The 144,179-nt window shown below is 40.5% G+C and overlaps 5 protein-coding genes across 6 annotated transcripts; 2 read left to right on the top strand and 3 right to left on the bottom strand.

Annotated features, from left to right (window-relative positions):
- Window positions 1-41,747: 41,747 nt before the first annotated feature.
- On the bottom strand, window positions 41,748-63,941 carry nomo (nodal modulator). The gene is given in 50 exon segments (XM_018664751.2): window positions 41,748-42,072; window positions 42,333-42,425; window positions 42,639-42,758; window positions 42,994-43,095; window positions 43,219-43,329; window positions 44,547-44,630; window positions 44,899-45,040; window positions 45,637-45,764; window positions 45,946-46,059; window positions 46,880-47,006; window positions 48,245-48,404; window positions 48,861-48,943; window positions 49,220-49,334; window positions 49,337-49,440; window positions 49,557-49,652; window positions 49,753-49,816; window positions 50,014-50,101; window positions 50,212-50,348; window positions 50,997-51,128; window positions 51,353-51,437; window positions 51,439-51,495; window positions 51,911-52,088; window positions 52,271-52,421; window positions 52,567-52,672; window positions 52,807-52,896; window positions 52,999-53,136; window positions 53,465-53,617; window positions 54,649-54,721; window positions 54,839-54,945; window positions 55,097-55,197; window positions 55,353-55,398; window positions 55,496-55,585; window positions 56,161-56,329; window positions 56,331-56,374; window positions 57,130-57,321; window positions 57,440-57,518; window positions 57,613-57,768; window positions 58,011-58,141; window positions 58,234-58,417; window positions 58,537-58,634; window positions 59,059-59,173; window positions 59,783-59,928; window positions 60,335-60,517; window positions 60,869-61,016; window positions 61,096-61,241; window positions 61,331-61,416; window positions 61,504-61,659; window positions 61,840-61,988; window positions 62,125-62,389; window positions 63,768-63,941. Coding segments are annotated over 50 exon segments (5,970 nt in total). The 5' UTR covers window positions 63,784-63,941; the 3' UTR covers window positions 41,748-41,940.
- A 926-nt stretch (window positions 63,942-64,867) lies between these two features.
- tmc5 (transmembrane channel like 5) lies at window positions 64,868-77,169 on the top strand. Its single transcript, XM_018664830.2, has 21 exons — window positions 64,868-65,232; window positions 65,683-65,889; window positions 66,458-66,687; window positions 66,883-66,960; window positions 68,215-68,331; window positions 68,467-68,569; window positions 68,947-69,028; window positions 69,140-69,400; window positions 69,994-70,136; window positions 70,275-70,419; window positions 70,679-70,831; window positions 71,221-71,387; window positions 71,925-72,000; window positions 72,091-72,188; window positions 72,289-72,384; window positions 72,535-72,610; window positions 73,125-73,258; window positions 73,465-73,638; window positions 74,455-74,533; window positions 74,669-74,761; window positions 74,853-77,169. The coding sequence occupies exons 2-21, from the start codon at window positions 65,816-65,818 to the stop codon at window positions 75,456-75,458; spliced, it is 2,985 nt and encodes a 994-aa protein (XP_018520346.1). The 5' UTR covers window positions 64,868-65,232; window positions 65,683-65,815; the 3' UTR covers window positions 75,459-77,169.
- Window positions 77,170-77,417: 248 nt separating this feature from the next.
- LOC108875724 (germ cell-specific gene 1-like protein) lies at window positions 77,418-83,199 on the bottom strand. Its single transcript, XM_018664831.2, is given in 6 exon segments — window positions 77,418-77,849; window positions 78,498-78,609; window positions 79,284-79,311; window positions 79,313-79,437; window positions 80,502-80,549; window positions 82,626-83,199. Coding segments are annotated over 6 exon segments (891 nt in total). The 5' UTR covers window positions 82,915-83,199; the 3' UTR covers window positions 77,418-77,560.
- A 4,037-nt stretch (window positions 83,200-87,236) lies between these two features.
- Window positions 87,237-97,732, bottom strand: sec23b (SEC23 homolog B, coat complex II component). Its single transcript, XM_018664790.2, has 19 exons — window positions 97,552-97,732; window positions 95,572-95,799; window positions 94,975-95,032; window positions 94,744-94,830; window positions 93,856-94,092; window positions 93,632-93,714; window positions 93,391-93,535; window positions 91,895-92,053; window positions 91,630-91,745; window positions 91,400-91,523; window positions 91,222-91,302; window positions 91,016-91,105; window positions 90,667-90,773; window positions 90,091-90,244; window positions 89,799-89,876; window positions 89,480-89,641; window positions 89,230-89,316; window positions 88,893-89,114; window positions 87,237-88,328 (listed from the first exon to the last, which is right to left on the bottom strand). Exons 2-19 carry the CDS (start codon window positions 95,790-95,792, stop codon window positions 88,239-88,241), a joined length of 2,301 nt encoding a protein of 766 aa, XP_018520306.1. The 5' UTR covers window positions 95,793-95,799; window positions 97,552-97,732; the 3' UTR covers window positions 87,237-88,238.
- A 1,386-nt stretch (window positions 97,733-99,118) lies between these two features.
- Window positions 99,119-121,613, top strand: ccdc85al (coiled-coil domain containing 85A, like). 2 transcript variants are annotated; one of them, XM_018664792.2, is made up of 4 exons: window positions 99,119-99,842; window positions 101,210-102,311; window positions 117,861-117,918; window positions 120,291-120,454. In XM_018664792.2, exons 1-4 carry the CDS (start codon window positions 99,597-99,599, stop codon window positions 120,307-120,309), a joined length of 1,425 nt encoding a protein of 474 aa, XP_018520308.1. In that variant the 5' UTR covers window positions 99,119-99,596; the 3' UTR covers window positions 120,310-120,454. The 2 variants fall into 2 exon arrangements, with proteins under 2 accessions (XP_018520308.1, XP_018520307.1); XM_018664791.2 differs by lacking the exon at window positions 117,861-117,918 and having other exon boundaries at window positions 120,291-121,613.
- The last annotated feature ends 22,566 nt before the right edge of the window (window positions 121,614-144,179 follow it).

Raw genomic sequence — 144,179 nt, 5'->3', positions numbered from 1 at the left:
GGAGGCACAATGAGAAGCGCCATTAACATGATTTATAGTCACCATCACGGTTGCTGTGGCAACCCAACTTTCAATACTCTCACCTCTGTGAAAGCAGTTTGGATCCCTATTGCTTGCTCACTAATGCACATCAGCGTCTGAACACATACAGTATATATGTGGAAACACACGCAGAAACCACATTACACACACACACACACACACACACACATAACAGAGGACTGCTCAGTGAAAGCCACATACTTCTCCCAAGGCCAAGGAGCTTGTGTAACACACTTCATTTGACACATTCATGGTGCAGCTTGAGCTAAAAGCATTTCACTCAAATATGAAGTGAATTCATTTGCACTAAAATAAGAGAACAAAAACAATTCAATAACCCACTGAAACGACACTCGTTTTCTCCATCTACTGTAGCTCAGTGGCTGCACGGACAGAATGAGTTGTGGCTTGGAAGAAGAAGAAAAAAAACGAGACAAATCCAATCCACCAGAGCTGTCATTGAGCCTGATGAGTATAACACCACCTCAGCTCATCCCTCAAACTCTCACTTGCTGTTTCTGCCACAGCAGCTCATTGCTGTTTTGCTCCTGTAGTGACCCATCAAAGTCAAGGCGAGGTTTCAGTCATGTCTGGTTGTTTTCAGCTCTTATGTTTTCGCCAAGGTGAGTCAACAGCATAACAATTCATATGTGACGAATAGAGAGATCCAAAGTGGATCGAATGTGTAATCTGTGGGGGGGGGGTTCAGACTTTGTGAGGAATTTGAGTGAGTGTCTGAGTGAGGAATGAGAGGCTATCACATTTTATGACGGATTTCCTGTCAGAAAGAAGGCAGAGCTGCCAGCTGCTTAGAGGCATTACATGTCCCATCTAAACTGATGTTTGATCAACATCACAGCAAACAAAAGGACTTTCCCCAAGCAAAAGTTGCCCCAGTTGCCTGTGCCACGCATCCTTTTTTATGATTTCTTTGAATACATTTTAATAAGGAACTGTCAGCGAGAAAACTCAAAACTGAGACAACTTTTTATTTGTTCAGCAAAAGTTTATCCCCGCATCAGCAAAGTGAAAATGCTCCTTCACAGTTGCAGCAACTCAAAAAAAAAAAAAAGTTAAAAAAAAAAAAATTAAAAAATGTGTCTCCAAAACACTATCACAGTTTATTGTCATTTTAATGCAGCAACTGCTTGAACATGAACCAATCCATGACTTCCTGCCCTCAGCTCCTCTGGTCAGCTTCATACTCAAACAACCATATAGGTTTTCTCATTATATACAACAGAGCCGTGATTTAGAATCGTGTTGTAACTTGAGTACTATCATTAGAAGTAATGTGAGTACTTTTTCCAGTTATGTCTGTGTGATGTACTAGCTTGGTGTAGGGAGCAAGGGGTCAGGGGGGTTAGACAGGGAGGAAATATCTATCAGGTTAAACTATTCTTTTATTAACAAATCATTGTGTTTTATTTATAGGTTAGGATTCTTTCATGAGGTTTTAACTGGCAGCCAAATTATCCACAGAGGTCTCCTATTCTCCAAAACAATCAGAAACAATAATTTCAACTGGTAAAAACACTTTGTAAAGCACTTAAGAAGATTAAAAAGCATAGTTTCTCCAGCACTCCTGGGTGGACAGAGGACAACAGGGTGGGTGGGGGGTTGTTGTTAGAGCCGCCGTTAACTTTACCTCAGTTGCTAAGTTTGTTTTTAAGGTACAGAAGTTTCGATTAGAGGCGGAATTATCCACAGAGGTCTCCTTCTCTCCAATACAAACAGACCATGTGATTCAGTTACCATATCTTTCATGATTTTATTAATACACTGTAAATGTTGGAGAGGTCTGGGTGTCTCAGTGGCCACTGTTTTAGTGATTTCCAGGTCAAAGGATGGCTAGACGTCTAGGTTGATACCTCAGTTGGTTTACACATTTTAATGACTATATTTCGAAACTGAAACAGATCATAACTACGTGCTGAAATATAGTCATTAAATATGGTTGAAAGAATGGTCGTATGGAACCTGGATGTAACAAAAACTGAGCCCAGTTAGCCGTCTAGACTTTTTACCTGCAAATCACCAAATCATTGTTTATGAGGTTTGTCTGCCTTTCTCTGTAACTTGGCCTGAAACATTCTTTACAGTTTGGCAACTTAATGGTCTGGGCTAAAATGTAACTTTCATACATCTAATACAATTTTAAATGGAGATGATAATCTATGTAAGTGAAGCATTATGCTTTATGTAGACAGTGCATATCACTACAATGTTTCAGTTCTCTAAACCTTATTATAAAGGCTTGGTCTCGTCTAGTTTCCTTAATCCCACAAAAGTCTGGGATTGTTTGTTGACAAGCTTATGTCTTAGGTTTATACTTCAAGGCGACACCAGTGTGTCATGCATACAAAGGTTAAAGGAAGGTCTTAAAGCAGACTTTAGACTGTTAAAATAGTATTGGAATAAGTATGTTCACCAATTATTTACTCTTAAATATGACATATTTTACAATCAAATATTCAGTCAACCATAGTGTCATTTTTAAAACACACATGTGGCTTTAGTCACAAGGTTTAAGATAACTTTGTTTAAAGGCAGCCAAGGGTTTAATATTCTTGTAGCAACATTGTATCTGCTGAGTGATCCATATTATTTAAATGAGTCAACACTAATGTGAAGATTATTCACTGACACAAGTCCCATGGGCATACCTGACCTGTCATCACTCTCCCTCTGCTCTCTGAAGTACGCTCCATCCATCTCACCTTACCCCTCTCCATCTCTTCCTCCCACTCCATCTTGTTTCATATCTTGTCCAAATGTCTCTGGCTCCAGTCTGTTTTATAGCGTTGCCTTTTGTAGTGTTAGCTTTTGATTCAAAGACAACGGATAAGCCGGGCATAAATAAAACCTCACAAGTCAGTGTTAAAAGGAGATGGAAATACACAGCTTTTCTTTTTCACATGTGTGTGTTTGCATGTTTGTGCAAAATGTCTGACAGCAGTGGGTGTTGATTGGTCCCTGTTGACTATCACCTCTGGCTTTGTCTCTCTTTCTTTTGCCTCTTTTCTGTATTGGCTTCCTTGCCTTTTGTTTTTGCCAACAGAGTAATTTCACCTCAGCCTACAACTTTATTTACATCTCTCCCAATTCCCTCAGCAATAAAGGCCACAGCTCAAGGCAACTGCAAGGACATGTGCTTAAGTGTGGCCTCACTTTATAAGTGCATGTGTTCGTGCATACCTACATGCGCTTTTGTGTGTGTTGTGAATTTCAAAACACACTTTAGGTGATGTTTACAGATGCAGAAATGTCTAAAAGGATGACTGGACGTATGCAGAAATTTTGGAAGCATGCAAAATAAACTGTGGCCCCTGCAGAGCTTTGGTCATTCAGTCTGTCTCATGTCCCTCAACCTCGGCTCTAGGTCGACGCCTCCCCGAGGTCCTATCAGAACTTTACAATTAGTTGATTGAACCTGCCTCTGGTGAGCCATCTGCCTGGGCACACTGTGGAACTGATGTCCTCACCTGCCAGAGGCAATTAACTCTAAATACGACTCTACCCTACCTCATGCACCGCAGTTCTCCTCCCAGCTGAGTATAATAAGGTTGAACTACGTTGAAGCTGAAGAGGGGGCGGGAAGCCTGCTCATGGCCCCCAGAGGGTGATGGGTAATTACTTCCGTCAGATTTATACTGGCAGTCATGCGGAATGCTGGACGACTGTCTCTGACCCTCGTAGGCCGGGGGAACGGTGGAGGGTTTTTTTTTTCGCCCGCCTCGGGTCAACTCGGAAGGGGGGTGGGTGGGGGTCTGGGACTGGTGGTGTGAAGGGAAGGTTAGGTGATTAATTGGAGGAGCAGCTCAGGGTCAGCCTCCATTGTTGGGGTGATGGGTCAAATGAGTGCGGCATTGAGTGCGTCACCTGATGCATGGCTCACCCCCACCCCACCGTCCTCGGCTATGACTGAAAGATGGAGTTGTAACTCAGAGCAATGCGAAGAGAACGAGAGAAGAGAAGGAAAGAAAAGAAAAGGGGAAGAGAAAGAAATGAGGCCACCGGAGAGACAAAAACACAGATCCTGTGGATTTGGAGTTCCTGTCTCTCGACTGACATTTCAATTAAATTGCTATCACAAGTGCCAAGAGTATTGTTGACTTCATATCTTGCACAGTTTTTTTTTTCACTCTGAATGATTTGAATTACTTCGAAAAGTGTAGGAAACGTCCCCCTGCTAAAGCAGGAGAGGACAGAAGTGCCTGAAACAGTCTCAAGTTTCACTCACAGTAAAAAGATGCCTAGTATTAGATAAAGAAAACAAAGATGGGAAAAAGCTTGGGTGTTTGTCCATTCACAAAAACATATGCAATAAAAATTAAGGTAATTCCTCCTCACCGTTCTACATCTAGACATTGACATCTTCAGTTGTTCAACTTTTTTTAAAAATCCTTTGGGTTTCTGTGACACGAATGTCACTGCAGCTCCATTCTCCTGCTCAGCCATTAAAGTCGGCCCCGGAACATGACAGATCTTTGAAGCCTGCACCCCCACTCTTTCCTGGCAATGTTCCTCTTCCTAGCAGCCTGAAATGACAAGCTCTAAGAGCCGCGCAATGTTACAACACTGTATTTCAAACTTGTTGTGCTAACATTGTTGACAGTGGTGTGTGTGTGTGTGTGTGTGTGTGTTTTTGGGTCTACCTTCTCTTTATTTCTCCTGCATCTCTCCTTCTATTTTTCAGAAAAGTCATCTTATGCAGTGTTGTGTACCCATGATGCCCTTGAAGAAAAACAATGAAGATCTACAGAATGCTAAGAGGCATATGGGCGTATCATTGATAGCAGCAGTGAGCTATCAATCTTGGAAACAGATCGCCCATCAGTTGCATGGCTTCGTCCTCGACATGTCTACTATACTGCATAGAGGTGACCTTTTAAAGATAATGCACACTAAAGATGATGGTACATGCTTAATTCACTTTAAAGTAAACTGAGTTTTTTTTTTAATGGATATGCAGTATATCTGTAGTACTTTGATCATTCTGATAATCATTATTACTGTAGCTAATTAACATTATTTCATGTATTTTCATGCCCTATTTTCTTGGAAGCTAATGAAAGCTGGAATGAAATGTAAAATAAACGATTAGGCTATAACTAGCTGCCCATTGTTCCAGCACCACGTCCCGCTTATCAACAGCTCCATGTTGGCTTTCACGGCACAAGAAAGAGCAGCCATGTCAATCCTCATTAATTCTCCCAGTGAATTAGAGGCAAAGTAGATGATAGGAAATTAATGTCTGCAAGGAGATACTTAAATTATTCAACAGTAACAGGATTATGATGAAAGATCACTACTCTGGCTCTCTTTCTCTTCCATCCCAATCTATTCTTCTTCTTCTTCCTCCTCCTCCTCCTCCCCCTCTTCCTTCCCATGCTTCTTCCCTCTTTCCTTTTATTTCTGTCAAATGGCTGTCATTGCCTAGGACAAGTATATATTTTTTTTTAAACCTTGCCTAATACTTGTGTTATCCCTATTGTTGGTGTTATGCCTGCATAATCTCACCATGCATTAAGTTATAATACTTTTGTTTTATTCATTTATCTTTATCTTTTAATCCTTAAAGACATAAAGTACATGAGATTATGTTTTCAGTCCTGTTTGTCTTGTTTGCAGAATACTTAAAGAACTGAACAGCTTTAGTGAAATGTGGTAGAACATGCTGTTGGCCAAGGAGAAAATGTTTAGCTTTTGGTGCAGATTATGGATTCATGTGCTGAATCAGAGGATGTCTTAGATGGTAAGATAGGTTGTGAAAGATGTATCCCATGATGGTCTAAACTCCCCCAAAATTACAATTTGTCATTTTTACAAATTGGTTTAGAACAAATTAAACAAATCAGATTGTGCTCAGTAGTAGGTTTTAGAGGGGCTGTTAAGCTGATTTTGTTACATTTGGACAGAACCAGGCTGATTCCCCGTTTCCAGTCTTTATGTTAGGTGAAGCTAGCTGGCTGCCCATGTTAAACAAACAAACAGGAGAGTGGTATTGATCTTCTCATCTAACTCTGCAAAAAAGTAAATACATCTTTCTGAAGGCATGCCCTCGCTAAATCCTTCTAATTTATCTGTATGTTTAATTTGAATCAGAATCACGGAAAAGGATAGTAAGTGTTTGGGTCTGGTCAGGTTTGTCCAGTTTCTTCATAGGTTGGATGACCATCTATTCTAAGGTTAATCTCAGCAAAGAACTCATTTTCAAAAGCTGAGTTATTTATGTAGAATGGGAAGCAAAACCCTCATGAATGACAGTATTTACTCACTACAACCCAAAACCAGTAATGCAAGAGTGTATCTTGGGAGACAAGAACAAGCTGCTGATGCAGGGGGTGGGTCCATGTACAGCTTTTAAATCTATGGTGATAGGAAAAACAAAGGACATGGACAATACCAACCTTTCTGCTACACAAAAACCACACTACACTGAAACTAAACAAGAAAAGTGATTTGACTTTTATCTAAAAAGATGACGATACATGAAAAGGTTGGCTAGGATGTGGTTTAGAAACTGTGCGTATTTATGTTGTTGTTTGCAACAAATCTCAGACTCGACTTGGTAATAAAAAAATAGACTAGTCAAGTAGTTATCATACGTTTTGATCCTTGCCTCTTTTGAATATGAAATAATCACTCCTGTTATATTGGAAGTAGTTCTTTATAACTTTATAGTTTGTTCTTTCTCTTGGTTTGAGTATCACTTTAAACTACCAAAGGTGCTTTGAGTGAAAGGAGCACCTCAACCAGGGTGAGGCTGATGCAAATTCCATATTTGCTGCCTGTCCCTGCACAAAAAATCCCAACTAAAAAGCACTCCTTATGATCAACAGTTGTTATTATTATTGTTGTATGCTTATTCTGATAGATTAGCCATTGTTTTTTTGGAGTGCTTAGGTCTTTCTGTAGTTTTTAGAACTAATTAGAATCAAGTGCTTTTGATGATACTTCGAACCTGAGCAAAGCCCCAGTACTAAGCATGCCATCTTATGGGAGAAAAACATAGCAAACTTTGTTACAAAATATGGCAATTTAATTGGGCCTGGTGGGCTGTATGGCAAAGTACATGATACCTGGTAGTAGATGTATTAGGGAATGTTTACTGTAGAAACAAACACAATCACAAGGTCTTTTTGGATACATAAGTTATGATGACATGTTAACACTCTACTTAAACTGCACTTTTCTAGTACACAAACTGGAAGAAGGCAGTCCTTAAATATACCACAGCTGCATCTGCAGACTGAAACATGAATTTGTAAAACATAGCCACAGAATTGTTTGCTGCGCTCAGCAACCATTGCTTTGTCCTTAGCTGGCACTGCAAGATATCTTCAGAGGAGTAACCTGAGGCCAGGGATGTACAATGATATACAATCACTAATTATCAGTTGCTTCAGTTAATGATCAATTAATTATTTATCTATGAGGGGTTATAGATACATGACACCAGTATGGAATGAATGGTACCTGAGTTTAACCCCCACTGATTGGATAAGTAGCGCAGTGATGTGAATTTTTTATTCTTAACATCAACAGTATAATGTTGACAGTTGATAATATTCAGGTCTTGCTTAATTTACAGCAGCAAGGCACATATTTATTTCCCCTAAGTCAAAAAAGGAAGGAAACCCCCCTAACAATTAAACATTATTTTGAGTAATATCATTTCCATATAGAGTGTAGGTTTGCTCTAAATAACAGTGAAAACAAAAACAAAAGGTTCTCCTAATGTCAGGGAGCCTGAGGACAGGGTGTATGTGAGGCATTTGATGAATTAGTTCTTTATGCTTAAAAAAGGCAAGTGGAACAAAGGGATACTGAGCAGTTGATTTTTTTTTTCATTGTTTTTCCTGAGGTCAGAGAAAGAAGACAAAGGGGGAAAGAGGCAGAGAGCAGATGTACAATAGGAGGAGTAATTAGACACTAAGAGCAAGGAATCTTTTACAGCACAGTGAACATGCATCAAACCGTTGCCTTGCCTGGAAGATATCCTATTTTATTTAACAGTTTTCCTGTTCAGCGACTGAACTCCACAGCTTGAACTGCAAATAATGTAAGAAGTTCCAAAGGATGTGGATGGGGAAAGTGAGACTTTGTAACTGCCATCCAACCAGTGAAGTTTCATATCAACAGGAAGTTAAAAAGCAACAAAGTATGTGAGGAGTCCTGCTAGAAAACAACATGCAACTATTTCGGGCAGGGAATCATTATCAGATCCTTATAAAAATAGTCTACAGAAGAAGTTGCAAGCTTGAAGGATATAGACCTTTTCTTAAACCTGCAGTAACAGATTTTTTGGCCACTTGTGAGCAGCAGAAACAAACAACATAATGTTACATTATCACCGTATAAAGTTAATATGGTGGCCTTAATGACAATGAGTTGCCTATCTACACATCCAGCAGACATGCTCTTTTCACTTTCTTTCCTATTTGGGCCCCACAAGGGGTCCCAAGATAAATCTTAGTGGGTCACAGGATGATTGAAGGGATAGGACCATGTCCAAAATTAAATTACATTTATTTTTTCTAACTCCAACAGCTCTTCTATACACACCACTATCAAGCAAAATATGTACATGGACATGTTCCACACATGCGCACTAGAAAACATGATGATGGCTTCTTGACAGGAAGGAGAGGAGCTCCTTGTTTGTTTTGTTTGAGGAACACGAAAAAGCCCAAAAAAGAAAACTGTGTGTGACCACTGAACAAAAAGGATTGAGGACCCAACATGTAGAGTACAGTACATACATCATGACATACGTACAGTATACTACACAAGTGTCCAGTGTGTTAGGTGATGTACTTGCTTGTCTGCACAGTCTCAAATCCTGGGTCGAACATGGACCCTTGTGAATTTGGGCAGATGATGAAATTTCGCGCAGACCCTTGTAGACATCCCACAACCATCAGTTGTTCCTTCAGCCCTTTATAAATAGGTTGTGAGCCAAAAAGGTTGGGAAACACTGGTATAGATTAAGATTACAGTGTGTTTGTTCAGATACACAGTTACCTCACATGTAAGTCACTTTGGATAAAAGCATCTGCCAAATGAGTAAATGCAAATGTACATATGGAGTCAACAGATTTTTAATTTTCATTTTCATTCATGAGTTTCACTGAACACTGAGAATTGTTTAATGAAGCACTGGCTAAGCCACCAGCATCACAACCAAGGACTGAATCACAGCATGGCCATTAAAAGGCTGAATGTTTCTTTCTCAATGCCACAGTAACATGATTTTTCCAAAACTGTCTCTTTTTTTTCCGTTAATTTGTCCAACCATTATGGCAAAAAAGAGAGAAAAAGACAAGAAAAACTCCACAGGACTTGTAAAAAGTAATATGAAAAGGTCACAACAGATCCTCCACATACACACACATACTATTGTGATAATAAAGTAAGAGGAACTATTGTCTGTATCTAGGTATCAACCATTACCTAACAAATTCAAAAGTGTATTTGCTTGTCAGTGCAAATATCATCATCTGAGAAACCTTTCTTGCATTTTCCCCTGACACTTTTTCAGGCAGATGTCACCCGCCCTTTAAGAAAAGAGTGAATGAATTTACAGAGCCAACATCTATTTAAAACCAGCAGATTGAGTGAGCCAGATGTCAGATGTGTTTTCATATTAGTCACAGCTCACTGGCAAAGAGGATAAAGTTGGCTACATCAACACGACATGCTGGCAAACAACCAGAGTTGTCCAGGCATACACAGGCGACAGCCCCATCAACTGAATGACAAAGCTAGGAGGCTAAGATAATGTGATGTAATTCATTGACATTGCATTTTCCTACTGAGCCATTTCAAAATGCTATCTACATCAAATGGCGCTAACAGACAGGAATATTAAGTGGACTAGAATTGAGGCTCTGTGACAGTGTCACATTCATATTGATGTTCAGCTGCTTGTATCAGCCTTTACTTTGTCTTTTTTTTGTTAATTCTCTTCTTTTGTCATTATACACCCACCACTCTCAGTTCTATGAAGAATTAAAAAATATTTTAAAAAATAAAATAGCATCATGCCTGTTTCAAGCTGAAACCTCAAGTGGTTGCTATGATTTCTGCCAAAACTACATCAGATGTTTGATTTTTTTTTTTCTCACACCTTCCTTCTACTTGAGGAGCTTTGAAGAAAATTGACAGAATATGTTGAGGGAATTACCTGATGTAGACCTGAGGGGTTATATGTTAAACTGTCTTGGCTTCTCAGCAAAGGTGTGCAGCTCTCATGTTATTTTTGACATGTATGATGTGCCTGGAGCAACTTGGAAGCTGTACTTTCGAAATGAATGATACCATAGCAAAGACATGTTGAGGTTAGATGGCAAGCTTTTTAACTTAACTGTACACAAAAACAATTTAAATTTCTTCTTTTTATGCTGTTAGGTGACAGCCCCTGGAAAGGTGTAGTTGCTGACACATGAGATTGAGTGACAGTGGAAGAGGGTTGTAATTCTTCTGTGGAGATGCACAGGTGTGTTTTGAAAGTGTTTTAATTTGGGATTAACTGTATGGCCTCTGGTTGACCACAAAGACCTTAGGTGAAACTTTCTTTCAAGCAATTTCAATGGACCTCCAACATTTTCCAGCAGCAGAGAATGTTTCAGTTGTTGGCAACCTCTTTTTTTAAGCTCTACTTGTGTGTTAAATAGCTGGTTCTTTCAAAGTACACAACCCCAGTTTGCAACACAAGTTTTCTGTCAAAATGTAATGCTTTTCTACTCTGTTGGTGGGTGTTACTGTATTTGAGCAGGTTTTTTTCTACTTCCAGTTCACAAATAAAGAAAACTGAGAAGCTTGCAAAGGGTTGTATGGAAACAATGTAGGAGTGCAGGGTGCTTTTAAATCCACATGTCCTTGATCAGTCTGAGATTTTCTGACAAAGCTCTTGAAGATATTTTGAATACACTTGTTTTGAATATAAATTGAATGAATGTGATTTAGAAGCCTAGAATTGTAAGTGATCTAATGAAAACAAGTCTTGTATAATATAATACCGAGGTTTGTCAAGTTCAAAAGAGACAGGAAATGTAGGTGGCCAGTCAGGTAGATACAAATAGAGTGTTATGGTATTATGTAAGCTCTGACAAGGTGATTTTTCTTTGTGGGTGTCTGACTCTAAAAAGGAAAAAAGCTCTATAACATGAAATAAAAACCCATGGTGTTACAGTTAGACTGAAAAAAAAAAACTAATTACAAAAGCACACAGGGTCAAAGGTCTGCATTTCTGCTAGAGGACAAATTTGGCTTGAAGCAGGAAAAAGAGTGGGGTGAGGACATGGGTCAGCTCTCTGGTTAGCAAGGTCACCAGAAGGCAGACCTGACAGTGCAGCCAATCCACAGCCAGACATGCACTCCACTTTAACAAAAGACACCTATCCAAAGGTCAAATCACAGGCTACGAATATTGTCAGAGCTTCATTTTAAAATGTGTTTGTTTCTTCGTGAGAAAAAAATATCCACACAGCAACAGGCTCATACAATTTTTAATCTTCCCTGTGCTGGGTGAGATGGATACTTTAAACAGACCTTGAATGGGTCAGACAGGTCAGGCTCATCTGGACAGAAACACTTGAAGAGTTCTCAGTGAACAGCGAACAGCGAACTTTTCATCTCTACAGTGTAGATGCTCGTTTTAGTTTTTGATGGTCGATTAAACTGTTACGCTTAAGTATTGTAAATTGGGGTTTATTTCTGGTTTACACTCTCAACCATTCATGCTTCCCTTGCATCCTGACGACAGTAACGTTCTTGAAATGCTTGTTTCCCATTTGTAATAGAAAAAACCAGAAGAAGCACAATGATAAATGTCACAGGGAAAACATAAGAAAAAAAAAAGAAAAAAAAAAAAAAAAACCAGTATTCATCACAGAACCTTTTTCTCTTTGATCCTGAGGCCAATGGACATGTTGAGTTTGAGCTTTGAATCACAAAATAATGCACTGAAAATAAAGAAAAGATGAGTCACTACTATGGCAGAGGGGGGAAAGGTTTTGAGTTTAGTTCACAGAAAAGCATTTAAAAAAGTGTAATACATAATGTTAAGAAATAGCTGTGACAGACATGTTTTCTACTGAATATAGGCGTCAGAATAAGCCAACAGGAGAGATAGTGAATCATAAAGATGAAGCCTCTGTTGTCCTTGTGGCAGAAACGTGAAAAAGAGGCCAATACTGAAAAGCGCACCCATTTGTAACGATTTCAGTGTTTGGACTATATGCACACACACACACACCTCAGAACTCACACATATTCTTAATGATTTATTACCCAGGTATTGCCTTATCTCCATATCCATGACACTGGTCCAGCCTGCCGTAAATAACCTTGTGTCCCCTCATTAGTAGGACAGCCATGTCTCCTTTGGCCTCATTGGCATGTACCCGCACACAAACACACACCATCCTCCTGAGACCAGGCCAGCTATCACCATCATAAATCCACGGGGTGCATAGTCTGGCAGCGAAGGGATGGGCAGCTAATTATCCAGACAAGCAGAACTGGGCATGGAGGTGACCCAGACACACAGATTGGGAAACCCAGAGATACACAGGGAGAGATACAGACTGATGGCAAAGCATCGTGGGTTCTGCACTTGACGGGTGGTCTCCCCACTCTCACTTCATCACTGAGAGTTAATTAATCAATTGGCGTTTCCCACTTGTTGCTAATTAGAGTGACAGAGGGTCAGAACTTAGCATACACTGAGGAGAAGGCAGGGATACAGCCTAGGCAGGTTTTCACTCCATTACAGGATTTCATTGAATGGAGACATACTAAGACTACCAAATCTTTTTTTTTTTTTTTACTGTCAATGTCTGCAGCAACTACTAAGACTTAACAAAATAAGCTGCAGGGCAATGACAGAGAATGTTCAAAAACACTTCTGGACTGCTTGGTTCATATAGTATTTACATTAATAATGAATCAAATCACTATGTGTGATGTGAAAGAGGTTGCATATGGTGATGAAACCACAGAGAATTATCACCAAACTCTGCAGCTCCCCTCAGACCTGCAGAGCATTTTAGCATCTTTCAATGCATTGTCTTGGTGTTTGGACCTGCAACTTTTTTGTTTTGGTTCACTCTCATAGCTCTCATCAGCATCATTTACAGAAGCAGCAGGCTAAAGAGACTAATATTTTCCTGTGGAGTTGAAAGTAGGGCTAATGAAAGTGAATGTTGGACATCAGGTTGCCAGAATGGTGACTCTATGAGAATACTAATGTTGCTTAATATTGGCTGGATGTGTAACTAGGCAACTGTTTATGAACATATTTGCCACATCAATTTAACAAGGTGATAATATGTAAGTGTTTGTGTTTGTAAGGTTGTTACACTGCCTCTAAGCGGCCAGAAAAAACAAAAACAAAAAAATAACAATCATTGCAATTTCAACTAAGTCATAAATATTAAGAATTGTTGGTATGTTTCAGGTTTTTGGCTGCATATGTCCAACCAGTCTGGGCACCTACTGGTTTACATTAACATCCTTACAGTAGAAAAATCAATTAGCTCTTGAAACCTGCTTGACTTGTGTAATCCATCACAGAGAACATCAAGTCTGCATTAATTTTTTTCAGTATCATGATCTCTGCATGGTAATAGAGATTGATCCAAAATGTCTGCGCTGCATAATGATACTGTAAGTTTGACAAAAATGAATGCAGACCAGGTGGTCACTGTGATGGATTACACAGCTTTGCAAGTTTAAAGAGTGTTTTAAAAGAGTATTCCACCAATTTTAAACATGAAGTTTAGTGACAGTTGTGTAATGTCCAAATGTTCAAAGAGGCTTTCCAGGGATTGAAAATAAATGCTTTGGACCATTCTTTGTTAAATCTCTTTTGTAAGTCCCATACATATACATTATATTATTTATTTAGTTATATAAATGAAATAACATTATTTTCATCTACCTTACATGTTAACTCTACAGTGCAAGATTAGAGATAAGCCTGGCAATGTACGATCACAAGGCTACATATTCACACCTAAACTTGTACATCAGGCTCGTGTTTTAAATAAGGACAGAAATATCCAACGAACGGAACCAGAAAATGCTAAGAGGTTAGATCAGTTGAACTTGAACCTGAGTCTCTCCAAAAATCTTCAGATATTTTAAGGCACAATCCATAAATGTGGACTTACGAATGAGTCAAACCACTTCCTCTCAGAGTTGGCACTACATTGCTGTATCCCACCTGGTGTGATCACGCTCCAGTGGGTCAGCGTGGGACAGGGGTGGGGGGGTGTGTGGTTGGAGACAGGTGGTGGGTTGGGGGGTATCGAGAGGCAGAGTGCCTGAGCCTCTCAGCCCCCGCTGCTGATAAAATCATACCACTGCTGCTCTGGGTATGTTTTGGGGGTAGCACTGACAGACAGGCAAAGGTGATTGGCTGTGCTGCAAGGTGCCGTGGAATGGTGAGGTGGATGAATATGTATATGTGTGAGTGTTTAGGTCTGTGTGTGTGTGTGTGTGTGTGTGTGTGGCAGACTTGATGAGCAGACTGTGAGTGGGCTGTGTGAAGTCCCAGCAAGCCTCAGCACAGAGAGGGCGAGAAAGAGAGAAGGAGAGAGGGGCAGAGATGAAAAGATGGAGACCAAAATCAGCTGAATGACATAAAAGACATCTAGTATGACACTGATACATTTGTCACATGAACTGACTTGATATCTCGGTATTTGAAAGAATGTATATTTATGTTAACACATTCTGCCAAGCATATATGACACAGAGGCTTTGAATTACCATGAAAAGGGCAAACCATTACCGCCATAACACAGACAGCCGTCTACAGTTCTGCATCTATTTTCTAAAATCTGTCACACAGGTCTGCTGTCAGGAGCTTTGCTTGAGCATGGCACAAATGGAAAGCCAAAAATGTATATAATAGAGTTAGGTTAGAGGTAACTTTCTCTTTTATATAATCGTTTTTGAATATTTTGTGATTGTGTCATTTTGTTCTTTGTATTACATCAGTTTAAATAGATGTGACTGTAAAACCCAGCCAGTATACAGTACCGCTGAACAATTCCTGCCCTCAGAATTTACGAGCATGCACAGGATGTTGTGTGCTCTTTATTTAGTGAGGGGGAATATAAGGGTGTGGAGGTCATGGTGGTGGGTTGGCATGTAACCTGACTTGGATGCGGAAGACCAAGGTTCATGACCTGTCCCAGATCTGCAATTAATGTTGGCTCTTTAAAACTACATCAATGATCTTTTTCTAAGTAATTTATTTGCATGACCCTGAACATAACTTCACCACATTGCATTTGCCAAAGTGACTAATCCTAGCCATACTGTAGTTTCCATGTGCAGATATTTTAGAAAAAAAGGAAAAAAAAATAAATAACATTAGCACTAACATTAATTCAGTCTTGTAACTGAACAAATTTGTCCAGTGTCAGTGTTTTTCTCTGGTGACAGGGTTAGTAATAACCATATACTGTAAGTAAAACTCTCTATGCATCTAAAAATACATTGTTATAGCTATAGATTCATCTTCTGCATCATTAACTATTAAATACAAATCCACAATGAGACGCTCTGCTTGTATGCTACTTTACTTTATTAATATTATGAATATTGTACATTTTATGAAAGCTCTAAGTCCTGAATCTATCTGTGCAAAGAATTTAAGATCTTCACATCACTGCAACATACCAACAAAGTTGGTTCAGACTTGTGCTGTGCATTATTATACAAAGTACTTTACAGGCCTTAAGTCTCTTTTATGCAAAAAAATAGCCTACTAGCCTACTAGGGTTATGGTTGTTATCAGAAGGCTTGATGTATCTGGTAATAGGTTAAAACAGTATTAACAGGAGGTGCTCCCATAGCCGAATGGTTGAGGTGCATACCACACGGGCCAACCTGCTGCATGTCATTGCCTTACTCTCTCTACCTGTTTCCTGTCTCTCTCCACTGTCCTGTCTAAATAAAGTCGAAAAAGGCCCCCAGAAAAAAATGTAAAAAAACAAACAAACACAAAAAACCCAGTATTAACAGGTTTTCTTTTGGTCACCAGTTCTGATACTGACATTTTATCACCTGATAATGTTATTTTGGTGATTGTGTTAGTAAACAGCTGCACACAGTTTTGTTTCTGGACACTTGATGAATGCAAGTTCAGTATTCATTTTTCTTTTAGCTCTATCTAGTTAGCTGCTAAGTTTGTCTGCCAGGCTGAGGAGATAGCATACAGTGAGTTTATCAGTTTATTTTGCTGAAACAACACTGATTAAAGAGTAAACCAAAACATTAAAGTTGCTGGCTGTACATAGTCATTTGACCCATTGTTAAATGATGTGCAGCTTTAATTGATATCTGACTTAGCATCAAGTATTTTTGTCTTTTCTCCTTATGATGAGTCATTTTGTGCAATTGTAAAAACCCAACATACTGTATATGTCTGAAAATAAATAATAATAAGAAGAAATTAATCAAATAAATAGAAAATAACATATAGTAATATGATTCTAGCCTATTTATCTTCATTCTCTTTGGTCATAAGAAATCCTCCATGCAATGCAATGTTGTCTTTTCATCTTTGTTTGTTTCTGTGGAGACAGTCCTCTTTTTATTGCTTTGTTCCCTAACACATCCCACTATGGAGTATGACAGTCTCAAATCTTCATTTCATATCAAAACATTTGAAATACAAGTGAACCCAGAGCAAGAACTTCAAACTTATGAGGCCCTGTCCTCTATCATGTTTCTCTTACTCCTGCCCACCCCCCCTTGACACTTGTCACTGCCTGATGCCAGTGCAATCAGGTCTGTGTTCTGCATGTCACACAGCGGCTGGCTGCATTCTGACAACCCAATCAAGAGCACCAGCAGGAAACCAGTAGCAGCTAGCCACACTCAAAATGTGATTACAGTCCAGTTAGCAGTAAACCTATAATCAGGGTCTTTGAACACAAGGTAAATGCAGTACCTCCCCTATTTCTGTATTAATATTTAGACAATTTTTCCAGGTTGTTTTTGTGCTCTAGTGCAGGATTATGTAGCAAAAAGACAGAAAAATATGATAATGATAATTTAGGTACAGATGCAGAGCAGTTACAGGTACATGCAATTTCTTTGTGTGCCGTAAGAATAAACTGTCACTGATGACAACCCAGAATTTTCTCAGCTTCTTTAAATGGCTAAGACTTTGAACACAACTCCAGTGAAGCCAAACCTGAAGCAAAAGCTGTCTTTGTGGGATACTATGTATGTTTGAGTGGGTGGATGGAAAATGGAAGTTAGACTCTTGCCACCCCAGCAGTCATCCGACAAATCCATTTCAGTGACAGTGCGCTGTATGCTGTGGATGGATCTGCCAACTGTCAACCTCCCACCTCCAGCACCAATCAGAGAGGAGGACCAGGCTCATTATTCAGGACAATTAGCCAATGGGCTGGGCGTCCCCTGTTGTTACTCACGGCTCATTTGGTCTCAGTCAGATGACGGTGCCATGTCCACTCAGGCTGCATGTCACTCAGGGGGGCTGACACACACGGGCCAGAGAGAGGTGGCTAGCTTGAGATCAGCTCAGTCAGGAACTCTTATTCTCTGAGTGTGTCAATGTGTATATGCACTTATCACTACCTTCTTCATAACAGATGCTACAACAAACAGAAGAGTGATGTAAAAGGTGAAAAGAAATATAGAGGTGGAGACACAGACCGTTCACATGGAGATAAAATGTCTGAGGAGGGAAATATTTTTTAGTTTCTGCCAAACATGAAGCTACTGCGCTGATGTAGTGACAGTGACACACATGCAGAGAGATGAAACTGTGTATGCATGACTAATCCAGTTAACACTCTCCCCCACTTGTCTGGCATAAGTGTATCATCCAGTAACCCACAAAGTTGGATGATCTGCTTCTGTGTGTGTGTGTGTGTGTGTGTGTGTGTGTGCGCATGATCTTGGCCATTTACAATAGAGATAGCCTCCAGTCTGGCCTCTTTCAGTCCATGGTGGTTTGTGTGCACAACTTTGTACAACCACTTTCAAGGGTGTGATGTGGGCAAATAAAAGGTGTGATTTTATTCCCATATGGGCTGCTGCCTGTGTCTGAAATTAATCATCAACCACAGATGCTGCTGAAGAAATTTCTGAAACTTCAACAGATGAAACACCAATAACTGTATCATATTATATGATCTTTAACAATACTGTAGGATTTATTCAAATTCAGGATAACTCAATTTTAGTTTTGACTGTTTGTACAGGACCCCAGTTTAAATATATTTATTATTTATATATTATTTTTACCAGTATTGTCATAGTTTTGTCTTAGATTTAAAATTAACATCTGAAATTCACCCAGTCAAGAGTAACTGAAGGCTGCATGCAAATTAATAATGAAAAAATGCAAATATTACTAGTCAAAATGTAATGGGAGATTTATTCAATGAATGTTCTGGTCTGGTATATCCATTTAATGATAAAATAGCTTTATGGTATTTGTGCCATATTCTATCTTGACAAAGGCACTTAAGAAGATGTAACAAATTATCATTTACATGTCAGATTTCAAATTTCCAATATGCTTACTTACATTTCTGAAAGGTTATGAGTCATCAAAATGCATCTGTTAATATCTTAAATATGATTATGAATAGCCATGACAAATAGTATTTATTTATTTAATAGTATTAAGTAGCTTGAACTGGACTTTTCTTACCAATGTAATTTCACAGTCATCCACCTTATTTTTTTTTACATAAGAGACAACCCAATGAATTAAGTAATCAGAATGTTAACATTTGTAAGTTTGGTTTTTCTGATGATGATCTTGAAACATCATATTTGAATTGCTATTTAAAGAGTAATATGGAACTTTCTGTATTAAAATGTCCAAAACGACCGTGTTATATTTTGCTGAGTTGTGTACTTACTTTTGGTTGCCCATTAGTGGTGTGATATTCCCATTGTGCATGCGTCAGTGTTGTGGTTGTCTACCAGACGTCACATTTTTACAACACAGTTTTTAGATCGTGGTGTTGTTTTTAACTATATAATTGAACAGGATGAAGGATTTTCCCAATCTTGTGTTATCAAAGAAACAAGTTTGGCGAACATTAACGGCAGCTCGGTTCAGAGCCCTTCCAAGAAGTGGTTACTGGTTTTAATCCCCTGGTACTTTTTTGTGGAGAGGAAGAGACCTCTGCAGATAATATGAGCCCATGCTACTTCACCATGTCACTCTGTATTTTGTTATTATTTGATTGAGAGGCCCCTAGGAGCAGAAAATTACATATTGTTTTGGTTACATATTTAGGTTCAGTAACATTTATATATAACACTATATATTCTGCAAATAAACTTAGCTCATACCACTTTTTAGCAATAGTTCCACCATTTACTCCCTCTGCACTTATGATCTTATGAGCCAAACAGCTACAAAGACCTAAAAACCTAAGCTATTGGTGACTTACTGTATATGGTATAGTATAGTCTCTATAAGATAATCATTTATTAGTCCCACAGCTGGGAAATTTACAATATATAGGTTTTCTTGAAGAAATACATACATTTATACAGCAACATTCAAGTGCTTTCTCTGCATCCAGTGCCTTTAATGTAAAATCTATTTTTTGCTTGGTAAATAGGTTCTGACACTTGTTTTTTAAACATTACAGTGATGGTATGTGGAAGAACTTGACTATCTGATCATTTTTTATCTATATAATATTTTTACTATGCTTATTAATCAGACAAATCATATTATATTGAGTTTAGATGTCACATTAATAACAGTTTGAGACACTGTCTGTAGGAGTGTTTGATTATTTATGACATTTATATTAACATTTAGACAGAGATAACTAATTTATTTCCAGAGTGTGTTGTGTAATTGAATTGGTAATGCATCCAATTCAAATCAAACTTGAATCAAAGACATCAATCAACCCTGGGAAAGGCTCCACAGAAAAGCAATCCACTTCCAAGACTTTAAGGCATGTCACAGGTGTTAAGGTTGGGTACACAGAATTATACAACCCTATAGAGTTTACAGTGAGTGTGTGGTACAGGTTTCTTTAAAACTTCTGTATGTTTCCACACAAGTGTTGCATAACACCTATGGCGGGAGGGTCCAGAAAGCAGGGTATAATCTGGAGGATTTATAAGCAGGTGAATATATTAAATGACTCCGGTTTCCATTAGGCATGTTGCACCAAATTGTTTATCGACCCATATCTCAGCGCTGACACTCCCTGATTAATGATGTTATTAAAGGGGGAGGAGCAGTGGGGGGAAAAGATGACAGGCTGTTGCATGGCAGCCCAAAAACACTGACCATTAATGCGCGCGCATGTGTGCATCTGTGTGTGTAGTATTGAACAAGTCCATTCTGCCATGTGTAAAATTAACATTTTAATGTGCACCTAATCACACATTTGTGTTCATTGGTGCATTCATGCATGCTGTATGTCCATTGACGTCTATTAATGCATTGCTTTGGATGAGCTGTGTGTAAGTGCAGGAGTAAACATATATACATGTACAGTGTGTGTTAACAAACTCACCAAAACAGCAGTGTGAAAAAGCCCAACAGTGAAGTGCTTTGGTGTTTTTCCACTGCTCTCCTAAACACATATTCTAGTCAATTACTGCTGCAAATACTTATTTTGAAAAATCATCCCCACTCTGGATAGCACTTCTTGCCAAATTGAGGTGCTTTTGCTCAGGATGACAATGGCCCTTTCAGCGTGGTTAAGTGTTTAGCCAGTGTTTTGAACAGCATGCTGATAATGTTAACCACATGCCAAGGTTTTCAAAATGACAAGATATGATCCAAATTTCAGCTTTTATGCTCTATTCTGCAATGATGCCTGCGACACTGCAGAAGAGGCATTTTCTATTGCCACCGTAATGATAGGGAAGGTGAGATGATGTCTCAGACTCGTATGTTAGGAGTGATCAGTCGACCAAAACCTTCACTGGAGAGTACCCCGTATCTTTGCAGAGCGACCAACAGCACAGGAAAGTTTTTATGTTGTTTTCCTCCAAGTGTTCTAAGTAATCTCCATCACTCTGCCCGCTTCTTGAAGTTTTCTGTCAGCCATCAGTCCCACTGGCTGAAGCTCCAGCCACTGGATGTGAGCCCAGTCAGACAGAGATATTGTAGGTCTAGGTGACCTTTGAGCTGTGGCAGGCTGCAAGTCATCTGACACTTGTCTCATTCACATCTGCTCCAGGACCCATGGGCCACTGATTTGAGTGTATGCGTGCTTGGGCTCACATGGCATGTGTGTAAGTGAGACAGAGTGAGAGCGAGAGAGTGAGAGAAGTCGGCCGTGCCTCACTACACCTACGACGGATCAGTCGGGGGGTGGAGAAAAATGAACTAATCAGCCTCTCCAGTGCTGGAATTTCACCCAATTTATTTCCAAGCTAACAGGCGTTGGTTAATGAACTGAGGCAAAGCATCCTCTCTCTTCCTTCTCTCTCCTCTCCTCCTGTCCTCTGCTGTTCCACTGGTGATTCTGCACACCAAACCAATTACTTCTGGGTGCATTCATTCATGTGCACATGCATTCACATGTGTGTCCAATCACACATGTTCACAATCTAGCTTGCAAAGAGAGAAATACATACACATGAATATGAATAGATATGCTGTAGTGGCGTGCACACACACACACACACACACACACACACACAGACAATCAAACAAAACATCTCAATGCACGTACCCTGGGCTCTTTGTTTGGTCTACCAATTACTACAAGTTTGTGAAAGGGTAAAAGGCCTGGTATTTAAGAAAAGAGAGAGACCCAGACAGTGTCATTACCAGAGGATTTTACCAGACATAATATCTATGGGAGTCAAATTGAAATAACACCTTTTTGACTTTTTGTTAAGGCCAAGGATGCAGCACAGACAGTTCTCTGTCTCTTGGCTATGGAAAAAAAATATATAATTCCTTGCAGACTTTATAAATGCAAATCCGCTATGCCACTTCAACTTTAATGCTTATGGCAGGTCTTACAATTTTTTTTGGGAGTGGCCAAAAATCCCTTGTTTTTACTTGACTGTACTTCCAAAACAGTAATTTCTCAAACATTAGCTGTAGGACTGCAGTGAATTTTTTTTCTAAAGGTTTACATTTCTCTACGCATCGTCAGCTAGAGTTTCAGAGGTTGTTCTCAGATTCTCTGTGCTGTGTCTACTGTATATTATGCAGTCAGGAATCTGGTTTTCTGCATTAATTTGTAATGAAATGTGTTCATATCTTCATACAAGTCACACAGGTAGGAAAACACAAACAATTCTAAACTTTCATGTCTTTAATGAATGCATCTATTAAACATTCACAGTGGTGTTGGAAAAAAATGTGTGAACCCTTAATAAATGATTCAGTAACTGGTCAAACCTCCTTTAGCAGCAATAACTTCAGCATAACTGAACTGCTTCAGTTCAGCCATATTCTGTCATATTATGTCTGGTGTGAGTAGATCTCTAAGGTCATTCTACAGCATCTCTATTGGATGCACTGACTGGGCCACTCCAAAAGGTGGATCTTCCTTGTTTGTAGTCTGTTGTAGTGTTACGTTGGTGTATAGGGTCATTGTCCTGCTGCATCACTCCACTTAATTAAACGTAGGAATTCATTTTCCCCTCAGGGATGGCGAGCCCTCCAGGCCTCAAATCAGCCTCGAGTCATGATGCTACCTCCACTGTACTTCACCATTGGGATAATGTTTTTGTGTTGGTGTTTTCATCAGTCTTAGTAGTGTCTGTTCAGGTTAGCAGTAATGTTTTGTTGTTTTTTTTAAATCTTGGTGCAGTGCCCACTCCCAGGAAGAGTAGCCACAGTACTAATGGCTTTCATTTATGGACAGTTTATCTAACTGATGAATATCGAAACTCTTTGACATCACTTTTTTTGAGTGAACCTTTCCAGCTTTATGCAAATCATTTTTGCAGGGCATAGTTCACATCAGCAGATGGTTCTTGTGAATAAAAAGCTTAAGCTGTTTCAGTGATTTTTCATAAGTAGCTTTAACCCATACCTTCTGGCTGGTTTTACTGGTTGGACTCCAGGTATTTAATGATATTATGTATCATCATTATTATTCAATACAAAATATGTATTAATTATTATTGAATAATAATAATAATTGTCCTTATTATTATTTGATGATAATGAATAATAAAGGGTTCACTTCCATGGTGTATCAACGCTATGCTTAAAGGTTGGTTTGATTGGATACAAAAACCTGTCAGTCTTAATCAGCTCTGACTGTGTGAGTATTGCAGGTGCATGAGTCACAGTCACACTATGGCAATAACATTACCGAGCAAACAAGCTAAGGTTAGCTAGGTAGCTGTAACTTAGCGACAGTGCAGGAATCTGGTGTTGTTTTTTTTACCTTTTTTACCCAGTGAAATAATTATCAGACAGCAAGCTTGCTGGTTTACCAGCCGGATCAAAGTTTGGATAAATTAGTAGATGTTATCTACTAAACACAGAAGTGTGCTAACATCAGAGAGCACTGGCCAGCTAAAGCAGTATCACAATAAAGTTTACAGACTTTATAGGCTTTGCAGTAATGTTAGCTCACCTGTCAAATAGGAGAGCCAGCTCAGAGTTGGTTTTGATCCCCAAAGGTGAACAAGGGTCCCTCCATGAATCAAATGCTCTGTTGATGTTGACCCTAATTTTCCACTGACATCAGTTCATCAGTTCAATTCATGTTTGGACAAACAGGTCTCATGAGATAAAGTTTTCTGTTTTTTGTTCTTGTGTGGAGTTTTGTTGTGCTGGGGTCTGGCTGTTTCCTAATGGCAGCTGACTCCATTTGGAAGCTAATGACAGTACACTGCCAGTGCTGAGGAAGAGACTTTTACTGTGGCAGAGTACTCTGGGGTGAGCATCCTGAAAACTTGACCCGAGTTCTTTACAGAGAAACCAGTCTACAGGGTGTTATGGGCAACGGAACAAGTCGGGGATTGACACATTATGTCAACTGGCAATAAAAGAACAATTATTATGTAAGTTGCTTCAAATTCTTCCTGTACAGTGCACTTAAAATAAGTACTTTTTCCTTATTGTTCATTACAATAATAAACATGTGGTTAAGGTTGTGGGGCCATCATAGATAAGAGAAACTATACTGATGACATAATTAAGATCTCTTTAAGATCACATAAGAACAAACAGTGGCCTCCTGTGTGAGAGTCCTGTGTTATGTCGATCCATTTGTCCAGCCCAACCTCGTCCCAATGAAGAGTTTGTCGCTCTTCATGCTGCATCACCTCCTCCTTTTCTTCCATAATAATTACTACAGTTGTCTAAGGGTCACCTAATAATAGAACGCAAATGTGGGTTGTAATAATCTGCTTGCACAAACAACATAAATGATTCGGTCTCAAAAAAAGGTTGATTCAGACATCACAAAATAACTGGAATGCAAAGAATCTCACACACTGTATAAATCAAAAATCAATATTAGTCTATTTCTGCTACTAATCACTGTCCCTTTGATGGAAATATTCAAAGTCAATTCAAGTCAAAGCCTCCAGTTCAAGCTCAGCAGCTTTAAGATGCATCACATACAGTACAGATATCACCTGAACCTGTTAACCTTCAGTCAATAAGTATAATACTTAAGGGCTCAATCCATCTATACGGTGCCAATACTATCAAACATATCAGTGAAAAAGCGTTTTCTAAAAGTCATATAACTGAATGGTGAATGGCTCAGGTGACCTTTTGAGAAAATGCCAGTGGAACCTTCCAGCAAAATTCCACATCCCTGGAACAGCAGTCCTGACGTTATGGATGGGGATTTGCAAAATCTGTGGCAGTGAAAGGTGGACCAATCTGGTTTTCAATGAGGGCAGTTAGCTGACCAAAAGCTTCTCTCTCTAACATCTTTTATATGGACCAAAGAGATGACTGAAAAGACAGATAAAAAAATAAGAAGGTAGAGCAAGAGAGTACTGAGTGTACTATACTCTCTCATATATCACATTAGACCTGTTTTGAATGTATGTAGGCTACTGTATTTCCTATATAACACAGTGAATGTGGAAGCACTGGGTATAATATATATATATAAAATTGATTTTTGTTGAGCTTGTCACATATATGTCAGTCCTCTGTTGAACAGGCTTGAGAGTGCACAGCTGTCATATAATTATAAGATTTAGTGGCAGTGTGAACAGTGTTATGCTTTTAAAAAGGAAGACTGAATGATATATTCACAGTGCTCCACTGAATATTAATGTACAGATGAAAATTATGTGCTGTATTATGTAAAGCATTACAATAATTGAAAGAGCTGGATTTTTATTCCAGTCTCTAAACTGATTAAATGTGCTAATTTGATTACATCACATTTTATTGTGGGGAGAAAAAGACGTTGTCAAAATTTACATCTGTGACAGTGTTCATAAGAAAGTAATCTCATGACCAAAAGCATATGCACTCAGCATGTGCAGCAAAATCTGTGAGTGCAAAGAAACTGATGTGTCAACTCTGATAAATCATTTCATGATTTCAAAGCCCCTACAGGAGTGCTCAAAATGAGGTTACATGGACAGTTAATGCTATTTTTAAACTGTGCAGGACAAGTTTCATGTACTCTGAAATGCAGTGTGGTTACGGTGAAAATAAGCAGGGAATGGTAGCTACACTCCTACACGCCTTTGGTATCCTTTCCCTCCGTGGCAGCAAAACCAAACCTAATAACCATGTGACTTAGTGCTCCATGTATCTCTCCAGGTAATCTCAGCTCATCAGTGTTAACCTGAGATTGCTTGTCAAGGCTGATCAGCTCCCGTCTGCATGTTTGATGCAAAGTCACAGCGGAAAAGGCCAAGAGTTCATGTCTGCAGGCTCCGACACCAATCACTCGCGAGCGCTGGGCACCTGCTTGTCTTGTTCCCATGATAAGAGTCTTTTCCTTCAGTTCTGTGGAAAGCAGGCTCCCCTCTGGGAGCAGAGAGAGAGAAAGTCAGAGGGAGAGCAGCCTGTGCCGGCTCAAACTGAGTAGCTCAATATTCTATCTGAGCAGAGCTTCATGGAGAAATCAATAGAGACACAACATATTTAAGCACAGACGCTGTTTGACGCTGTAAAATTCCAAGTGATGTCTCTCACTCAATTCTACAATCTGATAGACTTTTACACAAAACCTAGGAAATAATCTACATGAAAATGAGCCAAAAGATCTTGTCTTTATTGCAAGATTATTTATTTTTCCTCCTTTGTATGTGTGTGGATCTGTCCTATTCTGCCCTTCTCCAAACTCCTTTCACACAGAAGGCAAAGGAGAAGTTTCTTTTCTTAGAGGGGAAAAAATGGCAGCAATTAAAAGGCAAGTGGCTTTAACAAATTCCGTATCTCTGAGCGCTGCTTGGGTAGTAATTAAGGTCTCCAGAGTGTTGCAGCCATTAGAGCTCCGAGCAACCAAATGAGGACACACCCGGCCCAGTGTGACCAGATTAAAAGAAGAGAAATCAGCCTCTCACTGCTCCCAAATGGCCACCATCGCTTCTGGCAGTCCATCAGTCTGCAATGTACGACTTGAATCACCTTCCAGTCAGTATGAAAGTGACATAAACTTCCCAGTTGGCTGCTTAACAACACTCATATAACTGTATTTACACCAAGCCATTCACAAAAAATATTGTGTCAAAGCTTTTCAGGAAATGTCTTTTGGGTATATTTTGTGGGATGACAAATTGCTTGTAAAAATATGGCAACAATAACTTACTTTTAAGCACTGTCACTTTCTTGGCAACATCTAACTGAAGTGCAGATGCTGTGAGTTAAGATAATGTTACCTATTATACACATAAGAAATCACCCAAAATTGCTCATTTGCTCTCCCATGAATGGTGACTGTCCAACAGCAACACAACCACTGGGCTGTGGTTAAAACAATACCCTATTTTTAAAGAGTTTGGAGATTGGTGGGTTTTCTGGCCTCTCCAAAACCAAAATTACAGGAGCAAAAGTGTAATGAATGGCTTAAACAGTGTGTTTATCTGACCTAGTAAGCTGCAAACGTTAGCATGCCCGGTCACTAGCTTATTACAATATAACCTGGCGTTACTTCCAAGGCCAAGAGTTAGCATATCATTAACTAACCACTTTAGTTTGTGGGAATACGGGTTACTTAAAAACACATTCACCATTAGCACATCCACTGTGTACTGTTTCCCCACTGTGTGCAAGCCTGTCCTGGATGCTGTCAGAGTTTAAGCTGACATTAATAGGTCTGTCCTGTTGGTTGCCTGTTCTTTGGTGGCTTTGGGGAAGTCTAGCCAGCATTAGCCAAGATAGTGTTACGTCTGCCAAACACATCAGTCAGTCATCCTACAAGCTTTTTCTCTGATCCAAATGAAAACATACTCTTTGAAATTATTTCAAAAAAGCATGTGAGCTAAGCAGCCGACCAGATTTATGTTTGAATGAAAACAGTCTTTTAACATGCTATCGTGTAAGTAGCCAGCAATAAGTGCATTAAGTCTCCTTATGGTTAAAAATACTTTCATCATCTGTTCCTCTCTTGGTAACAGTACAGGCCACACATCTTATACTGATGATAGTGAACATATCAGACCAGCAGAGTCTACAGTATCAGTGGGATCGAGTCCAGTTCTTTCAATTTGTCCCACACTTCAAGACCTCTTGAAGAAATATGACGCAAATTTACTTGGGGGAAGCAAGGAAAACCCTTTCATTATCCCCGGTGTCTGCGGTGTGGGAGAAATCAATAAAAGTGTCCACGGTGAATTCATCTATATTCTACTGTGTGAACCTAATACCCTCACATGGGGAAAGGAAGATGAGTGGGTGGTTTGAGGGGAAGAGGTGAGGGAGTTTCAGGAGGTGGGGAAAAGGAAGTTAGAGATGGAGAGGTCAAAGAGTTATTTATACAAAAAGTTTTTTGGTGCACTCACACAGGTTGAAGTAACTCAGTCAGGTTAGAGCGACTTTGAGGAAGTTGAGAGAGTTTTCAAGATTTAAATACAGGTGACAGTGGCTAGCACAAATATCACTTGTCAACCACAGAGGAAAATAAAGCTCTAGTTATTAGACTTGTTCCCAAGTTGAAGAGATACAAATGGAGACAAAAGTGTCTGTGATTTTTCTGAGAAACAAATCAAAGAAGAGCATAAGAGTATTGGAGATTCGCTATAGGCTAACAGACATTTCAATGGTGGTAGTCATGCTAACGAGGCACTTGTTCAACCTCTCTGAAAATCCACACCCGCACGCACACGTACGTTTAGACACACACAATCTAACAACCACATCACCTGTCACTGGGAGCCTCATTAAGTTGACAGGCACTGGCCTCTCAGGGCAGGCCAAGACGTCAGAGCCCTCTCCTTCCTGTCATGGCATGATGGATCTCTCCACCACTGGCTGCCAAGCTGCCACTCAAGTCCACCTTCCTGTGGGCGTCCATCAGGAAACACTCGCTAAGCATCCTGTTGATCAGCTTATTTGTATATATCCACCATCGCCATCCTCGTTCAAATCTGACTGCATGTCGTAGGGAGATTGGCTCTATTAGCAACTTCTTCCCTATCTCTTGCTGTCAACATGTGAGTGGATGCATATTTATGCTGCACCAGTCGCTAAATTTATGCTGTATTATGTATCAGCATAGCTTGTTCCAGACATCTGAAGCGCCACCTACGCCTATAGTTTGTTCATGTAGGTCTGGTGTTACAGTATGATACAATAGGATACAGTGCTAGGATTAGGAGAGGGGGCATCATCTTCTTACATAGCTACCTACATCCATGAAAAATAACAACAGACATGGATGAAATGGATGCAGCTTCAGGGGCAAGCTGAAATATTACCACCTATAGACGCTGTGTTGGCAAAAACATTCACAAATGTTGATTAGTGCAGCTTTATGGTTGGCTGTGATTGAAATATCTGCTTACGTTCTATCCGCAGTTCCTGTGAACAGCGTTACAGGATAGGTTTTCGTTTAACAAAGCAAAAATGTATTTAATCTTTGATCTAATACTGTCTTGTCAGCGTGACTGTTAAAATAACTCTCAAATCCTGAGAGGAGTGAAAGTGTTGGTGTAGATGGGAGAGACACTCAACAGCTCATCATTAATGACAGTTCTGACTTTGATGAATTCCCATATGAGTTTTGGTATCTTAAAGTCTTTGAGGAGAACCAATAAACTGTCAGTACCAGTGATGATTGAGCCTGACTGGACAGCTATCAGCAAGTGTGTGACAGGGAGAGCTGATAAGCTGATAAGGTGAACCCAGGTATCTCTTTAAACCCTTTCCAATCACAAGGAGATGGAAATGGAGAGAATTAGATGAGTTAAATAAACATATAAAGCATTTCAACACCTGTTTCAGCTGTGGAATGTGTAAAACTAAGCATCAGGAAGAAGAGCACCTGATATTTTATTCTGTTAGTGCATTTTATCCTGATCACTGCAATGTGTGTGAGATGGCCAGTTCAATACCTAATAAGAACTTGGTGTCTCTTTTAGGATAAATGCAGAATGCTAAGAAAACACATGGTTGTTGGTTGTCTGCTAAGAAAACCAAGACCTATCGATGAAAGTCATGCCTCATTAAGACTGACTTCAGCTTAGATCAGTCTCACTACATGACTGTGACTTCTCTAGTAAGGATGAATGAAGTTGGTTTGCATTGTGAGAAGACATGTGCTCATCTAATTCACAATAGGTGTCGGCTGAGGAGAGATCTGCTCAGCTAAATCACTGATGCTGATGTCAAAAAGTAAAACACTAGAAAGGAATGTACTGTTTCCTTCACACTGCGGCCACAGTGGAAGAGCTCATACTGAATTTTCATTAAGTTTACAAAGTAATCATCATAACTTGCAGCTCAATCAGGAAAACCAAGCATGTAGCGCTGCAGTCGATTTCCAGCTGCACGAATGAATAACAACTCAAAAGGGGGGCAGGTGTGGCATAGATAGGAAATATTAAAGTACTTATCAATATCACATCTTGTATCTCTCCTAGTAAGAGCTTATTCCACTTAGATTTTCGTTGAGTTTACTTTTTGACATAACCAGATGCAGTAAATGAAATTAAAATAGGAACTGCATTATAGACATGTAAAACAATTAAAGCTGATGAATGATGAAATGACAATGTGTAATGTGAAAGGTGTTGTTTGCAGTGACAACACCTGATTCTGCTTTAGTATCTTTTAATGATAAACCCACTGCACGCTACCTGCTCAGCTATTAGTGACACCATGTGGCATGTAACAGCTGAAGAGCCAGATATTTCCCCAAGAGGTTGGTGAAGACCAAAGCAGAGTTCTTAGGAGAGTAAATATTGGACCTAGAATCACTAGGTGTTAGACTAGGTGTTTGGACATACAACTCCAGATGATTGCTAATGCTGCTCTGTCTGCTGGATGTGTAAATAACCAACTGCCTGTTACACATGAGCAATATCAACTTTCTAAGTGAATATATGTCAGAGTTATACAGCTGAATGCACTGTCCCCATGTGACCAAAAACTCAATTATGCATGTGTTAAACGCAATTGTTTTGTACATTGTTGATATGACTAAATTGAGTAAACTCAGTAAATGGTGTTAGTGCTTGGTGACACACCGCTGTGGTGTGACAAAGTATTCTTGTGCTGTTGCCTGGAGTCTATGAACCCACCAAAGCTGATATTAGATCTGTTTATTGGCAGTCATACACAGAGCCAATTGAGTTTTCATGCAAACAAATTTCAACCTCTCAGTAAAAATACTAATGAAGCTCAGAAGTTGAACACACAAAAGCCCCAGGTCAGATGTTATATTATCCAACATCAGTGGACTACCTGGAGACACATGGGACATAAAGTTGTATGAATTATTGAATCTTTTTCTTCAAACACTTCCCCTGAAGCACATCCAGATATCTCACAAAGTGGAAGTACAGAGGCACTGTCAGCTTTGGTGATAACAATCTCAGACACCTGACACCTCCACTGCCAAATCTCCCCCATCCAGCGTTCCTGTGTGTCCTTCTCTCTGTTTGTATCATCAAAGAGCAGCTGGTGGCAGGCGGTCCATCGTTGAAATGTGTGTCTGTCCGGCAGAGCCATTTGACAGCAGACAGCCAGTGGAGCACACGCTGGCCTGGCCAGCTTGTACCAATTTAATGCTGGCTGCTCTCATATGCAAGTCCCAATGGTGACCCAGTGACCCGGGCGCTACAGAGTGTGTGTGTGTGTGGGGGGGCTGTTAATAGCTTGGTAGACATAGGTAATGAGGTCATCAATTAGAGGGAGACTTGCTCTCATTTATTCCTGTTATGATGTTGTGTTTCCGAAAGGGCTTCTGGGGAAGGGAAGCTAGGTTAGAATTTGTAATTGTCATTTCATTAAAGGATCCAGAAGCCAGTGTTCCATTATGGGTTGTTCTAGTTGTGAGCAGATGTTTCCAATGCAGAGAAGGTTTGCAGGATTTGCACAATAAATTACCCAGAAAAGACTACAAGTGATAGTGGCCCATTATCCTGACAAAGACAAAAAAAAAACTGTATTGCAACCACACAGCGCATCATGAAGGTTATACATTTAATTGCATTCTGGTCTCAGCCTCATGCACACGCGGAGCATACATAAAGGTTTGCATATGTGTTTCTGCATATACTTGGGTGAGCTGCCAGTAACAATGTGACTAGGTGTTATGGGAGGTCGCTCAGTATTCCTCTCAGCAGCTGGCCAGACGCTGTGAGCGTGAGGGTCCCAGGAGGTGAGCAGACAGAAAAACAGCCCAGGCCAGGGATCTTATTCTCAATCCACGTCCGAAGCCTCAGAGGCCATGTATTATTCACGTAGGAAGGCAAGGGATACACCTCAGCATGAGGGATGGCAAGAGGATAAAAAAAAGGAAGGGAGAGACGGTAGCAAGCAGAGATGTGAGGATGACAGCACTTGAGGGACAGGAACATGTGAGAAGGAGACACTTACCTGATACAAACTGATAGAAAGACAGATAGATATTAAGCAACAAGATGAAGAATGAGATGAGGATGGCTTGGTGGCGGAACAAACTGTGCGCCGTCGAGAGCCGTGCGACTGCAGCAAACACTTGAGCGTTTGATTTGACTGATTAGCACACCTTCAGTCAGAGGGGAGGAACTAATCAGTGAAACCACCTGCTGTTGTGTTTGGCTCAAGCAAAATCCTGCATAAACATGACTTCAATGGCACAGGATCAGGTCAGGGACCGCTGAGCATAAAGGTAAATGCTCCTTTGATTGTGGAAGCTTTACAGAAAAATCTGATCTGATGAAGAAACTTGAACATGCAATTTACAGACACATACGTATTTCTATATTCTTATGCACAGGAGAGACAATTCACTTTATTATAACAGCTGATCATATGACCTGCGATGGGCTGGCGATTTGTCCACGGTGTACCCCGCCTCTCACCCAGTATCAGCTGGGATAAGCAGTATAGATATTGGATGGATGGATGGATGATCACATGACTACTTAGTAATGAACCCGCAGAGAGTTAGCACTTAACTCTGCAGTTCCTATCAGTTCTACTGAACTTTATAGCAACTTTATTTATGGCCCAAAACTTTACTGTTTTGGTTCACTCCCATGGCTCTCATCATCAACCTTGTTTCCAGCTGCAGCAGAAATGGAAGACAGACCTAAATTTAACATTTAAGCTGTACTCTATGAAGCTATATGAAGCTAAAGCCAAGAGATGGTTGACTCAGCCAGTATTCTGATAAGGCAGTTTGGCTCTTTTCAAAATCACCTCCAAATGTCACCATTTAATATGTATCTTTTTGTTTGATCTGTACACAAACAGAAATGTAAGAACGGGGAGTTATGTGCCAGAACTGATTTCTTGGCCAGGTCAGTGACTTCTTGGAGTCCCTGCCCAGTGCTGGCAGCTTCATGGCAATAACAAGGCTGGTTTGCTAAACATAGCTAATTACGTGCTGACATCTACAAATATGAGTGACATTGATCACTGTATCTAATTCTTGGCATGGATAAGCATGTGTCCCAAAATGTCATTAAAACTCTCTGTACGTCAATAAATTGTAATGTTATGTAATTACATAACCTGAAGCCTTGTCAAAAGCTCTTATTTCTTCATTGCTGATTTTCTTCCTGCTACATCCTTCTCTGTCACTTGTGCTTTTTCACACAATCAGTGTCTCTCATTCACACATTCTCACATTATCATGTCATCTCTCTGCCTGTGCTTCTAGAGCCAACTGGTTGATAGAAGTGTAATGGTTTCTTTTCTCAGACCTACTCTTAGACCACCCACCACCTCCCAGTCATCACTACAGTCTTCAGATTGTTCCAGAAGATTCAACAGAGGTTCTAATACTCACTCAACTCCACCTCCACCACCAGTGCCAATGGGAGATCCTGCACTGGGCCAACATTCAATGAAGATACTTAATGATTGAGTTGAATGATAATTTTGTTGTTGCTGTCTCATTTAATTTTGCTGTACATTTCTAACGGGTCTTTCCATACTGAATTTCTCTTGACAGGGATTTTCCATTGTTTTCCACCATCTGCTGTGGCAAACAACTCTAGAGGCTTTAGCTCTATTCCCACTGGAAGACAGTGTCTTCTTTTTGTGCAGGAAGGCAGTCTATTTCTGTGTTTACAGAGCTTTCCAACAGATTTTCCGTGAATTTCAGCACAGCGGGGCATTATTTAAAAATGCAGCATAGTGGCTTGCAGATAGCACCAATCGTCTCAGCTTTGATTGTTCACTCTAAATATATTAATGTCTCCAAATTAATGTGCTAATGATTTTTTTATGGTAAAAGCTGCACACAGCCCATTTAAATTCTGACAGTGTTTTATCTATGTGTCTTCCCTCTTGCACCAAAGACCGCCCACACTAGCTTACCCATTCCCACTGTGTCATCTCTTCATCCTCAGGCAACCACCACCTCACCAACAGTGGAGGTCAGTGAGGATTTCACTCCATCTCTCTTCTCTCTCTCTCTCTCTCACACACAGACCCTGTCTACCTCTTTTTTCTCACTCAGTGTCTCGAACAGACTCTCCACCACACAGCCACATCTGAACAGCTCTCCTAATCATATGCACCGCACACCTATCAAATTAAATTAGCACACAAAACCCTCTTATGCTATCACTTGGCTGACTATTCACCCACTTAATTAATCCAATTAATCAGAAAAGGTATATCCACCTAATCAAAACATGTGTGTTGTATCTGGCAGCATCATCAGTATCCTCCCACCACTGCTCAGCAAAGTGTGAAGGGTGAGATGAGCAGATGATGAAACTTTAATTCTGGTTTTCCCCCTCGTTTCATTATCCTCAATCATCTTGAAACATGACATTTTCCAAAGCCCGATGCCACAGCTATAGATTATATACCTTGTTTTGATCAGACGATGCTGACTGATGTGCGAATAACTGGCTTTGAGTCCAGAGACGACGTCTTGTTTGTTTGTTTAATGTGTGGTGTAGCTGTGCGTCAAAGATAACTAATACAAGCCTCATTAGAATAGTGTTTTCATATTCGCTGTCTGTGTAGAACATAGATAACCGAGGCAGAGCACACATTTCACAGGGCATTTTTGGGAATCCATGTGAGATATGCAGCACAGTTGAATATAATTTTGTTCATACATTCAGCAAAAACTTGATTTAAAAATTCCACATTTCACACAAAAACTGCTAATGTGCCCATACCTGTGCTGTGTTTAAATTAAGTCAGGCCCACACCTGGCCTGGAAGGGCAGCTTTAATGACTGGTTGGGCATTAATCGATACTGGTAGCGCTGCAAGCTGATGTTAAATATTTAACATTCAAAGCTCATCCCACTGATGTACTAAAGAAAGGTCTCGGTACATGGAAGCCTTTTGGTTCGAGGCTTCCTCCAGGGTGTCAGCAGCCACGTCGGCCTCTTTTGTCCTCCTCCACAACGTGACTTTTCTCAAGGACTTCTGCAACTCCAGTCTGATCAACTTCTTCCTCGTATACACACACCAGACATCTCTCTGTCTCTCTCTGCCCTCTCTGTCTCACTCCTCCTCCCCTTTCGTCAGGCTCCGTTGACCATACAGATGACAGTATAGACTATGGCACCAGTGTATCGGAACCAAGAGCTGAGGAGAGCGATGAGGGAAGGGAGAGGAGATATGAGACAAAATGAGACGGATAGAGAGGAGGGGAGAGAGAGAGAGTCAGTCCTTCCCCGAGCCTGTCAGCTTTTTTATTACTGTGATGTCTGTGCTTTTATCACCATGCCCGCCAACAAAAAATCTCTTAAAGCCAACGGGGCAGCAGCTACAGAGACCTTGCTGAATGGCGAGCGGGCCTGAACGCTCATTTGATCTGCGAGGCACTTGAGCATTGCCACGAGCCGGTGAAAGCTTGCAAGGGTCGGAAAGGGCCTCAGGGAGGATGGTTCACCTTGTTGACCCTGTGCGGGATGGAAGGAAGGGGAATGAACAGCCAGTGGCTGTGGTCAGTGTCACACACGTGTTCAAGGAGAGATTTGTGGACAGGCAGAGGATTAGAAGACAGTGTTCGTACCTGACTCACCTTACACTGTGAACTGCTGGGAAGAATGCACCAAGGCTCACGCAGAGAAGATGTGCTTCTGATATCAATGCTCATATGTCTGGGTAAAAATGTAATGAGGAAAGAAAGAAAAGAGATGTGCAGAAGTCTCTAAACTTTAAAAAAAAAAAAATAAGATAAACTCTAAAGTTTGACCTTCAGTCTACATGGTTTAACATAGTGGATTAAAAATGTCAGAGAGAACTGAATGTCTTCAAGAAGTGGTATGATATGAATTTAAATGTTGCCTTATTTACATACATATAATCAAAGATGTGGAATCCCTGTTGGCCTATAGCGAGCAAGGCACCAACCATGAACTATTACATCATCCCTTGTTCAAGTCCAACCAGGGACTTTCCCCTTCTCTCTTTCATCTCATTTCCTATCAACTCTTTAGTGTCAAATCTCTGATAAATGCATAAAAAAAACAAACAAACAAAAAAAAAAACACCTAGACATGTTTGATTTAGATACCTCAACCTGGGCTTGTCTTATCTCACTGAAGAGCTGCTAAATCTTCTCAAACAATGGAGTGTGAAGCAAATTGATTATTGATTTTAATATTGATTTAGAGGAGCTGCTGTAGCATTGCTAAGTGCTGGGGCACACAGTCATTCATAAATCCTTGCAAAATATATGGTGCTGGTTGAGGCAATGACTGTTTGTGCTCACAGTTGCCCACTGGACAACACATTAAAACTGCAAAAAACATGCCTTTGACCACTTGGGGGAAGCAGAAATAAGCTGGAAACACACAACTGTAGTATATCATTAGATTTTAAAGTTATCCTGTGGAGTTTTTGACCACTAGTTGTGGTATGCAGCAATGTTTTTAGGTCGCCATTTTGTTTTGGGCTGCAGGTGGCAGCAATGTGCCAAGAAATGCAGCAACGTACAGGAATGAATGAGATGGCTGGCTAGTGAAGAGATTTGTTCTTTTGAGCTTTTTTGATGAAAACAGCTGCGTGCTGTGGCTGGAAACAGAGCTGATTAGAGTGGTGACAGTCAACCAAAACAGTAACATTGCTAGCCAGAAAACCAAAGCAATGAGCAAAAATACAGATGCTAACGCTCTATATGGTCACGATCTCCTCCTCTGTTCCCACTGAATAATGACCAGAAACGCATCATGATGTCACAACAAAGTTGATCTTTCACCTTTTGGATATAAAATATCATTACTTCACTATTTTATCCTATCAGACATTTGTGTGAAATTTTATTATGGCCAAAAATCATGTTTTGTGAGTAATTCAGGGGAATGTATTTGCACCATCCACTATATAATAATAATTCATTGGTCAGCTCTGTCAGGACTGTTTGCAGTTGATCAACACTGCAAACTTAGTCCATGAGCAAATGCAATGATCATGGCTATTTAATTGCAGTGAACTGATTTTGAAATTTTGCTGTTACAAAGGCTGGTGTGACCAAAGAGTCCAAAGAGTAATATTTTTATTCTGAGTCATAGTTTCCCTCTGTGCACGCTTGCTCTCTGTGATTGCATTAGTGAGGAGGCAGCCACCTCAGCCTTCATCACATCTGGCATACAGTAAGTAGGCATTAGGTTTCATAAAAGGGTGACATGACACACCTCTTGTACTGATAGAAACTGGCACTTAGAGTCTGTCTGGGTCGTGTCTCTGCGCACACGCAGACTCCGGCTCCCCACAAAAAGCAAGCCAGTAGATACTATTACACATCATCCTCACCGCTGCCCATCTTGTCATCATCCCCAATGAATATTTAATTCCTCTCCTCCTCACTGGCCTTCTCATCAAACGTCTGGTATTAATGTGCCACAGACGGTGTGCTGCGCCCCCCCCTTCTCCACCTCCTCTCCACCCTCTGCTCTACAATGACTTGTGTCTTGGCCAATGCATTATGACTGGTAGGGGTGACTCAGGCTGGGCAGGATGCCACTGGAGTTTGGGGTGACATGAATGGAGAGGGGTTGTGTTGGGTGACGCAATAATACAAATGCCATGATTCTGTGAGGACTTTGGATACAACTTAAAAACTATTTGCATTTAAGAACCTCTAAATAAATTCGGTTACAGGAAAACGACAAGTGTAAAAGATTTTATCTTATATGGATTTAGCTATTTTATTGTAGGTGTGGAAACTTCCCCTGAGACAAACTAGTCCTACACATTATCTGGTTTTAAAACCTTCCACTAATCCACATTTTGCTGGGGACTTCTTATAAGCCCTCAATGATCCCAAAGGGTACCTGGAATACAATTTGGGAGCTACTTAGAGGCTGTGTAAGGCACACAGGTAATGCTTTGAAAGCATCGGTAATGACAGTGAGTGATACACGTCGTGAAACAGCTGTTCCCATTAAAATCATACTAGAGCGTCATACTGTGAGAGTAACAGCTGCAACAGAAAAAAAAATATATTTTTCTCAAGAAATAAGATAAAGAAAATGGAAAGTATGCCATATGTTCTAAACTTGAGCAGTGAGGTTGTCTGATCTGATCGAACTGCTGACCCCGGCATGTTGCTGTTGCTTTCATTCCCCAGGTTGCTTCAGACAGATGCTGAGCTGAGTGGCTCACACTAATTGGGCTGCATTTCATCAAGACAAAATGCCAGCAGATGAGCCCGGCGCAGTGCAGCCTCAGCTGCCGTCAAAAAGGCTGTGCACTGAGCGGTGAGCTTCTCAGACAACAGGCTCACGTTTTCACAGGAGTGGACAGAATATAAGGAGGTAGCCCTTCCCGTGCAGGAAGAAGGGGAGACAGACAAATGCTGAGGGGAGAGATAAGAAATAATGATGCGCAGAAAAGGACTACCAGTTCACTTGTTAAAGCTTAAACCGGAAAGAACAGACAAAAATGAGAATAATGAAAAGCAGAAGAGCAGAAAAGACTTATTTCCGGATTAAAAGACCTAAAAGGCACAGAAATCTCGATGTGGTTTCCTCTTAAGGAAAGTAATTTTAACAGAAAATATCATTAGACGACAAAATTCAAGTAAATTATGTTTCGTTGTCATTAATGTGGATGCCATATGCCGTTAAGTGATATCTTTGATTTCATCTCCGCACACTCTCACTACTGCTCCCACTCCTAGAGTTAGTACAATACACATGATGAGACGCATTTATTTCTTGTGTGTGCACACACTCACACAGACACAGAGACACTCTAACATGCACACAACCACTGCGTTTTAATTCAGTATGGATATAAAACTGATTAGAGAGCATACAGTATTTGTTCTTAATATAAATGTTGTACAAGGCAATATTGTGAATGTAAATATATCTGTATTTCATAATAGCTATTGTCATTATGAAGTGTTCTATAAATTCAACTTGATGAGGATTCACTGGCCCTCACACAAAAGAGTGTGTGGTTCACCAGCAGTAAACAGTGTCAATATGCCCCATGATTCTTAGTCATTGTCACACCGTCAAAGCCTCCTGGGAGGTGTTGGTGTTTGGCTTCATCTTTATGTCTTTGTTAAAATGCCATGTGTTCATATTTTACTATCCGGTATAACAATAGCTTAGAATATAGACTGAAAATCCCAGTAATATAAGGTGGTATAAAGTGGAACAGAGGCTAGCACTCAGCACTCTAAAAGAATAAAGTTATTTTTCTTAGAGGTTGGTGTACCGAGCCAGAACTAAAATATCAGTAAATAATGGGACTTCAATTCCCCCAGGTAGCCAGAAACACAATTGCTGGCATTAACAAAGTACAATTCCATTTAAGTGTCCCAGTAAGTCATGCTAGTAGGGCAGTATGGGTACTGGCAGAGGCGCACCTGAGTGGAATGAACTGAGGCCATCATTAATGTGATTAGCTTTTACTGCAATCCCAGGTCACAACGTCTGTTGTGAAAAAGTAGAAAACCTTCACAGACGCACAACAAAGTTCTTTGCTTCAGTGCAGTAACTGTTGAACCGTTACTACAATACAGAGAGCGCCAGGTTCTGGGTTGCTGTGGTCTACTGTTGATAGATGATTTGTTTTGTCTGTTGGCTGACAATGGAAGCTGCTTCACTCACATATGTTTTTGCCCATAAACTCTGGTATTCATTTGATACAGTATAATCTTTGTCTGTTAGCAATGCTATCTTCTAGCACTACTGACCTAACAAAGTGGTAGAAAGATTTTGCCTCCTCTGAAGATGGGCCTACTGCAGTTCATTAGGATCCTCTCTGTCTGACACATTTTACATTATCCAGTGGATAGCACATAGAGGCAGTGAGGCAAAGCTCTTAACACAGAGCACTGAGGGCACAGAGGGAATTTGTATTTCATATTTACACTTTCCTCCCACATTAGAACAATACAATTTAGGCTAAAAGTGATCTTTTATACACAGCTCTGCTCTTATAGCATTTCAGCCTCTCTAAGCCAAACAACATCATGTCCTGGCTGTTCTCTAATGTACACTAAAACATTTTATACCATACCTGCTTGGGTGAAGAAAAGAAATAATGAGATCAGTCTGATACCTATTGATTTTCTGGGTGGTTCTCCACATTTTTTGATCCTTAACTAAAATAGCACAATGTAACTTTTGTTCTTCAACACTTCAAGGATGAGATCTGCAATTTATGGTTATATTAATATCTAGCACTACACTGCCCCCTAGAGGCAAAACCATAAAACAGTCAAGTTTATTTCCTTTCAGTCAGACTTTATTCATTATCTCTCTTTTTTTTTTTAACAGATTGTGACCAAATGACAATTACACCCCTCCTCCCTCACCCTCACCCTCCCTTTCCCACCCCAACCAAACTAATCAACTCACCCTAAATATAGACTAATTGGAATATCTTTCAACTCAGTAAATAGTCAGTGGCCTTTTCATCTTTCAGTGAAAGTCAGCCACAACTCAGAGCAGATGAATTGAATACAGAAAAATAATTGGGGTCCATAGTTTTCACAGTGCATTACACAGCTGAGCAGTAAGACAATGAGCTTACAAAATTACAGTTCTGCCTTATCTTTCTAAGTTTAACTCAAGGTCGTGACAGACCCTTTGTAGATATTCTCCCTCATTTTCACTTCTGTAGATGGGAGTCTTCTTATAATTTAACCTCTTTAAAATAGCTTGTTGCACACTTCATCTGACAGAATATCATTCAAAAAACAACCACACTTCTGAAAGACATTCACATCTGATTAGACATAGGTTAATAAATTAATCAACTATCACGTTATCCCCTATAGCTCCCCACCCACCACCCCTGACGACATCTCCCAAAAGGAAAAAAAAAAGCTTCCTCAGACATTATTCAAACCCAAAACTTCCAGCATCTTATCCACCATCACTTTCCTGAGCTAACAGAGAAACTGACACTGAGTCAATCTTGCAGCACGCTTAACAGCTTATAAAATACCATCAGGAGTGGATGGAGTGCATTACAGTAACTCATGGGTGTTTTACATTAGAAATGATGTGACTGACAGCGGTATAAAGCAGTTATGAGCTCATCAACATCTTTGGCTGTCTTTCAGTCATAGCAGTTACAGAATCCCATTTGTGATGGTATTATAGCGGCCAATGCAGTTTAAGATCACATCTACGGGTTCAAAGGAGGGACACAAAGAATCTGAGCTTGTGAAATGATGTTTAAAAAAAAAATTCTAAGCTTATGGTTGTTTATCAAGCTTTTAATCATTTCACAAGCTGAAAATCTTTTTGACCCTCTCTTGAGCCACTGTAAATCAATTTAAATCTTAAAAATCACTCAGTTAACACTGCTAGATCTGATCAGATCTTTGCATATTGTCTGAATTGACCTCGATGCTGATAGGTGAGACACATGGTTAAACACGGTGTCTGATAGTCCTAAAGCAATGTTAGGACAGATATCAAAAGCATTCAAGTGCTTTCAAAACACAAAAAGATTTTAGCTGACCTAGAGAAATTACAAAGGTATAAAAATGGCTCATATTCTATCACAAATATTAACAATATCTTTCAGATGTGTTCTGGGGAAAAAAGTTCTTAAAAAAAAAAAAAAAGACAAAGCTTGTAAAATGTCAGCTATCAGTCCAGTGAATCTGAATGGCTGATGAGGTGGTGGTAATGCGTGTCGAGTGGTTCATGTCAGGCTGCACATGGTGCCAAATCACATCTTAGCCAGCTAAACAGTTAACTAGCACCCAACATTAGCCGCAGCTGCTGAAGAAGCTTAACCCGGCTGACCCTGGGGCTCGCTGCTGAGAGGCTTGGGAGTGTGGGTGCTAACGTGCTGTTTAGCAAACAAAGGTGTGGTCTGAGGTGAGCCGTGGTTGTGTTCTCACGTGCGCCTGGCTTTCTGTCTCTTGGCCTGACGTTTGGCTTCATCCAGGGCGGCGCTCTCCCCGCTGGTTTGGGCCATACTCCTCACTCCCTGGATACGGTTCATGACCTGCAAGAGGAGGGGGATCACCTGCAAAACAGGTCAGCAACACGTATCAAACAAATGCTTTTTGAATTAACAGCTTCTTAATTGAAATATTAAGAAAATCCCTGAAAACAATGATGTGATTAATGTGAATTAATGAATAATTAAGAGCTAATTATAAAACATGAAAACTACAAGAAGTAGGACATTCCCCTTAATTCCAGGATTTGCCATGAGGTGAGGTTTAAAATTTGATAATCGCTCTTTGAATGTATTTTCCAGAGCAGGTGGAGCTGGTTATGTACCTTCTCATGGTTGTATGCTGCTAACAGGAGCAGCAGAGTGAGGGGAAGAGCTATGTAGGAGCCTTGGGCAACATCTTGATCAGGCACTTTACGCTGTGGGAGAGTACACACAGACATACACAGCGTGAGATGAGACAATTCCAAAAGAAACAATACAATCAATACTGTTCTGATTAAAAGAAAACCCTGTCGCTCTATAAGTCACGATTCCTGTTGTTCTTTGCGGTGAAAAGGGAACATATTCTCTACTATCAAACAGCAGATATAGTTTAAACTTTGGCTTTAAAGAAAGCGCCTGTGTCTTACGGTGGGATTGAAGGTGAGCGTGACGTGCTTGTGGTAGCCGGTGGAGGTGAAGGAGACCTGGGGCAGGGTGAAGTCATACTGGGAGCGGGACAGCGTGGAGTACAGCATCAGAACATAGGTCTGGAGAAGACAGAGAGATGATTTACAATTGAACAGCAGCATATCCTGGGTCATGATTATGTCTAAAGCAGTCTATAACTTTAGTGAAATACAAAAGCATATTAAGACATTAAGGAGATTTACGACCACTGAATAATGTAGACTAGAAAATCAGGCTTTTGCTTTTCTGAGGATGAGCAAAATGTTGTTTAGACTTCATCAATTCAGACTTAAGAGCAGAATTACGAGCTGATACCTCTCCATCTCTGTCCAGAGGAGGGAAGTGGAAGAAGAGGGACTGTCCCAGAGAGACGCTGTTGATTGGATTGTCCAGATTGTCACTCTTATACAGCTTCACCTGGACAGACCAAAAGAGGGTATAGTAGTAAAACTTCAACCGTACCAACTCTGCACATACCTGCCACATGGGAGCTGCAGAGAATTATAAAATGCAAGGATAACTAGGACCGGGCTGTCATACCGATAGTGTTGGGAGATGTTCAGGGGTCGTGATGACATTTCCGCTGAGGTCAAACTGATTGATCTGCCTGAAGGCGATAATGTTGACCCCTTCGATGTCACTGCTGCCGACCTGAGAGCGAACACAGCGAGCTTAATGTACAGATACAACCTTGAACTCCTAAAGAAAATACCAACTCCGGATAAAGCTCTGTACAAGTCACGTGGTGTGATAATAACTGAGAATTAAGTGGAATTAAGGCATTTCCAGCCTTGCCGGAGAGATTAGGGGGCCTGCACTTTTCAGGCGAGCTAAAATTATGAACTGAGAGGTTTAAATGTGCAATGGGATTATCACTGCTTTTGTTCTGTGTATAGAAAAGAATCCATGTGATAAGACTGCTGATAAGTCATAATCACAGGGTTCCCACAGTCATTTTAACAATTCAATTACAAAAGTTTTCCACACCCTCCAATCTAGTTTTCACAACTATATTACTGCAGTACAAAGCATAAAGGAAAGGAATATGATATTCAAAACCTCACAACATGGTGCACTTAGTAGCTGTTCTGGAGCTTTTGATCAGAACACAGCACTCAAAAGCCAAGAAGGAACCATGACCGACGATCCTCATATATATGACGATTAAGTGATATGATTGAAAGCTCCTGAACAGCTACTAAATGGAGTCTGTGATTTTTACAGTTTAACTTTATTTTTTAAAAGCACTGTTGTCACAATTAATTGTTAAATCTGTGAAATGTCAAAAGGAAAAAAAAAACAATTCACAATTTTCCCCTTCTTTAAAATGTTTGTTTTGATCAGTCAATTAAGTATGTGACAAAAAAGCAGCATTTTCTCACATTTTAGACTCTGGAACCAGCAATCTAATTAAACTAATCCATAAACTGACTGACTAATTGCAGGTTATGATGCCATTTTAGCTTTTAGGTAGAATACTACAAAAAAACTGAACACTCGGCAGACATAAAACTACCTAAATAAAGATATTTCTATCATTAGCAATTTGCCTTGCTTAATAACACAGAGGCTTAAACCTGATCTCCTGGTAGCAACAAATGCTGATATTACAGTCAAATGGTGAGATCAGAGCAGTGTAAAATTAAGTCAGTGTTCAAGTCTAACCAGTTACATTTTAGCCTGTGGATTTATGTGACATTTTCTTATATCACTCCAGAGGAGTGATATAAGAACCACGTATCCTAATTAGTAGGAACATGGTAAAATTACTATAATAGCTTCTTTAATTTTCAGAAAGCTGAATGATTATGTACACATGTGGAAAGCTGCATGGACCACAGGAAGCTTGTAATAGTTCTGCTGCTTACCTCTATAGCTCTATGTTGTGGCAGAGCCCTCTCTATGTGGTCGTTGCCTTCAGCGCGCAGCTGAATCAGATACTTGCAACCCGGCTGAAAAAAAAAAAAAAAAACATTTGGTTAATTAAGTCATTTAAGATTTACAGTACAAGGACTAAGGAGATACCGGTGCAGTTTCAGAGACTTGATATGCCTGCTGTGTATAATCACTCATGCAGTGCCAAATGCGGCTTACACAAGGTATTTTACCAGACCAGTCATTCCTCTACCCAGACACAGGTGGGTGGCCAGACCAGTGTGATGCAGTTCATTCTAGTGTGAAACTGTCTGATCTGATTTTAACAGTTCCAAGCGTCCTCACCAGCAGACCCCTGAGTCTGAAGCGGCCCTCCTCATCTGTGACGGTATCCTCGCTGTAGAGGCTGCACTCTCCCTGACCCACCGCCTCCACAGCAACATCCCGCTCTGCATCCCCGCTCAGAGACTGCACCGCTCCATAGCAGCTGAGGACGAGAACACAAGACCACAACACTGGTAAGACACATGCGGAAAGGGCATTTTTGAATTCAACAAACAGCATCAACCAGCAGGTACCTACACAGTACTGTGCAAAAGTTTTAAGCACTTTAGATGTTTAGATTCTCATCCATCAGACTATACCATCTGGGAGGTGTCTGATCAGTCCCAAATTCATTCCTGCAGCATGACAACAAGCCCAAACAAACAGCCAGAGTCATAAAGAACCATCTTCAGAGACAAGAGGACCAAGGAGTCCTGCAGCAGATGGTATGAAAGACCCTGATCTCAACATCATGGGATTACATGAAGAGACAGAAGACACTGAGACATCTTAAATCCACAGACGAACTGTGACAAGTTCTCCAAGATGCTTGGATCAACCTGCCTGCCAAGTGCCTAAATCTGTGCACAGGTGTACAGAGGAAAACTGCTGCTGTTTTAAAGGCAAAGGCTGGTCACAGTGAGAGAATGCTGACTTTACTTTTAGTACTTGAAGCTTTTGCACAGTACTGCACATTAAAGTTACTTCGTGCAGATGTAGAGAATGAGATGTTTATGCTTGCAAGGTACATTTGTTTACCTGTATGCAGTCTTAATGCCCGTTATGTCGATACTGAGGTTTTGACCTTCTTCCACTGTGATCATCTGAGATGCCGGCTCGAAGCGGAACTCCTTCATCATGGGCTTGAAGTAGTACTGACCAGGACTCTGAGGAGAGAAAAGCAATGATTATGTCCAATGAAAGGCAGAAAACATATTCATTAGCTAGAGAACAACAGAGGTCAAAGCATCCCTACAATCAGCTTTACAGCTCGGCAGACTGATACCTCACACCACAGAGAGAAAAGGACAATAATGAAAACAAATGAACAAACTGCTGGATACCTACCAGGTTATTAAAGGTGAGAAGGCCAGTGTCCTGGGTCAAAAGGTTGGAGCGAAACTGTCCTCCGCTCAGAGAGAGAAGGACGCCTGACAGAGGCTGACCATCCTCTGATTTGATCTGTAGAAAGAAGGGAGAGTTGAGGGAGAGAACAGGTTATAGATCTCATGATTTTATAACTTATTGACTGATTTGACTAATCATTTCAGCACATCATATTAAGCTTGGTTTATACTTCTGTGTGGAAATTGCAGCAAGCGTTATAACGGGTCAATAGGAGATTAAACTCCTTCAGTCTTTTCAAAATAAAAGATCTTGAGGACTAAATGCCCGTTGTAATGGAGCCAAACTCGCACAGACAAATCTTGAAAATCATGAAATCACTCAGTCATGGCTCAAACTGTGGGAGCCAAATTGTGAAATGGTGGGCATAATCGGGCTGACAGGTGAGTTTAGTGTCTCCAGTGTTCTATTTCAGAGAGGATTTGCAAAAGAAAGATAAACAAGGACACAAAACTCTTTATATAAACGCTGTACAGAAGATTTCAAAGCAATTTATCACACAGTCTGAAAGGGAAACCAACACTGATCATTTGTGCCAGGATCCCATGGTCGCTGTAGATAATTGCAGACCCTTTTAACAAAGGCAGTACAAAGGCTAGGCACTGACAGCACACAGCAAAGCAGAAAACTGATTCAACTATCATCAGTGATATTTTCTTTTAATTATATTTTATGAAAACATACAGCAGGAACTATAGAGAGCTTTTCATCATGTCATTTCATATTCACTTTAAATCACAACCAGAAAATGTGAACAAAGACCTTTAATTGCATGATACTCAGTGTGAATTTATCAGCTAAGTACTGTGGATATAAAAGCGTCTGGTGATTACTGGGATGTAATAAATGCATGAGCGAGCAGGGTGGTCACATGTACCTTGAAGGTGACACCAGCCAGAGCGAATGCCTTGAAATCTCCCTGGGTTCCCTCCACAGGACTCAGGACAAAACCCTCTTTACTGGCACTGATGTCGTACTGCCGGTCGCTGTGAAGTGGACCCACACTGGAGGAAAGAGAAGAGAGATAAGTTGGTTATAAAACACAGAATGACAGGTAACAGTACAGAATTCCATCCAAGTCAAATCAAAAATAAGTTTTGCATTGGTAAATCTCCAATAATGAAACAAGAGAAAGCGCAACTCACAAAAAGGCATTACTACATACTTACTGGATAATGCTGCACTCGACTCTGACATTTTAGAGTCAGTCCATTTAACCATGTTCCCCTCAGAGGATCTTACAGAGGGCAGAATATGAAGGAAAACTAAACAGCAGAGCCATTTTGACATCTAAAATTGCACCTATACAAACTGTCATGTGGGCATCAGTAATTTAAAAAAAAAAAAAAAAGGACAGTGCAACATTTAAAAAAAAATTCCTATTTAACTCTCATCGTCTTTGTCTTGCTTCTGTTTGATAGATAATCAAATTTTGAAAACAACAAAGTAAAATGTTTCAATGGAGTCAGTTACCTGCGTGTTAGGACTTGCGCCCCATATTCTTTATTATACATTGGTTTACAAACAAATTATGGTGAATTAGCTGTTAGCTGTGCACCCGTGGATATGCAGACAACTGTCACTGGATTACACTGATACAAAGAAAACTTCTGATGTTTTGATGTGATGATTCTCTGGCAAATGGAGTTGGAGGGAGTATCTTATGATTTCTTATTCACAATGAACATCAGATTTAACTGTATCCTCGAGAAGTGTAAGTCGCACTGAATCTAAAATGATATATATCATGTCTGTGTGGTCAGATCTGATTCTCTGTAACCTGCCACAGACAGCACTGATGCAGTTCTTCATGTATGAAAACCTCTCAGCCTTGGGTGCAGCTTTTGACAGTGTTTACCCGCGAGGCCCTTTTAAATAGACTGCACAATCCGGTTGGTCTCTGTGGCTCAAATTGTGATTTAATTATCCATTTGGCTGACCACCTCAAACAGAGCCTTTTAAAACCCATCTCAACTCTCTGGGCCTGAACAGCAAATTATATTAGTGCCAGGGTTTTAACTAGAACCCACACATGGCTGCTGTTTCTACACTTATTTTGGCCTCAATGTATTTATGGATCTGCCAGTTAGTGTATATAATGACCTGCCAAGCACATAAATTTCTAGCAGAATCCAAAGATAGACAATACAAAGATATCTACGGTGGGTTGCAAGCACTGGGATATCCTCAGTCTAGTTTTATGCACTTTGTTTTCATCTTTAAAGTACTAGGTTCTCAGTACCTGTATGCTCCCATCTCATTAGTGGCCACAGTAATGAGCGGTGTAGCAGCTCCTCTTTCAGTGATGGAGATCTCTACACCCTGGAGCTCTGGTGACACCTTGCCCTCCAGGAAGAGACCTGCACGCCCTGTGATGTCCACCAGCCGACCGGGACAGGACTCTGTCAATGGGGAGAGTTTCATTACTCTTTAGGTAGCTTATTTGGCATGCTACAGAATTTAGGAGATCATCTGAATTCATTTTTCTCCCCTTTCTCTAGTCAAGTCAATATTTATTTATATAGCACCAACTCATAACAGAAGTTATCTCAGGGGACTTTTCATATACAGCAGTCTAGACCGATACTCTTTAAATTATAATATTTACAAAGAGAGACCCAACAATTCCCACCATGAGCAGCACTAGGCGACAGTGGCGAGGAAAAACTTCCTTTTAAGAGGCAGAAAGCTGGAGCAGAATCAGATGCAAGTAGGAGTATAACTATGATGAACACAACAGTATACACTTTTGTAAAGATTTAAAGGCCTACGAAGCTGCTGTAACAAGAACGTACACAAAAAGTACTCAGACAGACATGATAAAGTTGTTAAATTACAATGTGTGTGAAGGATTTTACCTCCGGTGATTGTGGCCTCTATTTCAGGTGGGTAGAACAGCAGCTCCTTGGAGGAGGGAGTCACTGTGATTTTCTCTCCAGCCCTAGACAGTGCATGTACAGTACAGTCAATATTAACTCACTTCATTACATTCAAGACTGAATGACTTGTAAGGATTAAAACTGACTGCGGCAACATAAACCTATAGGATTATCAGTAAGAACCTTGTGTTTCTGTGTGAAGCAACATCGGAGTGATCATTAAAAGAGAAACTCTGCATGAGAAATTTAGCAGGGAAATGTTCTTGCGATCTTTACTCTGTTATGTCACAAAGAGCAAAGATGATAAATTAAACTGTGTTGAAAACACTGTGACTGACCTGGCCCAGTAGGAAAACTCATAGTGGAAAGGGCCTGTCAGTTCATCTGCTTTCTCTTGGATTGGAGGGCTGTCATCCCTGGCACCTCCGTCTTCCTCTGCGGCACGACGCTCCGTTCCTGGCGGCGTAGCTGAATCTCCTGCAGCTGCTGCTCCTGCCGCTGCTCCTCTAGGCTCCGAAGGGGACCCAGCACCAGCGCCGGTTCGCTCTCGATGGACGACCTGACCGAGGAGAGTGGAGAGAGCGGGGGTGGGGGGGCATTTAACCTCGTCATTTAGACTGATAATCAGCAGCAAATGTTAGTGACTCTCATGAGCCCAGCCATGAGTCATCTTACTTGATGGTAACTGTGACGTCTAGAATCTTGTCGGTGGTGATGAGCCCGGTCATGTGATGCCGCACTGCAGTGAGGGTCAGGATACTGGGGGCCGAGCTGTTAGACGCAAGTAAATCAGTCATTAGTTTGTTGTACCGTATAAAAGGAGAAAATTTTTTAACCAAGAAATAAATGAACACAGCATCTGATTACTTACGTATCATAGGTGTAGAAGTCCTGCTCAAACTGATGGCAGGAGCGAGGGGTGACTTTGTAAACACCTGGACAAGCCAGTTTCAGTTGATTAATTACTTTGCTCCAGATTTATATTTAGATAAGTCTGACACAGACCTTTTGGCTCAAAACACTGTACTCTAACTATGCACAAGGGAACAGTTGGTACACTGATATTTTCTTCTCTCAATATGCTAATTCATACTATGTTTAGCTAATGAGAGGTCATGAAAATGATCCTCACCAGGCTTGGAGAGGCAGAAGCGGTTGACTCCCTTAGAGAGGTTGTACATGCCCACGTTCTCGGGTTTGCTGCCATCTTGGAAGAACTCCTGTGCAGAAACGCATCCAGTTAGAAAACAGAATAATAAATGTGGACATTCCACCACCTGAAAAGACACACGCCAGGTGCTGCTAATGTTGTCAGCTACTAATTACTAACCAGGGTGATGGCATGGGAGAGGGAGCAGCGCAGGATGTAGCCAATTTGTCTGAACTCCACCCCTACGATGTCGGAATCCAGAACTTCCACTTCCATGGACTTATGCTTCCAGCACCACTCCTCATGAGAAATACTCACTGAAAGGTGAAAAAAAAAACCCAGTCACACTAGTCTAGCAGGTAACACTTCAGATGCCATGATCACTTGAGGTTGAGGCTTTTCACAGAAGGCTCTTATAATGATCTCATCTTTAAACAGTTGTTTAAGAAAGTAAACTTCTCGCACTACTACTGGCCTGGCAACACCACAAGCTGAGTAAACATACCTCAAAGTTGCTGTGTGTGCAGATAGCTTGCAGACACAGACACACACACAGACTGTGTGTATTGAACAGTGAGAGAGATAGATGCAGCACCAGAAGGCACAGAAACCGGCTGAATAATGCGTGCCTCCAAAAAGCTGGTGCTAAACACCAATTATGATCGAAAGGCGGTAATTACTCATTGATTTCTCCCACAATCATTAAGAGAATAATTACTGTGATGTCCTGATGGATTCTGAAATGCAGGTAGGGAGGAGGAATCAGTGTATTCACTATGCTTGCTTTAACTTCTTCAAGTCAAAACCTGTATGCTGACTTTGCATTCAGGCTCCACATAAATGCTGAGGCATTGGCAAAGACACATGCTTACAAGCACTAACTTCTGCTTTTAACTACCCTAAATAACCCTGAATATTAGTATTATTACAAAGAACGAAGAGTAGGAATAGTAGTGAGTCCTGACCTTTGTATTTCCCAGGTAGAACATTGTCAAAGGAGAAGCTGAGGATGTCGCTGCTGCCAGACAGAGCCACCATCCTCCTCTCTCCCTGCCGACTCACTGGCTGGAGGGTTACTGAGAGGTCATCGCAGGATGCTAGAGGTCAACCAGAAGACATACGGTCAACTTGGGTGAACAATAAAAAGCACGTGATGAAGCTGAGTCATGTCCCACATCTTATCCTACATTGTCATTATTTCTTCTCTTAATATGACAAGTGATTTAACAAGCCACTTTTTTCCCACAATGTTCATTTAAAGGGACACTGCTCACTCACCCTGTGTTTTATTAAAACAAACCATATAGAAATAAGACCTTACCTAGACAGTAGACTTTTCCAGAGACAGAAGCCATGAACTGGGTGAAAAGGAGGTCTGTGAGGGGCTGGTCCACGAGGGAGACCTCCTAGGGCTTGAGGCTGCAGTGCCAGGCCTGCTTTCACCTCCGCCTCAGGGAGAGACACCTAAACACATGAAGGTGAAACCAAAGTTATATTATAGAAATCCAAGCGTTTACTTAAGCAATATTAACCGAGAGGGTGTGCTTTAACATCATTTGAGCACGACGGTGACCAAGGCGCTTGTGATTATACAACTATTACCAACAAAGTAAACTGTACATGGCAGAGTAATGTTTTTAGTGATGAGTAAGGCGTGCTGTCATACTGATTTGAGTACATTCTAAATGTCTTGTTGACCAATCAGATTGCTTGGTCGGAACTACTTGTTGTATTATGTACTATTATATACACACTAAAATCAGTTATATCTCTACCAATACATCTCAAAACCTTAGTTTTTCCTTGAACTGATTTACCAGCCAGTGCAGATGAAGCTATTGATCATAAAACCTAGCTGTTATGCAGCGTTGAGTCTTACATGAACGCTGTAGTCTCCAGGTTTGGCCTGAAAGCAGAAGGCCCCCTGAGGGTCGGAGTCGATTGTCCGGCTGGAAGCCTTGTCTTGGTTCTGGTGTGTCAGGGTGACCTTGTAGCGACCCTGCTGCTTCATGCCCTCAGGCAGGCGGCTGATGGAGATCTGACCGCACACACTGAACCTGGTGTGGGACCGACACAGTTTCATAAGGCTTGTTAGAAATGTGATGATTTGAAAGAACAAACACATGATGCCTAAGCTACATGTGTGTGAATAATTTCAAAACATGTACAATCGAAACATATCATTTGATATCTTAATGAGGCACAGCTGAGGCAGTAAGTGGACGCAGGCCAAACGTACCCTGCTGTGATGATGTCAGGAAGCTGAGGTGTGTTGGGGGCAATCTTCACTGTGATTGGCTCAAAGAACATGAGATCCTTGTTGACACGGATGGTGTAGGTACCAGCTGTCATGTTCTCCAAACGGAAAGAACCATCCTCCTTGCTGACGACTGCGAGGACAGAGTGGCAAAGCAAGCAGGTGTGAAAATGTGTTCACAATGAAAACCACTGAATGCATTTCTGTGGGGTTTTTTTTGTAATTTATTTGTTGCTTTGATAATACACAGAAAGTGTGGAGTCTTCTAGTACAGTTACCTTTGATCTGGTTGTTGAGGGACACCGTAGCATCAGATACACCCTCCCCACCGACACTGTTCAGAACCCGGCCTGTCACAGAGAAGCCCATGACTCGGAAGATGGGCTACACATAGGGTGAAAGAAACAGCATTGCATGTCAAAGTGATGTGTCTAAAATTAAATCTGACTAGTTAAATAATGGCAAATGTGTAAACAAAAACTGAAATTGAAAAGTGATGATACAATTGAACTCTTTACCTCTAGCTTCAAACTGTTGTGTTCAACCTTGAAATTCATCCTGGATGGAGCAACATCAAAAGTGATCCTCTCTCCTCTGTAGAAGGGCACCTGCAGTGAAGTATTTCACAAATGGGGGGGAAATAATTAAATAATTCATCCATGTAGTCCATCGTAATTTAATCTCACTATTAACAAGAAAAACACCCTTACGACAGTGTACTCTCCACTGGCCAGAGAGGGGAAGATGAAGGTGCCATCTTCCCTGGACAGAGCGCTGCACAGGTAGACCAGGGAGCTGTCGCCAGAATCTGCACCCTCCACCGGAGATGTGTTGCAGCCACTGACGTCCTTCAAATCACAACAAGTGCACATAAAAATTGAGCAATCTAACTTAAGTTTTCTGGTTATGATACATCGAGTTTTCCTCAATCTGTCACTTCTTATCATCACTATAATGTAAAATAGGAGGGAAAGTTTTATAAAATACTATAAAAAAGTCAGACCACTTTTAAAACACTTAAAAAAAACATTACATTTTGATATTCCCTGACTTTTCTTAAGAAAAAAACCCTGAACTCTGTCAAAATACAAGTTGCAGTATGCTAACAAGCAGCGGGGTTACTTGATCTAATTTGACCTCTCATGGTTTCTAAAATAATGTAATGTAATAATTTACCTCTCTCTTGACTGTGGCTGAGTACAATAGGAAGGTGACCTCTTTCATGGGCTCTCCATCACTGCGGACTTCCCCTGAGACATCATAGCCCCCAACCACCAGATGGTCGGTGGCCGGGGCATTGGCATTGGACACGTGCACCGAGGTAGCGCTCTATCGAAGGACGGCAAAAGTCACCACGTAAGTTACAGTGAGGGTCGGAATAATGACCCTGTCAGGAGCAGTGTGATTACTGCTGGAGATCATTAGTTTAAAACCTGCCGACATTGCAGGGAACCTTATCAGTTTAGCAAGTGGGTGAATAATGAAGTTTTCTACACTCAAGTGATGCTGAATTAAAAAGACCTCTGACACTGCACGTTCTCTACTGCACTGACACTACTCAGACAGGTAACTGTCGTACCCAACAGTGTTGTATTACACACTGTGGGGGTGAAAATGATTTCCCTCACACATATCCTAAAGAGTTACATTTTTCACTGTGTCTGTGTGTGACTGATGTAAACAAAATACACTGGCTTCATTTTTCATTGCAGTTTTAATGGATAAAAATCTTAATAATCTTAATCTTAATTTTCTCTTAACCTTTTAAAATCATCACCATCCCACCTGTGGGACACTTTGGCCTTGGTAGCACTCAATCTTCACACAGCCCTAAGACATCATACAATGTTTAAAAAGTCTAAGGACACTGCAGGACCCCCATATCACTGCAACAGCCTTTGATGATGAACTGGTTCAGATAACTTCAAAGTCTTTATCCACACACAGGTTATTACTACAAGTCTTATATTACCTATTACTCTTATTTTTGGTTGTAAAATTTTAAGTGTCACCATTCAAAAGAGACGAAGGTTATACCTGTAATAAGAACGGTTGAAGAACAATAACCTTTATATTTTAAGGGACATTATTTTCAGGCTTGTGCACAAAAATGGTCTGTTTGGGGATTAAAATACAGAATCAAAAAATATTTTCCAGAAGATGTGAAGGGTGAAAGCTTTAACTTCGTCACCTGGTGCCAATTATATTCCAAATATATTGCCTTTAATTGGTTTTTGTTTTGGTTGTTGTTTTTGTTTTGTTATGTTTTCTCATACAACATCACAACTCCTGCTCCCACATTTCAACTCCCAGTCCAAAATATGTTGTTTGCATGTCCTACCCAAAGCAAATATACCAACCTGCTCCAGAGTCCAGGAGGGATGGGAAGCTGTGATGTCATAATTTCCAGGGAGTACTTTGAAGAAGGTATACCTGTGTTAGCAAGACCAAGCAAAGGAAAGGTCTTGAAACCACACACAATTTCAAACTGAGGTTTACTGCAGAAACACCTGTATACCTCCTCTAAACAGAAGAGTACAAGCCACTTACTTTCCTCCAGGCTGTGTGATGACACTCTGGAGTTTCTCCTCTGTTCCCGCTCGGCTCAATCTGACTTCTACTCCAGCCGGACCCAGGAGATGGCCCTTACTCAGAACCTGAGCAAGACGCAACAACAGATTAAGAGGGAAAACCAGGAGACGATAGTAAGAGATATTTTGTAACACAAAGCACTTCCTTGATTGATACTTTTCCAGGAAAAAGCTTATAGAAGCTTTAATACACCATCAAATTGTGAACAAATCTCACCATTCCTGAGACTGAAAAGCCAGTGAAAACAAAGTTGATGTCTTCCTCTTTGGTACAGATGTCACTAACTCCATCCACATGGAGGTCAACACTGGTTGGCTCTGGTGAGTTAAAAATCATAGAACAAAAGACATGAGAGCAAGTTCACAGATAATGAAAAACAACCTCTGAGATTTTGCATTTGCTGAACAACAGCTGGCGTTTTTAAAAGTTTGTGAATAGTGAGGATGCAGCTGTGTGCAGTTGTGTGTCTTACCAAAGCTCCACCCAAGAGGAGGCTCAATCTTCAAAACAAAGTCCCCCTATATTAAAATAAAAGTAAGACAGATTTCTGTAATGTTCAGTGAAAATCAAAGTATTAGTATTCGTATAAATGTATTCAAACTAGTGTTTCTGTACCTTGTCGTACAGCGGGATCATGAAGTAGCCATTGATTGGAGCACAATCTGTTTGGTATTTCAAGGAGCCTTGTTTGGTGTACAGTTTAATCTGTGCGTGACAGATGAGACAAATTGATCATAAGAGTATAAGAATAATGACTTGAAATGTTAACTGTTGCTAAGCCAGTCACAAGTAAGTAAAATGACACACTGGTTGGGCATCTTGTATAAGAGCAGTCTATCTGGGATTAAGTTCATTTCACTTATTAGCCAAATGGTTAATCCCGTGCAGCCTGTTAATGGGCAGGGATTAGGACTGGTGGTCAGCACTTAACGGCTTCCTCGTTAACACTGACAGGTTTCAGCAGGGCGCAGTCATGTGTAACACAAACATATTAACGTAAATTCACATAATATGACTTGTCGGTCAACTGTGACTGCGACAGAAAACACCCAAATTAGCTATATGGCAGATTGCTAAAATGACGTTTAACTACAATAACCGTTCTAATGTGTGTTTGCTAGCTCCACAGAGCTAACACTGAGGTAAAACACACGTCTTCTGAGGTAATTTCATTCAAACTGTCATTCGACTAAACCGTCGATCTCTGCCTAACCTTTAGCTTAGTAAGACAAATCAGCTAACTGTTAGCTAGCTGCTAGCCGGAGCATTTGCACTCTCACCTCGATCAGAGAGTAGTTGATTTCAACGTCGGACTTCACAAATCCCCCGCATGCCACCACTATGTCATCAGAGGACACGGTCAAGAACTGAGAATAAACGATACAGAACAACACCCAGAGGGATCCCATGTCAGCCCGGATCGTAATTTTCAACATTTTGGCTGACTGAGCCGAGCAACAGCACGCTGCCTCCGGTTCCGTACCAGCTGAGCTCCTGTCACTGACCGAGCAAAGACACTGACGATGGCAGCGACCCCCGCTGGCCCGGAGGTGCTATAATGTGGCGGTGACATTGGGCAGAAATATCACTTCAGTGAGAGTGGTTTTAAGGTTTATTTTCATGTAAATAGTTCCACGTTAAAGGCAGTCGCATTAAACAGCACCTCACATTAAAAATAGTATATCTACTCAAAAATAAAACCGCATTTATAGTACTAACATGCCCACCAACCCAAAGTTGTTTAGAGTTACAAAAACTGAGCCACAGTAAGGTAAAGAGAACATGGTTACAGTCTTACAGTGTTCTGATTTGCATTATTATGCAACCATAGTGCTAATAATAATGATATAAATGTTAGATTTAAAAACACACAAGACATACAAGGAATGCAGTTATTGCATGTTACACAAAATTTGTACAAGTAAGAAAACACTAGTGTTAATACTGTGTAAAGTGCATGGAATTCAAATGGGTTTTTCAAACTCCAGTGGTTACAGTAATGCAAGTCCTTCTCAGAAGGAAAAGATGAGAGATAGAACTTAGAGTAGGGAAAAACACCACAAAAAACATCTGACCAGCAATGACTTTTGGTTTAAAAATACTTGAACATTGCTGCTTCTTTCACGATTAGATTGTCAACAAATGTACACTGAAAAGGCATGACGCGTCAGCAGATATTCATTTAAACAGTTCCAGTACATTTGTCCAGTCTTGCATCTGGTCTGTAACATCAGGTTCCTGCCTCACACATGTGTGGAGGAGTCTGGAGGTGGATGTGCCAGGAACACAGCGTCATTGAAATTGCTGGAGAAGCTGGTATGGTAGCTGAGGCTGCTTCTGCTGCTGCTGCGGGGCTGGGATTTGGACACTGGAGATTTGACTGCTGAGAGCCTCTGGGCCTGGCACAGCTTCTGGATCAGGAAACGTTTGTCACGGCCCTCCTGAAAAACAAAATGACACATAGGATAGTAGTTTGTGTAAGAATAATAAAAATATAAATGAGAAAGGAGGGTGACATGAGCACAACAAAATGCTCTGAAAATCCTTGTATAAACCTACCATGGCAAGCTGCTCCCGCAGTTGGTTAATAACTCTTTTGTGAGCTCCAGCTAATGCAATCACATAAAACATGGCCAAGCTGTAGAGAAAAAATATATACAGTACATTGATGTATAATATTAATATATAATATCAAATATTAAAAACATGACATTTTAAAAGCTACAACGTACCATGTAAAGACAAAGAAGGAAACAGCAAAGGCCTCTGATGAGAGCGCAAACAGCAGCTTTTGGACTTTCTCAGATTGCTGGGATACCACAGTTGGCATCACCATCCAGGAAGTGGTGTAATTAACAAATGGCCCACAAGCCTGGGAACAGTTTATTCTGTGCAAAAGGGAAGGGTAAATAAGCATATATGCCAAGAGAACACATAAACAGTAGCAATGAATGATTCTATATTTGTTTAGTCACAGACATGTAGAATAAAAACGAGAAATTTCATGTCTCCATTTATATCTAAGTGAAATTCATCAGACAAATATTGACCTATGATGTCAATACTTCTACTTAATGTTCTACTAAAGCTTCAGAAACAGACATTCAAACATAATATAGTCATTACTCACTGTGCTACGCTAACAGTGACAGGCAGACAGGCCAGAGCCAGGCCAATCAGCAGCACGCCGAGGAAGAAGAAGTTGGAGCTAGAAGCTCGAAATGGACGTGTGGCTGGACGGCAGTTCTTCATTAATGATAACTTTAAATAAAGAGCAGAAAGGTGACAGAACGTCAGAAGTTGTATTATTAATTTGGAGCCAAGCAAAAAAAAACATGAAAGACAAAAATCACCTTTTTGACGTAGAAGATAAAGAAGTATTTGATGGTGCAGATGGCAGGCAGCATCGGGCAGTAGAATGTGCCGATCCAGCAGATGGTCTGACCATAGACGATCTCTAGAACATTCTGAGGAATACCAAACTCCTGCTGGCCCCACCACTTAGCCAGGCCACACTCACAGTACTTCACTATCAGCCTGGGTAGGACAGGCAATGCAAGGATGCACAGTTAAATATGACCTAAGATCACATTCATTTTGTACGCAGAATTGAGATGATTAAGATGTTTTTTTTCAGTGCAAAAGAGAGTACTTACTTTCTGGGAAACTCCACAAAGATGGTGACTGCAACAATAATGATGAAGTCAAAGATGGTGAGTTTGTACATCTCCTGGCCCACGCGGGTCTCCCAACACTGTGGACAACAGTGAGGACATAGAGGATGGATTAAATGTGTCTGTATACAACTAGAATGGATTTAGTACTGTATTAGCCATTATATACCCTGATACATTAAAACACCAAATGACTGACAAAGGACTGAATAAATGTAGGGCTCACTTATTATTGAAAAGCTTTTTCATCAAGACCAAAAAATGGGCAAATACCTCTGCGGTTACACTCTGAATAATGTAAATTTAAAGAGGTGTTAATGATTAACATCCTGAAATGAGCTCTGAATGGCTTTAAAACCTGTTAGATCATTTAAGGAAATCATTAAGCACTGAGCTACTGGTACACATGTTGACACAGAGATAAAAGCAAGTTTGATACTGATATCTGCAGATTACTACAACAAATCATTGTATAATCTATTGGAGTAAAGGAAAATGACTTACAGAGTAAAGCACATGGTTATAACCACATTTGCAGGGCTCTTCTTTACATTTAGTGATCTGAGACCAGAGAGAGAAGAGCAAAACCCCAATACTGGTCAACCGCATGAAGACACATCTGTGAGGAAAGGAAGACAGAAAAAGTCTCACAGACACTCCAGCTATTAAGCCCAAGCATTTGTTTGCAAATATACAATTTTTCCTCATAGTTTCATCTAATGCAATTAATTTTCATGAAAAGGCTTCCCTTGCAATATGGAAGTATTTGGGACTGGATGGTTTTCTAATTGAGTTCTATAAAACCTTTTTCAATAAGTTTGAGATGTTTAATGAATGGTTTCACTCTCTTAAATTACCTCCAACTCTTAATCAAGCTTCAGTGTTACTGATTTCAAGTTACCATCCTAGAAGTCTGCAATCTATTGATGTGAAGCTTTCATCTAAGCTACTAGCCATGTACACTGGAAAACTTTTGGCCATTGCTTGGTTCATTGTTTGTCTAAAACCACTTTACTCGTCCATTGCTATTGCTGTTGATCCACTTGCCTCTACAACTGGAATAACTGGAAAACAGTTCTGAGCAAGAATGACTCCCTTCATGTGGATGATTCGCTGTTATACATCTCTAATCTCTCTGAATCAGTCCTGGATGCTCTTGACATCCTTCCCTCATTTGGCCACATCTCAGAAAAAAAGTAAGTGGTCAAGAAATGGAAGCCTACTATACCGCATGAGGGTGAAGCGGATCTCAAAGGCAGGAGAGTAATCCTCAAAATTGATGATGACGGAGAAGACCAGCGGGGTGATGAAGTTGGCCAAGGTAATAACAATTGATGGCAGATACTCATAGATGAGAGCCATAATAAAATTCTCCTGCAACACAGCAAAAATATTATTAAAAGTAATTACCTTTGATGCCCACTGATGTCAGCTTTGTCTAAATCAATCTTTATCCACAACAAAAAGACTTGAGGATGTGAGAGAATCTCTAGAGCTTGTATCAAATATTTCATGAATCTCAGGAACAAAGTAACAGCAGTAACAGGATCACTCTACATTTATTTCATATTTTATGAGTAATTCTTGTTTTTTAACAAACCAAGGCTGAAGTCTGATGTTTTTTTTTTCCTTTTAAGTTTAAAAATGATTCAGAAAGGTACTAGAAGGTTTTATTAACAAATGGACCATGACAATAATGTGAGAGATAATGTGACAAAAAAATATAGACAGTTTCGAGTTGAAGTTTCTTTGTATGGAAAAATGGCAACATTTCCATTACCTTTAGATCATTCAGCTGTGCTTCCTGGGAGAAGATGGTAGCTACATAAATGCTGTAGAAGCAACCAGCCAGCACACCAATGACAAAAAGGTTAAGGATGAGACGGATGAGGTAAATCCGACACTTTTCTTTGCGGGTGCGATCCGCTATTTTCTGCTTGATCCTCTCTTCTTCCAAATCCGTCTGGGGATGATGCAATTTTAAAATGAGGCAGGTTAACATTCAGTGGAAACACTGATTACAGATTTAGAGCATTTAAAGTATCACTGAGTTCTGAACAATGAATACTGCATCAGTCTACATAACTTTATGAAAGGATCTTAAAAAAAAACTACAAAATACATACACCCAAGATCATCAGCTGTATGTAGACACTGAGGTTACACCTATCCAACTAAAAACAGGTTTACTATCTATATTAAAACAGTGCTTCTCTCAAAATGTAAATGGCCACTGATGCCCTTTTTTTATCTTATGGCTCTTGGTAAACGTTGGTATAAGAATACATCTTGTTCAACAGGACGACCAACTCACCCTGAGCTCATAGAGCAGGCTGCTTCTCTTCAGCCTAGCAGCATTTTCGTTGGTGATGCAGAAGTCCCACCCGGCAAAGATCTTGTTGCAAAAACTCTGAAAGCGATCCTCATCCTGAATCAGGTTACGTTTGAATCCTGCTGCAGACCTAAAAGAGAGAAAAACACACTTCTGCAAACTGATCATTCAAATAAATTCAATTTTCCCTGATTTTGTCTTTCTGGTACCTTTTAACGATCCAGATGAGACTGAGGAACAGGTATGCTATAGTGGCTAGCAGGTATGCCAGTGGCAAATTGTAAGTGATTTTTGGAAAGTGGATTTTGTCCACCTTGTAGTAGCCGTAGAAAAGATAGGTCTGTTCCAGAAAGCCCTGCAGATGAAGCACAATAAATGAGTGAGGACACCACATGGAAACGGTTTATCTCCACAGGCCATTAAATGTAAAGCGCAAGGACTTACTCCACCAGACAGCAAATCTGTAATGTGCTCGTGAAAGATAACCAGGCCCCGTCGAGCACTGCTTGGATACACACTGCACTCGCTTCCTATATGGAAACACAGATAATTATTAGCTTAACACTGTTTTATGCTTAGTTTATGCTCCAGGATTTAACAAACAAGCGTCTTCTCACCATCATTCTGGTTGTAGGTGGCATTCCCTGAAGCATAGGGGGCAATGATGATGGGTAACAAGACAAAGCTAAACATAAGCAGAAAGATGATCAAGTTGAGCATGACCAGGAAGCGCAAGAAGGAGAAGTAAGAGAGGATCCCTGTGCCAAACATCCCTAAATGACAGGAAGACAAAAGGGAGAACTTAACAACAAGAACAACAACAAAACACTCTGGTACACTCTTTGTTAGAGCATGAGTGTATTTAATCATTTTGACCATTCTGAATAGAAATCAATACATGTCTCTGAGGGTCAAGATAGAAATTTCTGACAGGCTCATTATTCATTTCTCACCCTCTATCAGGTGGATGTCTCCCCTCCAAAGCTGCAGGGAGCTCAGCCATTCTTGGGCATCATCTTTCAACCTCCTCAGATACCTGCCGGTGCTTTGCCTCCACTGTCTCCAGCTGCTGAGCTCTCGATCATCCTCCAGACGCTGCGTCCTAACAAGTTACGCAGTCAATCTCATTGCTTAACAGACTATATGCTAGTAACATGGTATATTTCCAGTCACTTTCAAAATGGGATAGATCTTTTAAACATTGGTGGTTAGGATAATATAATAATAGTCTTTCCTACTTGTCCCTGCGTTTCTCAGCCATGGTCTTGGCAAGTTCCCTGATGGGTCTCTGCTCTGTCTGACCCTTCTGCTTTTCCCCGCGTCTGCTGAATGTGGTCAAGCCCCATTTCCCACTTCCGGAGGAGCCGAGCCGACCCCTGGAGCTGCTTCTCCGCTTGGTGCCACTGGTCGATGACTTCCTGCGATACAGTAGCGACTGATAGCTGGGTAGCTGGTCCAGCAGCGGGTTACTGGTAATTCTTCCACTACGATCAGTGTAGAACACTTGAAAAGGTGATTAAACACAGATTAGATTAGAACTTTAGATCTTACAAAGTTAATGAAAAGTTTGATTATACTCAGGGCTACCGCTTGGTCCCAACTTTCAAGTGCCAACAGTTGATGTGTTGCGTGGTGATATAGTTTACAATGACACAGTGAAATGTAATAATCTTTCACTATATCCGAAATTATTGACTAAATACAGCACAGATTCTCCTAATTTGACGGCAGTTCAAGTTACAGCTGCAACAAGTAATCAATCAATTGATTAGCTGCATACACAAAAAAATAATCTGCAACTATTTTGGTCATCAATTAATGTGAACTTTTGATACCTTTGTTAGTCATATATGATAGTGCTGACAACAAAATTAAAGGACAATTGGGAGATTAATGAATAATAAAAACAATAGTTGGCTGCAGCCCTGATTCAAAACCAGTTTTTACTGTATGTTTCTTACGTTGTGGTAAGATAATCAAAGCAGTTTTACTCATTTTAATCCAAATCAGGATATGCCTATTCATAATTTATGTTTTAAAATAATTCTCTGTGCTTTGTAAATATTAAAAGGTGCTTAAATGTCTTGAAATTATTTTTTATATCATCTTTGCCTGTTGTAAAAGTCACTTTCTCACAGTTATGAATACAAATTTTTATGCCTGCATTTTACTCTCTACCAGCTTTTATTATCTTGAGTGCAACTGAAAATATCTGTATTATACAGGGTAATGAAGCCAGTTACATTATATCACTAGAGTGGATCCAATTATGGCTAGAAGTTGTCTGCTGTGGGTCACAATTAGAAACAGCATGCAGCCATATGAGCTTACAAGACTTTGTGCTATTATCTGAGCTCACATTAACTTCCTGTGGTTTTTCAGACTTTGTTGTAACTTATCCCGAGAAATGACAGGGAAAGAGGTATTTCGGATGAATCACTGCACATCAACACATCCGAGGTGTAACATTAAAACATACAAGAAATTAAGGTTGCTCATGACAATTCCTGTATAGATTTCCAGTGTGGGAAATAAGCACTGCGTACAACTAAAGAAACTTGTCTCCCTTGTTTTGTCTGTGTCCAGTGCCAGACAATGGCAAACCAAAAAGCAGACTCAGCCTGTAAAAACGCCAAGAGCGAAGTTCCGACACGATAAAGAGACTCAAACACAGACAAACAAAACCTACCTCCCTGAACTCTGATACTTGTGCTCTTCCAAAGACTATTTATCAAATCATTAAGCTGCAAGTCAGACTTGTTAGCCTGTTGTTAGCGGCTATTTGATCTTAAAGTTGGAGGCTAGCATTATTAGCCTCTTAGCTAATTCTACGGTAATGAACAAAAAAAAAACTGACACAAGTATCGCACTGGCAGTTTACCTGAGTCGACCTCCATCGCTTCTTTGTCACACACAATAATGTTTGATAGTTATTGACTAATATTACGGTTAGCTGACAAAATACCAGACTTCGTCAACAGGGAATTTACTCTCCAGCTGTCAGGAAGATAACACAGCTTTTCCCAGAGACTACTTCCTGAATGTGGATGCAGCTCCAGGCGCTACTCTGAACCAACACTGGCTGTGGCTTAGTCCGTCATATTTTACTGTGGGCTACCTTATCCTGTTTCATTCGATCTTATTTTATTGTTATTAGAAAAATACTATAATGAATGTTTTAAATCACCAATCTCTCGATTATTGTTTACAAAAAATAAATAGCTATTAGTTAATTAAACTGTTAAATGGTACTTTAACTTTAATATTGCACTCCCCTAAAGTTGGAGAACTTGAAAGAAACAATAAATAAATAAACAATTGTTAAAATTGGTGCGGCCGAGACCAAAGTGGGCTACCCTGACCTCTGCTGCCTCTGGTTCTGGTCCAAACGAGGCTGAGTGCTATATTTCCCATAATGCAACATAATGCAATGTTTTATTTGACTTTTCCTGTCCAGTAAATCCCCATGTCTCTCAAACCCCATGTCCCTGTTTGTGTCTTTTTGTTTTTTGTCATTACTGGTAAGTTTTTGTTTATTTGTGAACAAAACTTCCAACATAGTAGCAGAGGGGAGTGCATCTTTATGGCAAAAAAGGAGAAGGAAAATAAGATCAAATCAAGATTAATCAAAATACAGAGGACCAAAGAATGATTTATCCTACAAAATGAAGTGGTTTAAAGACAATTGAAGTACTTTTTTTTTAAAATCTGAGTATGATGTCTGGCCTTTACCTGTTGTGCAAAACAAAGAAATTATGTCTATAAAATTGAAATTAAAATTGTTGCTTAACATAGCTGTCCTGCCTTGTATCTTGATGTATGCTTTGACCAGAGGAATTTCCATTATGTTAGTGAATAGTGTAATCATATCCAGGGACTTTAAAGGATGTCTCAAGCTGATGGTGGATTGCAGATTAATTATTTACTCATTATTCATTTATCTGCCTTTCTATAGACAAGTTCAGTCAGTAAGCACCAACAGAGGTCAGCCTGCAGTGGATATGACGTGAACTCTTGGACACCCACCTTAAACCCTAATAAGGAAGGCAATTACATGTTTGCCTAAGGGGTTTAATTATTTTTCTCACAATACAAAGTGTCCACATGAGATTTGCCCGGGCTATTCAGAGGGAGTGGACTTTTACCTTTATGGGTTTAGCACACACTTCCTGGTAGTCAGCTGTCTGACTGTGGCTTTCAGGCTGATCCACAGATCATTCCTCAGGCTTGATTTGTAAGGGCTGCTAAAAGGATTCAGTCATTATTCTGTGACTCTTCAAACTACATTACATACATGCAAGGAACTACTTCAATACATTTTCTCATCATTGCAACACAATTACAAGGTAAGCAGGAATGGCTTCATATAATCTAATGGAATTTTCTATCTATAATCTATAGCCTATATCCTTTCATACACAACTTCTTGTCCCAGTTTATGAAGTTTTTCATTCTAACTTCAACTGTTGTTTAACCAGACTGTGGTTGTCTGTAAATGTTTATTCATTGGCTCTGTGTGAGAACCACTGAGCTATGTTACTAAATGGGGTTGAAACCAAACCCAATGAATGAATTAATGATGAACAGATGAGGATGGGACCAAGAGATTAAATTGCATGTGCTTCCTCCTTACAATGTATCTGTCACTCCGAGTACCAGAGAGCTACTTGTTATATTATAAGTTATATTAAAGTTGAGTTTGCTGGCATCTGAAGCTGCTATGTAATGATGGCAAATATTTTTTCATGACATCCTAAGAAACACTGTTGTAGCAGTTAATGCTTTTGTGTATTCAGTTGAGCAAGTCTAGTGTCTTACTACAACTGGACCACACACACATCAACATACTTAAAAGAGACTACAAGAGATCGAGCTGAGGGATCGTCACTGTCTCCAAAGAAGAGCAGAAGGATCAATTTGAAGAATCTCATGACAAGTTACAGCAACGGTGGATTTTTCAACCCTGCTTACCATGACAGCGAGACTCTGGAAATTGATAGACGGTTTGTGGTAATATAATAACATAAAATGTGGTTTTGGCTTAAAAATGTGCATCAGAGCAATACTTATCTTGAAAAAAAATGTTATTTAATTCATCAAAGAATGTGTTTGACTGAGTGTTGTGTGTGCTTGTAATCAGAGGGCTTAAACTGTACTGTGAGAGAATGAACAGGATGTTTTCCAGGAACAGGGAGTCGTGTTGATGTGGATTTATCCAGGCTTCAAGAGTGGTTCAATTAATTTTATTTTTGTAAGAACTTTAAGGTCTAAAGACTCTGCATTAGTCCCTATGAATTTAGTCGCAAACTTAATCCTACTATTCCCTCTAGGACACAATGTCCCTAAAATTACCCACAGGAGAGAAACATCACCTCTATAGCATCTATGACAAATAGTGAGTTCAGATAATTATAGGTAATTGATTGCGCCACAATCATGACTTGAAATTCCAGTTCCTTCTTAGAATTGTTGACCCCTGTCCTCTTAGGTATCATAAACACATACTGTATGACCTCAGTGATAAGCAGTTTGTCTTTCACTTTGATATTATTTGTTCCTTATGCCCTCTAGGTCTTCGAGCAAAACCCACCACACTAACCCCTATGCCAGGGAAGACCCAGCCTGGCGGGGGGACAAGGCAGAGGCATATAACACTCCTGTGGGTCAGACCGGAGGTGATGACGCTTTGGCGAGAGTACCCTGGGGGGGCTGGCAGGAAGAGAGCTGGAGGGGGAGAGAAAGTATCCCCATGGGCCTCATCTCAACACGCCCTGGGAGCCCCTCATGGCAGCATGATCTCAGTGAGTGATATTAATTTGTGACATTAAGTGTTTGTATACATTCTGAAGTCTATACTGAAAAAACATTATTTGGTGTTGACAACCTGTTAGATTGTCAGTTGGCTCTATACTTTGGTATGTGCCTTTGTGTGTTGCTAAGAGACACTTGTGTTGATACTTTTACTCTATTTCCTCCTCACTTTTTTGTTTATTCAGATCACAGTACATTTCAAATCGACCCCGACTCTCACTATGATCGATCGCCATCTGTTCGACTCCCCTCTACAGTATCAGGTAATTATTAAACTAATCTTACTTCATAGATAAAAGCGTCTTTCGACGGTCAGTCTTTTAAAAGTTACTGGAAGTTCTCACACTGTTACTATGGTATCGCTAAGTACACACAAAGTCTTCAAAATGCATTACAAGAAAACAATTTAAAATAAATGTGACATGAATGCTGACTTGTTGATTATCAGTCAACTTTGACAGTCCAGCTGGGTAATTATTAATGGGGGCTGCACACCAACAAATGACATGGAAAACAAGGAAGTTGGCAAAAAAAATAAAATAAAAAAATAAGGGACTTGCTGAGGGAAGGAAATTTGTTTGGGAAATGTTATCTGATAGGACATAATATAGGGTTGTGTGCATGCATCTGTAAAATGGAAAAAGAAATATGAGTGGACATACTGTATATTGACTGCATTCTGTTCACTTTGTTATCTTGACAATTATTAGATGGACTGCCATGAAATGTGGTACAGATATTTACAGTCTTAACAGAACAAATCTTAATGAGTTTATTCCTGAGTTTTCCCTTTTCCATTTGTGGTTTTGAGATAAATTCTCTTTCTATGTGGTGGTATCCAGTTGTTTGCTTTTTGGCCAAATACCTGTAAAAGTAAAAGCATTATTATCACCAGCCACAATTTTACTTTGTTTTTAATGTTTGTTTTTTGTTTTTAATGTTAGCATTGTCATTGTAAGCATGTTCGCATGCTGATGTTTAGCTGCCTCACAGAAACACTGGTATGGCTTTACACTTATAACATTGTTATAAGTTACAAGCAAACTACACCGTCATTTGTGGACTGTGTAATTAAGTGACAGTAATCACAGTAGTGACACAGTTGGCACAGTAGTCCTGGACAGGCTGATGAACTGTGGCGCCAGCAGCTACTGTATCACAGTTTTAATCAGAAGTAAAGATAATGTAAAGACAGTGGAACCCACATTAGCTTAGACTGTACATTGCACTGCTATTAGCTTTACTTTCAATCTGTGTATTTACAGTACATATTTTAAAGGTATATGCAGTAGATTGGGAAAATATAAAGAGAAGAAAGGAACAAAAGCACCATACCTCTACCAAGCTATAATGAAAGAATAAATGTTTAAATGCATAGGCAGCTGCAGGTGTTGCATTTAAAAATGCCAACCTTGATGACTGTCACCCTGCTCCTATATTTCCCATCTGCTTATGAGTTTACCATTTAACATCAAACTCGAACAAGAAAACACATTCTTCTCTGTGTGTTCATTCAGGTAACATGACAATGCGATGGAGGGGACTCACAATGAGAAGGATGAGCATGTTTCCTAACACTGATCCTGCACATCGAGTGTTCACAGAGGATGCCATCAGGAATGAGATGGAGAATGGTAAGAGCCTGTGACCGGTGTCAGATTATTCCTGTGGATTTCGGCAAAATGAAGTGTGACATTTGAGCTGCATTGTGGAGCTGCTGTAGCTGTAGCTGTCAAGATAACAGAGGGGGAACTGTCTTGTCGCTACAGAGGAACAGAACCTGGTCAAGGAGCTCGTTGCCATGTCAACACGAGACCGGATCCGGGCCATTCGGGACCTTCCAATGAGCTTTGAAGAAAAGAAACATATCAGGTGGGTTTTAAACCACAACCAGTTAAAAGTGATAAACTTTCATGTCAGTGTCATTCTAGGGACTAAGTTAAACATTAGCCCCAACAAAGAACCATAAAATAAGGGCTCTGCATGCAAAGGCTTGGAAGTATTTAGAGTGTGGCTTAGTGATGTTGTCATACTGGAGGAAGAGTGACATATATGTGAGCAAACACACACTCACACAAACACACTGCTCTCTTGTTTGAAGGGACATTACACAAGAAACTATGGAAATAAAAGCAATTTCAAAGGTTGTCTGCATGCTGCAGCATTATATCAGTGTGGCGGATACTTATGGACTTTAAAGGGGCTTATGTCAATATCATACCAAATTATATTCTAAATAAACTTCACAGGAGCCAAGTGCTGGCATTCAAGTCTTCCAAGCAATCTCGCCAGCTCACATGTTTTGCAGATTGCTCTGAGAATGTCTCACTGGTGAGTTTTTCATCAATCATAAAACAATACATTGCAATGTCATTTCTAGTCTAGCCATCTGATTCATAACCTATGCTTGTTTGTTATACGAGTTACAAGTTGCTTTCTCAGTTTTTCCGCAGGTGCGGCTATGGCATCAGGTCAGCCAGGCAGACCCTGGAACTGTGGCACGGCATCATGAAAGAGATTGGTGGCAAATTTGGCACCAGTGTCCTGTCCTACTTTGTGTTCCTCAAGTGGCTGCTCATGTTCAACATCTTCTCCTTCCTGGTCAACTTTGGCTTTATCACCATCCCGCTGCTTGTTTATGACCCCTTACCCAACATACCTCCAAATGTGAGCTTCAGAGGATTGGAGATACTGACTGGAGCTGTAAGTGGAGGCTCTCATTACACCACCCATTTTCCTGTAAAGCCACAGCTTTCAAATGCTCCCTAATATGTAAATATAGATTTTTTTCGAATGATGTATGTATAATTTACATAGGACCCTGTGTCATGTTTCCATAATGTGCCCTGTAAATCTGGGGAACATAGGAATGACTCCTACTGTCACCACTCTCATTAGACAGCTGTTTTGAGAAAAATCCTGTACACTACCTGCCAGCACCAAATAGCAGACAGACAAAGTCAGTGACTGGCTAATGTTGACCAGCTAATAAGTCAATTGCTAACTTGATGTCTTGGAGTATTTAGCAGCTAAAGAGCCAGATATTTCACAAAGGAGTTGGTGAGGACCAAAAGAGTTGGTGGGGACTCCTCTGCTTACAGAGGAGTGACTTAGACTTACATTGGTAAGGTTGACAAAACTATGACTCCAAACAAATGATAAGGTCGATCCATTGTAGGCTCTTTCTGTTATTTAAAATTCTATTAAATTTGAACTAATCCTTCTGCACTGAGTGAATGATGACAGCATGTCTCAAACTTTTACACTGTGTATTAAATGTGTTTTGGTCTCCCCAGGGTTACTTCAACTATACTGTCATGTACTATGGTGGCTACAGCAATGAAACACTTGTGGGTTTAGTGGAATACAACATGCAGCTGGCCTATTTCTTCACCATTGCAGTCTATATGGTGTTGTGTGGAATTGTACTTATTTTCAGGTCAGTTTACTCCACTGTATAACTTTCTTGAATAGCTCTGATTAAATGTATTTGTCTTAATTGTCCTTTTTCTTCTTGGTTTATTGTGTTGTAACCGTTGTTACCTGTATTTCAATATATGTATTTATTCTCATGCAGCATGGCAAGCTCATTTAAGACAAACTATGTACTAGCAGAACCAACTTCAAGCGGTGCATGGCAGCTTCTATGCAGCTGGGATTTTAGTATGACCAATGAGAGAGCAGTGAGACAGCGCAAGAATAACCTTCGTGTCCAACTCAAGGTGACAGTTATTGCATTTCAATCCTTTTGCTGTCAATTAAGCAGCAAGTCAGGAAAGATACAGTAGGCCTTTGTTACATGATCAGTTCAGACGTGCCCTAACTACAGCTGACTGCAGCTGCAAATGATATCTTCAGTGAGCTTTCAAATAAACACAAACAAAAAAACAGTTACGTGTTAGAGATGAAATCCTTTTTGTAGACACATTATACATCTCATTATTTTTCATCACTGTGTTTGTCCTCTTGCCATCTCTCCAGGAGTCTTTGTCAGAAAAGGCCCAGAGGGAGCTGCTAACCCTCTCTGAAAAACTGAAGCACTTCGGGGTTCATCTGGGTTCCTGGCTTCTCTCCACTGGCTTAGCTGTTGGCTGTGGAGCCAGCATCTACTTTCTCTGCCAATATGAACAGCAGGTACAGAAGTCAAGATTGAATAATTAGTCTCATTGTTAGATTGGGATAATTGTTTTTGTTGCATGTAGACTACAGAGAATAATAAAAAAGATTCATTCTCTGTCTGGAAAATGTTATTCTTGTTGCATTAAAACCAGTATTGACAGAAAAATCTCCTTGCCTGCACAGTTGTGGATCCCTCTGTATGTGTATTTAGAGAAACAGCATATGATAATACTTTATGGCATAGTAAAGTATTTGGTCTTTAAACTCAGTATCAGCATGCGTCATAACCTTACCGTAATGTGTCAAGTCATTTACCAGTAACAGAGGGTTTGATTCATGTCATTGCACACAGTGTTTGTCATTGAACACTATCTCGATCTGACCGCCATGTGTTATCTTTATAGCGAGCAACAGATGCCACCGACTGGTCTCTGCTTCAGGAGGCAGAGACTCTCCTGGTTCCCTTTGTGGTGTCTCTGATGAACCTGGTTGTCCCGCTCCTCTACTCCCTCTTCAACAAGTTTGAGCAGTACTCCAGCCAGCGGAGACAGATCTACGCTCTAGTAGTCAGGTTAGATAGCAGATACTCAAGTTTCTATTAAGAAGAGAACACACACTACTACTACTACTACACACTGAATTAAAGGATGTAAGAGTGAGGAATATGTTTCTTGAAGGCATGAAAAGTTTAGGAAATGCACCTTTTTGCTTTCTTTCTGTAATATGGGGATATCAAGACTGCCCTCATATCTGTCTATTTCAGTATACACTATGTTGCCATGTTACATGTGGTTATGCACCAGACTATTTCTCTGACTATTCCCCTGTAAAACCACAAACTGACTAGTTGTAATGTGTTAATGAGTGAGATTAAGAGGTTCTGGTACAATGGGTGGAATTTATTATCTTTGGAGAGATACTTATGGCTTCTCCTGTTTTCAGTCTTTATGCTAGGCTAAGCTAACCGGCTGCTGGCTTAAGCTTCATATTTAACATGAGAGTGGTACTGATCTTCTCATCCAACTTTCAGCAAGAAAAAAAAAGTTATTCTACTCATTCTACTCAACCATTAATAATACTTGATATCTTTCTCATTTCTCACTTACAGAAATGTCTTACTCAGGATGTCCATTCTGGGTGTCCTGTGTTATTACTGGATGAATGTGGTGGTAATAAAGTTCTCGGTATGTTTGATATTAATGACACTTCATTGCCTTATAATGTATAACCAGTAGAAGTTTCACAATGTCACCCATCTATTGTGTTCCCTGCAGTGTTGGGAGTCCATGGTAGGACAGGCTTTGTACCGTCTGGTCATTGTTGACTTCCTTTTTATCACGTTGGGATCCTTCTTTGGAGAGTTTCTTAGCAAGTAAGTTACACAAATTGAGTTTGTTTTTGTTATTAGTAAAGAAAGAAATGGGGAGAGTTCACCTGAGACATGAGTTTTATTCATCATTTCTCTATTACAGTGTGATTGGGACCAGAATACTGCCACGTCTGGGGGTTCCAGAGTTCGACATCGCCAGAAATGTGCTTGAACTCATCTATGCACAGACTCTAGCCTGGTAATTATGATACATTTAATACTTGTCATTCAAATAATTGGGTGCATTATCCAGTGGCACAATGGTATTGTAATTAAGACTCATGCTTTCTCTCCTGGTCAAAGTGCCAATTTCCTATTAAAAGTTGGACCTTCTGTTTTCTCTCCATAGGATTGGAATCTACTTCTCTCCTCTGCTGCCCGCCATCCAGATTGTCAAATTTTTCATCTTGTTTTACTTGAAGAAGGTAAATGCAGGCTCACAGGGTTTGGTAGCCTTGTAAACTGAACTGCCACAATGACACACTGCCATCAGCAGAGACAATGCCATGGCATGGCTCATGTTACTTTGTTTGTGCACTTAGTTGAATAATTCATTTAAATCCTTTCATTATATTGACTGTATGCTTTATTTTGTGTCATGGAAAAGACAGGCAGGGTTTTCGATTGATGGAGTAAACCTTTAGGTTGCATTGTGCCTTACCAAGCAAGATGAGGATCAATCAGTCCCAGAAAGTAAATGACTTCAATATGACTGGTAATTTGACCCAGGCCAGATCTGGTGTTGCTGAATGTTTCATGAACATGCTGAATGACCTTTCAAGCAATGCTATTCAAAAGCTCTGATGAGGTCCTCGTGTTTTCTATTATGGGACAAAACAGAAATGATGTCTGGGCTGAAATGAGCTCATAGTTGAGTAAACTTTGATAGCACATTTCCAGAGGAATGAAAATGGTGTTTGTGTGTTTGTTTTTGCACAGATCAGCCTGACCCAGAACTGCCAGCCTCCACGGCGAACGGGCAGGGCAGCTCAGATGCAAACAACCTTCATCGCCCTCCTCTTCTTCCCTTTCTTTGTGGGAGCCTTGTCCATGGTTGCATACACTGCCTGGAGGTATGAGGATGTGGCATATTTTGACAACCATAAAACCTCTATCTCTATCTCACATTTACAGCTTGGAGTCAGAGGAAAATATTTTACAAGATCATTACCCTCTGAACAAAATTATAACAAAACCTCAGTGATACCTCTCTTTGCCACATGTTACATTGTTTACTAGTACATCAGTCCTGTTTTGTCCACCTTGTCCTGATCTGTAGACTGACTCCCTCAGAGCAGTGTGGTCCTTTTCGGGGACTCAACAATACCTTCAGTGTGGTTGGAATCTGGATAGATGATCTGGAGAAGATCCCCGGTTCTCAGTGGGTTGTTTGGATCTACCAAAATGTCATCAGGAGTGAAATCTTCTATTTTCTTATCACAATCATCATCCTGTAAGTACATAGTGCAATTGCTATGTTTTGTGTGTGCTACATGTACTGTACTGTAAACTGTAAATCAAGTTCAGATCCACATTTTGCACATATTTTTAAGTATTACAGATCTGCACACCAAACATATGAGGAAAATTAATCACAAAATCAAACACTAAACACAAAGCATAGCAGAGGCTGATGGGAATGTCATAGGTTTGCAGGTATACGGTCATAAATCAAAGAGCTGGACGAATTAAAATATCAGCCTCTTGGTGGCACTAAAGGAAAAGCCAGGGGGAATCACAAAATCCTTTAGGATTCATCCTGCTGGGGAACATGAATGTCTGAACGAAAATGTCATGACAATCCATCAAAATGAATGGAGTTATGCAAAATAATTTGTGTTGATTGGAAATAAAAGTTATTATTTTGTTGTGTAATTAGGCAGGTAATTATGTCAGCACAATAGGACAATTAAGCGTGTTCTGTATGTAATACTGGTGACCTGACGTGTCCAAAGCAGTAAACCTTTCAGATCATTGAATTTGAGGATAGGTTTGTCAGGACACTGATCAGTCAGAGCATCAGTGAGTCAGGCATGCAGGGTAACCATGGTGCTCAAAACAATCATAATGTCAAAGGCTGGTTCATTTATTGACTTTAATTTGCCTATTATAAACCAATAGAGACTGGAACACCGTGTGTACAGCATGTGCTTATGTGCATACTCATTTTCATTTTTATATCTTTGTGTCATTATGAAAACTAATTTCCTTGATATCAAAACTAATTTGTCTGTTGCTTGTTGTGCCTGGTCATGTTTTTGTTGTTCAGGGTCATCATATACATCTTCTGGCAAGTTGCTCAGGGCCGCAAGGAGCTTATTGGTCTACTGAGACAACAAATTGTTAATGTGAGTGTGTTTGAAAAATGTCCCTTGAAATTGTCTTTAAGTGAGTTATTCTTTTTTTTTTTAAAGTAAAGTCTGTTTTTATTTCCTTCACTGTATTCTTCTTTTTTTGTTTTTGTTTTTTTTTTTGCTCACCAGGAGGGAAAAGACAAATCATTCTTGTTAGACAAGCTCCAGAACCTCCAGAAATCTCAGCCTAATAAGAGACCCAAACAGAAGAACCAAAAAAAGGTTTGTTATGATATTTGTTTCATGCTAACTCATCACCTCTCACACTGGGATTTGTCATCAGCCTCACGGAATACTTTCCCCTGTCCTTTAGCACACCAAACGGCGTTCAGATGACCACTCTTCAGGTGCTCAATCCAACTCAAACGCCATGGTTCAGGCTTTACTTGCTCGCCAGCAAATTGAAGAGGAAGAAGACAGACGTCACGCTGGTGGAGTGCCCGTTCCCTCCGACATCTCCACCTCCAGTGCTCTGATGCAGGCCTTGTTGGCCCGTCAGAGAGCTGACGGCCAGGATGAAGATTTGTACAAGATGCCTGATAAACACTCGACATCCTCCAGTGCCCTCACACAGGCCATACAAGCCAGACAGAGGGCTGAGGGTCAAGGGGGGAGTGAATACTACAGTACAGCAGGTTTTTCTGAAAACCCTGCCAACAGATCCAGCGCTGTCATGCAGGCGATACAAGCCAGACAAAGAGCAGAGGAAAACGGAGCAGCTAATACAGATGCCTTGCCATCTCCTGTGTCAGGTGTTATGATGCAGGTCATGCAGGCCAGACAGAGAGCAGAGGAGGAGGACAGGTTTCTGTGGGCCCCTGCTCCACCACAAAACCCAGCCCCCTCAGGCTCCAGTGCTCTCATTCAGGCCATGTTGGCCCGGCAGCAGGCCCAGAACGAGTATGATGATGGTTACTGAACAAAGGGGTCTGACCTTATATAACCACGGGGACAGGAACAGAAGGGAAGAGAACAACAGAATGGATTTCTTTAAGATGACTGAAATCAGTCCAGGAATGGGGAGATTTCTCCTGATTTGCAATACATTCAGTCCTTCTGTATATAGGTAGCTACTGTAGCGTGGCTATGAGAGAGTGCAGGTCCACCTCTTTTTTTTTTTACAAATACCTTTTAATTGTATATTTAGTAAATAAGTAAGTGCTATAACATAAACACACTAGGCCTGATCTTGTGCCATTTCTAATGTAATTTCTGTAACATAAATGTAAGCCATTAACATTGTATATATTCTCTGTGAAAAGTAGATGAACACTTGATACACATAAAAGAAAGGCAAAAATAAACTCATCACTGTCCAGTGCATATTAAGTAAGAAAAGGCACTGTGAAGCAAAATGTTAATGCCAAAATAAACCTGTGATAACGAACAGAATTACAGTCACCACCATTTATGGAATGAATAAGCATGGTTTGTTAAGACAACACTGCCCCCTGTAGGATATATGTGTACAATACCACAGATGTTGAGTTTTACGTTTATCAGACAATGACTGTCCTCTTAAACTTTGTTCTTGGCTAGTGGTTCTTGAATCATTCTAAAGATCCCCTCCAGATGTGCTTTAAAAAATAATTTACTTTGAATAATAATTTGTATGGAAGCCCATTTATGCCACTGTAATGAAAAAAACCCTGTAAAGGCTTAGTACTATTCATTATTTTGAGACACTAATTATTTTTTGAAAAAGTTTCAAATTGTTTCGATATTCAAGTCATTTTCTTAATCACACTGGTGGAAATGGGCCTCCATAGAGTAATGGTGTTCCATACTAAAGTGAATGCAATCTAATATGTAGTAAAAAATTGAAAATTCAATGTTCATAGCTGTAATGTAAATTCACTAGATACACTACAACACTACACTACAACATTAAAATGCTGTTGTAATGCAGTAATTATTATTACTCCAGTGGTATTATATGTAATGCTAAAGTTGTCTACGTAGCAATAGCAAAAACATACATATAGTACCTTTATGCAAAGCACCTGAATACATCTTCCACCACTGCCTGCACTCAGGATACAGGTACAAACATCTGCCACAGACATAGATACATTTCTGAAAAGAGAGGGGGTCACAACCCCCCCCACCACCACCACCACCACACACACACACACACTGTGGAAGTTAGGCCCTTGAAGGCAACAATATCCAGGACAGATTTTTGACTGAGAGGATTTTAATATCCACCAAATTTATCTCGATACCATGAGCATTTATTTCCTTCCAATCAAAGCAGAAACATCAAATGAAAATTACATTACACTTACTGTCGATCTTTCTGATCATGCCATTACAACTGCTCTTATGAACCTTCATGCTACAAAAGTCTGTTTCACTGCACTGTTTTTTTTTTCAATATAATTAATGCAGGTGTGTTTCAAATTCATTTGGACTTCATGACACAATAAAAGTAACTGATGCGAACATCCAAAAGTGAAATAATACACAATTTTCCACAACCATTCTGTGTACAAACATACTGCACACTTACACCTCACAATCTATTTACAATTTACATACTGTATCTAGGCACATCATTTGCAGTATTTGTGGCTTTATGACACATTTAATAAACACCTGTTATAATAGTCACTCTGTCTTTGTGAATACATTATCATTTGCATTGATTTGCTGATTGAAACATGTTAAGGCTATTAGCATCTGAGAGACCCTCACTATGTTTATAAAGGTATACTTAACATTTTCTTTTAAATCTACATTGGTAGGTTACACAAACTGAGAAAACACCTTCATTCATGAGATTAGATCATGTCCACTTTTTTCCAGTTCTCAGATGGATTGTCCAACTTTACCCTTGTGTGATTTGCATCTCTGTGACCTGTTTCAATTAAGGCAGTGTTGAAATGTATCAGATGGAGCTAATGATCCTGTGAGGCATTCTTCCTGTACTGAACACAGAGCAGAGAGGGACAACAACACCTCCATCCATCAAGCTACGCCACGCTGAGAGAAATGCCACCACCTACTGTCCTGCCACACTCAGCACTGTTCTTCCCCTAAAGATGTTGCAATGTCACTCAGAGAGTCAGCAGGTATGGGAGTCTTCCTGCCGCTTTTCAGGCTCTGGCTGGAGTAAACCTCCACAGATTTAGAGATGGAGTGCACAGAGTGCTCTCTGAGATATCCGAAAGCCTCCCTGGCGTGCTCCTCCCGGATGCTTTGCTCGAAGGTTTTGCGTTTGTGCCTGAACTCGATGACGGTCTTCGTATATGAGTTGAGGGTGGTGACTGATGCGCCCATGCAGCAGGTGAAGGACGCCCAGGCCATGCTGATGCGAACAGAGGGAGAAAAAAATTGACAAATCACCACATGCAGCAAAGCGGAGCTTTGTGCTGAAAAACAGTGAACACCCATGTAAATCCAAATTGCATTTTGACATTTTTCCCTCAATATTTTAACACTGTGGCTGGTGAGATTAGCGTCAATCACTGTAAGTCCCTCTGCCCCACCCCTCAGGCATGCCGCACCACATGTGAGATCAGACAATCAAATCATCATCTCATGTACTTTTCATGCAGGTTGGTTAATGCCAACAAAAGGTCAAGAATTGTTTAGCCTCTCAGATGAATTTTCAGCATACTGTGCATATTGTAAAGAAGTGAAATATTATCCCCTTATGCAATTCCAATCACGTCTGTATTGGGGCTTTGAACACCAAAGCCTAATCCTACCATAACATGAGAGCTTTGGGTTTTTTTCATTAGAGACAGTGACGCTGGGGAGAGGTGAGAGCAGAGCCACAACTGACTATTTGGGGCTGTGACATGCAGAATGGAATTCCTCATCTGGTTTCCTAATAGGTGAGTTGACTTTATTTATAATCCTCTCTAAATTCAACACAGCTGATCCCAAGTGCTTCATATGTGACATTCCTGAACAGAGGCAAAATAAGTATAATCTCTTAGTTCTGTCATACCAGAAGGACCAGCCGTAGTCCCAGTTGTAGGGCCTCCAGTCAGGTGGACCGTGGCTAACGGTGACTTGAAAGACCTGTGTGTACATCACATGAGCCACCATACCAAGAAGACCTGAAATCATATGGATAGAATATGATTAGTTTGCCTGCTGAGTGACATAAGTTTCAAAAACTAAATAATTCTGCAGAATGAAGCTGATTTGTTTCCACAAGCACAGACACAAAGCATTTTCATGTGCTCACAATTACACATATATAGTCAGTAAACATAATGAAACAACAAAATCCCAACCTTTGCTGTCTTAAATCTCCATACAAATAGTTTATGTTTGCTCATTCTTAAATGTTCTGAGCTTTTTTTAGACAAGATCTGCAAAACAAATATCAGCTCAAATTCTACTGGAACTCTCTGTGCTTTCATCTCATCAGCCACTGAAAGAAAACAACAATATTTCTTCACCTTATGACTTGTCACCATGACTCATCCTGTGTTATATATTTTCAATTAGTTTGGATTTATTCCTGATTGAAAACTAAAGAACTGGCTCTTTGGTTAGAGATAGAGATGCAATTTTCAGTGAGAGCTCCCAGAGCTACTCTTAAAAGCAAATGACACTGGTTTTGTTATCTTGTGATATGTTGTGCCATACTCAGGAGAGTCCTTTATTAAACTACATAACCAGCCGCAAGGAATGGAATCACAAACATTTGAATACAGTGCTTTATTGGGAATAGAACAAACACTCACAAAAGCATTTCAGCTAATGACAGATAAAATCAGACTACCCGAGAGCACAGTGAAGACGGCAGCGAAAGGCATTGAGCTTGAGTCCATCGATGACGTTGCTGGAGTGGACCAGCTCTAAACACATGAGGCTAAACCCCACCACCAGCAGAACTATGTACAACATCTCAGACACCAGTGACAGCCACAGCATTCCTGCAAAATATAATGATAACATTACATTAAATCAAATGGAAACATTAATTCACAACTCCACAGTCAGCCTGGAGTGGTGTTCAGATTGCACATTTAATACTAGCCTTAAAACAGACACTAATATGATTTATCTCAGTGGTTCCTCATGCAGCTAATAGAGGCTGATGCTAACATTTCCAGCTGGAAGGAGGTTGGATTTCATCTGAATCTTCTCCAAGCCTTATTCAGCTTCCCAATGAATCAAGCCAAATGCAGTCTGGCTGCACAAAAATATCTCTGACTCTCTTTCCCTCTGGTCATTCAGTCATTCTGACACTTCACAGATTGGCAGGAAGCGAGCAAAGGACAACTTTCCCCAAAAGGACAACTGTCACCACAGCTGAAAATCCTCAAATTCAACACCAAATGTGTGTGGCTTCCTCTGTGTCCCCCATCGCATCATATTTAAGGTGATAATCCCTAAACTGAAAACGGAGTACTTGCCGGTTTGTTACAGTTACAGACTAAAAATGATACTGAGGTATATAAGTATTTACAGCCGTAGTCCCAGTTGTAGGGCCTCCAGTACATCACAACAGTGGTGCTGCACAACTCAGTGGATAAAAGTGACTTCAGTGTCTGGACTTTGGTTTGATATCATAACTACATCAGAAGATGAAATGATTCAGAAAATGTGCACAGTATTTAAGTTCACTGTTGGTCTTGGCTTTAGAGATAGTTCTGTCTTGTTACAAGTAATTACTTTGAAGATTGGAAATTTCAAAAGGATGATACATTTATTTGGAAAGAAAAAGATGTATCTCCAGCCAATTATACATATTTGCTCACAGTTCTGTCTGTGGCAGATAAGTGTGGATGTCTACTAAAATATACTACACCTGATTTACAGTATAAAGTCTTCTGCAGATTTATCAAAATATTTCCTTATTCTTATTTCTAACCTCTTTCAGGTGACATTTTAGCCATCTGAACATTAAATTCCTCTACACAGATAATAAATGAGATTCATGAAAGTCCTCAGTGGGCTTTAGAAGAACTTTTGACCTTGAGCAGTGGAAACTCACCTTTCTCTGATGCCGGGGCCAAATCAATGAAACTTCGACATCTCTCACCTGTAAAATAATAATAAATAATGTCACAACCTAGCACAACATGTTAGCAGTGGCTTCTTTAGCAAGCACTTCATGTTGAATTCTCTACACATCTGGTCAGAAATACAGTAAGTGAGCCATTTACTGGTGGAAAGATCCCAACAAGGACACGTGAAACATTAAAATGGTCTCAGAGAACCAGTTTGGGATTAACAAACAAGAACTGAATAAAGAAATGCTCTTGGTGCTGGACTGTTACGGGCTACAGCCCAAGCCCTAATTCCCAATTTCTGTCCGGGTGTGTTTCACAGGATCAGCTCAGACAGACTGTGACCTCCTATCCGACGAATCTGTGCAGCAACATAAAAAGAGTTCATAAGTTCAAAAAATGAATAAACCGGCTGTTAAATAAGAGGCATATGTCATAACTGCAACTTTTTGGGAGGTCTCTGAGTCAATGTCACCAGACGGTGTGCTGGCAAGGCTGCTCAACATCTGCTTCCTGTCCTATTGGATTAAAGGTACATGTATGGAATTAAATATTTTAAAAAGCACTGTAATAACACTCATGCCTGCTGGACCATCAACACACTGTGACATGTAATAAGAGCCTGAGATAATTTAACAAACAGGATATAAAACGTGACCCTTGACATAGCACATTATTGCAGATGTGACGTTTTCTCCCTGTCATATGTTGAGTGGAACGTGTCGCTGGATTTGTTGTTAAGTGGAACACTTTAATCAGGTAGAAGGAGGGTGGCAACAGCTGTTTTGAGGAAAAACTCATCAAGGCCCCTGTTACATAATCCTTATTAACTCAAGCTGTCTCAGCCCCCCCTAACCCCACCCCCACTGTACAGCCACTTGATGAGATAGACATGTGCTAGCAATTCCTTCTTGAGTAATCTCAATGTGTGGTTCATTTCTATTCTATGTAAAAAAAAAAAAAAAAAGTTTATTAGAATTAGAAGCTGGCTAGAGTTACAGGCTTATATCAGAGAGGTGTTTTACTGAGTTTGGAGATAGGTGCTGGAGTAATTCCTAATCAAGTCGCAGTGAGGCAACTGGAGAGGACTAATCTGGCCTGATGACACCTTTGACCTGAACTTTTCATGACCACAACCACTTCTGATGCACATTATCTTCACAACTCACCTAATCCTTTGACCCTGTTGTTATTAAATCTTTACTCCAACATGATCTAATTCATTTTCCATTTCCCTCAGTAAGGAAACAGAGCTTATGCACACACTCATTCACTGCTTTCTCCTCCTACTAGCATGAGCTGTGAAACAATCACATTCTGCCCCTATCAAGTGCTGCACAGCCTCCCACTTATAGCCCAGTGGACAGTGGAGTGTGAGCGTTGCCCTGAAGCTTAAACTGAAGCTCCCATGTGCTGCTGTTTGCTCAGCATTTCATGCCAGAAAAAAAAACAGATATAAGTAAACTGATATTAACGGAGGGTGATTATCCTTAAACTGTCATGAAATGTAATATTTCAAATAGAGTGACTAATCTCCATTTGAACTATTCATTCCATTATGACAAATGAGGGAGGAAACTGACAGATTTGAAGAGGTGAACCTTCGTCTATTTGGATTTGTGTTTTAAATTATGAATGGTTACGTACTGGTTTCTAAGCTCATACATTAGTCTGCTGTCTGTTTAAGTAAATTGTGATGATGATGACAATGATCATCTATGTTGCAACAATCAAAACAAAAGATAGAAGGACTGTAACATAAGGAAGAAATGCAGAAATGTAGATGTTTCAAAGTAATAGCCCCAAATGGTTTTGTTTTTTGTTTTTTTAACTGATTTTCAAATTAAAAGCACCAATAAACAGGCATTAAATAGTTTTTCAATGATAAAATGCAATTTCCTGATCAGAACTATTTCACTGAACATTAAGGTGGACTCAAATGTTCACATAAAAGCTTGTAGCGTTAGACATCTCGGCACAAGTGCCTCGCTGTGCATCAAACAACTGCGTTTAACGGTGAAATATGAAGTTATTTCACCCCCCCCCTACCCCAACCACCACCACCACCACCACCACCACACACACAAACACACAGCTCCTTCCCTTACTTTCATCGTGGATGTTTTCCTCACAGGAGGACCAGATGCCGGTGTGGAACTGCCGGAACAGGAACCTGTCGTCCCCAGTCTCCCAGCTGTACACTACTTTGTTGGGGTCCGTCTCGTTCACTCCGTAGTCTATACACTGGTGCGTCCGCAGCTTGCTGCACTTTGGCTTGGGTACCCTCTGGGTCCCCACGCACCAGTATGTCGTTATGAACGCGGTAATGGAGAAAAACAGGGCGAAGAAGTTCAAGCCAACCGACAGGAGGGTCCTGCATTTGCGAGTCGTCTTCATTGTCCGTGAGAAGGATGGAGCGCAGGAGGACCGAAAAGTTCATGGGTGCGTAGTGGAACAGACGCGCGAGCCCCGGCTAATTCCCAAACAAACCGGGTGAGGTAAAGGTCCCATTTGGCACTCCACAGTTTCCTGATGTCTCCATTGATGCCCAGGACACAGACTGAGCTCAGCTCTGTGTCAAAGTGTCACATTTCCGTCATTAGACTTTTTTTCTCTCTGTTTTACACGCGGTGACCCACGAGCGTCCAGCCAATAGGACGTCACGTTGTCAAAGGATTTGTCATTCGCAGCTTCTATCAACGGTGGGATTTTCTTATAGGGCTCTCTCTCTCTCTCTCTCTCTCTCTCTCAGTTCAATTCAATTCAGTATGCTTTATTGACATCAATGTCACGTGAACAATATTGCCAAAGCGTCAAGGATAATACAGTTCTATGTCACTTGTCTCTATCACTTTACACACCTTTAACTGTAAATACTGGTAGATTTGTATATTTTCTGTATGAACTGATATACAATCTATATGATATGTATATATAGATTAATAAATAGATCTCTGTGTAGTTTTAGTTTTATTTTGATTTGTTTTATTCAGTTTCATTTATTTCATTTTGTTTTACTTTAATTTACCTGATTACATGATTTACTCTGTACAGTATCTCTGCGCATGTGACAAATAAAGAACCTTGCACCTTGTAATTCAGCCCCCCGGTCATTAGATGCCTTCCTCCCTCCATCGCTCACAAACTTATCAGCTTCAGCGATTATCAGCCAGTGTACAACAAAAATTACTAGTGATGTACTATAACATACATACAGTAGGACCTCAGCAGGAATATCTTTATTTAAGAATTTAAGTGCTCACCGAGGATGGTTAAAGGGCTTCTCCAGCATTTATTTTATTTCATTTAATTTTTTTAGTGGGGGGGTAAATTTAATACATTAAAACATCTAAAATTAAATAAAGATGTCCAGATCCTGACTTTTAGTTCCTAGTGGGTGGCTTGCTGACTCCTAAATCTGTGACAGAGCAACTCAATAGCAACTTTAATTTGACCCTCCCTGCAACCTAAATGCTCACCTATTTCAAACCCTATGTCAATAAAGTATGATTAACAATTAGGGCTAAGTGCATTGCCTCTTTAAGGAATATTGATCAATGCTTGTCTTGATTAATTCATACATTCTATAATTCAGGGCCTATATTGGAGTAAGTACTTGTGAATATAAGTAACCCAACCCATGGATCAATTGGCACAGCCATCTGTACATTCCTATAAAACTACTCTACTGTCTTTGTGTCTTTGTGTTTCTAACTTTTACTATATGTTGTGAACAAATGCGTATTTATTGGTTGTTAAAATAAATGAAATATAAAAATAAAATGTTCAATTACTCCCTGTCAAATTCCAAACAGCAGTTCTGGTTTTTGTCTTAGTCCTTGGCTTTGTTTCTGAGACATGTTTCTGTTTTCAGAGAAGCTGACCTGAGCTCTCTCATTCAGAGGGAGGTCATGGAGAGGATGATGAGCCTTCTGCTGCTTCGGACCAGACTGACGGTGGCCTGTTGAGCTCTGCACACTGTGACAAGTCCACAACACTGAAAGTCTGCAATGAATGTCTTCTACTCTGAACTCTGCTGGCGCACAGAGGCAATTCATGTTGGCATTTCAAGAGATGTTTCCCACGAGTACTGCGATTCTTCATGTGAGAATGAGCTAAAAATATAAATTGTACGAGCCTCTTGGCAAACAGTATTTACAACCCAAGTGTAAATGAGGCCAGATAGGCCTGACATCTGTTACCTCTGCAGTGTGCCTTCATCTTCAGCCCTGGAGGCTTAGCCACACTTCAACATGACTCTGAAAACTGACAAATCAGGCCAAGGCTCTCCACCAAAGTGCCCCAAATACTGTTGAACAAGCTGCTGGTGATACTGCAGGTAATTGCCACCTTGGCAGGGTGTTATAACAAACAGGTGACCGAGGAGTGAGAAGTACACGTGCCTCCCAATTCAAATATTATGCTCAATTTTATTCAGGTTTACACACACAAAAGTAACAAATTTGAAGAACTACTTTGATAATGGTTGAAAATATTCCAGGAGAAAACCCGCTGAGACTATGTAGATTAAGTCAACCCTCCCCACCCTGTGAGTAAACCCTTCTACACATCTCAAAGCTTAAAAAAAAGTGCTGTGTGACCTTAAATTACCCAGTGGTTCTTTAAACAGCTAACAAGAGTCTTACTGAATATCAGCAGCATATTGGAAGTCAGAATTCTTGGCTACAATCTGGTAAACACTGCTTATGACGTCCATGTGGATGGTGATAGGCAAAAACAAGAAGTTAATCCCTGTTCTCAAGTTAACACATTGTAAGCCCTTTGCTGCAGTGTGGGGAAATGAATGATCATCGCATCCATATAGTAGGAGAATAATTTAGTTTGCGAACATAAAGAAAAAGCAGTTCTACTATGTTCTATGTACACAGCACAAAATACCTGAGATACATTTAATATAAATAATATAAAGTCTTACCATTTAGTCAAGGCTTACAGGGTGTCTGAACACTGCACCTCTGATTTATAATATGCAGGATAATTTTTGTTAGTGACGTTGACCTCAGAAACACCACCTGAACAGCTGTCAATGTCACTGCTGCTTGTCTCCAACAAGTGGCTGAAAAATCTTTGTCTGCACGTTTAAAGTTTAACTGTAATTTTTTAAAGCAGAGATAATGCAGTCTTCCACTTTTACATGAAAACTTTAAGTCTTTAGCAGTCCTTGTTGAATTTAATACAAGCAGCAACCTCTCTTGGTTTGGTATGACCAGCATTGTGTGTGTGTTAGATCATAACTTATGACTGACATATCTATCAACAGCTCACCTTTATTGCTCCTTCTTTTATGTTTCTTCCAGGTGCCTTATGTCTTCACTGTACCACGTTACATTGTGGCCACTGTTAATAAGAAGTTACACAGTCACACTTCATGCATTCAGATCTATGAATTCTGCAATGTAAAGATTATTACTATAGGATTATTATTATAAGAGAATGGGGGGTTTATTTTCTTATTGGGGTGACTATTAAGTCAAACTATTGAGATCAAACATTTATTCAGACACACATTTTTACCAGAGCTACATTATTTATCTTATGGGTCATCTGACTCCATGTTATATAAACATGCTATGGCGCATTCTATATAGAAATCTTACATAAGTTTATCCGGGAAGGAAGCCAGGATGGATTTCTGTGGCTGCTGGACTAGAACAGATCTGTTAGGATTTGTTAGGATATAATAAGACAACACATTTCCTTACAGCTTTGCCTAAGCCTGAGAATCACATGGACATGAGCATCATGAATGGTCGCTGAAGAAAAAAAAATGGGTTGAGAGAAATTTTTTAATGTCCTTTTGTTCCCTCAAACATGCACAGCTGCTGTCATCACATGCGTCAAGACGGCCAAGCATATAGCCACACAGATTAAAATGAAGACATGATTATTTTCCCTTTATGGGATCATTCCATATCCATGTACAGTACAGCTTCAAATCACACGCAACAGCTTCACTCTCAACTGTAAAATGCATGGATCAAAAAGGAGCTTTTGGTATTGTGCAAGAATATCCATGTCAAAAGAGATTAAAAAGGCATTGCACCTTTTTATTTGGCCTTGAATACCTTCTGAGCATATGTGGCTTCAGAGTGCATCACTGTAAGGCCTAAGCTCTTGATAGACACAGACTTCATTTGTATTTCAGTGGCAACTTCCGCTTAAAGCTGCTAAGAGTAGAATTTGCCTCTAAACAGATAGCCCCTACGGATTAGTCTTCATAATCTGCCGTTCACTGATCCTCGAAATCATACTGTCTGGGTGCTCTGGAATCAGCTTACAGTGACAGTGTGTGAGTGGTTTTATGATTGGGATTGCGTGCCGTGTGGGCTTTATGTACAGTGGTGACAAATGAGAAAAAGACAATTGTTTAGTGAGAGTGTCACTTCCAATCTACATGGAGGATATGTCATCTACTACTGCAGCGACAGGCTGTGTGCCATTCTCTTGCACGCACTCGGACACAAATATCATTCAGAACTGTAATACTAGACAGTGAGGGTTAGGCCTTTCCCTTATGCTGCGCAAACAGATGCCTGGTGGTTGATAGGAGCATCTCTGTGAACCTCTAACTTCCAAGTGAAAATCCACTTATTAAACTGAATGGACGGCTGTTGTATGTATGCATCAAAAATCAATTCACTCAAATTCCTGCAAATGGGACGTACATGGTGGTGCAAGGACAGATGACACAGACAGAATCCGTTTCCTGTTTTCTTTATATTGGATAGCATTAAGAATCCAGACAGGATCTAAATCAAACAACTGTCTCTTTTATACAGTCGTGCAGTATATTAAAGTTTGATTACAAAGACATTTGGGCAGTCATCGGGTGCAAAGTACCAGATGGTGAACGAGACGGGATGAGTAGACTAAACTATAGAGTGCCCTATAAAGTCTAAGTTGAAAACAAATATCAATGTTCGTCATTGATAACAGAGTCAGTCTGAATTGAGTTGACTTGATTGACTTCCATTCCTCAGAACATTAAATCCTCATTATTCAAAGGAATTTTCTTGGAAAACACTTAAAGGTATAATCCATGTAGGATTTTTTTTCTTTTTGTCAAATAAACTGTGATTAACAAGCCATCGGTGTGAAGACCAATAAGCCCCACGTGTGAACATTTCTCACCCAGTATTTAGAGGTACCATTATAATTTATTAATGAGAAAAATTCTAGACATGTCATCTTTAGCTATAGACAAAGCAAACACATATATAAGCGTCCTGTTAAACAGCATCTTCAGCCAAGTCTGATGAAGTAATTACACATTTTAGGACAAACAAACAAAAAGAAAACACATTAGATTATTAGTCTAATCGTTCTGCATGTCATAGGTGATATCAAATATAAAATAGACATCGAGAATTTAATATTGCTTTCATGAGCACAGTCTGGTTCTGGAGTCCTGGAGCCATTTCTTATAAATAACAAGTTAAAGAAAATAAGTAGAAGTGACATTTGTTTTCTTATTAGGAATGTGCCATTTTATCCCTTTTTGTGTTCTTTTTGCATCATGGATATGTCACATATCACTCATGAAAGAGTATTGTTAAAAAAAAAAAAAAGTCAAGAAAACACATACAGTAGACTCTGGGTTTGGCTCCTTTACAAAAAACAGGGGAAATGTTAATGGATCCCGATATCAGAACAGGAATGTTGTATCACTCCTTTCTTTCCTTGTGGTGGAACAGAGACGTCTATGCAGAGCTGGAAACAGCTAGTTTCTTCAGGTGGTCCATGAAGACCTGCAGACTGACGTCGTCAGTGAGGATCGGGGCTCCTGTCTCCTGTAGATGGAGGACAAAAATAGCAGCTGAGTGATTTACTCACTTTCCAAACAGATCTTTCCATAACATAAGTCTGATCCCGCGATCACTTAAATGACTCAAACACATTTATCACTAAGATTAGCTTATGCAAGACCTCGGTTGTCTTAATAATCTCATTCTCTGACTGCCAGAGATGTATTTGCAGTGTTTGTATACAGCAGGTTATGGTTCAGCTCCTCCTTCTTGGAGAAATAGGAGATTAATGCTATTTTCAGCTTTCAATCTTCCCCACTTAGAATCAGAGGTTAGCTAATCCAAGACCTGTGTTTGCTGACAAAGTTGTCAGTGCAGATTGTTTTTCATTTGGGGTACAGACAATCCTAGGATGTTAAGGTTTTGATGTGGACAAAATAAGGAAATTAGATATTTCCACAATTTTTACAGTTTCATGCTTGTAAGATACATAAATACAAGTTATTTAGACACCATTTTTTGATATCCATAGTCTAGTCCCCTTTGAGTGAAGAATCTGACCTCTAAAAGCAATCTATATAAAACTAGTAAGATGTAGCTGTACTGTACCTGTCCCCAGGCGTAGAGGTTGTTGTGGGTCTGTGATGGGTTGACCTTGGAGAGCAGGAAGCGAGCCTGTGAGCCTCCGTGCTCTGTGTCGATGTAGCGTGGCATGGGGAAACGCGTCTGCAGGATCTCCTGGGCGTCATCTAGAGGAGCCTGAAGGAGCTGTTTGAAGTTCTCGTACTCTGCCATTTCCTGGTAGCCCGCCTTTCGCCACTGGGCTATGGTCTGGAAATAAAAGGGGAAAGTGACGGCATTAAGAAGTGATTCCTCGATCACTAAATGATTTGTTTAGCCTGGCCTGCAGGCAATTTTTAGGCAATCAGGGGGTTTGCTGTCTCACCTCTCCATGGTAGATAACCAGCTGGAAGAATGTGTCCATCAGCAGGATTCGATCTGGCAGGATACTGCTGCTGTCCAGGAGCACAGGCTGTTGAAGAGCAAATACATCCAGTTAAGAAAAAATCAAGCACCAAAAACATCACTGGCATTTCACAACATTTCATAAGGAGACATCATGAGGAAGCCTCTAGAAATGGGAAGTTGGAGTCTTCTGTCATTGGTAACAATGGTGTGGAGGGTGTGAGGCTGACCTCTGGTGGTCCATAGAAGGAGTATGAGTAGAGAATGGGCTGGATCATGATCAGGGACTGGGTGAGGTCCTGCCTGACAAAGTGGTGCCTGTAATAGGATGACTCATCTGGGCTGTTGTTGAACACCTGCAGGAAGGGCGACCGCCGCAGGTGGAACATAAACTGCAGGACGAAGGAGGAATAAAATAGTTAAAGTTATTAAAATGAATAATTAGTGTAACGTAATCAAAAACCTGCCAAAGGTTTTTTTTTTAAAAGCAGACAATCATAAAATTCTATTTAGTCATGTCTTTACATTTCCACTAGGAGGCAGGTTTACCTGTGGGTAGAGGGACAGAGACTCTGAGAGTTTGAAGGATGCAGGATCATCTTTATTGAACTGGCCAAACTTTTGACACTGCAACCAAGGGAGACAAAACATGTTAGAAAACACTACATATATTACATAATTATAACCTGGCACATTACACAGCAATAATGAAATACACAAGCAATCACAGAACATCATATTAACTATTTATATCACACAATCATAACAATGCCAACTATGCATTGTTCCTTTCACACAAAGTACAAACAGGGAGTAGTCTGTATCTGGGAGTGTCACTCACCAGGCGGATGAGCTGCCTGTCGAGCCAACGCAGGACATCTGGCCCCTCCTCTGACTCCGCTCTGAAGACTCCCAAACGAGCCATGAGCACGGCGGCCGCTTCTTGGTCGAATGAGGACTCGATGTGCTGAATCTGGGACTGTGCATCTGCCCAGCTTGAGTAGGGACAAAAAGAAAAGAGACAAAAGAGAGAAAGACAAAGACAGAGAGAGAGAGAGAGAGAGAGGAATGCAAGAGGAGAAACCAGAGAAACACAGGTGAGCGTGGGTGTGGTGTGAATGACGCACATGCATGTAGGTACCTGAAGGCGTCATCCTAAATTGCAAGAATGTAAACATCCTTTCCAGTGAGGCTAATATTGATTCTAGCTGTCACTTTCCTGACTAGATGCCAGGCTTATTTGCGTGTGCAGGCTCATAAAGTGAATATTCACTCCTGACAGTCTTTCCAGCAAAAGTAACTTACTTGATAATCATAATCTGCCAGTTTGACACAGAATAAAGTACAGTTTTAGGTATAGTCTTGCCTGTCAAAACACCATACAGTATCTGTACCGACAATAAAACGAGAGTCTTACTTCCTGGCGATGGTGGTGACCCGTATCCTCCTCTGCGTGTTGGAATGCTGGTATTGGGTTACAAACTGGATCGCCCCTCGGCCACCCTGAGGGACTGGTGCATTGTGCTGCAGACACAAAACGGTGGAGAAATTAAGACTACAGCTCACAGTTAACAATTGTTCCTCTCACATGAACTGAACAGATGGTCTTCTACTACAAGGAATAAACCACACAAAAAGCCATTGTTTGTAGTGTTTTACTGAACAAAGCCTTATTCACTTGTTTGATGTGATTAGCGACTGCACTTTCATTCGTGTACTGTAATCCTGTCAGCTTGAAAGTTAAGGTTCAAGTCAGCGTCCCTTACCTGATTCACCACTTCAAAATAAATGCCCAAAGTGGTGGAGGGGTTGAGGCTGCACACTTTCCACTGGCTCGTGCCACCAATACCCATCTCCTACACAAAACAGAGAACATATTGTGATGAATACCGCTTAAATAACAGTGCTCAGATGACCTACTGTGAGAGAAAAGAATATGAATCTCCCAGTTTTATCTGGGGCAGTGACTCACATTCTCTGAAACACTGGAACCTTTGGAGTGGAGGGAAACACATGGTCCGATGGCCCCGCAAACCTTCAGCTCCCTTGATGTCTATATATAGATAAAAAAAGAAAAAGACATAAATCCATCTCCTACAAGAGCTACAGCAAGTAATGACATTTATTATAATGGTGAATTGCTTCTTTACCTTGACTTCCAGGACACCTCCAAAGGCCATGCGGAAGTCTCCATTATAGTCCTTACTGAAGACTCTCTGGAAGGTTTGCTTGAACAGTGACGTGTTGAAGGAGTCACCCATCACAATGTGGCCCCTGATAACAAAGCACAACAAATTATTAGGATGCCAAGTTATGCTTAAAAAGACAGACAAATATAATTCCACACCCTCTACTAATTAAAATGTAAGGACTGACGTACCCGGTGAGATTAGATAAGCACTTCATCTCCAGCAGTCCAGTCTGGTCCAGGGCACAGGCGTAGATATCAATACTGTGGCCATTTACTGCTGAGCGGTTAGCCAAGGCTTCATAATACTGTGTGATACAAAAAAAAAGACATGAAAAAACTGACTGTCTTCAGTACATTAGGTGGGTATTCAGTGGAAGAGCAACATATGAGAATGATTGAACTCATACACACAAGTACTGTACTTCGTATAAGAGGCGCATGCATGTTTGTTCACCTTGGTAGCTTTCTTCAGGTGGCGAGCATTGTCCTTCTGGATGTCATGCCAAGATCGGATGGGGGTTTTCAGCTCGTCACCTACCACCATGCCAGGGCCCTGGGTGGGGGGTCCCCCGATGAACAGCATCACACGAGCCCCTGTGTTGGGGAATGTGCCCTGTAGGTGAGGAGAAGAGGAATTTAGTTTTAGTTTTGTTTTGTGAATTTGGTTTAGTTTCATTATACCTGTCCTTAAATTACAATTTAAATTTTTTTTACATGCAAAGGGATTATAACAGGTTTTTGCTGAAAATATACAGTATGCACTTAAATTGATACTGATTACCCCAGTTGACACCTCTGCTGCTCATAAACAGCTGCTTTCATTGGTAAAAATCATCCCTCAGCAAGTTTTGTCCTGTTTTTAGGCTGTGGATAATGAGCATTAATAGAGTACTGACCTAGTTCTCAAATTTGCCGTTTTAAGAGGAGTGGTGCTTAAGAGTGCCTTATTAAAGGATCACCTGTACAAATACAGCCCCAGTAATCCTTAATAGCAGCTGTTAAAGGCAAGTCAAAGAAATGGAAATGTGTTAGATAACACTGAGTATGGGGAGACTGGTTTTACTTGCTGATATGAAACCTAATTATAATACAGGAATGCGTTATTTTTTATTTTATTTTCCTCTTAACACTGCCGTTTTTCTCACTGAACTAGAAAAGCCAACATCCAGCAAGCTGAATGTACATAGAAACTTTCAGCAAAGGGCAAACCTGACAGCCAACACCTACTACAAAGTCCATAGTCCAAGAGTCCAAGGCACAATGATACATTTGGAAATAGGCCACTTAGTCACAAAGCTCCTAGAATGAGCTTTTAATAATGTAACATTTGATAGCAAGTTCTACGTAAATGCTGATTCATTTATAAAGGGACAAAGTGTGCTCATTCATAGAGAACTATTAGACAAATAAGCCAGCTGATAGTGAGGCCCTGCTGTTTTTTTGCAGTTCTGCTTTATATGTAAAAGATCCATTAATCAAGTCAAATGCCTCTTCACAACTCAGTGAATCTGGAGCCAAATTCTTCTAATCGGGCCTCGTCTCCTATCTGCTGAAGGAGAGTGCAGCAGGGGAATGATCTGTTGTACTATCAGTTATATAACTGCGCAGATTAGCAGTAGGAGAAGAGAGGATAATGATGGTGGAGGGAAATGAGAGAAGGCAAACAAGGTACAAGCCTTTGAACTAACAAAGCACATGTACTGTTCCTGCAGCAGATAATTATCAAGCACTGTGTGTTTGTGAACAGTTACATGTGGCATCTTGAGGAGGCTAAAGGTCAGATTACTATGAGGCACCCCAATGACTGGTTGCTAATCCATATGTATCAAATGGATGCATGCCTGCTAATCCATGCCTGCAGTGTGTGAGTGTGTGTTTGTAACCAGGCTAACTTGTGTATCCACTTCATGTACATTATTATTTGTTTTTCTGTACGTGTGAGTCTTTTACCTCCAGCAGGCCGACGGCAACAGACAGTGCAACACCAGTGGAGCGGAGTGGACGTTTGCCCTGAGGGACAGGCCATGGGTCTCTCTGAAGCTCACCGAGCAAGTCTGTCAGATTCATATCGACTCTGTGCACGGGCTGAAGGAACCTAGATATGAACCCACAGAGACGCATTAGACAAGGAAAACACACTGCTACCATTAACTGACAAAGAGACGTTGGAAGTTTTACTGCTCCTTCATACCTGCAAGACGCTGCAGCATCCTGAGGGGCCACTGGGCGCCCCTGCTGCCCTGGTGCTGCTGGTTTTGTTAAACCCAGCATTTCCTGAAACACACACAAAGAAAAACAGACATTATTAAGCTGAACAGAGAATTTTCTTTTCAGCTACAAAAATTTGAAAACCACAATGTGGCAATGTGAAGCTAGTAGAGCCATTTAAAGTTTGTGACCCATGCCCTAACCCACTTGAATCTGTTTGGAGGACAGGTCCTTGGTGCCCCTGAACACGTAGCTCTTGGCGATGCCCTCACAGCTGAGCTCGTGAACCTGCACCATTCGTCCGAATGTGATCAAGCCCACCAGGGCATTTGGTGGCAGCAGGCTAAGGGACATCTGCAGGGACTCCTTGAGGGCCTGAAGGTCCTCCTCTTCCAAACATGTGTCCACCACATAAAGGAAGATCAGAGGTGTCGGGGGCCCACGCTGTAAAGAAGCAGGAGAGATGGTTAAACACAAAACATTGTTCCACACACTTTATCATATCAATGATGCAATGGAATCATTAATTTATAGTTTATTCTTATATAAATATAAAAAAATCCCTCAAGAAAATGGAGAAGAAGAGGCTTAATTAATGCTTGGTTTAGTGTATTTCTAAAATATGTGCACTAGCAGAGGCTATGTGACCATCAACAGCTCATATTACTTTTGAAAACCATATGCATTATTTATGATGTTACACTTGTTAGCCACAATAGTAGTGTGACCCTCATTGGTTGTAAAGCTTAGGATGTTTCTGTATAATTTTAAATGCTAATGTCTGTTTTAGCCCACTGTATAATTACCAAAACACTACATGATTACAGTTAGCCTCTATCACCAGTGTTCCAAATAAGGTGCGCCAAATTCTACAATTTTATTATTTCTTTTCCATTTGTATGAGTCAGGGCCGCAGGATGAAACTGTACTCATTGATCAAATCCAAGGCTTTAAAATAAAAATAAGAACCAACTACCTTATAGATCACTATTGGAAATTGTTAACATTGACCTTTGCCTTTCGCTTCATCTTCAGTACAAATAATCTACATGCACACGGTTGAGATCAGAGTGCAGACTTGTATGTAGTATTTACCTGTACTATGTACTCAATGGTAGAAAACTGTGGCATGAGTTCAGCTGGCTGGTTCACTTCTGAAATGCCTGCATAAGAGGGAGGGAACTGCAAAGACAAAGAGAAAACCAGATTAGTCAACCTAATAAAGGAATGTAGCTGGTCAACATAAAGGTGTATAGATGTTATGGTAACAATTATTATTAAATAGACACATCAGCACTAAATCATGCTGTCAATGTGACTACTCACTGGATTCCGCTGAAAGCAGAAGTTGCACGCCCATATTTTTGCTCTGAAGTCCACTTGACTGTGAAAGAAGGATCAAAACAATTTAGGGTTTGCATTCAGTTGGCAGGAGTGTACCTGTGACTGATAGTAGCCTGCACAAAGTGTATTTGCAGTTCTTATATACCACACCCAGTTTGAATATTTTTGAACACATCAGCATTTGCAAATGCTGATGTGTTCAAAAATATTCAAACTGGGATTTCCAAATGTTGATGTGTGTGGTATTAAAAAAATTAATACCATGTGTCAAGATAAATGCTGTGTTCTGGTGTTACACAGCTGAAAAAACTTTCAAACATACAAAGTTGTATGTTTAAGTTTTAGAGCCTGACCGATACTGGAATTTTGTTGTTTTTTTTTTTTTAAACGTGTGAAGAGGATACGTTTTGCTCTTTGTTTTATTGTTCTGTTCAACTGCTCAGCAGCTATTTTGGTACAAAGCATCTTTTGTCTTTGTTTAAGATTAATATAGTTTGTACACAATTATACACACACAAAGATAAATCTGTTGGGCTCTAATAAGCACGGTCATATGGGAAATTTTTCTGTTTGACTCACCATAGAGGGTTGAGAACTGCCTTGCAGTTGGCCCGGCTGCACAGAACTGGTTCATATTGGACCGGTGGCAGGTCAGGCCTCTCCTTCAGGGGTGTGAAGAGGCAGGAGACAGGGGCTACGAGCCTGGTGGCTTCCAAACGGCTGGAGGGCCAGAGGTTCCAGCTGAATCTCACCCCATCCCTGTCTTCATTCTGTTGGATGAACTCCTGGTAGGTCGCCATCACCGAGCTTCAATGGAGAAAAGAGCCCGATTGAAGAACTAGATGTGGTCTAGGCCAGTGACACTGGTAGTCTTAACTCGTTCCTGCTTTGTTTAAGTACTCATGCTGGCTGCAGTGAACACCTGCTTTTATACAGGTGATCCTCTCTTCCTGTGCTAAAATAAGACACAGATGTTCGAAAGCATGACGCACAAAAGTGTCATTAAGAAACCTGACCAGCGTGTTTTGATGAGGAAAGAACAGTGCGGAGGAATCCCTGCGGTATTTATAGGCTCCACCTTTGTTGGCATGTGTCAATAGAGCATCAATGACGCTTTTAGAAAAGCATCACTAGGGATCCCGTTGTAGCAACTGTATACTCTCCCTCTTTCTCACCATTATCAGAGAACACAATACAATAGTATTTAAGGCAAATTACAAGAAGAATTTGGAAAGACGCCAAAACAAAAGATGCAATGTTAAGCATAAGATGCAGTGTAAAATATGTTCTGAACTACTGCAGACATGACCAGGTGCACAACTACTGATTATTTTCAATATCTATTAGTCTACCAATTATTTTCTTCAATCAACCAAACTAATCATTCAACCTATATAAGAAATTGGAATTTCAAAAGAATTTGTTCCAATTTGATCAGCAGTTCACAATGCAAAGATATAGAGTTTACTATCACATAAGACAGAAAAAACGCAAAAAAAAAGCAAATTCTCACAATTTAGAAGCTGGACCAATGAAATGTTTGGAATCATTTCTAAAAAGAGTTGGTGGTGACTTTTATGTCGATGTATTGTGATAATTACATGTCTAGTACAGCACCATACTGTTCCAGATTTATATCAAGTAAACAAATATATATGAGAAAAATTACAACATTGCAGGTGACAGTGTACTGGTCTGAGATATGACAAGATTAATTTATAAGTAACTAAAAACCACCAGTGGCGAAAAAACAACAACAAAAACTTCAATGTAATTAACTAACTTTGTTTGGGTATCCCAGCTTCTAATCAGTGTTAAAATGATTAATGGGTTGATTGATTAGTCCATCAGCAGAATAATAATCAGCAACTATTTTGATATCAGATTTTTAGGGTTGTGGACTGATGATCGAACAAAAGAAGCAATCTGAAGACATCACCTTGCAAAATTAAATGGAAACTAAAAAGTGATTGTTGCCCTAAATCTAGTGTTCTGCTTAAGGAATGTGACCTTTGTCCGGCCACATCTCATGAAGGAGGTGTGGAAGTGATGGTACATGGGGGTATTTCGTGTCAATAAATAAATAAAAATAAAAAACGATTTCACCCTTTTTGCCCTCTGTGGGAAAGTACACCGAAACCTTTTCAGTTTCAAAGTAAGACATTACAGCTAATTGTACAGTAAAATGAACCTGATTATCTACTAAGTCTACAACACACGGTCTACAGGCCACGTATCATCACTAGTGAAACCACCAATGACGGTCGGTATCTGTTCTGAACAGCATCTACTCTGAAATCAAACATTATCATTTTCGCGGTGTGTGCCCCCGCCTTAAACCACGCCAAACTTATTCACAAAACGGTATTTTGTAAATCGTCGCTGCCAACTGTCTCTACGCTGCTCTGTCATTCAAACTACTTGAAGCTAACGCTACGTTGTACAGCTGCCGGTGGGTTAGCTAACGGAATGTAGCATTAACCTACTTCCTGTCCCTTCGTAAATGGAAGCAGAAAAACGGACGGCGTACTTTCGAGCAAAATTGGGTCGGGAGCTTACCTTTTATGTCAGGTTTGCTTCAGGTCTAGGTAAGAGCGAAAGAGTACGGTCTATTCAAAACAAGTTACAGCATTTGGAGGTAAACAACCGACGGGTGTTCAGGGACACAGAGAAAAGACAGCGGTGAGGGGATCACTCCCTATCAGCCGGCTTCTGCACTTTACTAGAATGACGTGTTACTCCAAGTTCTGTCGTCTCCTATTGGTTCTTCTTTCCAGTGCGTCACCGGGGCGTGCTCTGCGTACGCACATAGACTGCATGCGTACGCACAAGAAGAGGGTGTCTATGGGAAGTGAAGTTTACAGGTGTTGCAGTTGCTGTTATCATCTGATTAGACGGTTGCCACTGTTTTTTTTTTCACTCTCAGCTTTTTGAGCTCATTGTAACCGATTGAGTAAATGGGTAATATGTCGTTTGACCGTTGCTGAAAAGTGAAGTAGGCTAAATACATTTACTGTAAGCTACTTTAGAAGCCAGCTGTTTGAGGTAGCCTATTTTATCCGGAAATCTCTACTCCACTAAGTTTTATGGTGAAATATTGTAGTTCTTTTTTTACTTTCCATTTATTTGATATTTATTGTCGAATGGACTTCAATGTAATTGTTAATGATTAAGATTTTATAGGCCCTCCTATCTCTTGCCAGATGCTTCCCTTGGAGTCTACTGGAGTTTATGCCTCTTAATGGACGACTGGATCAAATAATCAAGTATTTGGTTGTAATGTAACTAATCTCAATAATTAATAATGAATCATTAGTACAATTAACTCTGCATATTCTAAATTCACATACCATATTCATGGCCACCTTATAACATATGATGCATGTTTATATGTGGGCTACATGTAGTGCTACTGCTAATGAACTCCCTTGAAATACGTAACAACTAGTAAGTAGCCTGTCAACGCTGCGCTTTGTTTTTATACAGTTTTATATCTCAAGGTCACGCAAACCCTGTTGCTCTCCATCAGCAGCTGTCCATGGTGCTGGAGTGAAAGCTGTGGCCCACTGCTGCTAGTGGTCATGCTGCGTTCAAGGCCGTGCTCGTATACTGGGACGTTTGACATATGTCTGAGTATATAGGCCTGGTACTTTATAATTTAAACAGCCAACATTTTTGTGACTAACATTTCAATAACTGATTATTAAATCTACTCGAGTCAGTAGTTCGAACTTGAAATGCTACACAGCAGTGCACCTTTAAAACATAGGATGTTAGGTTACAGTGAATGGGTAGGGTACTTATTAGAAAAAGTGGTAGAGCAGGATTACACGGAGCATAAAAAGTATCTACTAATACTTTTATTTAAACAGTAAAAGCCTGTTGTAAACTTGGGATTTTTGGCGGTCATGCGTCTGAAATGTGCTAAAATGTGAGAGGCATTGGAATCTGAGGGAAGCCTCCCTCTTCAATTTAAAGTAAAACTGGGAAGGACTGAACTCAGCAGCTTGTTGACAATGATTGTGAACATTGGGTGGCGCTGTAACCAAGCTGTATTTTTGGTCTGGCACAAATCCCTGGAGGGAGAGAGAGATGAGAGAGAGAGAGAGAGAAGAGAGAGGGAGGAGCGGGTTGGGGGGTTCCTTCTCTCTCCGTGTTTCTGTCGTGTACAGCAGCGGACTCGCTTCCCTCTCTCTCAGTGTGCTCAACCTAAAGGCGGCAGGTGTGTGCAGCGACTGTCCGCGAAGCTTTTTTCCCCCTCACTTTGGCTACATTTGGGACTGATTTCGGATCCTAAAACCGGGGCGATAACTCGCACAGCAAGCCGGGCTGCACAAAATCCACCTGGGCTGTGAGGATGTTGCAGGGATAAGACAGCAGAGCATCATCTCCACTGTTTCGCAAGGAGCCGGCATCGTCAGCTGTTGCTCTAGGAGAGAGAGTGGAGGTGTCGAGAGCAACAGAAAAGGCCAAACTATGCAACTGATCTCCAAACGGTAACCGGTTTCCACCCTTAAGTCGACCGGGGAGCGGATGCGAGCAGAGGTTGCCAACGAGCCTCTGAATATTTTCTGCCCTTTGTCGGTGCCGGAGGAGCTGTGCCAATGGAGAAAGCGACTCCGCCGCCCCAGCCCCAGCTCCAGCTGTCGATAGCGAAGACTGAAAGTCCAGCGGAGGACATCTCCGGTCTGACAGACGAGGAGCTGCTCAAGTGGTCCAAGGAGGATCTGGTGCGGCGGCTGAGGCGGTCCGAGGCCGACAAGATGAGCGTGATTCTGGACCACGGGAATCTCATTCGGGAGGTCAATCGCAGCCTCCAGCTTCACTTGAACGAGATCAGGGGGCTGAAGGTGAGGGGGGCGCGCATTTGGTAGAGGATGAGATCATAGGTTTGGAGCGCACCTGAGAACGCGCATAGCGGGAGGGATGTTCAGCTAGCGAGCGCCTCAGCAAACACCGTGTGAGAATAGATGGTATCGCTGAAGTTCATTTTGCCATTGTGTAGGCCTGTATGAGGATCTGTTGTGAACGTATAAAGAGCCTGTGTTCACATAGGCTCTTGTGCATTCTTAACCTAAGGCAGAGTTAATAGCTTTCATTTAACTTTGGCAGAAAAGGTGGGAAATTCAGGCTTTTAAAAATCTAAATGAGTTTTATTAACAAGGGAAGGGACACAAAATGCATCTCTGCAAATCAGCTTATAGAACACAGGGCAAGTAAAAGTACAGCAGGCCAGTGAGGTAGGGAATTCAAAATCCTCCTAATACTGAAAAGGAGGGCATCTCCCCCTCTGCAAATCTACAGCTCTGTTCATATGCCAGTGCTCCAATCTGGCGTCCAGATCTCTCTGTGTCTGCGCACACCTTACATTCCTAAAAAAATAAAATCTGCACATAAATCAATGTGTCTGCGTGCAGGGTGATTTGCCTTTAGAGCAACGTGGCATTTGCTGTGAAAGAATAGGCAGGCATTTTCTTTTTCAGTAACCTTTACCCAATTCCTTCATTTCCTGCACTGCTAATAAGAGGAATATAGTACGATGTCCACAATGTTTACAGTTAAAGCTTAGACACAGCCTGAGGTAACCTCAGATGAAGCACATGAGGATCATTTGCCTTTCTTGGAGACCTGGTCACCTCTCCGCCCATCCAAGCTGCCTAATTACACAGGAAATAGCTGGAGGATAAAAAAGAGAGAGAGAGGGAGCAGGAGAGGAAGGAAAGGGGAGAGTTAAAACATTACAGAATGATAGTGGAGGGAAGAGGGAGGTGAAAAAGGTATGTTTAAGTAAAGGTTGCTTGGTATAAAATGTTCAAGGTGTATGATTTCACCACCCTAACCCAGTCTTAATTCTGTGTGAGGTCTCTCACTACATTATGTACTTCACATTGAATTGTACACAGTGAGTCAGTGCTTTTATGGGAAAGACAGAGAGGATTAGGATTTCATTTCATTATGATTGCATACAGCATTTGACTGATATCTAAAAGAGCAGCGAAGTGGATTGAAATTGGACAATGGCTGCAGCGATTTACTTTGGAATACAGTTAATAGAAAAAAAAACTATTTTGTTTTGTTTCAAATGAAAAGCACAGTTGTGCTCCTCCTGTGCTGATTAGCATTATCTGAATTTCTGATGCAACCCAATGCTTGGGGCCTAATGCCCAGTTTAACACATCTCTCTTTTCCTCTTGTTTTTGCCTTCTCTTCCTCTCAGGATATTAACCAGAAGCTGCAGGAGGACAACCGTGAGCTGAGGGACTTGTGCTGCTTCCTGGACGATGACCGCCAAAAAGGAAAGCGTGTCTCCAGGGAGTGGCAGCGCCTGGGACGATACAGTGCCAGCATCATGCGCAAAGAGGTGACTCTCTATCTCCAGAAGCTCAAGGAGCTGGAGCTTCGACAGGAGGAGGTAGTCCGTGAAAACCTGGAGCTGAAGGAGCTCTGCCTGCTGCTGGACGAGGAGAAGGGGGTGGGAGGTGGTGGCGGGGGAGGTGGAAGTGGGGTGGGTGGAAGTGGAGTGGGTGTAGGGATGGGAGGATGCCGCAACTCCATAGACAGCCAGAATAGTTTGCTGCTGGTGCCTGGGCAGGGGCTCCTTATGAGAGACGTGGGGGACGGGAGCAGCACCTCCAGTGCTGGGAGCGCTGACAGCTCCGATCACCCTCACCATAAACAGCCTCACCTGGCTGCGGGAGTGGGTGGAGTTGGCAGTGCTGGGGAAAAAGGGAGCCCTGAGCTTGTGCATAAACCCAGGTGTAGTAGCATCAGTGGAATAGGAGGAAGTGGAGGTGAAAGGGAGGTGTCCAGTCCTGAGCACCCGGCTGGGCGCCACCGGAGTACAAGCCTGGAGTACCCGTACACCCTGCCCCAGCTCAGCCGACCCCGGTGCGGCTCCATATCTGTGCCTGACCACAGTCGAGTCATACGGGGCCTCAGCCCGGAAAAATATGGGAGGAATGTGGGCCGACGCAGTCCAGAGCAGCACCCCAAGCACCACAGCTCTGATCTCCTCCTGGGCCAGAGGCAGAACTTCCTGGGCCAGGGAGGTAGCGGGGAGCTCTTTCAGAGGCACCACAGGAGCAGCATTAGCGGTACAGGCTGTGGGAGCCCTGAGCTCCGACAGGCACATTTAGGGACCAGCGAGCACCATGAAAAGGGTTGTGTGGTCCCAGGGGGCAGCCCCGAAACTCACAGGCACCAGTACAGTATGAGCCCAGACCATGTGAAGTTCAGCAGCCCTGTGAGAGACGGGCAGAGGAGGCCAGCTGGAGACGAGCTGTCACCACATCATCGGAGCATCTACAATGGCATGAATGGTAGGTGTGTGTGTGTGTGTGTGTTTGTGTGTGTGTGTGTGTGCATGGCAGTATTCCTGTGTGAGTGCATGTGATCATGCTGTTTCTTCTAATAAACATCACCCCCTTCTAAAAAGCCCATGTCCAAATTCTCATGGACTCAAGCTGCACAGACAAAAGCCCCTCAAGGTTTTGCTAATTGAATATTTTCTCTCTGTACAAGAAGGATGCAATAGGGCAGAGGTCAGGAATTTTTTCTGGGTAAAAACTCAAACAAGGAGATTTGTTGTGCGATCTGAAATCCCCTTATTTGATTGAGAAAAAAAGTGATACTCTTCTTCATTCTGACTGCTGCAAAATTTACAGCGTTATTGATTTTTTTTTGGCGCCTCAAGAGGAATGTGGGTTGGCTCAGTGGATGAGAGAGAAAATAAGGGGTTCAGGAATATTTATTTTACATGCTCTGTATCTAAGTTGAACAGATTCAGCTCAAATGATCCATGCTCAGATTTCAGCTTGTGGTGTAACGTTGCAGCTGGTGGCACAAAACCCCCACACACGCGCGCACACACACACACACACACACACACACACAGACACACACACACACACACATCTTATAGTAGACAGTGAAGTACCCCCAAATCTTTGCTGCAGCTATGTCCATCTCAGTGAGATCAGTGTGAATTAAGGATGTCAGAGAGAATAAGAAATATTAAAGTATCAACTTGGCTGCTGTTTAAATACCCCACAGTGGCTGATAATGATTTCTGGGGGGGAAAGTGCTGAGTGGCACAGAGCTGGCAGAAGCTAAAGGACAAATTCCTGAAGGTGAAGTATCTGCCTGACTTTGCAATATGTGGCTGAAATTACAAGAGAAACAGAAACAGTCTACACAGAGTGGAGTAAACCCAACACTTACAGGAAGGATTTCAATTACATCTCATGAAGGTATGTCAATAGTTATGTGAGAATGTGAACTATAGTCATTGAATGATGAGTCATTTATGCCTATCTGCTATTTGGATTGATATGCTTCATTGTAAATAGACAGTTACAGACACAAATTACAGTACTGGCTACAGAGTGTGCTATCTTTGCTAATATTAGATTTTACACATAAAGATGAGTTTACTACAGGGAGTACTACTCACACTTATACAGTTTTATAATGTCATCTGTGGCTCAAGAGCATTTTTATCAAACCAGAAAAATAATGTCACAATGGTATCATCAGGGTTATCTCAGGTTGAGCTTGGAGACTACAGATTTTTAATAGGAAACCTCTGTTGCATCTGCATCTGTGGAATTTGAGGTTTGAGGTTCTCATCAGAAGGGGAGGTTCTGATGAAGAAACTATATCAAGTTGCATTATGGGAAATGTAGTGTTTTGGGGCTGGACCCATGTTGCAGACTAAAAGTCAGAATATTGCTGCCCCTGCTGCTTTAATTGTGACCATTCTTTTTGCAAACTGTCTTTTGTGAGTTCGACAATATGAAATTAAAACACTAAATCATTGGAGTACCCACACAGTAGCCTCAGAAATGACAGTCTCATAGTAAGCATGCTCTCTTTAGCCATTTTGCAATCTCTACGGATTGCACCGGATTATTATAAAGACACACACAATTTTGCATCCCCATTCTGTTTCTATTTTAGACCTCTGTGCTCTCTGTAGCTCTAAGAGAGATTTCAATCTTGACGTAACCTGAAACCCATATGATGTCTGCAAAAGGCCACGCCACGTTAATGCCTCACAAATCCTTAATTGGAAAATGTTGTGAGTGCACAGGGCACTCACTGCCCCTCGAGCCTGGTGGTTTGCCAACTGTGGCATAACTGCTGTGAACTTAGCTCAGAGTGAAAAGCACACACCAAATAGCCTTTAACCAGGTCCATAAAGACTTCATTAAGCATGTGTGTGAGAGCAGTTTCAGTGTGTGTGTGTGTCTGTGTGGGTGTGTGTGTCATATTGGTATATCATAGCTTCTCGCCTGTCAGAATGGTTGTTTATCTCTCATGAACATGTCCCCACAGGGCCACCGTGCCTCGGCTGACCTGACAAGGACACTAACTTCAAGTGTCACAACACAATATTTACTGTTAGATCAAGACATGCAATCAACACTTAGCTAGAGGTTGGAGAGTTTGCTTTTGTGGTGCAGACACTGAATAAATTGCTTCAGACTTAAACGCAAATATACCACGTGTCTGTTGTTGATGGATTAAATTACGCTAAAACACCACTCAAACTAATCATAGTACAGGCAGTGAAGAAAATAAAGGATAAGAAAGATGAATGGATACAGAGAAAGACTTTTGCAAGATAAGAGAAGTAAAGAGAACAGCTTTGTGGCCATGTCTGTGTATCACCCATCCTTACTGCCATGTCCTTTTTTGGACGAAGAGGGAATTTAATTCCTGTGACGATGTAGTACACTCCACTCGCTTGGATTATCCTCTAAGCCCTTTGCACAGTATTATTTCATTTTTTCTGTATTTGCGTGTGTGTGTGTGTGATTTGGGTGGATGCGCTAAAGTGCCCCATCCAGGGTCACTGTAGCAGTGTAGGGTTTTTATTCAGGCAAATGAAAGTCTCGTGTTCATGTGACACCAGACAGTACTGAAGCTCAGGCCATTTACATTTCTGTCAAAATCCAAAATGAAAGCAAAACAACAGTGACCTCTGCAGCCTTTTAATACAATCTGCTGTCGCATCTTTTGGCAAGCTTATCACACATATTCTGTTATATTTGAAGCCAGGAGAAAGGAATACCCCACAATGACTAAAAACACTCTTGGTTTTACTGTGTAAAACATGACAGATATTCAGTTTTCGTTCAGAAACAAAAAACCCAAATAAGCTTACTCTCTTATCTCAACAAGGCGTGATCCAGAAAAACACTACGTGGTTTAACTAAAGGCATTTGGACAATTCAAGGAGCACTACATGCATAGATTATAGATCTTTCCATGGGCTAGATTCCCTCTTAGTGACAGATAATCAGCCATGAACAATGTAGTCTCCTGACCCACACTGGAGGGGTGACAATTTTCTAAGTCTATAGGATCTCTGCACTGCAGAGGGTCTTTTTCAAAAAGAAGAGAGACTTAATCGTGTTTTCTGCTTTAGCAATCACAAGTTCTGCATATTAGCTTAAGCTGCTCAGATGGTTGGGAGAAGAAAGAAAGGCCACATGGGAAAAAACAAGACACTTCAGTGAGTGGGAGAACCTCTGCCCTTGTGATGCCAATGACATACACACATCTGTTCAGAGGATTTTACATTGACTTACATTAATTTCCTGGAGACTTACTTTAACCCTAACCATAATGACTACTTGCCTAAGCCTAACCCTTACCCTAATCTTAATCTAAATTTTACCTTGAATCACAAAATGTAATGATTTACGTTAGGACTTGACCACAAAAGACGAGCGTCCACCATGTGACATGTGAAGTATGTCCCCACAATACGAGTAATACAAGTACACGCACACATTCACACAGCAAGCACTGGCTTTGCATGGCAAATATGTATTTTACAGTGATAATGGTAGCAGGTTTACCACTTGAAATTCTGAAGCTATGTGTTTGGGAAACATGCTTCTCTCCAGCAACCATTAATTTTGCCGCCTGAAATGACAACCGTTGCTAACAGTTTTGGAGCTAGTTAGCTACATAACGCTAACTCTGTAAATTAATAAACTGGTTCAAAATTCTGTTTTAAAATGAAAACCACATGACAAGGTCACCTATCGTCATATATGATAATGCTGAAACATCATTGTTGTTGTGTTGCAAGGCAGTGCTAGTTAGCTCTATCTAACATTATTAGGAAAAATGTGAGATCTGACAGGTATTTCATTCTAACATAATCCATGTTTGGAACCAGAGTAGTGCTTTGTTCATATGTCACTTTTGCACGAGAAAGAGAATTAATGAGTTTGACAGAAGCAGCATTATCACAGGTAATGAGTTTGGCTGGGGTTGTGTGTGTGAAGTGTAAACTTCCCCAAATCCAATAAAGAGCAGGGCTGTGAAAAAACACCCCCAAAACACTTTAAATATCAAATACTGCTTTAACTACAGATAGTCACCACTTCAGCATGTGGAGAAATCAAATCCTTCCAGGCCTGACATTCCTTGTTAGATAAGCTAAGCTATGATTGGAGAATTTCTGTTTATGGGAGGGGTTGAGCAAACATTTGATTTAATAATTATATGTTTTTCTTCCACAGGACCTGAATTATTTGAAGTATTTGGTGAACTTTTGCATATTCATGTCTTACTCTATTTGGTGTTTTTGACTTAGTGAGAACTGACAAATGCTGGCAGCTTGGTTCTTGAGCATACCATATCTAAATGAATTAGCAAAGATCATCGTGCTGTCTCATTGATTCTGTTAATCTTTATAATTGTAGCATCAGTTCAGACTATCCAGCTCCTCCGGCTGTTGTTTAGAAGTGCTGCTGCCTGTCAGTGCAACAGGAAATCATCACTGAAGCTTTGGCCTCAGATAATGTTCTCCCTCTCCACTGTCATTGAGAAAGCCAGGCTATCTCTTTCTGTCTTCCTCTCTCCTTCCATCCTAATTGGCTGCCAGTGTGAACAACCAGCTGTCTGACAAAGAGAAAACTCTGATTACAAAGCCCTCTTTCTGGAGAAGGCCAGAGGATGTGCTAGTTTGCCAGGCTGAGCTGAGGAAAGAGGGTTGAGGAAGTATTTGAGTGGATTACTAGCTGTTTTCTTCCCGTCTTTCTTTCTATCTCTTTCTGTCTTCCTCTCAGTAATGCATCTTTTCCTCGTCCTCTGACTCCACTCTATCCTCTTCTTCCTCACTCGTCTGCCAAGTCCGATGGATGGAAAGCATCCCCTTGACAAATTGTGACGCCTTGCAGCCTAAGCGGCATGAAGAAACTCAAATGTTTGTCACAGCTGCTTGGCATGAAAGGATTTGAGGGAGCATTAGGCTGCTGTAACTCAAATGGATTAGTATTATTACCAGACAGCCTCATCTGTATTGCCACTATCCCAGCTTTACCTTTCATTACTTTGTGAACTTGCTAAAGTGGTATGGTGTTATGTAGATCAACTAGTTCAGGCACATAATCCTCAGATTCTATCAGCATCTTTCTGCAAATTAAAATTTTTCATTTATTCATCAAGTAGGTATTCCCTGCTTGATGTGTTTTATCATCTAAAACAGCAGAGAAATGAGAGCAGGTTAAAACCTCTAAAGATAGTTAGAGTTGAGACCTTTAGAGAGGTGCTATTCTTGAGGTGGATGTCTTTATCACAGCTGCGCAAAGGGGAAAATGTTACTTCTTAACACTATCATGGCATTTGAATTTGTAATCACACCTGAGACCAATTATCCCAAACATTCTTGCCTACAGGCCATCAGAGCAGCCATTAACCAAGGAGTGCATGATTAGGCATTTTGTTTATCTTCCTCTGGTGCATATCATTGTCGTTTTTAATCCAGCCACCGTCAGCTTTGTCTCTGTAAAGCTTGCTCCTCCTGGATAGAGCAAAGAGCCATTCATTGCCTCTTTGCTGTGTGATATACATATACAATACAGACTTATTTTTGGTCCTACACTGGTCATTTCAGCCAAATACTCACAATAAGAGTAATGTCAATGGGAAATGGAGTGTGAAATGTGTCTGACAAGAGAACAAAAATTGTTTTTGACAAGCTAAATTATCAATTATGGAGATGAAAGCAAACAGATTATGTATTGTAGATGAACAGGCAAGATGAATATTTACAGTATCATGAGTCTGCACATTATCTGGATGCTCCAATATTCACATGTTATTCTGTGTCTTTAAAGAGAAAGATCATTCAATCAGAAGATGAACATATTGAGCAGTTAACTGTTGTAGGATGCTCCCAAATATCAAATACCCCCTCTACCCACCACCAGCAGCTCCTAAGTAGCTGTATGAGTTATGATGGAGGCTGCTTGGCATGTACTAGCGTCGCTCCAGCCCAGACCCTGGAGGTATGTGACAAATGTTCCACAGTAGCCCCAGTCATCCGGTAGACACGCAAACCCAGTGGAATGGAGAACAGTCTTTGTCCTCTTACGCCGTGCCAACGGGGAACGGCCCACTGAGCTGAGAGGAAATTAACTCGCTAGGCCAGGTAATTAACTGGAAGTTGAGTGGCTGCCATGTACGAGGCCAGGACTGGGCCTGAGGGAACCTCTGTCAGTCCCAAAGTCACCAGCAGTAACCACATTTAGCTATGTTACATTTACTTCGTCTGTAGCTGTGTGTCATGCTGAGAGCTGGCAGTCTGAGGGTATCAGGTGATCAGGTGGGAGTGAAGGAGAGTGGAGCTGGACAGATGTGGCTGAGTGCATTTGCTGTATGCAGGCTTTCATTGAGCTAGATGTTTGGCAGCTTAGAGGTAGTTTACTTTGTGACTCTAGTGAGAACTGGCGTCCATCTTTTTTTCAATCACTGATCATCATCATGAAATGAAAAGAAACTTGCATGAGTTTCATGGGTTATTTAAATAAGTATATGTTCAGTCCAAGTGAGTTAATAAGAAATTTAAATGAGTATCTTCAAGTTAGTTCAGCTTTGTCAGTCTCAAGGCAACATCTGCCACTGAACCCATTGGTGCATTCTGACATGTTTTACAGCAATGTCTACCTTTTAAATAAGCCCCCTGTAATGTAAATGTTAAATCATTTTTTCACAGCAGTCTCATATCTGAGTAAGCACCAGAACCATTTTTTAGTGAAAGGACATGGTGACATTTCCTTTCCTTAAAAATCAGTTGAATAACACTTGAAACACTGTAAATGAGCCCATTTTAAGCAGTTTGTCAGGTTCTTCTAAAAGTGTATAAAAATGATTACTGGTCTGTAGCAGTGAAATTGCTCGCTTTCGTGTACTAGGTGTGTAACTTTCCGTAAATGTCTTGCCATGTCTGGATAACGCCATGATGAATATTTATGTAATTTTTGTATTTTTGTCTCAAGGACGAAAAGCCATCACTTTAACAGATAGATGAAGACATGTACTTAAAGTTAGCTAACATTAGCACCAGACATCACTGGTCATACAAAGTAAAGCTGTACTGCTAAAACCCTTGAGTGTGTGAAACTGAGCACTGGTGCATTTTATACTTACAAAATCCAACTTTTTATTTGTAAAAGGAAGAGAGTGTTATTTCCTCTGTTAGAAGTTACAGTCTCACATTAAAGCGCAGGTAGCTTTTCTGTGGTGCCAGTCTGTTGTGCATTTGTATGACTGGTCAAGCAGCAGTGATGAGCTGTTTTTCTGCTGCCATCACTGTGATGATTTTTACAGCCCCACCATCTGTTAAAGGAGGGATAAAAAGTGTGATAACATATCAGGAACATAACATGTCAAAAGCGCCTCAGCTGACAACATTATTATCCATCCCTTTCACAACACCCAGGATGTAGTTATCCATTTCCTGGGGCATAAATTTATCTCCTGCCCATATTGTGCATTATGTGCATTTGATGTAATGTTTTCCCTGATGAGGATGACAGCAAGGCATGTGCACAGCTCCCATTACTGCGGATGAATGGACTGATCTTACCAACATGAAATGATTGGCACCACTGTCATTATATTTATATCATTATCTTTTAGTAGTTCTCTTTCAGCGATGTCTTCTGGTCTGTGAGATTTCCTCTCAGAGATATTGAAATCAATTTCATTACCCCCCACTGCTCCAGACTGACTGGCTCATTTCCCTTACTGTTACAGCAAAAGGTACATTTAATTACCTCTTTCATCTGGCTTTGTGAGAGCTTTGGCTGCAGGTAAAACATGTAATACGGTAGATTTTCTGTGCTGGTATGTTACTCTAAATATTCTAGTTGCATTCAGGAGATGTAATATTTGTTATCCTGTGTGACAGAGTGCTAAAAATCTTATTTTCACTTCTTTAATGTGAGAAGAGCTGTGTGGGACGTGTGTAGTATTTTAAGAGAAGAAAATGTAAATTCTTGTCCACACCTACAGTAGATGTAACCCCAAAGGCACTGTGCACCAGTCTTAATGTCAGCTCGTCCTTCAGGCTATGTGACGAAACGTTCCCTAAATTGTATATTTCAATGCATCGTACTGAAACTGCCACAACTGTTTTTTTTTTTTTATTATTATTATTTGAATATCTGATGCAATACAGCACATTATTTCTACTTGAATGCAAAGGACTCTTTAAGATGACATAACTACAAAAGGACAGTTGTTTGCAGGGGCTGAGAAGACAGGAGTCATTAAATAGAGGCCCTTCGTGCTGGACGAAGCAGCAAAGAATTCAAAAGTCTAAAATCATTCACGGCTGGTGAAATTACCAATATTGCATTTTGTCCCCGCCCAACCTGAGCCACACACACACACACACACAATCCTCCACAAGCTGTTATATTATTCATCAGCGCTGAGGATTGATGGGTGGTGACATGTTAAAATAGGACAACAGCAGTTTATCTTGCAAAATGTCCGCTTAAATATTTAATTTACCTTTGAGCATCATGGCAGATGATGTGTGACTGACAGTTCGGGCCTACCCAATGTTGGTGGGATGATGTGGGGGGTTGAAAACAGAGGACAAAGGCAACAAAAGAAGAGCTGAGGGCTGATGTTGTGACAGCACTCACTTGTATAAATCTTTCTGAGTGGATTCTATTTTTTTTCCCCATTCAGTTGATCTCTTCTGTTTAAATATGAATCTTACAGAAGTCGTTGATTAAATTTTAGCACCCATCTATCATGCTAAATGAGCACGTGTATGATTGCTACAAAACATGAGAATTCTTGGTAAGACTCACAATGTGATGCCTATACTCCATGTATGAGGGAGTATGCTCCCCTCTTTGATGTAGATGCGTATTCACATCCCTGAGATCACAAAGGCAAAATAACTACACATACACACACACATGAAAACACACATAGACAGCCCTTGTAGGGTTTATCAACCTACAGGGCACCAATTATCCAGCTCTACTTCAGAGAGTTTCATACCCTCGTCTGTCCACAGTCTACTCCATCCTCACAGTGAGAAACACTCCAGATACCAGGGCTTCAATTTATTTCCTGTTCCTACCTGCTGCCATCACTCACTTCATTACAGCACTTACATAGTAGTCAGAAGACACTTAGCATTAATTACAGCAGCATGACAGTTTTTGCTCTCTCATTCATGGATTTTTATCCCATCTGCAACAAATGGGAGCTTAAATGATACAAATGTCATTAAACTGATACTAGTCAGGATTTCTGAGGATATAAACCCATTTTTATCAGCATAAAATACATATAAAAAAGAACAGAACAAAGAGCAGTTAGACAACATCTTTTCAACCAGTAATGTGAGTCTGTAAAGCTCATTTTTCTCCTCAAAGCAATGAGTCACCACTTTCTTATCGGAAAATCTTAAGGAAATACACTCGAGAGGAAAGCAAATGGGCAAAAGGGGCTGTATACCTACACTGTAATATGGATGAGTCCAGTTGTTAAGAGTTAGAGTGGTGCCATTCTAAAATCATTACATTAACCACAGGGTGGATTATCCAGTCCCTGTAAATACACAATTTGTCATTTTTACATTATTGTTTGTGTATGGAGTAAACAAACAATATATAACATGTGAATTAGTGATATTTTTTGTGAAGTTTGACAGAACCAGGCTGTCTCCCCATGCTGTCAATCTTACTGATAGGCTAGCTCCATACTGAACACAGATATGAAAGCGGTACTGACGCTCTCTTCAAATTCTCACAGGGAAAGAGAACAATTTTGAGTGAGCAATTCCTTCAAGAGATTCACCAACATCAACATTACAGTATTTCCTGGCATTGTTTTAACTACCCTCACAAAGGCCTGGAGAAAATATAAAAACTGTGAAAGCAAGAAATCCTCTGACAGACTTTTTGTTGGGGGGTTTGAAAAAGCTGATGTAAATGGCACCTCAATTTCATTTCATTTTTTAAAATAGAAATGAGCTTACCCATAGTTTAATTGTATTGTATTGAGAGGCCAGCTAATGCATCCATAACTGACAACCAGTGTAGCCAATCAGCATGTTGGTGGTACAGTGTTGTACAGCAGAAAAGACCAAAGAGATGAAATTCCCCAGACCTGTAGCGGTATTGACTTTGCATCACAAGACTGGGCCTTTCTGTGAGTCACTGTTAGCTACTGACCAAACACTGACTTGACTCCATAAATATCCTGCATATTGTTTCCCCTGTGTGTGTGTGTGTGTGTGTGTGTTATGGCCACGCAGAAGCTCTGTATTATGCATTCAGAACTTCCCCTCATGCTCCAGAGTTGCATATAACAGCACTGACTGCAGCTGCCTCAGGGACGTTAAGACAAGTAGCTACTCCTGCCAGGCATCGTTGCTGACTGACTGACTGCCTGTCTCTCTGATTGTCTGACTGACTGCTAGCTAAACGGAAGGTCACTGTTCTACCATGCATCTCCACAGGCTTTCCTGCCCAGCCAGCCTGAATAATTTATGTGGCAGATTTTTAGGAGATCTGAGGGAATGGCCATGTGAAATTACCTTGCATTGATCCTGTAAATTGAGAGAAGGAGAGGGGGGTGGGGGACTGACAGATCAGAGAGGATTGAGAGATGAACAGCCTTGCGGAGAGCAGGTTCATGTGTTTACTGGCTTGATTCAGACATCAATAACAACCCAGTTACTGAGTTTAATAAATTATACAGCAGTCATTCAGAAAATTTATTGTTATTTCTCAGATCCCAGCCTCCTAGAATAATTTCCCAAACTTGTTTTTCATCAAACAAAAGAAATCTTTTTTTGTTAACATTGCCTTTTAAAGAGCCTCACACCTTCTTCTATGAACTGTACGATGACGAGTTATATAGAGTTAATAACTGGTGTCTGGCTGCACAGGGAAAAAGGTTCCCCATTTGTAACAGTGATTTATTCAGTATGGGAGCAGCCTCTCCCAAGCCAATCTCACAGATCTCTTTGTGAAGAAATTTAGAGCCTTTCACTTGAGCTCTGGTGTACAGAGGTGGAATTTAAGGGAGCTTAGGCTCCACATTATTCTGGAGTAATCACATTATCTATATACTGCTCTGACCCACAACGAAACCCCTTTCCCTCCTCACATCTCTCACATCCCGTTAAATCCAATTTAGGTTTTAATGCCCTGCCCATAACTAAATCAACAAACACTGTCCAAGTGTGCTGTATGTTTTCTCACTTTATAACTCTCCTTGAAGAGGTCATAGATGCTGGTTAGAATTCAGAGCAACTGTCATTAGACACTGATCAAGTTCACTTTAAAGGGATTCTCTGGATTTTGGCACATGGCTGGTGTGTGTTAACAGGACTGCTCCATCACAAGACAGCAGTTTGTAATCTTGTGACCTGTGAGTGTGTGACTGCCGCAAATCCATTTAAGCTAATCGTTTGTGCTTGAGCTGTCGAGGTTAGAGTCCTAAGACCGAGAGCTGAGTTAGCGTGATACGATGAACAAGAAACTGTATTGTTTCTACTAGCTGTCAGTTCAAAAGTTCCATGCTCCTGGCTGTCTTCATCTTATACACTAGATGCACAGTATACAGTGCAGATGTAAGTACTGAAATGTCAGAGCGGCCATAGTGTCAGACTGACACAAACAACAACGCAATGAGACAAAAATATCAACCAAGCTTGAAAGTGATCTGGACGTCCCAGACAAGGTAATGAGCTGAGGAACAGAGGGGCGCCACCGTTCATACAGCGGGGTGATGACAAGGTCCTGCCGACATGTGTTTATTATGAAAAATCATCTGGGACACATCTGGCAACTAATCGCATTGCGTAGAAGACACTTGGTCTAATATTCATTTTGTGCTAGTATAAGCAACATAAATTCATGTTTCAGATCTCTGGCATCAATCCAAACCCACAATCAGAAACTGCTGCGATGTCACTGTTAGAGTACACAGTATGTTTGTATCGATCCATTAGAGTATGTTCAGACACAGTCCTGCTTTCAAATGTACCATCTAAACAGCTATCAGCTACGCTCCTGGTAGACTTGAGGTGTCTTTGTTTGAGATGAAGTTGCCTAAGGCATCAGTCACTGTGGCATGTCATGTGGCTCATTTCATATTTCTAGATAAGGATAATACAAACAAAACAAACAAACAAACAAAAAACACTTACTCTCTCTTTTCCCAAACGCCATTTTCTACAAGCCCTATGCCCTAAGCCTCACAGCTCTGCAAAAAAGCAAGTTCACAAGAGTCATAGAGTCATCACAGACTTAGACGTGAAAGCTTTTATAGGTTGATTGAGATTATAGCCAAAAACCTTGAAAAATGTTTATTTATTTATTTATTTTTGCATTGGTGAATTGAGCTTGTAAAGTTCGGGAGCTGTATGCTAACAAAATAATCATCAGATAACTTTTTTAAAATCATGAATATTTCAGTTTCTTATACCAACTTGAGAATATTCCTGAGGTATACAAAGAGGACAAACTGGCGTCCTCTTTTTATACCTCAGGAATATTCTCAATTTTTTCTCAAAGACTGATTAAAGAACTTCTGAATGACAGATTGCACTGAGATACAGAGGCTAGCCTGATGTCATGACTTTAACTCCTTGCTACTATAGTAAAAAGACTGTATCATTGTACCGCTCACAGTCTGTGTAGTCTATTAGATAATATTGTAGGCTACTAGCTTACACAACCAACAGTTCAGCAGTCAGACTGCTAAAATAACAGATTAGCATATTAGCAGCTGCAGTACCTCGTCTGTCGTCTGTTACCGTGGACTTGCACATCATCGGTGTTCACAGTTTCCCATCTGTGTTAGTGTGTTAATCTAGATTTATAGTTACGCGTTAGCTATGGAGGCTAAATGCACGCAGCACTATGGTGATTCCACATGGAAAGCATAAGAAGTATGAGGGGTTAGCTTGGGCTACTGTAGTTCTTTCCCACAAGTAATATAGTGTACTTCTTTGCAGTAACACACATTTAGCAAAGCCATTTCCTCTGGAAACCTTCTATTCGCCACTAACGTCACTTTCTATTACAGTGAATGAAAGTTATCAAGCATGGTTGCAAATTAATCTGGACATGCCAGACAAGTCTTTGTACTCGGGAACAGAAGGGCACCCACCATTTGTGTGTTATGAAAATTCATCTGGAACACATCTGGAACTAATCACATTGTACACTGGGTACTTCGCCTAATTTTAATTTTGTTCTAATACAACCAGCATCAATTCAGAGCTGACTTATAAGGATTAGCTCATTCACAAAATGAATAAACTGTTTGATGCCATTTTTTTCAACATCAATTCAAAACCACATTCAGAAACTGCTGTGATGCTATTGCCACTCTTTATTTGTATCGATCCACCAGAGCATGTTCAGACAAAGTCCTGCCTTCAAATGTATCAGCTAAATAGCTATCAGCTGCGCATCCTGTGGACTGTTTGTGCATTTGTGTTTGTGTGTTATAGGAAGAATTGAGATACATGTGATTGTGTATTTATTGCTCTCCAGCAGGTCTATGAGCTCTGCTTTAACTGTGAAAATCAATCCCATTCCACACACCCTGACCCCCAAATGAAAATACCCTCCAGCCCATTGCTGCACCCCCCACCCCAAACTCTTTAAAGGAGTTTTCATATCTCTGCGCCATCTTGCCTTATCCCCCCCTTCACCCCTCCTTCCCACAAAGATAAACAGAATGAGGGGAGGGGTGGGGAACGTAGTGATGGTGGCCCCTGGAATCTTTTGCAGAACTCTGCGGTCACAAGAGCGTTATGAATCTTTAATGTGAGATGTTGGTGCGCCAAGGAGAGGAAATGTGCTGAAAACATGATTATGGACTCATGGGGAGGAAACTGTTGGTGGAGAGAGAAAGAGAGACAGAGAGCTATATCAAGCAGGGGAGCAGGAATAAAAGAATTGTTTTGAAGGGCAAAGGAGGTGAAGAGGGATAACATTTTTTTTCTTATAGAGTAGACCGCTTGAGGCAAAGGCATTTTCCACAGCTTTACCAAACCAAGTCCTGAGCAGAAATGCTCACACAGCCAGTAAAGTATGAGAGCAAATACTGTATATCCTGTACTTTAAAGTAGCTTTAGAATAACACCATTTTGTTGGACAGCAAGATTTTTCCTGGGAGGCATAAATAAATAAAGTAGCAAAGAAATCTGTGGTCAAACACGTCAAGATAAAGTCAAGAGAAAACACAAGAGCCTGTCTTGTGTTTAAGGGCAGTAAAGCTGAGTGTGATGTCTTACACTTATCAGAGTGTGAGAGAGCGTGACTAAACTTTGTGGACAAAGCTGTTCAGTCTGTCACTTACTAAACAAAAAAATCCTTGGTGTTTTTTTTGTCTTACTGTCTACCCTGCTTTGTCTCCTGCCACTGTTTCACTTTATCTTTTAGTCTAAGATTTGACACACTTGATGATTAAAGTGGAGATAAATCTGTCTGCCTGTGGGTGTGCATTTCTGTGTGTGTGTGTGTGTGTGTGTGTGTGCACGCTTGTGATTCACATTAAGCCACCCTGTGAAGGTTGTTGCCGCTCTGCTCACTGTCACTTGCACCATTGCAGCAGAGATTGAAACAGACGATGGGGAAATGTGGAAAAGTTGTAAATGCTGCTCCATACAACAGAATACAAAGTGGTGGCCATGGACCTGATACTCCTTTTACTATTTACTACCTATTTTCATTACTTTTATCATGTAATGCTTTGAATTTATTGAAGAAATGTTAAAAGAAGAGTCTGATTAGATGTAACATACAAATAGAAAGAAATACATGTCTTTTCTTTCTTGGTTGGAAGTAAGGGGAAGCCTGGCTAGCCTAGCTCCTCTCAAAGAAGTGCACCAACTTGCACTTTAAACCCACTAATTAAAGTGTTATATCTATCGTCTTTAAAGGTGTTCTATGTAAATTTTTGCTATTGCCAACAGTTGTTTACCTCCCAGTCTAGAGGAAATGCTAAGACTTCAGCATCAAACTTCCTTCACCCACCAAGAGCTGTCTCCAGTGATGGAAACCAACACCAATGTTTTGCTTTGCTTACTTACCAATAGCAGCTCTCTGTAGAGTCCAGACTGTCTTGAAGAAGTAATGCTGCTCAGAGGGTGTATTCTAACCTCTTGTATCGTGTAAACCAGGAAGAGAAATGTGACAGCAGCACTTTGTCATTTTGCATGGAGTTACATGCTGTTTAGCTCTGTACTTAGCATGCAAACATGAGGGTGGCATCAATCTTCTCATCTAACTCTCAATTAAGTGTAGGCTATTTCCTAAAATGTCAAACAGTTTCTTCATTTTCTATAACAAACATATTCCCAATTCCACCTTTTACACTGACAGCATAACAACTGGTAGCACTCCATCTACATAATTTATTTATGAGTCATTTTTCCTTGTTTTGGCAGTCTAAACAGACAGACGTCAACTCTAAATCACCAGATTAATGAGGCACTCTTCTTTTGTCAAAACAACACATTTAAAACACGTCTCTTCCCCTGTCTCTTTCCTCCTGTCTCTTTGTCACAGCTTTGATATCAGCCGGCTGCTGCACTAACAACTGTAGAAATGTCAAGCTATGGGACAGGTAAGAACCCCACCGCCACCTTGTTTCTCTATCAGAAACCTCTTTTGTGTTAATTAGAGTCTTTGACAGAAGAAGAACAGCCAATGAAGGTCATTGTCTGTTCTTTCCACAAGGGTCCATAATCCCATAATTAGCCCCCATTATTCTATTTTACCATACAGAGTGCTTCCTTTAGCTGGAGACTTGAAACCAATTTAGAGATAATTGTTGGATTGGAGGGTAAATGTGATATACATTAAATAATAACAGTACAGGAGTGTTTTCACTCTGTTCTCTTGCTAATCAGAAGGTGATCAACAAAACATATTCTGTTGTGATCTCCTGCCATTGCAGGGTCATTCAGTGGCTTAGTCCAGTGTGCCGGCCCCAGATGAGTAATGTGTTTGCATGCTTGCTCTGGCCCAGGTGTAATCACAGTGGGTTTACAGTGGGACTACAGAGTTAGAGGTGACCCTATCCTGTCCCTGTGTGCCATCCTACATCTTCAATCAGGCCCCAGTGGGAGGGCGAGATGGCTGTGTTAATATTTAATGACTGCAAGACAAGACGTACCTCCCCCTAGAGAATAGTTGTACCCCCACCCCCCCTTCCCAGCCACTCCTGTCACAGAACACACGCACTGCCATGTATAACAGCACACATGATCGCCCTTCCATATAGGGTGGCTTTTTTTGATGAAAGCATCTTCCTCCTTTTCCTTCACATTAGTATTTTCACCCCATCACTCCTTTTGTGCCGGTGCTTTTTCAGCCCACTCCCACTTACTTCAAACAAAAATATCAATGACTCAGGTGAGGAGAGGAAGAAAGTGTACTTTGCGTCAGTAGATGATTTGTGAGCTCAGAGGAAAGCAACGAGGATGTGCTAACAATGCAGACTGAAGCCAGGTCCCGTGGCCGTCCCTGGGCTCTCCACTGCGGTGGAGACAGACGCAGGCAGGAACAAAAGGATCTGTCACTGATAAGCAACACAAAAGCCTGCAGTGATGAACATCTTAGTCACTCAAACTCTCTGCCTCTTTCATTTGATTCTCCACACAGATCATTGCTGCTTCTGTCAATTTAGCTATCTATCCACCTATAAAAAAAACAGGGCAAGTTGTAACTAATGGCTTTATCTTTGCTTAATAAATCATTCGCTCATACTTAATGGTTCAGTAAGAGGCCATGAACATCTTTTGGGGTGCCAGATTGTGAAAAATCCCTGGTGGTTATCCTCCAGCGCTACAGAGCATCTGGATCCATTCATGAACAACTTATTAGCGTTTACGTCTGCAGACCTAATGGATTGTTAAGACCCCCCACCCCACCCCCACCCCTTAGAAAGAGACTCAATTCAAGATTAAATTCTATATTTGTGTTGGTATGAGAGGCAGGTGACCTGTACTTATCGGGCAAGATTTCACAGGAGACATTCCACATCTCACAGTAAGAAATGTGGCTGTAAATACCGAATTAAATGATTTCTGTATACCATTTGCCCTGCTTCGAGTTCAGGGTCCTGGTATTGTGCAAGCTGGCTCACTGTTATCACTTACTGAAACGCTTGAACAGAACAGAACCATTGTTAATGTTGATAGAAACACCTGTGCTTTTCCTACTATGACAGTAGCACTAAGTCAAATACCTCCTGTTAAAAAAGAGAATTAGGGTGGAACTACATCTGTTTGTGCTGCTATTGCTTAAGTATTAATCAACATGAAGTTGAGTAATGCATCCTAAAGCAATCCATTTAATGGTGCTATTACCATCACACTCCTCATGAAATACCTGTGTTAATTGAAGCACAAACAATAAAACCTGATACATTCTCCACTGTCTATGATGTCATGTTGCTACCACAGATTTACCTGTTCTACCCCTTTTGAGTAACACTGTACTCCAGTGCCGCTATTTCTATTAATTTGTATAGGAGTATATAATCACTCAATAAATGTTTTATAACACACTACAACATAGTTATTAACAGAGCAAAGGTTAAAGTACAGTGTTACTGGTTTTTGACATAATTGAAAAACTGATTGAATTTGGGCATCTAAGAAGCAGCACATTGGGACATGCAATTTGTGACTAATGTGATTGATGCTTGATGCACATTTGTAAAGCATTTTATTACTGTCTATAAATAATTAGTAAACAGTTGATTGACCATCACTTACCATTAGTTAAAATTAGTTGCAAACTTTTTGCTTACACTTTATAAAAGATTTGTTGAACATCCTTATACTCGCCTAGAGTTTAAACTCAGGCATTCAGTGGCTCAGGTACATTTGTACCTAAGTCTTTCCTGTTTATAAAATCAACCAAAGACTCAGTAATGCATGACAAAAGTCATACCGCACTAATAATATCTCTTGTTGTTTTCCTGTACAGCTTTGATGCCTCCTCTTGACCCCAACTTGACCAGTCAGGCTCCTCAAACAGAGGAGGGGTCGCAGCGGTACAGCCCTCCTGCGTCTCTGGCCTTGATAGAGACGAGGGCCACTGGGCGCCGCTGTCCACGGCTCCACGTGGTCTGTCGCCCAAGGCCTCATCCATGTCCACAGCCCTGAAACAGCCTGCCTCCATTTTTTCATTTCTACATATCGAGAGTTTAAGGGGAGGGGAGTTTCTTGAGAGAATGCTACTTAGTATGGTTGGTACAATTTCGTGAAGACTGCCACAGCTAAATGGATTAGAGTGGATATCTCTCCCTGCCAACTGTGACACGGCTACCTCCCAGAGAGCACCCAGAGAGAAGGGGAGGGACGCTGGGGATCAGTGAGAGGAGATGGAGAGGACTCTGCACTGTTGGTGCTGCTACTCTCTGTTTACAAATGTAGATCACTGGTGGAGAAGCACATACCCTGCTGTTCTCAACTTAAACTATTTTCCTACACTCTTCCCTCTTTCTCTCTTCTATTTCCCTCATCTAGCCCCACTGTTGTCCCATTTTCTCTGCTCTCTCCCTCCACTTTTCCATCTTCAGATATTCATCATCCAAAGTGTGTAATGAGACTGGTGTAATGAATTGTCTCTCAGTCTCCAAATCCAGCTGATCACATGATTGCCATCGTCTCCTCTCCTTCCTCGTAAAATTCTGAACTTTTTCAGCAATTTCAACTAAAGTTATAAACTAAACAAAAACAAGTTTGTCAAAGATGTTCTAGCAAAGAAAAAAAAACAACAACCTTTTCCTGTGTCTTAAACCAAGATGGTCAACATTACTAGCTGCTGACAGATGTTCTAGTTCTATAAGATGCAATGTTCAGGTGTAATTTTTCTTTTTTGTATTATCTTCTTTGCTCCCTTAAAGCGCCTATATTGAAGCTGGGGAGAAGATTATACGTTTCTCCATGTTGTTTTTTACAAGGAAGTAAAGTCCAAGTAAAAAGTAGATTATTGGATTAGTTTTCTATATATCTATATATATAAATATTATATGATTATTATTTTTGACTCACTGGTATTAGAACTATTATATGAAGATGCATATGATATATATCAAATAATAAACAGACTTCTTTATGTAAAAGTGCATCACTTGTTCAGATTTTATTTCAGTGTGCTGAAGGTGGGAGGTGAGTGTGTGCTGACCCTTTGACCCTGCAGTCAAAGGTCACATTGGACATGTAAAGCTAATTTTAAGGTTAGGAAACAAATCAATAAGTCACGTAAGTTGTTTCTCAGCTGTTTGAATACTTGTAATAAAGAATAAACCATTTCTGTTTAGTGTTTAAGTGTGATTGCAAGAAAGAGAAATCTGCTTGGACTAAAGTAATCCTGCTCTGGCTAAAACACATGCACATGTAAAATGTGACACCCTCACATGTTCCCTGTCTCATCCTGTCAGATGGGAGACAATAGGATCAAACTGGAAAGAATTTCCTGTGAAAGCACTGCAAATGAAACAGAGAAGTCTTCCTTCCTCTGCACCCATCACCTTCCTTCACATCCTGATCAACAGACTAAATCCAGCTGTGACATCTGCTACTTAGGGATTCGCACACCATTGTGTGTGTATTTATGATTACGATTTACGAGTTCAAAGGATACAACTGACGATATTCAATATTTTTGTCAGTGTCAACAAATCCCATAAAAGGGCCAAAACCAACAATGTAATCTGTCTCACAATACTTTCCAGCTTATTCCCAACCCTGTCTTGGGACAAGGTTTGTTCCCACTGGAGACAAACATGTTTTAAAACAGGTCATAAATATATTGTTTCATTTAAAAAAAAAAAAAAAAAGACATCTGGGCACTATGTTTTTTTGAAAAAAAGAGTGCAACTGTTGGGGACTATTTTCGGCTGTGGATTAATACACATTTGGTGCTCTAGTGAGTATGGCAGCAGGATGGTGTATATGGGATTGACTCAAATAAACTGCAGTGCCTATGTTCATCATCATGAAGGGACATGTGATCCAGTGCAATACTGTCACTCACTGATGTGTTTTTAATTGTTTTTAGACAACAGTGGAGCTCTGTGGCTCAGAGGAATAAGATATATCAGGATTTAACTAGACAACATTTGTAAGTTGGATCAGTTCATTGCTGATTTACATGGGATTTGTTGACTCTAAGAAAAACATTAAATACAACCAAACTTAGACTCTAATATTAGTAACACATCTAGCTGTTATGGTTATGATAAGGCATGGTTACGCCTCCAAGAAATGAATCAAAGTCAGTTCAAGGTTAGAAATGCTCATGCGTCCTTGTGTGTGTGTGCATTATTATACATTAGGTCGTCCACAGGGTTGAAGTATTATGAGTACACTCAGAGTGCAAGTGAAAGCAAACTAAGGCTGATCTGGTTTGATCTGATTGCTCAGAGTGATTAAGGTTTACTTATTTGCCTGAGAAAATCTCTTTAATGAGGGTCTGTGCTGTGTTGGTATTTAAATTCAATTTCTTGGCACAGCACTTGTATATTGTCCTCCTATGGGATGCCCTGCTAGGGAGGCGTCTGGGGGGGTGCCTATAGTAGCTGATGGAAATGAGTGATTGTCCGTATCTGTAAAGCAGTAAGTGTTGTTGTCAGTGAAGGGAAAAGCCATTTATAGATGTGTATGATTACAGGGACTTTGCTTAGATGCTGAGAAAAAGCAAAGTTCCAATCTTCTGTGCTGTAGTTGCTCATTAAGGGTGGTAGTGAGAAAGAAGAACACAGAGGAAAAATGTATGAATCTGTGCATTATTTTTATCTGTTTGTTTTGACGGTTTAATCTAATGGGTGTGCTTACAGGAGATATTGTCAGGACAAGTTATGCTCTAAATTTTGAAAGGTTATTGGTTTTCCATAAACTTATGTATAAATATATCTCTGTAACCTGTGTGCGTATGTGTACAAGCATCTTTATGTGTGCATTAATGAGGGAATGTGGAAGAAAATGTGTGTGGTCATGTGCATGTGTGCGCCCTGTTCAATATGCAGAGTCATGTGGGTGGTGTGTTCCCTCCAGCCAGCCAGACAGCGGCAGGTTGATGAAGACACACCCCTGCCAGGAAGAAAAAGGAGAGAGTGTGTGTGTTTATATTGATTTGTAAGCATCTGTGCAGTTTTTTCTGTTTCATGATTATTTATGTACAGTAAATGTGTTTGTGTGTGTGAGAAGTGTTGTGAGCTGCAGTTTATGAGCGTGTGGGTGAGAGCATGCAGCGCCAACTTATCTGCTCTGCTGCATTGCAGCACATCCTGCCCATCCCGAGGTCGCCGTCGTCCTCCACCAGGGCACTCTTCCAAGGTCACAGCAGGTCAATCCTCCCCATCTGCATACCCAGCCACTGCGAGGGTAAATCTATAAACACCACACCAAATCTGTCGGCTGTTAGAGCAACGAGACACCAGTAAGAACCAGAGTCGGAGATAACCATACTCAGGCTCCATGGTTACAATAATCTATCAAATGCAGAGACCAGGCATGTAATCTACCCAGATGACTGGTCGATCAACCCGGAAAACTGATCAACATAAGATGAACTACTGCAGCACACACATTCTACATGCAAATGAATGCAGCTGAAGTCACATGTAGTGACACTTGGACTTGGGAGCTGTTAGTCTGGTGGAATTTACTGTCCATCTGTGGAAGATGAGGACTTTTATGGGAGTTGCCAACAGGCATGTGGAGTGGAGCCAAGGCTTTATGACCAAAAATGAAATAGTGCTTCATATGTTACTGAATTAACATGAAGAGAAAAATAAATGGAGATAGAAACAGAAACACCACATGAACATGTAAATGCATGCACCTACAGAAAACACAAACACACTCCTTTGTGGATGTTTTTTTCTGTAAAGGAAAACTCCAGGTTCAAGGGCAGAGTCAAGTAAATAAAATATTTCTCCTCTGCTGCCATGGATACAACTTATTGTACAGTCTAAGCACAGAACCCCTCAGAGCACCTACAAAATAAAACCATTGTGGAAGAAAATCCCTAAATATCTTGTTTTGGAGGATAAAGTCAGTGGTTGTGCTGGTATGAGGGGCAGATGACCTGAAAAAAGAGCACAGGTAAATTGGAGAATTAATGTTCATTCATTTTATATGTAGTACTAATAAGCATGAACCACACATGCTTCTGGGTGATACATTGCCACGAGCTATTTGAATTCAGCAAAATGCACTTGGAAAAGGTGGATGCTGTATTAAAGGATCATTTCAGTTTATTAAAATTTTGATAACAGCGTGTTCAGAAGACAGAAGACAGCATATATCTTTCATATGTTGCCTGCTGTGTCAGTACATGTCCTGTAAACAACATCTATCTTCAAAATGTCAGCTTGTCAAGAGCTAAGAAGAACCCCCCTGTGCCAATGATTTTTTTTTTTTTCCTAATTTTTTTTAATGGGTGGTTTGCTTAAATCTGCAATAACTCTTTTTATTTTGGCCCATTGAAGGTAGGGGAAACAAGCTGTAAACACTAACATATCACCATCTTGATATTCTGAACTTATTCGCAAGCAGATGCTTAATTACACATCCAGCACTTAAAGAGCAACATTTGTAATGTGTGTCTGAAATGAAAAAATGAAATAAAAATGAAATCAAATGAAAATCCAATATTCACTTTTTCTTTTCTTAATTATTGTTTTTTTTTTTTTTTTTTTTTTTTTGGTCTCTACCAACTAATGCCCAAAATATCTAATTCTTTATCTGCTAAATGTTCCACCGGCTGGTCACTAAGTTTGTCTATCATTTGGTGTTGTGCAGGTAGTGTACAATAAGTTTTCAGATTCTGATGAAAACACCCTGCTATGAGAATCGTGAGAGTCAACCATAACTGTAAAGTTGTGGGCCAGACAGCTAAACAATTAGCTGATACTCGCTAAAAGTTCTGTGAAGCTGAGGAGATGATGAATCACTGTGGTGACTCCTTTTACATTGCCTTTTTTACTGCTGTTTGATACGTTGTTATTATAAAAGTTTTGATTATAGCCACTTTAAGTTATCAAATGTAAAGTCAGTCTGTACTCTATGATGGATGTTTATGCTGGACAGTTTCGGTGATGAGTTTGGATTGAAGGTCGTCTGTATAATTGCCTGACTTCTTGGCCTATCAGACTTGTTTTTACAGAAAAGTTCAGAGATCTTAGCAATTGACTTGGTGGGTATAATGTTATTATTACCAATAAAAGCGATCACCAAAACTATGATGATAAGACCTAAGCTGAAATAAACATAATAATAAACACTGTAATAAAAGTGAACTGTGCTACCACAAACACATGCATGTGCCAGTTCTTCTGTTTTTGCCATCACTGACAAAGAGAGAGAGAAATTGGGCATAAATCAAAGAAAGAGCACTTTGGGAAATGCAGTTTGTGAGAGCTGACTGACTTGCCTTCTGACCATGTCTCTCGCCCAATGTGGCTACAGGGAGCTGTTTGACACAGAGTGGCTTGTTGTACAAATACTCAGCTCAGCTCATCTGCCAGGATGTTCAGGGTTTTATTACATTCTCACAGCAGAAGGATTTCAATGGGGCTATCAATGATTTATTATCTTGATACAAAGGAAACAAACAAATAGATCCCCCCTATGATTTAATGTAACACAGCAAAGTCTCAAATTTCACATATATGAAAGAACCTTGTTTATTTATGTAAATAAGTGGCCTCCCAGTGAATCCCTGTAAATGTGAACCATTACAGATAGGCCAGTGCAGGATCAGTGCAAGGAAAATATTCCTGTCACTCATGATACTCTGACTGCAGGCTCTCAGGTGAACGAAGCAAGGAGCTTCCTTTAGGTACACTGATTTGACTAAATGTACACATGCATAGGCTCTGGACAGGCGTGGATGATTGTTTTCCATATCTCTTGACTCTCAAAAGCAGTCAGAGCAAACATTTTGTGATAAATGTCTTCGAAATGCTGCGTCTGCATCTGAAGTGAGGAAACAATGTGCTTCATCTGCATTCTGTGGGTGATCATAAAAACATAACTCCTTTGTGATTACAGCCAAACACTTTGCTGTAAACAAAGCATCATTACAGTCTTGCATTCTCACAGGAAAGTGCATTCAACTCCTCACCCCATGTAGGTCACCATCGTGAGCAGGAAAATCACGTCAAAGCTGCATGCGTCTCAGACTCGTTTGCTAACGACCCATCTCTAGTACAATAGGAGTTAATTACATCCTCTAATGACTTCAAACACCAAGGCTAATGGCCAACAGAGATAACAGATCTCTCATTACCACTCTGCACATATATTGGCTGGAATGGAGGACTTATTAAACAGACTGTGCACACTTCATTGTGGTGACACTTGCTACACTTATATGGCCCCTGCTAGACAGGGAGAATAATGTATTTAAGTCTGCCATGGAGTGCTGGTGCCACTAAAACACACATTTCACTTGTGAGGTAATTGAACTTTTTGATAATGTGACCAGCAATGCAATAGGATTGCATGGTAAAACAGCTAAGCAATTTACATGGAAAGTTGGGAGTTGATTTAACCCTCTGGAGTCTTTCCAGTGGCAGATGACAAGACAAGTACTCGTCTGATACTTTCATCAATATTTCTGTAACAGATACATGTAGGGACCTAAAACTGTCCTGCTGTGATGTGTTTTGCCTTCACAACGATCCATCATTTGTGATAATAATCTTTCCTGGGGCTTTGTAATCCAGCATGGAAACAGGTGTTATTTTTCAGTATTTCCAGAAAAAAATCAAATAAATAAATAAATAATAAAATCTGTGTTTTGTGTCCTTGGTAACCCTCTGGGGGTCTTGGCCACTTTTGTCAGTACACTGGTGCTTTGGTCACTACTATCTCCAAAACTTCTACATCCAAAATCTCCAAACACTCCTCACTTGACACATTATTACACCTTTGAAGACTGAGGTCATGCTACACTAGGTTTCTAAAGGTTAAGGACACTTCATTGACCTCTCCAGTCAAGCCTGCAAATCAGAAATCAGCCATTTTGTGACTCTGATCAGCTCTTTGAGCACAGTTTACGGTGATTGTACTGACAGTGTGGTTGCCATGAATTTCATTTCTCAGAACACTGTAAAAGTTGTTTTGATTATAAATATTTGATTACTTCCATATTCAAAGTAATAATTTCTTACACTGATATATCCTTGTACATGTGGATGCAAAGCAAGAATTGTTTGTTTTCTGAAGGTTAGGTTTATGTCTGATTTCAGTAGTCAACAGCCTGCTGATTGTTGCTATTATGTTGTGAGATTCTTAGTGGTTTTAAAGGCACTCAGTGAAGTTTTTGACCACCAGTAGCACTGTGAAGCATTGTTTCTACAGTTGTTTTGTTTGTATAAGAAGACACCTAGAAAGCAAACATGGATGTAAAAAATACACATTTTAAAATAGGATGATGCAGTTATGATTGAGAAAAACTGAATGTAAACATAACTTTTATTTGTTTACAAGAAAACTCTACTAGTTTTAGCATAAGAGCACCCTCAGAATGACTAAAAAAATTATACAAAGTGTACAAACTACCAGAGCTTCAGGGTGCCAAGCAACAAGGAAGAATAACTACTAGATCTGTTTTGTCTGTCATTCAATGATGCTACCCAGCCAAGAAAACATACCGAGGCAATGAGGCAGTACACTAACTCGTGTTATGTGCCTTTGGTGACTCTGTCATGCTGACTGATGGACAGATGCGCTGATTGATCAATGCGCAAGGACTCTGTGCCAGAAAGCATTCATTCTATTTGCAGTTGCAATCTGTGTGTAATTAGCATCTGATTTACCAAAGGCAGCAGCTAATTATGCAATCAGTGACTGGTATGCTGCCTGCTTTCCCTGTGCATTCTGCAAGAGAAGGAGAGCTTAAAAGCTACAATTTAGTGGTGGGATTTATGTGAGAACCGCTTCACTCTTCCAATTCCCCCAGACGCTTTTTTGTGATGTGCTCACACTATCTGCTGTCGGTGAGATTTTTGTGTGGAATAAAAGTTAATTAAATTTTCTCTTTCAGACCAATATACCTGCACAAGATGTACCTGCTTTTCAGAGATGGAGAATTTTCTACACAAAATTACTCTCGCAAATAGAGTAAGGTTTTTTGTAACACCTTGTAAAAGGAAACTCTAATAATAGTGCATTATTTTATCTTATAATAATTATCTTATCTTAATATGGTCAGCTCTGGCATCGCTTCTGAAGTCTTTCTGCTCTCCTCCGTCCTTGTTTCTTTGTTTCTTTCTGTCTTTTTCATGTTTTTTTTTTTCTTCTGTCTCCTGAGTGAGTGAGCAGAGTCAGGATTGGTGGGGTGAGATGTTAGTATTAATACAATACTGATATGCAGTGACAGCAGTGGAGGCAGGCAGAGGTAGGAGCTAAACTTTGAGAGAGACCCAGGACTGACTCATAGTGAGACAGCGGTGAGAACAAGAGACTGGACCCTTACGCTGAGCCCCCATGTGAAACCGACTTCAGTGACCTCCTGTCTGCATCCCTTCTACTTCTTTTTTATAGCTATGTAGTGAAGTACTAAGGCTCTTTATCCCAGTGGGGAAATGGTAGGCTGTGTCTGTGTATTTATCTTATCTGTCTATCTCAAATTCTTTAACAGAATGTGTTGCTGTACCCATGCCAAGTGTCTCAGGTATCTGAGCCCTGTTGTAGCTACTGTAACTGCACAAATATACTACAAATGAAAGCTATTGGTCCATTTGTCCTACTTTGTCTGTGCTCCTACTGTTTCCTGTCATGAGTGAAGCCAACATGGACCGGATTAAAGAATATAATCTCTTAATTTTCAGTAAAGCAGGACAAATTAGTATTTTGTGATCTAAAAGAGCCATTTTCATAGCAAACCTTGCAACAAATGATCTGAATATAATGAAAGACAGTGTTGGTGGAGTTGGTGTCCACATCTTTAAATTCCAATGTAGTTTTTTTTTTTTTTTTTTTTTTAACAAATTTGATTCTGCAACATGGTGCATTTTGCAGAATTACAGACACTAATAGTATGTAATATTCAAAACTTGTATTATAAAGTGTGCTGTACAATATAGCGTGCTAAGGATTTACACAGAAGATTAGAGAACATACACACAATTACTTTTGGTAAAACAGAACTCAGATAATACTACCTTTTGCATTTTAATGTTGTTCTCCACTCCTAGAGAAACCAGAGAAAACTAACATGAACACACAGCGAACACAGAAAACCACGTCATGCTGCTTGGTATGAGACATTTTTCAAGAAGCTAACTAGGACAGAGCAGGCAGAGAGAGCCTCAGCTGGACGTGAAGCTACTGAAGGAAGTGGATTTGAATTCACTGCACTGCTGCAAGGCAACAAACAGCACCTGGTACAACTACAAATTTGTATCCTCTGATGAAGGCAGAATGCCTTTGTATGATGATTTGCTGCTTTAATCATCTGCCGATCTTTCAAATATTGCAGCAAAAACACATCAGCTTAGCAAATGTGAAATTTTAATGTATGACATTATGACTTTCAATCTATCTCTGTCAAAGATCAAATTAATAGAAGATTCTACCAGAGCAATGAGCCATCCTAACCAGCTACACATTGACATTCACACACATACGCACACACAAGCACGCACACACACACGCACACTGTAATCATCATTTGACCCAATACAACAAGAACATTCGAGAGCCAAGCTGCAGCTGGATGTGTCCAGCTTTTCACCCACTTCAAAGAGACGACAGATGCTTTGGTGAGCTTTTTGATAATGGTAACTCTCTTTCTCTCCCGATCTCTTTTATGTCCCCATCTTTTCAGATTTCCTCTCATTTCTCAAACCTTAATTGGCTTAAAGCAACATTATGCAACCATTTTACCTTAAAATAGCAGATTTAAAATCCTTGTGATGGTACACTGATTTGCAAGAGGGAGAATGGTGCCTGAACTCTGCATCCTGAGCACCTGTTCTCACACTATGCAACATGGGGTAAACATGTACAGTCGCCCCCCCCCCAAAAAAAATGAGTAATGCTTGCGTTATGTGTGTAACACAGCACTATGTCAGTAATTCTTTTTTTTCATTTACCAATGAATTTTGTGTTTGTTGCCTTAGTGGCTGATTTGTTTTATGTACATGGGGTAAGCTGCTTCCAGTGCCCCTAAGTGTTCAGACCCAACAGAATTTAGTGCACTGGTGTTCTGTAATTACCACTTGTGGCTGCATAGGCTTCTACACAGAAAAAGTTGCACAGTGTCACTTTAAATTGGTTTAAAGGATCTCTGATGATTTGGATATCATGAAAGCAGCATGTGAATAAGTAATATAATAAGATGTCAGTGCATAACCTGACAGCGTTTCCTTGGTGTGCCATTGTGTGAGGTTAGCAAAGTTTAATCTCCCGCAGAAATGGATTTTTTGGACAAAATGCTAAAACCAATAGGGTACCATTTTAGCTCCTCTACTCACAATGATCAGGCACAAGGGTGCAGTCATGGGCATGCACGGACACACAAACACATACACACAGAAGATGAGGTGAGAAATAAAGCGCCATCTTGGATCGTTTCACTATATTAGTTTGGCTACAGGGCTTGAAATAAAGGATGAGATGACTCCTTGGGGATATTTTTGATGACTTTGTCCCCTCCTGTTTTTTTACCACACTGACATTTCTAGTCCCTCTTTTTTTCTTCTGGTTTTATTATCATTTTAGAAATAGCTGAGCCCTGACAACCATTTGCAAAAACAGACTACTGCTACACTGTCTGACTAAGACAGAATACAGTAAGTGAGATTGGATTAGACATTACATAAATATAAAAAAAATAAAATGATAGTTCACAATTAACCAAATGGTCTCAAGTGTTTACAGTGCTGGTAGCTCATGCTGATGTTGATCTGGCAGAACAGGATAAGACTCTTTCTGATTGACCAGAAATGATAAAGGATGCTGAGAAGCTGGTTGAAAGTATACACTAAGACAAACGTGCACTACATTCCCACTATATACATACACAAAAACAATAATCTGCATGCATGCCGATATGCCATTAGTGTCCTTTGAAGGGAGAGGATATAGGTGTTCCAATGAGACCATCAGCCTGACAAAGGCTTTAGGCAGAGAGACAGAAAAGCAAAAAGAACTGGAGTGAATGAATAGTGGACGAAGAAGACTTGAAAAGGCTGAATGAGCTGGAGTTTGTGAGGACAGCACATCAGTGAGCCTGTAGATACAAAACCCTGCAGAAAGAGCAGGGACAACAAAGACAGAGAGAAAATGAACAAGATTTATTTTAGATTTAATTATTTTTGGTGATTCTACTGAAGTCATTGTCAGTGCTAACTCCACTGCTAACTCCTGACCCTGCACTGCAAACAAAGCCCCCTCTGAACAAGCCAATTATTCTGTAATCTAAAAAATCTGCCAGCATCAAACAAAACCATCTGGTAATGATGTAAGCAAAATGCCTTAAATATCAGGGCAAAGACTCTTAGGAGATTCAATATAAATGCAAAAACTATAAATCTGATTAGCAGTCGTAGCTTTGCAATTTACAACAGAAAAAAAATCAGACCTAACCTGGCTCAGTAGGCCACCCAACTCTTGGTATAGGTTGTGGTTACCTCTTGCCTTGACTGCTGCAGTAGCTTTCTGGCTACAGATGGTCCAGAATGCAGCTGTATGACTGGTCTTTGATCAGCTTAAAAGGGCACATGTCACTCTGCTGCTCATTGACCTCCACTAGCTACCCGTGACTGCCTGAATCAAATTCAAATTGCTAATGCTTGTATATGGAACAATTTCTGGGTCTGCACCCATTTACTTAAACTCAGTTATACAGGCTTATGTACCTTCTCAGCCACTTTGTTCCCCCAAGCATCCCTCTCTGGCATTGCCATCCCCTCACACAAGGCAATCACAGTCCAGACTGTTCTCATTTGTGGTTCCCTGGTGGTGGAATGAGCTCCCAACTGCTATCAGAGCAGGGGCGTTGCTCTCTATTTTCAAGAATCTCTTGAAGATTCATCTCTTCTGAGAACAACACCTCTAACACCCTCACATGCCTCACTTGTACTTTCTATGCACTTTCAGTGCACTTCTTTACCTGATCTCCTTACACTTTGCCTTACTGAACAGATTTACTTACTTAGTGTTCTCCCTCCATTTTTGAGTCACTCTGGATAAAAGCATCTGCCAAATGAATAAATGTGAATGAAATTTGCCACATGGACACAAATTCAATTAGTGCTCAGAAAAAAATGGAAGTTTGAACAGCACAATTCTATGACAAATAGCAAACTCCATCTGCAGATGAAGGTCATGTGATATAACTGAAAGTTTCAGGACATTTTAAAGCCTTTCTTTACACTGGACAGTGAGGCATTTCACCAAGAGGTTCTAATGCTCACAGAGATTTACTCTACCTCCCAATGCCTCATCACACACACCTCCATGGGTACAACCATAAAGTTGTAATCAATAAGATCTGCCATTGTGAATCCAGCACGGGAATGGCAGACCCCACTATTATTGATAAAAACTGTTATTTAGAGAGTTAGCTTTTGCAGTGAAGACAGTGCCTTTAACAAAAGAAAAAGAAAAACATTGGTTTCAGAAGTCAGCAAAGCCATCTAGTAGACACCTGCCTGCTTCATCAGGAGGATGGAAGTGTGTGGAGGTTTATAATGCACTGATAAGAACATCATGCCAAACTGGCTTCTACACCTCAAACACTGCTTACTTCCATGTTGGAACTCACAGTTCACATCTCTAAATTACTCTTAAGGATATTTAAAACATCTCCAAATACAATATACTTGCTTCATTAGCCCAAAACATTTCTTTTATTTTGCAAAAGATGCTTTATTGCACTAAATCCAATATGTCCTGATAAAGGGACATTAATGGACAAAGTGGACCAAAATGCAAAGAAAGCTTCTCTTGTATTCAATTCTTGTATTTTTGTATTCTACTCTGGTCCAGAGTCATCTAGTCTATTAATGTGAGACTACTCTGTAGAACCAACGCTGGGAGGAAACATTGTTGAGTATAAAACAGGGTGCCTGGTGTGAAACAGTGGATGACGTGTTAGGAGCTTTGGGACAAGAATCAGAAAACCTGAGACAGGCTGGAACAGCCGTCCTGCTGCCCAGCAGGCTTCGGCCTCATTAGAATCAGCAGCAGTTTGGTTCTGAGTATGTGTGTGTGTGTGTGTGTGTGATAGAGTGTGAATGTTTGCTTGCACTAGCTGGGAGGCCCAGTGGGCAGGAGCAGATGCTCCATCCTCACACTCAAACTCCCCCAACAGAGTGTGTTATCTCTCTCTAAGTAAGGCTTTTTTCTGCTTGCCTCCTTCTCTCTTACTGTCTCCTTCTCACTTGGCCTCTCAACTTCTGATACTCTGATATATACATTATACTGTATATACGGTTAATCATGTTATATCCATAGTGCTAGCTCCACTTTAACTGTAAGCCCAATAATGACGTCCATGCATTATGAATGTGCACAAGCACTACTCTTATCAATAAAAATCATGTCCTGTCATACTCGCTTATTATTCTGTCTTTCTCCAGCACTGAGATCATATTTTCCTTCCTGTCTACACTCATCTGTATTTCCCTTGCATCTTCACAGCAGAGGGTTATGCACTGACCCATGATAATATGGCCGTTTTCCCAAGCAGAGCCAAACTGTGATGATCCCTGCCCTTCTACAAGCAGTGCTGACATCACAGTGACCTGATTGGCTCAACATGTGTGGTCATGTGGTTCACAAGAGAGAATGTGCTATTTTTAAAAGTTCAGCTTTCAGTCATTGTAAAGCTGCTGTGGATCTGCGGAATTGTTTGGACATTTTACTGAGGTGGTTTGTTTATTCCCTCAAGGCGATTCACTATTTTCTTGATCTGCTCTCTTCTGACCCTGTTATAATTTTTGTCACACACTTACTGCAGCTGCCTCACAATAAAACTCTTGCTCTGGTGTAGCTCTTAGGATCGAAATGTTGGTCTATTTGTCAGCCAGTCTGTTGGTCCACCACTTTGGTCCAGACTTAAATATCTCACCAAGTACTGAGGGGATTGCCATGAAATTTTGTACAGCCATTCATGATCCCCAGAGGATGATTCATACTGACTTTGGCGATCTCCTGACCTGACTCTCCTATGTCTAGTGCCAAGGTGAAGTTGATGTTTGTGGTTCTGAGTGAAATATCTCTACAACAATTTCAGCAATTACACAACATTAGTTATATATATTCAACAACTGGTGATCCTCTGACCTTTCTTAAGTTTTTACATATGTGGTAATAAATCTTAACATGGACTGCATGCAGACATTCTTGTTTCCCAGGTATCCTAATGACTTTGGTGACCCTCTGACTTGAGTTCTAGCCTTATTTGGCATCCTTTTTATTGAACAGCTATTGGATGGATTGCTGTAAAATTTGGCAAGCACATTCATGGTGCCCAGAGGATGAATTGTAATGACCTTGATTCCTTGACCTTAAATCTGGCACCATCATTGGTCAAAAATTCATTTTTCCCAGTACTCCAGTTTGCACATATTAGCATGCTAACATGCTAAACTAACACAGTGAACACTGTAAACATTATACAAACAAAACATAAAATGTGCTAGCATTGTCACTATGAACATGTTAGCATCAAGTGCAGCCTTACGGAAACAAACAACAAGCAGCCAAAATGGAAGCATGTCTTAATAACCACACAGTGCATACAGTGGTACATTGTGGACAAACCTTAAACCTCCATTCTCCACGCCATCCCTGTCACATGAGAACAAAAGTGGTGCTATGCCTGGTCTCTGGGCTCTGATCACAGTATGGCACCTAGCTGTCTTGACAACAACAAAGCCCCAACTGAGATGTGTGCTCGAAAATAAAGTTTGTTGGGGAAACATGGCTTTAAGGGGTTCTTTCCAGGCTGAGATTTCTATTTATTCCTGTGGGTATCAGCTGATTGACACTCAGCAGAAAGTGATGTGATGTTGACACTGATACCACTATGCTCTATAAAATAACAATAAAACAGGGAAGCTTTGACAATGTTCAACTAAAGCAAGACGTCAAAGTTGGTGAATGTTGATCATCATAGAGTTTGCACAAAAATGAATGCCTGCTACTTGAATGTAGGAAAAAGATTCCTGATGGTAAGGAATATAAATAATAAATATGATTGGTGTAACCTTGAAGAACAGCCTTATCCGTTAAGAGGCAATATTCACCAAAGAGGATTTTGATTGTTATTGTTAAACCACACAATACTCCTCCTTTTGCAGGAATGACACATCCTCCCAAAAGGAGCCTCATCTGTGTTTATATATCACATATTGTCTTTATGCAGCCAGTCAAGCTTTAATGAGATACATGTGGCACATACATGCATAAATGTACACACTTTATACAAACAGTATATAGGCCCTGCCCCAAAATCCCCCATTATGTCTGCCGTCTCACCCTCGCTGCCTTCTCTTATCTCCAACAAGAAGCTTTATCATTTTGTCTGAGCAGCGGTGTCAACAACCTAGGCTAAATGGCCTTTTCCAAGACCCATTTGGCTCTATATCGATTAAAGACCCTACCACCCTGATGGGCGATAGCAGCAGGAGGAGAAGGGAGGGATATGTCAGCAAGGAGGCTCCGTGATGGAGTGACTTGGCTCGGGGAGAATTCTAAACTTGGGTAGGGTAGATGGACATGGTAGCAAAACTGGGGCCGCCGAACCTCGACATCAGTAAATATCGGATGGAGGCTGTTTACTGACCTGTCAGAGAGCAGTATTGATTTCCCCTTGTGTCCAGTCTAAAGAGGTAAACAAGAGAATAGGGCTAACACAGTTTCATGCCTACAAGTACCTGTGAATCAATGCGTGCGAGCAAAGTACATTGTTCTTTCACCTGGTAATAAATGGCTGAGCTATAACTCATGTGGATGACACTTTTATTTACAATGAGAACTGTTTTATTGAGACATCTGTGCCATCATCTTTAGCAGCTTACTGAACATGTGTCAAATGAAGACATGGTTAAATCTGATAGGCAACAGCAAGGAAGGAATTTGAATTACTGGCAATGGAAACCATGATGTGACCCTCATCTCAGGGGTCCTGACATCATGACAATTTGCTAACACACTTAAGACAGTTGATTGATATATATATATATATATATATATATATATATATATATATATATATATATATATATATATATATGCATATTATTTCTCAAAATGTTGAATTGAATGTATATTGAGTAAAAATTCTATGGCCTCTCCAAATGGCTTCTTACAGTTAATTCAATATATATCTCTCAGTATGTGGATTTTTCAAAGGAAACTGTGCCTAAAAACTCCAACACGCAAGCCATTCCTGCTATAGTTAGTAACAGCAGTGGTCCTATTTTTCTGGCATCAGAATGTGTCAGACTGTAAAGCAAGCCCTGATCTGCAGTTTGGTATATTTAAACAGAAAACATAGTGGAGTCAAGTGCTTACTAACAAGGTTTCAGATCCCATATGAACGTGATGTTTGAATATACTGTTTGAGCCTTAGAATGGGTGTATTTCATACAGGATGGTGTCTGCCTGTTTCTCTTCAGAGAGCCAAGTCTGGAGGGTCTGCAAAAACAGGCCAAGCTGCTCTTAAAATGGCCACCAGGGTGGGAGATTTATCACACCACCTGCACACTAGTAAAAAGAGATCATTGCTCCCCTTCCTCCATACATAAACTGCCTTCTCATTTCAGGGGGCATAACATTTATCATGGCACACTTTCTGCCACTTCATTCTGCCCTCTATATCCAGACATGGTGTTGTGTAGTAACAAGAAAATGTATTGTTCATTTTTTATCCATCAGCACAGATGTCTTGTTGGACAGAAGTCACAGTGATGGTTAAGTGTACTATGTCAGTACAAGTTAGTCAGATTTGCTTAAAAGTGTGCAGGTATGCACTAACTTGGGGGCAAAAATGTAGAGGTGGGGTAAACCAGAACACAGACTTTAGTTTGGAGGCAGATCCAACAGATCTAGTAACTGTTCTGTCTCTGAAGCAAATAACAGCAGACAGGTTGACCTAAAAGAACACACAGCATATCGCAATACCAATCCCGCAGGTTCAGAAAACCAGCTGTCTGTTCATATCTGTCCATATATCCCCTTCAGTGTCTATGACACAAGAGTGGACTTTAGTAAATGAGGCTCTCGCCGCAATGTTTTGCAGTAATGTTGATATTGAGCAAAGCTTGGGTTGAAGCGTGTCAGCCTCAGTTTAACTCACATGGCATCCTGGAGGACTTTGCTTGAGGATGTAACAATCGCTCCACAGCCTCAGTAGCAGAAGACAGGAGAGCTCTCCAGCTGTAGCCACACAAGTTTCTGATAGTCCTTTAAATAGAAATACTTACAGGGTTGTTTTAGACAAAAGTGGGCCTTGACATGGAGTGTGAGGATGCACACACAGGCGAACACAAACACACTTCCCCTCTATTTTCAAACACACCCTCAAATCAATGGCGTGATTGAATTTGGTTCTCCCTTTCAGGCTCCCCAGGGGTCCTGTTGATTGGGCTTGGCAAACACAGTGTGTGTGTGTGTGTGTGTGTAACAGAAAGAGAGTATAAATGTGTGCCTCTTCGTCACTGTACACACAGCAGAGTGGTGACTCTGATCTGCATTCTGAGAGGCTCTCCAGTCCCTGGAGCAAAATCAAGACAAATGTTCTCCACCCATCCTGATGAATTGCTTCCAATCAGGTCCAGAACTCACCCAAAAATCAGTGTCTGTCTGAAATTGCCTACAGCTGATGTATACAAATAATCTGGTAATTCAGAATGACTCTTTGTCAGTGGATCATCATGATACGATGTTATATCGATTCAATGGATAACGATTCAAGGTTTGCCGATATCACAAAGTCTGCTACGATACAACTTTGATTCGATTCAATTCAGGAGCCAGCGATCAATATGAGACAATATCATCTGCTGATTTAACACAGTCACTTTCATTCATATCAAATCACAAACAGCAACTAAAATATCACCAGACATTTAAATGACAAACAATCTTCTCTTTTAATAAAAATAGATAAATCCTGTTCACTATAAAATGCCATATTCTGATATACTGAGCTTTGCAAGTTTCACATTCTATAGAAGAAAACTGAAAGAAACATTAAATTCATATTTGTATACATTAAAGCAAGATATTGTGTAAACCTGAGTATTTTATCTCCGAAGTGGCATAGCTTACACACAGCATACAACTTGTCAGTTGACCTGTACTTTTTCCAGACTGCTGATTTATTCACCAGAGAAGAGATGATATCTTTACTGACTTTTTTCATTGCTTGTCATGGTGCCACCGGCATTTTGTTTGGAGATTTGCACACACAGGCGAAGAAAACGTGCCAGGAGAATTTCAAAAGAAAGGTGCGTATTACAAATGATTATATTGTGAGGGACTGTGATTATATACGTTATGCTAGTGTTGGGTTACTGTTAGGTTGAAATACTGTTATTCCAGGGTAAATGAACATGCTTTCCAGCTCAGGTGAAGCCTGTCTGTCATGTGAGCTGCCTGTATTCAGCTGGGAGCTGGGTATGAAGACAGTCTTTGGGTCTTCTCTACAGAAAAAGGGGCTGAAAGTGAGTTGATGTAGGTAGATGGGTTTTTTTGTAATTTTTGTCAGCGTTGGCTTTGGCCCATTGGCTTTGTGTTATCATACTTAATAAAAATCATAACCAAACCAGCTGACATCTCCGTGGTTACTTGGCAAAGGACGTTACAATATGTATGATGACTGATGTTTTCATTTTGGATCGATGCTATTGGATCATTGATCATTGAATCGATGTATTGATGTAGATGGATATATCGTTACACCCCTAATCATCAGATGACTGTGCATCAATTCTCATGCTGTGAAATAAAATATTTAATTCAATTCAATTCAATTTTATTTATATAGTGCCATATCACAACAAAAGTCATCTCAAGGCACTTTTCATATAGAGCAGGTCTAGACCATACTCTTTAAAATATGTATGTACAGAGAGAGACCCAATAAATCCCACCATGAGCAAGCACAATATTCTGTCACAGTGTTTGGAAGCATCTTAAAAAAGTGAAAAATTAAATATATGTACATATATAATTATACATCAATTTTAGGAATAATCTGACATTATCTCAAACAAGGAAACAAATAATTCAAAGGAATGAGTTAAGTGAGTAATGAGTTTAATAGTGCCTAACTGCTGTTACCTTTTACCAGTCTCTTTTTCAATGCAATGTAATAGCTTTAACACCATCTGATAGAAAGATAAAAATGAGCAAATGAGAGAAAAATAGAAGAACTGTGTGATACTTGCTTTCCCCCTCTCTATGACTTTACACTTTTCTCTTTATTAGTGGAGGCGGACCTGCCAGTGTCCTGTCGGGGACAGCAGCAGCAGCAGCCCAAAACTGCGGCCAGAATCTCTAATGAGAGGTCTAGAGAGATAATTGATGGCAATCTTGAATTTGCTAGCCATTATACAGGCCTTGAACACTTTGGTTTAATGAGAATTAAAGATTCAAAAGCAATGCATTTTATATCAATCAGACAAACAACCCACAGGAGAGGAAAGCGGGAGGGAAGAGGGGAGCAGAAAAAGGGGGAAGAAGCAACACAGAGTGGGCAGTTATTGCTCTGAAACCAGAAGTGAGGTAGAAAAAAAGATCAGCCACAACTGAGGATATTTATGGCCATATTGTATGTCCTTTTAATGGTTATGATGTTTTCAGATTTGTCTTTAATAGCATGTAATGTGTAATGCTATTTTGTTGTTGAATTTGCCAGTAGAATGAGAGCACTGAATGAGACCATTATACAGGCAAATGTTATATTTGGAGACTGATATTCATGTGTGTACAATATTAAACAGATTTGTATCCTCTGCACTACATAATAATTAGCTTTTTATCAATGCTAAATGATTTTCATTTTTTGACAAGTTACTTTTTTTCATGTAATATCCACAGATAAACATCCTACATTTTAGTGCAAAACATACTATGACAGTATAGTTGATTCAGTTTCATCTGAATTTGTTTTTGTATTATCTACTTATGTCCAGAATGCATAAATTCAGATTATTAACTGTTTCTACTCAGAATTTGATGTACTATTTGTTTACCGAACCACACTGTGGCTGCACATGTAGGTGTTCTCTCTTTTCATCAGCATTCCTGTATGGAGAGGGAACACAATGTCCTGCTGACATCCTTCAGGCAGACTGGTAATGTCAACTCAAACTGTCACTATGGAGAGCCAAAGATGGAGGAGGGATGGTGTGGAGGAATCACATTGGGAAGGAGGGGAGAAAGAGGTGGAGGATGAGAGAGAGAGGGAGAGGATGCTACAACAATCAGTGTCTTGCAAATGGAGGCACGCGGTCTAGCTCTGTCGGGGAGTGGTGATGACATCAGAGAAGCAGCGGGAGCAGCCCGCTGACTCTTACCATGCAGAGACAGGGTGGCTGCACCCAGAGGTGAGAGCAGAGCTAGGCTCCTGTGCAGTAAGAGACACACAGACACACACAAATACACATCTACACACACACACACACACACACACACATTTTTGTCACTTGTGGGGTCCACTAGTTTTAGGTCACTTTTGAGGACCACACATACTGAACGTGACCATAAATTTACTCACTAAAACTTTGCCATCTCACTTAATCCACATGAATACAACTGCTTTACCCATATACAAATATTAACATTTAGTTACAAATTTTTTTGGATTTACAAATATGTAAATTTAATAAATAAATCATATTTATTTGATTAAGAAATACCTTTATTCATCATTCAACTAAAATAAAATTCAGTTTACATTTAAGTTTACATAAATTAAAAAAGAATTAAAACTCATAAGTAAAAGCACTCAATGTTTAGCATTATAGCAAGATAGGCCCTATTGTAATTGTAAGAATTATTCTCTTGACACTAAAATTGGGCCTAAACATGCTCAGAAACTCACAAAACTTTGCACACGCATCAGACCTGGTGAAAATTGGTGTCTGATAGGGGTCTCTATCATTGGCACCATAAAATGGCTCCATAGCACCCCCTTGGACATGCTTAAAACTCCCTTGCTATTGCGCTTAGTTTGTCCAAGGTAAACAAAATTCAGAGGCCCGATGTAACATGCAGTCTCTTGACAGCATGGCCTCAAACCTACAGGAACTCAGCCATTTTAATTTTAATTTGAAAATTTTGCTCATTTTTGGCTATTTTTTGGCATTTGGGGACATTGTCTTTAATCAAACCCCTCCTACAGTTTTTATCATATCAACCTCAAACTTAGTCAGCATACTCTCAAGGCCTTTGAGATTAAAAGTTATTAAAAGATTTTGTTTGCATTGAAGGGTGTGGCCGTGGCAGCACCTCAAATGTTGATGCCTCGCCATAAAACAGTAAGTTGCGTTTAAGTTGCTGTAATTCAGCCATACTGTTCAATCAGCCCCAGATTTCACAGTGTTGATAAGGGTCCCAACATGGACACACCCATATGTCAATATTCACAAAAAGTTATAGCGCCACCTGCTGAACACAGGAAATGATGTGTTTTAGACTTTGATGTCCTGTTATAAGTAGGTGGATGGGATCCACTTCAGATTTGGTCAGGAAAGCCTTAAAGCCTTTGTGATGCCTTATTGTGAAAATTTTGATGTTCCGTTGAAGGGCAGACAAGCATTAAGATCATAATGGAGACTGTGAGTCTTCACGGGACGCCCTTGCTGTGTCGCCATGGCGAATTTTGATGCTTCGCCATTAAACAGGAAGTTGTTGTAACTGTCCAATCTGCCCCAAACTTTACATGTTTGCTAAGTGCCATGGCCTGAACACATCTACTCACCAATATTCAGATGTAGTCATAGTGCCACCTGATGGGGGCAGTAAGGGACTTCTGACTCATTCATTCTGTGTCTGGCAGTAACGCAGTTGTAGAACTGCATCGTACGACCTGTGAGGGCCCCTTCAGTGCCGCTTGCAGCTTTAATTATTATTATTGTTACTGATAGATTCGCATAAATGCTGCATTTGATTGTTATACAGTTGCTGAAGAGAGCTGTAAAATGAGTGATAATGCTATGTGGGTTTGTCGCTATTTTCTATTTTACATATAAATATTTGATAATGTGTTTCCACTGAGATATCTGTGAATCTAAAAGACAAATGTAACTGCAGAGACCCAGATATTTAGTTGGACTTTGCACCTTTCAACATTTGGTTTCTGTAATGTTCAGTGCAGCCTTTGTTTGAACGGATAAGCCAGGCTCTGCTTTACCCATGAAAAGTATTTCCAACCAAGTTCCTGTTCTAAAAGAAGCCTAAATTACCCTTGTGCCCTGCCTGAGCCCACTTTGATAGATAATTCCCTTTATGTAATCATCTTAACATGATTAATAGACTGTGAGAGCAGTCTAAGAGGTGACTTTTGTTAACCTTTTATGGGTATTTCCCTCTAGAGGAGCTATAAGAGGCTTGGCTATTGTCTGTTTCACCATCAGGGCAAACACAGTCTGCTAGCGTTGATATACTTCTATGATGTATTGCCTCTTTCAGAGGGAGGGGGAAATTAAGTTCATAAACTCAAACATATTTCCCAGTAAGCACATGAAGAGAGCATGGATAGTTTATTGTCCTCAAGAGGAAATTTTTGCCACAGACAGGTTCAGGCAATACATATACACATTAGAGTATATCCCAAAGACATATAACAAATACAGTACCCACTAAAAGGACATATCACAAAATAAAAGCACAGCTGATACAGACACAAATGCAAATACAGTAGCTCCATGAGATTCAAGGTTGAGAGTTGTTTTGTTCAGATAGTGACAAACATAAACTCAAAACATACTACAGATGTATATTTGTGTACATAAAACATAGCATACATCGATACACTCAGAGGCAGGCACAGAAAGAAATATACACAACCTTCCTGGTATGTGCACATACATACACTCACAGAGTAGGGTTTGACAGCAGGAGGTATCCAATAACAGTGCAGGGCTGGATAGTAACTACTGCAGAGGCCATTTGACACCCCCTCTATAGAGATTCAGACGCAGTGCTCTGGCGGCATACTGAAACACTAGCTCACGCTGCCTAACTACATGCTTTACAACAATTTACCATTTGCTCTAAATGTGTGGCCTTAAAGCTGATATTTGTTTTATATCTTTCTTTTCATAAAAAAATGATAATTATGCATTTTCTTTGTTACTATAAGCAGTAACACAAACATGCATTTTTTTTCATAACACATGAACCTGGATGACATTTACAGCTTGTCATTCGATGTTGGACAAGATATAATCTCTGCTCTCAGACAGTCTTATGGTATTATAAAGCCTGGCATTATGGCATTATAGGCTATATAATGCTATAGTCAGTAATTTTGCATAACATGGCATTTCATGAGCAAATGTCCTCTCTGAAACTCATCCTTCCCAAGAGGCTCAGGTATCTATGGGAAAATTAGGACTTTGTTTTGTCAGAAAGAGTTCACAGGACGGCCAGAAGGAGTATTTTTGTATTGTTATCAGGTTGGACATAATGTGCTGGCACTGACACTAAAAAAGTAATATTTGTGTTCATGGAATAAGAGACAGCACATTATTTGAAGAAAACTGTGTTTTTCAAGGCACTGATATCTTGCTGAATATACACATACCTAGTACTCTACTGCAAGAGATGCTGTTGACTTTTTCATGGAATACATCGGTGGTTTAGCATTGCACTCGTACACTCATGATGG

This window comes from Lates calcarifer, linkage group LG5 (genome assembly GCF_001640805.2).
Source record: "Lates calcarifer isolate ASB-BC8 linkage group LG5, TLL_Latcal_v3, whole genome shotgun sequence".
Classification (NCBI taxonomy): Eukaryota; Metazoa; Chordata; class Actinopteri; family Centropomidae; genus Lates; species Lates calcarifer.
Note: the sequence above shows the minus strand (reverse complement) of the source record. Positions and strands in the feature narration are given on the sequence as shown.

Bases quoted from the DNA above. Each gene is read 5' to 3' on its own strand.
- tmc5 (XM_018664830.2), top strand. From the start codon at position 65,816: ATGACAAGTTACAGCAACGGTGGATTTTTCAACCCTGCTTACCATGAC. The intron at 66,688-66,882 runs GTGAGTGATATT...TTGTTTATTCAG, and splicing joins CTCATGGCAGCATGATCTCA to ATCACAGTACATTTCAAATC. The intron at 73,639-74,454 runs GTAAGTACATAG...TTTGTTGTTCAG, and splicing joins CTTATCACAATCATCATCCT to GGTCATCATATACATCTTCT.
- sec23b (XM_018664790.2), bottom strand. From the start codon at position 95,792: ATGGCGACCTACCAGGAGTTCATCCAACAGAATGAAGACAGGGATGGG. The intron at 89,877-90,090 runs GTGAGTGACACT...CCTTGGTTGCAG, and splicing joins ACAGGCAGCTCATCCGCCTG to TGTCAAAAGTTTGGCCAGTT. The intron at 89,317-89,479 runs GTCAGCCTCACA...GCTCTTCAACAG, and splicing joins CCTTCTATGGACCACCAGAG to CCTGTGCTCCTGGACAGCAG.
- ccdc85al (XM_018664791.2), top strand. From the start codon at position 99,597: ATGGAGAAAGCGACTCCGCCGCCCCAGCCCCAGCTCCAGCTGTCGATA. The intron at 99,843-101,209 runs GTGAGGGGGGCG...TCTTCCTCTCAG, and splicing joins ACGAGATCAGGGGGCTGAAG to GATATTAACCAGAAGCTGCA. The intron at 102,312-120,290 runs GTAGGTGTGTGT...TTTCCTGTACAG, and splicing joins CATCTACAATGGCATGAATG to CTTTGATGCCTCCTCTTGAC.